The sequence below is a fragment of the Calypte anna genome, chromosome Z (genome assembly GCF_003957555.1).
Source record: "Calypte anna isolate BGI_N300 chromosome Z, bCalAnn1_v1.p, whole genome shotgun sequence".
Taxonomy (NCBI): Eukaryota; Metazoa; Chordata; class Aves; order Apodiformes; family Trochilidae; genus Calypte; species Calypte anna.
The window spans coordinates 57124083-57268261 of record NC_044274.1 but is presented as its reverse complement, the minus strand read 5'-3'; the positions used below and the strand labels follow the sequence as shown (position 1 = coordinate 57268261).

General features: G+C 38.8%; 2 protein-coding genes across 3 annotated transcripts; one reads left to right on the top strand and one right to left on the bottom strand.

Moving 5' to 3' along the window:
• Positions 1–53170: 53170 nt before the first annotated feature.
• SRFBP1 (serum response factor binding protein 1) lies at positions 53171–124379 on the top strand. The gene is made up of 8 exons (XM_030467964.1): positions 53171–53541; positions 76845–76933; positions 77867–77939; positions 100685–100756; positions 119058–119139; positions 120081–120825; positions 121246–121283; positions 121947–124379. The coding sequence occupies exons 1-8, from the start codon at positions 53512–53514 to the stop codon at positions 122132–122134; spliced, it is 1317 nt and encodes a 438-aa protein (XP_030323824.1). The 5' UTR covers positions 53171–53511; the 3' UTR covers positions 122135–124379.
• A 6787-nt stretch (positions 124380–131166) lies between these two features.
• On the bottom strand, positions 131167–143418 carry LOX (lysyl oxidase). Of its 2 annotated transcripts, XM_030467698.1 has the most exons (7): positions 142269–143418; positions 141697–141805; positions 140271–140408; positions 137892–138048; positions 135158–135253; positions 134855–134970; positions 131167–133676 (listed from the first exon to the last, which is right to left on the bottom strand). In XM_030467698.1, exons 1-7 carry the CDS (start codon positions 142999–143001, stop codon positions 133670–133672), a joined length of 1356 nt encoding a protein of 451 aa, XP_030323558.1. In that variant the 5' UTR covers positions 143002–143418; the 3' UTR covers positions 131167–133669. The 2 variants fall into 2 exon arrangements, with proteins under 2 accessions (XP_030323558.1, XP_030323559.1); XM_030467699.1 differs by lacking the exon at positions 131167–133676 and having other exon boundaries at positions 134851–134970.
• Positions 143419–144179: the final 761 nt, after the last annotated feature.

The following is a 144179-nucleotide window of genomic DNA, read 5'->3' as shown; positions in this document are numbered from 1 at the left end:
GGTAGAAAAACATATGGAGAGTCTGCTCTGAGATTCATTTGATGTAGAATCTACTTGCCTTTGATTTTGTTTGCATATCTAGTTTGCAAATCCACCAGAGAGGGAACTTACACAGATTGGAACTCCCAGCTCTTTGGCACCATATATTTACAATGTAATATAAATGGTTAGTAAGATGACAGCTATCTTTACTGAGAAATCTTTGATTAACCTCATAAATTTCTTATCTGGAAATAAAAAAGAAATCCTCAGAAATTTATCTGATTCCCTGACTCTATTAGAGCAAAGATTTACAAACTTTCACACAACTATACAGAATAATACTGCTTTGATAATAACATAGCTTCTCCATGCTTGGATGGTAGGTTGGAAAAAAATCTCCTGCTTGTCTCAGAATCATAGAATCATAGAATTAGCCGGGTTGGAAGGGACCTCAGAGATCATCTAGTCCAACCCTTGACCCACCGGAGCAGTTGCTAGACCATGGCACTGAGTGCCACATCCAGTCTTTTTTTAAATGTCTCCAGGGACGGAGAATCTACCACCTCACCAGGCAGTCCATTCCAATTCTTTCTAATATCTAACCTAAACCTCCCCTGGCACAACTTAAGACTGTGTCCTCTTGTCTTGTTGATGGTTGTCTGTGAAAAGAGTCCAGTTCCCACCTCGCTACAGCCTCCTTTCAGGTAGCTGTAGACAGCAATGAGGTCTCCCCTGAGCCTCCTCTTCTTCAGGCTGAACAGCCCCAGCTCTTTCAGCCTCTCCTCATAGGGCCTGTGCTCGAGTCCCTTCACCAGACTGGTTGCCCTCCTTTGGACCTGTTCCAGGACCTCTACATCCTTCTTAAACTGAGGGGCCCAGAACTGGACACAGTACTCGAGGTGTGGCCTAACCAGCGCTGAGTATAGGGGCAGAATCACCTCCCTGGACCTGCTGGTTACGCTGTTTCTGATACAGGCCAGGATGCCATTGGCCTTCTTGGCCACCTGGGCACACTGCTGGCTCAGGATACCAGTCAGCACCAGGTTCACAAATCTGTAGTAATGTCACAGCCGCAAAGTATTCTGCAGCCTCCCAGCTGCTAAAGCAGCCTCTTTCTCAGGGCTTCCCATGGTCTCAAGTTAGGACCAACAGATTTGCCCAGTGTCAGCCAGCTGTGAAGGATGTTGGCTGCATAGCACCAAGTACAATACTTGTGGCTCATTTCACTAGCAGAAAGTACATATTTGTACCAGTGCACACAGTAATATAGATTAAACTATTTTTGTTTCCATGTCATAAAAACACCTCCAAATTTAGTTTGCTTCAGCAAAAAACATTTCAAAGTAAATTCTGATTCAGAGAAAATTACTTTCTGTCATTGTTGTCTAATATACTGGTGTAGTAACAGATTAAGCACCAAAAAAATGGATAGCATTTGTAATTTCATGTTGTTCAGTTCTTAAAATAGATGACAGAATCACAGAATTTTTCTAGTTGGAAAAGACCTTTAAGATCACCAAGTCCAACCATTAATCTAACTCTGCTGATCCCAATGGCTGTCACCAATCACTTCCTTATATTCTGTGTACCTTAGCATAGCTACCAGGGTGATCTTACTGGGCATGAAGGTGACTGACTGGTGAGACTGTAGTTCCCCAGGTCTTTCTTTTTTTCCTTTTTAGAGCTGGGGGCCATGTTTATCCTTTTCTGGGCACTGGTATTCCACAACTTCTCAGATATGATGAGTAGTAGCTTGTATGCTTCACCCATGAGTTCCACCAGGACCAGCAGAGGCATTTCATTGGGTCCTATGGACTTGAGCACCTTCAGATCCCTTAGATGGACTCAAACATGGTCTGCCCCTCCTGTGGATGATCCTTCCTTCTCCCAGTCCCTGCCCATGTCTTCCGTGACTTGGGTGGTGTGGCTTGAGCATTTTCCAGTGAAGACTGAGGAAAAAAGTCGTTGAATACACCAGTGTTCTCCATATCCCAGGTAATGGGATGACTGGGTTACCATTTCTTTCTGGAGAGGGTCCATAATGCTTAACATAATTAAGAAGTCTCAGACCCAGCCTTATAACTTCAATAAATTCTGATGGATGAAAAGAACAGAAAAGTGAATGTCTGGGGCTACCACACAGTGTTGTAGGAAATACCAGTTCATTACTACAAGACCAGGAATATGACCAGCTTTGTCATTGTTGTGTACTGGTATGTTCTGTATTGAGGTATCAGGAAAAAGAATTTCAAACAATCTGGCAATCATGTCCTTATCACCTAGAGGTCTTGGTACCAGCTACAAAATGGTGTTTCTTTGTGACACCCTCCATCATTAATCATCCTTGAGTAGAAAAGTGAGTGCTGCAAGATTTAAAAGACACATTTTTAATACTTAGTGTAGCTATTAGAAGTCAGTAAACAGCCACAGAAATAAATGGATGGGAAGGACAGTAGCATTTCATGGGAAACACGAGCAATACAGTTTCCAGAAGACATTGGTACAAATTAGAAGACAAAAAATATTTTTCCCAACAACAGCAAGAATTCTATATCATTCCAACAGTTTAAAAGAAATTAGCCTGAAAAATGAATGCCAGTTGTTAGTGTTAGTACACCATCTTGTGGATAACTGGTCTAATTGAGAGTGTTGCTGTTACCGCACAGTGTCCAACTGCTGGAAGCAACAGGATTGCTTCATATTCGTACAATGCTTAGAGCAATGACAACTGTTTTACATGCATCATGATTCATCTCAAAACCTGACTGTGAAATCATTGAATATATAAAAAAATATACATGGATGAAGAAAGAGATTGATATTTAAGTATCTATTAATAATTAATTGCACATTATTACTAATATTAATTAGTACTATTAATTATTTCTCTTGGGGCTGTAGTGAACACCTGCCAATAAGTTGAAAAAATGTCTCTTGAGCCAGCAAATGACCATTACAAGCTGGCTATGAAATGGCCACACTTTTCTACTTCTTCTAGGACTTTTTTCAAAGATAAACAGCCATTTTGAGTATCAGGCCAAGGTGCAAAGCTGCTCTCAGTACAGAGACACAAGATCTGACACCAGGGTATGGGATGTCTGCAGCCATAAAACAAATTCCTGTCTGATTTATGGGTTCAGAGGTTTTTGGCTATAAAAAAACAGAAGACAAAGGAGACAAAAAAGCAGTGGAAAAATGATGGAGGAGCATGGAAGTCAGACAATGGGGGACAGAACAGACCAAAAAAGAAGAAGAAAAAAGCAGAAAAAAGTTGCAGCTTGCTGGAGCATTTTGGAGGGTGACATTGTGAATCTCTGTTCCATTTGCCGTCTTCTTAAAATTATATCCTGGCATATTTCATCTCTTGAGAACTTGTTTTTCTCTCCCCCCCCCCCCCCCCCCCCCCTTTTTTTTTCCTTTGGGCACACTTTTGTTAATTAAGTCACTGAAGACACACTTTGTTGCTTATTGATTTCTGAAGTTGTTAAGAGCAATTAATTCTGCATTGCTTGCACTGTTTCCCTCATTTACCTAATTACTTACCTTTTCCTGAAGCCCTGTTCCCTAACTGGTTTCTTCCCCTTAAATAAACAATTTTATTTATTTAACTTTTAAGTCAACTGCTTTGCAAGTTGTGGCACATATGTGCAGTGGCCAATTTTTCCTTATAAACAAAATATAAAATAAATATTGTTATGGACCATGAAAAGAGCACACAGAGTTTGAAAGAAACCAAAGGTAGTGAGCATTTAACCATACTAGACCATTAACCACCATTTGACACAGCAAATTAATTATCCAATGTAGTATAAATGTGCTTCCCTGATCCAGTAAGGTTACCACTGACCCCTGGGGCTGGTCTTGGGTGTAGAGAAGCAGTGGATACTACCTTTGAGACCACCCACTGTTCACCAGTACCAAAGGTGCTAACTATCTCTCTTCATAGTAGACATTAAATCCAAATGTCTTTCACCATCTGTGGTGCTTTCAAAGCATTATTCACACAACTTTCAATTGTATTTCAGATCACTGTCCAGGACCATACAGAAATATTACAAAAGAACACAGGAAAGCTTAACCTGCATGCATCAAAATGGAGATATCTTGCTTTTTCAGTCATGTTGTTTTAATACATTAAGATACACAAATTTTGGTTCTTTGTGACAAACCTTTTCACAATGAAGTCAGTGAAATAGTTGAATAGGCTTACTTGAGAGGCTGGACAGTCAGCACAAAGTTAGTTATACAATGTCCCACACGACATTCTGATCTCTAAACTGGAACAATACAGATGTGATGGATGAACCACTCATTGGATAAGGAACTGGTGGGATGGTCACAGGGATCACAACCAAACAGTTGTGATCAATGGTTCACTGTCCAAATGGAGATCTGTAACAAGTGATGTTCTTCAAGGGTCGGTACTCAGACCAGTGCGGTTTAACATCTTTGTCAGAGACATAGACAGGACAATTGAATGTACCGTCAGAACATTTGCTGATCACATCAAAATGTGTGAGGAAGGGATGCCATCCAGAGGGACCTTGACAGGCTCGAGAAATGGGCTTGTGCAAACTGCATGAAGTTCAACAAGGCCAACTGCAAGGTTCTGCATGCACATAGGTTGGGAGAAGAAAGGATTGTGGACAGCCCTGGGGAGAAGGACTTGGGGTTGGTGGTGCAGAAACTTAACATGAGCTGTCAGTGAGCACTTGCAGCTCAGAGAGCCAACCAGGTTTGGGGTGGTAGCAAAAGCAGCATAGATAGTCAAGGGAGGTGATTCTCCCCCTCAACTCTGCTCTTGTGAGACCCTGTCTGGAGTATGGTAACCACTTCTGGAGTCTCCAACATAAGAAGGAGATAGAGGTCCTGGAACATGACTGGAGGAGAGATACTAAAATGATCAGAGGGCTGGAGCTTCTCCCCTATGAAGACAGTCTAAACAGGTTGGGGTTGATCAGCCTGGAGAAAAGGAGGCCCTGGGTGAGCTTATAACAACCTTCCAATGTCTGAAGGGGACCAACACGAAAGCTTAGATAGGGCTTTTTAAATGTCTGTATAGTGAGGGGAAAATGGGAAATGATTTCAAACTTAAAGAGGGGAGAAATAGGTTGGACATTAGGAAGAATTTTTTTCCTGTAAGGGTGGTGAGACACTGGAACAGATTTGCCCAAAAGTTGTGGCTTCCCCCTCCCTGGCAGTGTTCTGGTCCATGTTGGATGGTGCCTTGAGAATCTGGTCTAGTGGAAGGTGTCCCTGTCCATTCAGGGGGGTTGGAACTGGGTGATCTTTAAGGTCCCTTCCAACCCAAATTATTCTATGACTCTATTATTCTATTTCTAGAACACTGCAAAATTAAATTGAAAAGGTGTAAATGCAGCTATTAATATGACTAAGTATCTTATCTATTTAGAACAACTCCAGTGTTAAGAACAGTGGAGAGTATAGCTTGCTGCTCTTAATTCTTGTCCACCCTCTACTCTACAGAAAAACACAACTTTTGAAGATCTTTCAAAGTCCCCATACTGTGATTACCTGCTATGAGCAATATACACACTGCTCATGTGGGCAGGCATAGCATCTCTTTTGCTACTCTGAAAACAATCCACATGAATTATTAGAAAAAGCACTGAGAAAAGATCAGTTGTTTCAAATATCATCAATTGAAATATGTGTAGAGTAAAATCTTCAAAATTAAATGTTCTTCAAAAATGCTTCTCCAACATCTGTATAGTATATTTGCTTTACAGTGTTGCTGCTTTTCTCTTGGAATCCCTTCCCTTGTAGTCTCTGCGGATAAAAAATTTAAACCAAGAATAAATACAACTTCTGTCTCCATAGCTCTATTTGCTTGCTGTATTTTATCACCTACAAGCAGACAAATCAACCAATATTTATTATGTAACGAAATAACGACATTTTACTGCATTCTGTAAAGTTACAAAAAACAGGGGTTTTTGTTGGTGTTTTGTTTGGGGTTTTTTTTGGTTGGTTGGGTTTGGTTTGTTTTTTTTTATTTACTGGATTACTGTTCAGGCCTGGTTTATCTGTAGGCAGTACATGGTTTGCCATTCTATTTTTATGAGGATAGATCTGGTTTTTAATGTAGATGCTTAAAAAACTGAGACAGAACAGACATGGATGTAGTATCTGTTGATGATGGCCAACTGGGCAAGGAACCAAGCAGTGCAATTACTTGGATCATTTGGAAACAAGCACAAACAAGTACATAGTTTCAGTATTATGTGATTGAATGCAAAATGATTACAGCTCTTTCAAAAAGGGATTCGAAGCTGAGTGCACTGAAGTAGAAATGATTCAGAAGACAGCGGTGATGCTATAATGTTTATTAATACAGTTTAAATTAAGGATAAAAGGCTGAAAACACAGAAAACCAACCAGACAAAATTAAATTGGATACCTTTGCATGCAGTATGTGTAACATAATGAATAAAATAATAACTCTGAGATTCAGTATTTTGGGGTTCTTTCCTAATATACAGAGCATTTTGATACAACGCTGTGAAAACTTTCATCCAGTATGCTGGTACATATTTTCTCAATATGCAATTTGTGCAAAGAAACTATGTCCTAAAATAAGAGTCAAAATGGTACACTTAAAAATTCTCCAAAGAATAGTCCAATATTCATTCTGCTGTTTTGGGTCACCCGTGAGCAATTTAATCCTCTTATTACACATATGCTCTGTAGTGGGCATGTAGCATTGCTTGTTCACATTCTCATACCATCATAACCTCATTTTTCACAGCTTTCCACAACTTGCATTTTCTCGACTTTAATATTTTCATTATGGCACTTTCTGGGGTTGGCAAAAACTGTCCAAAAAAAGGATCCTTTAGAAAAGAAAGGATCATTTTGAAAATTGTCTAGAAGGACCTGGTGGAGTTTAACTGCTTATCTGTTTACTGATTCTGTCTCTAATGATGAATGAACTGTGAATGCCTTCACACACTGAGCAACTCAGCATGACCAGTCTTTCTCATGAGTGCATCTTCAGCAAGAAGACAAGACAGAGACAGATGGGAAGAGATCCTGAATGGCAGGTGATAAAAGGAAGCCTACTGAACCATAGAATTAAGAGTTTGAAAGGAAACCAGGACCCCTAAGATGTTCCGTTCCTCTATTACCAGTATACATTTGTGGAAGCAGTGGCAAAATACACTGGAACTGTCTTTACACCTGCTTCAGAACCAAACAATGAAGTACGGTGAAAATGAGTTTATGAACTAGATGACTGGGAAACTATTAAGACAAACACTACTGTTATGATGAATTGAAGTTCTCTTTCAATTTTCTATGTATTCTTGTACCAGTTTCCACCAAAGGAGTTCTCAGATATGATATTTCTGTCTGAATTACTTGTTCTGAGTTTAAGAATGGCTGAGCAGGCAACAAATGAAATGAAAACTGTAGAAACTGCACTAAAGGAAGTTTTAGTGCTCATTTAAATTGAGCACTGGGAGTGACTGTGCACTTCCTGACCTCTATGTGTTGTAACGAGAAATTTGTGAAGTATGTGCTTCTATAATGGGAATAAATGCCCGGTCAGATTAGGGTTTTGAAATGTGTAATTAATGTTTGTGAAACGAATATTACAGTTACAACCACTATAGAAAACCCTTAGAAAATTATTATTCTTTCTGACACCTGCTGAACAATGAAAATGAAATGAAGCATTAAATACATGCTTTTTACATGATCATCTGTCCTGTGTTCTGAATAAACTGGAAGTTCTTGAAGAGATCAGTATTGTAACAACAGAGTGAAATGTCTCTTAAGACAAATGAACAGTAGGAGAGAATTTAGAGTCTGCTTTCACTTTGCCATGTCCTAACTTCTGTCATTGTGGTTACATAAGTTTAATATTTTAATATGCTAGAGAAGGGAAAAAGAGGGAATTGCAGTTATAAGATTGTGCAGTGACAACTGGAGACTTGTACTGAATTTCTAATTTTAGTGGGCCAAAGCAGAGTTCAGATTATGTCCTAATTAAGTATATGTCAATAAAACTGAAAAGAAGTTAGATTCTGTATAAACCAAGCTGGGCCACAGGAGAATCAAAAATGAATCAGACCGTGCTGCACTTTTTAATTATATTGTTGTGCACAATCTAGATTTTAAAATAAGAAATTTAATAGATAATAAATACGTCATACATATTTAGCATGAAGTGCCATTAAAAAATTGAAGACAAAGAATTCCTGTTACAATTTTATTTCCTCTCAGTAGTTTCAGTTAAAAGGAGGTTTGAAAGCCAAGCCAAAATTTCTCTGGAAAATGGAAAAAAAGAAGAGTTTCTCTCAATCAGTTGCAGTTGGTAGATTTCCAAAGGAATTCAGTCAAATGGACTCAGAATGGAAAACAGATATGAAAAGAAGAACACAGTAAGTAATATGAATGGAATAAGATAAAATGGTAGAATGAGAAAAGAATTGAGACATGAGGTGAGTGATATACTAAGCTAAAATAAGGATAAGTAAAAGGAGCAGTTACCCTTGTAGAAATCAGAACAGCAATTCAGCAGTGAGAAATAAATTTCTCTGGTATTTCTTGATAATTGAATTCTGGAAAGTGAGGAGGAATAGGTAAAGGTACTGATTTTAAAAAAGCACTGAACTATGTTAAGCAAAGAATGTATGTACGGTTATTCCCTGTGTTTACCATAGATCTTTGCTGATTCCTTTGTATTTTGTGTGTAGCAGATGAAACCTTTCTTGGGGCATGGCGCTTTGAAGTCAAACAGGTGTTCTCACAAAGGTGCCCAAGCAGTGCTCCAATCTTGTCACCTTTAGACTTGGTTAGCCTTGTTCAGTGCTTCTGCTCCGGACTCAGCTAACCTCCTCCTCTGGCTGCACAAGAGTGAGCTGGGCATGCACTCTGAGACTCACTTTTTATTGGTCACCCAGTCCTGCTCAGGCGCAGTTGGGGTAAGCCTTAATTGGACACAGGTGGGCTTGGCACAAGCTCACGCCTCCCACCTCGTAATCAGCCACACCTGATTGCCTCATTTCACTACATTACAGCACAGGGAGGAAACCAGGAAGCACAGAAGAATTAGGTTAGGAAGTGATGGAGAAGGGATTTTGTGTATTTCAGAGCAGAACATCAGAACATACTTGGCCTTGCTTGTGACCTCTTTCTTTCTTTTGCTGGTCTCTGGAGAGCTGATGTTTCACATATCAGATGTTCCAATATAAGATAATGCCTTGTAGACAGATAACTGCATGAGATAGAAGTATCTTAGCTTGTTGCTTGAGGAAGATGAGGAGAGGAATGTTGCCACATTGCATATGTGTCTTGGGGAACATTTCCTCTCTTTAGAATTTTTATTATGGAAGCAGAGATTATTTGCCTTTCTCATGTAACAGGCCACAGCACATGGAACTGAATGGTAATTCCACATCTTAATTCATACATCATCTAAGATACAATAGTTTAAGTTAATACAATGGGGTGACAAAACCTGTTTATCTCACTTGGTTTCCTCTCTTAGTTTTGTATTAATATATTTATTTTGCTAGGTTACATGTTTAGAAAGCCTTCAATAATTTTTTAAGGTGACGAAAATGCAGAATGATCCTAAATGAGGAGTAGTAACAATTCCTTCTGGGTTACTAGTATCTTTCACCCTGATGTACATCTGCTTCTACAAGACAGCAGTTTGAACAGGCTATCTTGTAAAGTTAACTTAAAATGAGACATACACCAATTACAAGAGAACTATTTTCACCTTTGTGGGTGAAATGTTCTCATATATAATATTTATTGCAGATTAATGTTACATTAAGTTTCCAATCCCTCAAAGCACTTCTAAAATGTTATTTTAAATCATACGTACTCTGTTACAGTTGCAGTAGATTACAGATTGAAATTCTAATACTTGTGAAAATGAGCTAGCAGTTACTTGTATCTCCAACATCTTCTCCTAATCTCCAGTTTTCTAGTAGCAGGGTTGGAGGGTCCTTGTGTAGATAACTACTAGATTTTTGCATTCCTTTCCTCCAACATTTTTTTTCTAGTTAGAGGAGACAGATTCAAATATGTAGGTATGAGTTTCTTTTCAGAGAATCACAAAATAGTCATGGTTGGGAAAGACCTCTAAGATCACTATGTCCAACCATCCCTCCTCAAAAAGAGCATACCCTGAAGTGTACATCTATATGATTCTTAAATACAACCAGAGATGGTGACTGGACCACCTCCCTGAGCAGTCCATTCCAGTACCTGTGTACTCTCTCAGTAACAAATTTCTTTCTAATAAGTAGTCTAAACCTCCCCTGGGGCAACTTCAGGCCATTTCCTCTAGTCCTATCATTATTCACTTGAGAGAAGAGGCCACCACTCTCCTTCCTATTCTTTTAGGTAGTTGTAGAGAGCAATAAGGTCTCCTCACTCTCCTTTTCTCCAAACTAAACAATAAAACCTGCTTGATGAGCCCCACCCACTCCTAGCCAAGAATCCCTTTTCCCCATGTGGATAGTTCCACTCCATCTTTTGCCAGCAAGCCCAGTGCTATATAGAAATTACAACACGTGCTTCCAGAAGGCTTTTAAATTACACAGCTAATGAATACTAATAAATGCTTTTCAGTTTAGGAAAACAGTGAGCAATGCATGTCATTACCTTTTAAAGGTGAGAGCCTCTGTGTCTTTACAGAAATCCTAACTCGTCCCAAACTTTTTACACAAGTTCCTTTTTTATCACGTTCTCCTTATCAGAGATGTGTAGATCAAGAAATACAGTCCTACAATAATGCAAAATAGGTTTTAATGCTGAAAATTAAAACGTAGCTAGTTGAATGGATGGACAGGAGCATCCTATGCTGGGATAAAAACTGGCTGGCTGACTGGGCCAGAGAGTGGTGGTGCGTGGTGCTCGATCCAGTTGGTTTCCAGTGACCAGTGGGGTCCCCCAGGTATCAGTACTGGGCCCACTCCTGTTCAATATCTTTATTAATGACCTGGATGAGGGGGTTGAGTCTACCCTTAGTAAATTCACAGATGACACCAATTTGAGGGGGAGTGTTGATCTGCTGGAGGGTAGGAAGACCCTCCATAGGGACCACAGGGAGCTAGACAGGCTGGGTTGATGGGCCAAGGCCAGTGGGATGAGGTTCAATGAGATCAAGTGCAGGGTCCTACACCCTGGACACAATAACCGCATGCAGTGCTACAGACGGGGAAGAGTGGATGAAGAGGGACCTGGGAGTAATGGTTTACAACTGGTTGAACATGAGCAAGCAGTGTGCCCAGGTGGCCCAGAAGGCCAATGGCATCCTGGCCTGGATCAGGAACAGTGTGGCCAACAGGTCCAGGGAAGGGATTCTGCCCCTGTACTCAGCAGTGGTAAGGCCTCACCTCAAGTACCCTGTACAGTTCTGGCCCCCTCACTTCAAGAAGGAGATTGAAGTGCTGGAGTGGGTCCAGAGGAAAGCAAGGAGGTTGGGAAGGGACCAGGGGAAAAGTCTTATGAGAAGAGGCTGAGGGAGCTGAGATTGTTTAGCCTGGAGGAGACTCAGGGAGGACATTATCACTCTCTACAACTACCTGAAAAGTCAGGGGTCAGGCTCTTCTCCCAGGCAACGAGTGATAGGACAAGAGGGTATGGCCTAAAGCTACTCCAGGGGAGTTTTAGCTTGAATATCAGGAAGCATTTCCCCATGGAGAGGATGATCAGACATTGGGATGTTCTGCCCAGGGCAGTGGTGGAGTCACCATCCCTGGAAGTGTTTAAGGAAAGGCTGGACGTGGCACTTAGTGCCATGGTCTGGCTGATGAGGTCTTGTTAGGCCATAAGCTGGACTTGATGAGCTCAGAGGACTTTTCCAGCATAAATGACTCTGTGATTCTGTGACACTGTGAATAGGTAAAGAATACAATGATTGCTCAGTCATCTGAAGAAGATATCTAATGAATAATGTCAATTGATCTTCTTTCTTACCCCAAAATGAAACTGTGAAACTTAACTAGGCTTATGCAAAGAGAAATTATTTGGTTTTATGCGTACATAGTTTTCCTATGCTCAGTCCTAAAAGACATCAACTTTCTGTCTTCATGTTGACTTTTTTTTGTCCACCTGTGAAATGTAACTACTTCATACTGAGAAGCAGAAAAGTCCCTACACACCATGTTTAAAATATCTATAAGGAAACAATACCAGAAGTGTAATTAAGCCGTAAACTACAATTTCCTGGTAATTGAAAAGAGTTTGAAAATTCAAAATCATTTACTAGGAAACATTTCTAAGTATCTCTAGGAAACTGGAAGTGCTGCCAATACAGGAGTAGCACTGAATCATATGCAGTTCCTCTTGTCACACACCAGAGAATACATGAAATGATAGGAATAAATTTAAATTTAATCTTTCAGATGTCTGTCATTTTTCATAACTCCCTATGGGGCTATTTTTACAGAGTTCAGACAGAAGCCTTTTAACTGCATTGAAGGCAAGCCAGATAACATTTTCTGTACACTGAAAAGACACTGAAAAGTACACTGAGACAGTCCTCAACTGTTATTAGTTTGCAGTTGATTTAGTGTTCAAATGAATAATTTTTACAAAATGTAAAAATGAATACTTTTTACTATTTTACATTTTACTTTCCTATTTTACTATTTTACTTTTTTATTATCTAAATGAATGCTTTTTACTTTTAATTGAAATCAGTGATATAAATGGTTTAGGGTTGTTTGTTTTTAAACTTAGGGAAATCCATCACTCCTGCTAAGCTCAAAGCATTAATTTGTACTACAGATTTCTATTGTATTAATGCTGTATACAGCCTCAAATCCACCAACACAAAAATAGACATGGGAGAGTTTTTTGATACCTTTGTATTCCCAATCAAACCATATGAATGTACCTGCAGAGATCAATCAAAATTTCACCAGTTTATAATGAACACCATCATTCAACTAATCCATCCTTAACTTACTACAGAAACCTTTTTGTGCCCCCTGTGACCAGAAGCTACTGGACAAGAAGACACCAGAGAGCCTAGGTCTGGGCCAGACCTAAATTCACTAGTGTTAGATGGAATATCTGTTACATCATCTAGCTCCCATCTGTATCTTCTAAATGAGCAAAGCAACATTATTAAGTGTTTCTCATCTATATAAAAAGTAGGATTAATATATCTGTTTTAAAAGACAAGATGAGCGTTCACTGGTACACCATAGTGATCCTTAAATAACGTAACAGAATACAACACTACCAATTTACACACCTTATGTTAATAATTCCCAGCACTTGAAATGTTTAAATCTATAAGTGGAATATATCACAAATTCAAGATATGCTACAGAGACATTTGGACTTCAGACCTCATTTTTACATGTATCAAGAACAAGTGTAAAATCAGTAAAATTATACTGGTATAAAAGTTGCACAGGAGAGGAATTCAACACATTGTAAAGAACATACAATAGATCTTTCAATTTGATCTGCCACATGATTCTTAGTTCACACTAATTCACCAAGGCAGAGGAGCACTGAAAGTTGGCTGCATTTGACCGGCAATTATGCCAGATAAGGATTGAATGTATCTATAAACTCTGCAGATGCGAAGCCATTACAACTTCCTCAGTACACTAATGAGAGTAATCCACTCATTAATCAGTAATGATGATATGGAAAGCTGTTAATTTTAGAACTGAACAGTATTTATGTAACCATGAACTGTAAAATTCATATTTGTGAATTTTATCTGAATTGGCCTCACAGTTAAGTGCTGAGTAGCTAATTTCAAATTTAGATCTTTATGAAGCTTAGCTACGATGAGCTCACTCACTACTGCCTATATAAAATGCTGATCATGATCAACTCTTTTCTCTATGGCATATAAAAAGGAGAGGAAAGCAATACATAACCTAGTAAAGACAAGGTTTTGAACGGTGAGTTGGCAGAGCAGTATCAATCATGCAATATAGTCAGTGACATGACTGTGTAAGGCTAAAGCAGAAAACAGCAGATACAAATAGCTGACAACTGTTGCTTAACTGAGAAGGGCAAGAGAATATCACCCAAAGATGCTGACAGTATAATGAAAACCAGGACTATCTTCAAGCCTTGTGTTAATGAACACTGAAAACAGCTGAAGTGAGCGTCTGCTTCAAATCATGTCTAGACTCCAGTGGAGCCATGATTTGCTGGAGAAAGAACAAAGACTTGCTAAGGTCTCCTAATTAATTTTCAAGGATACCAAGGCAAAAGGAGGGTAGGGCAGGGGAGGGGAGGGGAAAGAGAACGAGAACAAGAAAACCCAAGAAACTGGTTGGAGTCTCTGTGACTACAGCAAAGCTTCACATTGCACCATTTTCTCGGTGTTCCACTATTGGTATCTTGCATTTTCCAGGCTTTCCATAGGAAAATTAATTCAGCTCATCATCAGTGCACTATTAACATGTCAATCACCTCATAAAAACTTTCAGTACTGTTTTCGAATTTTCCTTCACAGCACAAGTATGGACCATCCCAACAGAAAAACCTACAAGTCAATGCATACATGTGGGATGAGGGCAAACCTTTCGGTACCACAATGTTGAGAGGGCACAAAGGAATATGTCAGTTTTGGTATTTTGGTTTGTTTTTTTTAGTCTTCTTCTGCTATGGAAATTAATATATTCATCCTGTTTCATACTCATCTGCAAACAAGAAAGTACCTGCAGTCTGAAATCCTGAAGCTCCCTCTGCAGAATTCTCTGCTCATGAGAGGATGTGGAACAAGACTGTGAACAGTACAGGGACAAGAGACCAAACAAACTATAACACCAAGGTATCTCCTGTCTTTGACAGCTAAAGTAGTTCTCTTTCCCTTGAGGGAAAACCATTCTTTCTTGTTTCTACACTGAGAGGCTTCCCACCACAGTCTGCATGGTCAGCTTTCCTCTCATTAGTAATGGACTTAAATTTCTGTACCTAGACCTACAGAAGGACAGAGCACATAGACCACTGAGGAGGGAGGTTTTAACAAATACATTAAAAAGCCTTTATTAGAGTTTTTCATTTAATTTACACTGATACAGTCTACTATATCTAGTGTGGACTGAACTGAACCAATCTAGAAATAAGGGCATGGCAAAATGATTTTCCAGTTTCTGTTGTTTCATGTATCAGAGAGAAATGCTACTTTGTAAACTATGGCTTTTATATCCAGTTCTGAATACTCAGGTATTTGTTCACTAACTTGCAAACTAATCCTTGACCTATCATCTTTGCTGCCACCACTTAAACTGTTTGAGATTCTGCTCAAGGTAGTTGCTTCCTTCTTCACTGAAACTGGTTGTATTAGAACTTGACATTTTGATCACAGACACAGTGATTTGTCAGGTAGAAATATCATGCCATTATGCTGCCTAAATCATTTGGATATGTGGGACATGGCTTGGCAGTTCTCCATATTGAGCACAGTAAGCTTTAGAAGATTGAATATCTGCATAAAGAAAATTATGATCTCCAGCCTGTAGGACATTCCTACTTCTGGTTAGTCACTCCCTTCAGACACTCAGTCACTTCTTCTGCAACTGAAGAAATCTGCTGATAGCTGTATCCATTTCTCAAATTATAAAAAGCTACAACAAATATAAATAATGCAGTATTGGGCAGGATAAATTCTAGGGTGCAAAAAAAAACAGTAAAGTTTAATGTAAAGTGAATTCTAAGGTTTTGAGTTGAGAAAAAAGGTGAAAGTTAACTTCACAAAAAAAAAACCAAAAACCAAAAAACAAACAAACAAAAAAAAAACCCACTAAAAAATCTGCCATTGGAGTAGAGAACCAAGCATTTAGTTTGTTCATAATAAAAAGTTTCTTCAACCAGACACACATGGAAATAACTTTTAGGCATACATAAACCTGCCTGAAGCAGGTTATTTAAAACTTCATCTGCAGTTATTAATACAGAACAACTTGATAATTTTTCACTATTCTACCATTTACATCCTACATTTCTATTAAAAAGGAATTTTTTACTTGAGATGACAAAGCAAAGCTCCCAGCATGGGTGTGGGCCAGAGAGGCAGCTCAGCCATAGGAACTGACAGTGCCCAGAACAATTTCAAGACAGCCCACTGAAGAAAATGCATCTAGCTACAAAATATGGGCCTGGATCTAAACTTCTAACTCAAGATAACATCTTACACCCATTGTCATTCTGAAACACCATCGCACATGATTTTTCTGGGTCTATTTCTACTACTCCCAGTGTTCCTATTTTTGGATCTGACTGTAATGTTATTTCAACACAAATTCACTGGCTTCAGGAAAATGGAATTTTATTTGCAGTGCTGAAGTTGTATTAGAGTTAAACCAATGATTTTGACATGATCATTATTAGTGTTAGACTCATTTTCCAAAATTAAGATTTCCTCTCCTTAAACCTCATGTGCTAACACAATGGCAACAAGAACTAATGTTTTTGAAAACTTGGGCAGGGGTGGGAGTTATGGTGAAAATGATGCCATAAAAATATTCCTCTTGGCAACAAATTAATAATGTAGTAGAGTCATATTACTATTTTCTCTTCATACATCCATCTTTTCCATGCTATCTTTCCAGGAGATTGTTAGTAACTTCTGATTGCTATTTCCAAACATGCAATGTGTGAAAACTTTTTTGCTTCAGCATTTTTAAGATTTGAGTGTGCTGATACAGAGTTCTCAGGCTAATAAATTCAGGATTTATCATTTACCTTGGCTCTTTAAGGCAATAGTTTATTACTTCTTATAATTACAGGAAAGCCCTGAGAGGACCTTTGGTAATATATACAGCATAAAGATGAATACTCAGTTACTGAGTTACTCAGTCAGTCAATCAGGCAGGCATTATTTTATAAATTACATCTACCTTTTCAGCTTTCATCTTTTGGTCACTGTAGATAAATAATGCAAAAGTAATTAGAACCATAAATAAAGCTTCTGCACAGAAAAACTACTTAAAAAATGGAACTACATAATAAATAGGCACATGACAGGAATCAATAAGATAACTGGTATTCTAGGTTCTGTAGTACTGCTCTCAGCTGTGCCATAAACCTGACACCAACCCCTTTCCCTGGAGACCAGCTATTAATTCATTGGCTAAGCAGCAATCTAAGCAACATTACTTTAAATACAGGCTGTGTCTCCTCTACTCTTCAACTATCATACAGTGCTGAAATTGTAATAAAAAGAGACATGGAACTCAGCCAGACAGTTGTTTGCAATCCAGTCAAGTGGGTATAACTGCATAGAGACAGTTCTTTATCTTTTTATGCTTTTTATCAAATTAAGATTAAATACACCTGGTGTATTCAAATTCCTCCTTTCAGTCCTGTAAATATATGCACTCCAAAGTGATCTTGTCATTTTCAGTTTCACCAGTTAGATAGGACACATGCTGCATGACATGACAAATAATTGACACTTAAAAATCAATAAAATTCAACAACGGAATATCTGAAATCTGGCTAAGTTGTGAATATGACACTAAATGTTTTTTAGTAAGAATACAGGCTTCCTGGTGTTTCAAGCCTCAAAATAACATTCATATTTACCAACAAATCTTGTGTTGGTCTTACCCTGGCTGGCAGGCCACCCAGCACCCTATCACTTACTCCTCTCACATAGCAACAAGGAGGACAGAATTGGGAGACCATGAGTTAAAAACAGTTTAATAAGTGAAGGAGATGAGGAAAAAAAAAAAAAAAGGCATTCACGATCTGCAACAAGTAGGATGATGACCACCCAGCCCCCAAGTAATGCCTACCTACCCAAAACCCATCTCTCTTCCAGTTTCAGTGATGCTTACAGTGTAATATGATACATCATATTCCTTTGGCCAGTTGGGATCAACTGTCCCAGATGTGTTCCCTCTCAGTCATTTACCCAGCCCCATTCTACTGCCTGGTTATGCAGAGTGCAAGACAGAGGAAGCCTTGGCAGTGTGCAAGCCCTACTCTGTAATAGACAAAACTGTTCAGTTAAAAAAAAAAAAATTAAAATGTCCAATACATAGAATTAAATTTTTTAAAAAATCTTTAAAAAAATAAATTGTGATTTTGTGATTGTGAGTCAAATTATTGTTAGATAATTTTGAAAGTAAAACTGAGTCTGGACAATAAAAACAGAAAGTGTTCAGGTGATAATGCACAAAGGTCTAGCTTCTAATATCTTTCCACTAACACTAATGATCCCACTGTTTTTTTTAGTCTATTCTAGTGAATAGTACCAGTTCCACGGTCCATCTGTTTCAAGGAGAGTACTTGGAAAGCTTTTTTCTTAAAATCAAGGCAGCAGAAATTTTCCTACATGGGATCCCACCTGAGACTGAAAAACAAGATTGAGAAATTGTATTTTGACCAGTGACACAGTCTAGCATGAACTATTACCAACCTACAGCTCATTCATTATGCTTTGTGAAGTCAGTGAGATCTGATCAAGTATTAATAAAATACCTCCTGAAAATCAGATCTTAAGCACTCTAATAACACAATATTGTCTTGTTGCTTCATTTTCCTGTTTATTACACTCATAAGCAAGATTGTTTGTCAATAACATGGATATAAAAACTCTTGGCAACATTAAAGTATTTTAAAGAAACGTGAATTAAATAATGCCTGACCATTTAGTTATTCTGCTTGGTAATCTTTTATGTAATTATTTCATAATAGCTGAATGAATAATTGAGTTAATCTAGAAAAGAGTAATTTCCTTAATTATTTCTAAGTCAAATTTACCAGAATTTTATTAATGAAAAGCACATTATTGCATTACTTTTTCCTTGACAGTACACTGAAATGACAGTACACCAAAATATCAAGTAGTCTGTGGAGTGGTCAATACCATTTCAATTTGTTTAATTAAATTTATTTGATTCCTGATTTGACAGTTCCTCTCCATGCCTTAAAACTAAGTGTATCCAACTGTATCACAGCCGACAGGCTTTTAAGCAGTCATAAGAACAAAATGCAAATATCTTCATTGTTTCCATTCAAACACACACATATTGACAAGTACAAAACTGCTGAGACAAAAGGATATCCCAAGAAACAGACAACAGAGATTCACTACCAAAATAATTTGAATTCTTGTTGATTTTTTGATTAGTTTATATGATTTATATAATATATAAATAGGGGAATAATGATGAGGACATACCTTTTTATGTCAAAGAATCATAAAATGATTTGAGCTGGAAGAGACCTTAAAGATGACCTAGTTCCAACAATGGGTCAGGATGCCTCCCATAAAAGCAGGTTGCTAATCAGCATACTGCTTTTCTAAATAGGAATCTGATTGCAGTCTCAGGTATCCTCAATAAAAATACTATTCCCTCTGAACACAATTTTATTTTTTGCTTCTGAAAACTGTCAGGTATATAACAAATGAACATCATTATTAGCAATGTAAGTCTGCCCAGCTTATTGAGGACTGAACAATGTAGAATTAACATGCATGAATCTCATTTAAGTCTCCATTTATTAGATTCAGTCTGCCCAAGATATATTTGCAAGGATGGTATAAAACATCTCCATCTTCTAACAGATCCGTTAAGGTATAAAGATGGAGACTTTGCCTCATCAAGAATCAGAGAATAAAGAAATACCTAACAGAAACAATTGGATGCAGATTCACCTAGAAGCAACAACAGAAGTCCAACTCTAAATTAAGCAAGAGCTAGTGGGCTGCAGCATGGAGCACGCTCCAAATCCTTGTAGAAAGGCTGCAAGTTCTTGGAAGAGAGATCCCTCTCTTCAGCCATCCTCTGTGTGGCACCTGCCTATCCTCTATACCATATTGAGCCTTCAGTGAGTGCCAAAGCTGCATGATAGCTCCAGCAGGGACCAGAGTTCAGGAGAAATGCCTGCAGCAGGCTCTGGAGGTGCACAGAGTACAGGCGAGCTCTGTATCCTGCCCCTATCAGAGTCTGAAAGCTCTCCTTCTTTAGTGCATTATACTCAAACTATGACCATCGCTTACTTAGTGAAGGAGCGGGGTGTGAACACATGGTTCATATCAGGCAGCAGATAGCAGTGGAGCCAAAAGGAGCATCATCCTTGGATCTGTCTCATGGCATTACACTTGTGAATCTTCTGACTTCCTTATTATCCAAACAGCATATGCATTTTTCGCCTCAGACCTGGCAAAAAGTTTGCTAGTTTTTTATTATACCTGACATGGTTGTTGTGGGAACAGTGTGTATGAAGTATGAAGAGTTAAACACTTGCCCCTTTTTTTCTAGACATGGTTACAGCAAAATGTATGTGTTCAGTACAGAGAAATGGTTGATACCAAAAATCTGGGATTCCCATTTAGAAATAAATATCCTAGGGCATTCTTCTGCAAGAGTTTGTTCACAATTCCTTGTTTCTGATATGTAAGAAGGAATTACATCAGAATTTGCCTTGTTCTAGGTTCAAGAGAGATTTCATAGAGTCACAGAAAGTTAGGGGTTGGAAGGGACCTTGAAAGATCATCAAGTCCAACCTCCCCTGCCAAATTAGGATCACCCACAGCAGGTCACACAGGAACACAGCCAGGTGGGCTTTGAATGTCTCCAGGGAAGGAGACTCCACAACCTCCCTGGGCAGCCTGTTCTAGTGCGCTGTCACACTCACAGTGAAAAAATTCTTCCTAATTTTAATAAGGAACTGCCTATACTTCAGTTTTTAACCATTGCCCCATGTCCTATTGTTAGTCACTCCTGAGAAAAGCTTGACTCCACCCTCCTGGCAATCGCCCTTTAAATATTTATAACATTTATGAGGTCACCCCTCATTCTCCTCCAAGCTGAAGAGACCCAGCTCCCTCAGCCTTTCCTCTTAAGGAAGGATTTATTATGTGCAAATGAACACATGAACAAAACCGGGTGATGTGCTGTTTTCTAGTGAAATCCCTGCTTTATAAAACTGTGTTTAACAAATTTGTATACAACATTTATGCATTAGTCAATATTTGGTCTTGATGACTGACTTACGATGCAAATCATCTGGTAACACTCTTCAACAGCTATTTGTAACATTTGATTAATGTGGCTTGACATAATGCTGTTTCTGTAAATGTATAATTAAAGAGCACAAGAGATTGCAAGAATGTATAAATCAGCTTTAGCAGATATGCAGGACAGTTACACCCTCACCAAAACATTAGTTGAATATATAACACACACCATTTAATGCTGCTTCTGTGAACCGTTTTGGGAGGGCAATTTGTGATGAACAAAATACTTGAACAAAATACAACAATGTTTTTCTCTTCAGACTGCACAGACTTATATTTCAATCTTAGATATTTGTTTCTTAAGATTTCTCTTCTAGAGATCTGATTATTCCTGAAGCAACAGCCTCCAGGGAGGTCTGGTCACAGTGCCAGATTGGCATACGTATAGCTTCTAATTAGATTCCATTACAATCAAAATGTATGACCATAAATATTTATGATCATAAATAGTTGATAAATAAACTCAGGAAAAGACATTGCCCTCCTTAAACAGAAATTTGTCAATTTAAGTAGTAGTTTAAGACCTAATACTGTGAATAAAATCCAAAAAACAAAAAAACAAAACAAAGAAGAAACCATTATTTTAATTGACAAACATGACATATAAAACAATCAAGCTGCACTGAAGCAGCAGTACCATAATACAAAATAAAAATGTGGCAAAATATAAGCAAAATTTTATGGTATGGAAAGTTTTCTGAGGGGAACAGTTTTCTCAGAACATGTAAGAAGAAAGCAGTAGTACATAGTTGTATAGTATATAGTTGTAACTATTTGACTGTAATAGCACATCCATGACTGATAATCTAAAATATATATGTTATCTCAAGGACTAAAACCTTTCCATTTTATTTGCATTTAAATTACATTTGCGTGCAAAATGTACTAATCTGCAAAATGAGAAGAAACAAGCTGGACTAATTTCTATGGAAGTTTTAATTGAATACACTGGTTCCACCAGAACAAGAAATAGGGAAAATTTGTTCCATTACTTCTTTGTTTTCTTATTTTAACTTACCATTAAGTTGGAATAAAAGTAAAAGTAAACTTTACCTTATTTTTAAAGGTAAAGTTAAATTTTTTTAAAGAATGTTTTATTATATATCTCTAATGGCAAACTACTCCTTTATTATTATTTCAAATCAAATCCAGTAATATAATATGTAATGAAAAATTTAAGGCAAAATAGATTCACTGCAAGGTTTATATGCTGCATATATACCATTCTGAAATTGAAAATTAGTTAATACCTAACACGAAATACAAACCAATATGCAAATCCACATCACTCCAGACCACTTGCCTGTAATTTAACTATGCATTTTTAACAAACATTAAGAAAACCTTAATTCTGTAACTATAGAGACAAAGCTTGGAACACATGCTAGTATCAAAAGCATTACTGAGACAATTTGGAATAGAAATATACTTAAGTCTACTTGAAATGGAAATTTGTGCATATACGAATTTTCATTCAGCTATGGAATTGCAGCTTTTTATTTTGAATCAGGTTTCTCCAGTAGAGGGTCTATTACAACACCTAATGGCAATGATGACTGCTGGAAGAAAAAAGACCTGGGGGTTCAGCATGAGGTGTGTGAACATGTGAGAACCATTAATAGGAATCAAAGAACAAAACCAGCAATGATTAAAACTTGTCAATAAGTATTTCAGTTGAAACAGCTTGTATTCTATATTTCTCCTTGGTATATAAATTTGCACTTCAAATCAGTAAAGTGAACAAAAACCTGAAGTCATATCTGAATTTCAAAGCTCATGGTGTCAGACCCCAGGGTGAGGTGCAGACCAACCTCTATCTTCTTCCAGAGGTTTGTACTTGAGGCCAGCTCTGATGAGATGCAGCTCTGTGGCCTTGGGCAGCCTGCTGGGAAGCAGCTGGTGGGAAAACCTGTCAGGAAACTCTCTGGGGCCTCTCTGCCTTCACACAAATGTTTTTCAGCTAAGCTTCATTGTTATATCTTTGCTAGCTTAAGCTTTCATGCCTTCCAACATACAGCTTCACCACCAGTTCTTTGCCTACTTTTTCCCAGCTTCATGCTTTGCTGACCCCAACCTGCTGACTTGGCCTCCAGGCTTGGCCTTAGAGCTTGCCCATGACGGGGTGACAGTGTGCTGGTCACAGGACCCTTGGCTGTCCCTGGTCACTATCCTGACCCTTCAGTTTTCTTCTCATTGGAGTGGTTGACTCTGTTTTTGTTGGTGTGTCATGGCACTGTTGGCCCCCTTGTCCTTGTGGATTTACCTGCTCTCTTACTGCCTGACACCTGTAATCAAAACAGCTCTGGTCCTAAATGCTGTAAAGCATTTAAGTGTGAATTTTTTATTTATGACATGAAAAAATAGTATTAAATACCAAAAAAAAAAAAAGTATTAAAGACAGAATCACATGCTGGAAGTATAGGGGTTAAAATTAATCTCCTGTATGCCAACATTAAACAAAGGCTTGTAGTCAACAGAAAAAAATGTGCACAATTTAAACTGGTCCACACTTGCAGTACCTACATCAATATGAATCAAAAAGATTCTTGGGGCTCAGAGAAAACCAGCACATTTCTTTAATTGTGCTTTAGCTGCCACTCTAACACTACTACAATCGACTGAGTGAGAACTCAAAACCCTACATGGGCTCAGGACTTTCTCAAACAAACTGTGGACCTTTTCTATGGCACTATCAAACTTCACTATCCCTTTAATTCAATAAATTGTTTTTCTTAAACGGAACTACACTGTATCTCAAAATTTGCTCAAGTCCCACATGATAATGAGCCAGTGGTTATGCACCTGTTTTGCATATTCTCATGCAGTTCACATTTTGACTTGTGGACTTCAGCTACTCTGATAGAAACTATCAGAATCATGGCATTACAAGTAGGACAGAGCCCAGGATCTTAGAAGAGGAAGAAATCAGATCTAGTAGCCTTATAGGAAAAAAACCCTACAAATGTAAAAAGATGCAAATGAGATGAATATCAATCATAAGTTCACAAAGATTAATTGACCACTGCAGCTCAAAATGTCACTGCACTCTAACCCAGTAAAATTTCTGGAATTAGAAAAGAAGTTCTCTCTAATCTCCTGTCATGAACTTTTAAAGCATTATAATAAACTATGTAAGTAGTGATGGAACAGATCCTCTGTATCAAATTAACATCTAACCCTGGGAAACACTTTTTTCCACAATAGTTTTGTGTTCTGATTTGGTTTTTTATACAATTTTTTACCTTAATTAGCTCTTCTTGAGTTCTTCAAAGGTACTAGCTCCACAAAAGATCAAATGTATCAAAGTATGTAGTCAATATATAGCAAGCCTAATTCAAACAAAAACTTTACTATGCTTCAATGGTCAAAGAGCTGTTCTGTAGAGCTCTTTAACTACAATCTTTCTGCTCTCTCCTCTCCCATACCCTACTTATAGTTGTTTGCTTTTGACTTACTGAAAATTCAGGATACTATGTAATCTGTCATTAAAGCCCTCCTGCTACATGCCAGTCTTCTATTGCAATTATACTATTGTACTGACACTTTTCTAAGTTGATACTCTCTGTTCCTTTTTATTTTAAAAATCCATTGTCAGAATCACCTTTGGCATAAAAAAAATCAGAGAATATCTTCCTTTTTATCTGTTTATTGGTTTTTTTATCTCTTGTGATACAGCTTCTCACTTCTTATAAACCTAAGTCATCCTCTTTAATTTCCTTTCTTGTTTTTCCCCTATAAATTTACTATCTTACCAGGTTTTTCGTGTTACATCTTTACCTGATTAAGCTTTCGTGGCTTCCTACATAATGGCTCAAATGCCTGTTCTAATCTGCTGAAAAAGCCACATTACACAAATGGCTGCAATAGTACATATATGATATGTAACTGTCAATGCACAACAACTAGGCATTAATACCTTTCTATGCATTTGAAATATGCCAGATAGGCAACAATTCCCTGCTTCAAACACCAAGAATGGTAAAGCTGTTCTCCTGTACCTTGAAAACTGACTGCAGATTTTCATGTTCTTCATTGCTGTTTTTAGTTACATAGGTATTTATCATGTCTTGTGCAAATTGCAACATCTTTGAACAAGAAGCATACACTTTCCTTATGTTGATAACAGTACCAACAGTAGTTGATTTACAGTGACCCCACACAGATGTGCTGATCATGATTATTTACTAAGCTCTTAGGTGAGATCATGAAGCTTATTTTATTTGCAATGAGTTTTAATGCAAGATTTAACAGTCATTTTAAGTTCTTCTGCTAGCTTTAATCAACATTTTGTTCTGGACCTGGCTACAAAAATGAAAGAATTAAGCTGTTTTCTAACCTCCCTTTTCTATCAGGAACCATGTAACTACTGATAAATGACCGTGCATAAATCTGTAGAGTTTCACAAAAATGTGAATGTGACCTTTTTTTTTTTTTTTTTTTTTTTTTAATTCAGGGTGAACATTAAGCAAGCAGAAAAGGTATTCTGTTCTGTGCTTTCTTTGTTGATATTCCTGCCACGTCTCATTCTTTCTTGCCTTCTAAAATTAAATCATTGTAAGCAAGTACTCAAATCATAGCAAGCATTAATCTTCTACTCCAAAAGTGCGTAGATACATATTTAAAAAAAAAAAAAAAAATTAAAAATAAGTATATGCATTTACTGATATTTACATTACTCTGTTTCACTGCACATCCTTTTTCACCTGTACTTTATTTTCACCTATACTTTATCACCCATGAAGCCAGTATGGCTAAGTCATGTTTTCCATGTGGAGAAAATAAGATTTAATACTGTAACCATTTTAATTTTTATTATCCTGTTCAATTTAATTTAGATTTCATCATGAATTATTAATAACTTCTTTCCTTTAGACATTTGTACTTAAATATTGCAGAAAGATGATTGGCAATGTGATTTAATTTTTTTACCTGCCCCTTTGTTCTTTCACTTTAATCTGCTTACTTTTTTTTTTTTTTTTTTTTTTTTTTAACTTTGAAACTGATTATTTTTCAAGACTGTCTGTCCAGCAATTATTTGCTTGGCTTTAGTTCAACACAAACAGCTACCCATTAGCTATCAAAAAGCCTTCTCCACATGACAGTCTTCCCTTTTATTATATCCAAATCAGAGTGAGAAAGCTTCACTTTAATGCAAAAAAATGTTTGATGATGTTTTGGTTAATGTTTGCTTTTTGTAGTTTTCTTAGTTTAAAAAAGAATCCAAATGAATGAAAGCACTTAGGAAATGACTTGTAGAATTGCTTTATCTTTTATAAAAAGATGATCTTGGGAAGGCATAATACGTTCACTTGATCCTGTACATGGCAATAAAAGTAAAATAAAGGCTGAATTAGTCTCTCAGCAAAGCCTATCAAGAAACCTCTCAGACTGGTCAGAACTGAACATTTAAAAATAAGCTTATTTCCTGCTCTGCTTGAGTTTATTCTTTATGTAGTATGTTCAGAGTTTACTAACTCAGACTGAATAGATTTTTATTCAAATTCATCATCCATAAGTGAAATATGCAGTCACTGCAATAATACAGTTGTGTTCAAAAATTACAGGAATTCAAAATTCGTTTACAAATTGCATGTAGATAGATGGAAAAATATAAATAGATAAAGCAGCTGGGGAGCTTTATTTTCCACTACCCACAAGATCATCAGCTATTTTTAAAACAGGGTCTTACCAGGTGTACTAGCAATGGTAGTTAGCTAAAATTGACAAGGTACTCACTTGGTGTAATATGATAATAAGTAACATCTCTACCACTTCAACATATACTAAATTAGCCTCATAGCCTCAAAAGGATATGCAAATTTCCCCTCTTCTAATGTTCTGTAACTCTATCATCTTTCCTAATGCCTCACTAGAAGATTTTCTATACCATCAAGCTCTTTGTAGAAGTCTCTTTACAAAATATGATTTACATCTCGTAACTGCTGATTTGATGACTTTTATCTTAATGCATAAAAGAGTTCTTCTTGCTACAGCAGAAAAATCTAACAGCATAAATTCATGTTTACCTTGAAATACAAGAAATTTCTGACACTTCAGAAGAAGTACTTATTCTAAGTATTGGGCTTTTGATTTATAACTCCTTTGGGAATTACAAAGTTTTGATCTTTTTAGTTTTGTTATAACTGAATTTTGGTGCCTTGCCAGGGAGAGAGAGCAAAAGAGTTAAGGAACACATTTAAACTGACTCAGTGCCTTATTATCTGTACCTTCTTGAAGTATAAAGACACATCTTCAGAGATACCAGATGCCTGCCTAAACTTCACACTAATACCTCCTAGATGAGAGGATTTTGTCATGCAAAACAGCATAGGCAAGCAGAATAATAGAAACGACAAGAGAATACTGCATTACACTCATTGTATTATTTTTTTTAATTGATTGCTGCAGAAAAATGTTGCTTTCTATGCACAAGTGGAGGATGAAGTGAAAAGTGTTCTTTCCTTCTACAATACCCCTACTAATGCTAAATGTTGTGGGAGTCTTCAAAACCTACTATAAGCTATTGTTCTTCAAGCAATAATTCATTGTCCTTACCTGAATTAGAAACTCTACAATACAGGCTATGTGCAATCAGGTATTTAAGGAAGTTAATAAGAGACACAAGTCTTTTGCTTTTTAAAACTTAGAGCCCATGGGACATTAATACTGTTCTTTGTTCTATGCAAGATTTTTTATAATTCCACAACTTTCTATAAAAATTTCCACTTAAAAATCTTGATAGATATAACAGATAGATAGATTGACAGACAAATAGACAGACAGATATAATCAATAAAGCTACAGCACGTAACATCTAAGAATTTCTTTTGAGTCTGTTTAACCATCTCTCAATATAAGAGATTTGCTTCAGTGGGAGATTGTATGCTCATTAAGTGCACATGAACATAAGTGGAGAGAAATGTCTTTGCCACACTCATTTATCTTAATAATAAATCACAAACACTAAGTTCTCTGAATAAAAAGACTATTTGGCTAGCATCAGCGGTATCTTTTCATGCAGACTGCACAGGGCTGTCAGTTCATTTCCCTTCAAAAAAAAGTAAAGCAGCACTTTGACAAGAGAAAGGGTAGGAGAAATTCTAAGTGATACTGCTAAACCTCTTTCCATAGCTCTACCTTCCAAATGTCAGATTTGTAACATAGATATCGTTTTTAAATCACATTCTTTTCCATGTCATACAAAATGGTGAAGTAGAAAAAGCCACCATTTATGTTTCAGATCCTGTATGAGAATTCTATGTTTCTAGTGATATGACTGGCAGCATCTGGAAAGCTGTTGTACAACAACCTAAGCAGAATTCTTGATGGGGTTTCTGAATACACTGCCAGTCCAGAATTTCAAGATGCTAAGCCTGACAGCATTACACTATGCAGGGAACTTTCTGTACCTAACAGTAGCCTCAACTGCATGTGCCACTAATCCAGTATCTGTCGGGCAGTTAGTCCCAGATTTTTATGACACTGTATTTTTACAAGAGCTATTGAGACCTGAACTTTTGAGGTAAACTCATTTTAAGCCTTTTTACTCTTCCTTTACTATACCTGCTCCATGCTTTTTTTTCCCATGTCCATCCTGTAGTACAGGATATGAAAGTCAACACATAAGTGACCTTCAAGAGACTCAGACCTAACAGAGGTTTGAAATCTTGAACTAAATCAAATCAACTTTTTCTTTCTTCAGCTGTGTACTAAGAAAAAAACCCAGAAACATGAAAAAAGATCATCCTCTGGTTAAGGCAAAGGACTGGATGCCAACAAATTTTAGTCTTTTCCCTAGCTTTGTCTCAGATCCTTAATAACTTTCTGATGTTTTCCACATATGAAAATGAGGACAATAGCAACAGGCTCAAAAAATACTCATAAGGTTTTTTCTTCAGTACTATTAAGAGTGATGAAGGGTTCATCAGAAGGCAATGGAGTACACAGCACTATTCTTTCATGTGTAGTGGACTGTAAGAACTACAGCTGAAAGGATGACCACTTTTACTTCTCAGTTCATGTCTACTATTATTTAAGACTGGGCCTGTCAAATTTTTAACAATTTCATTTCAGTTTTCTGCTTCTCTGAGCAGAAAATGAGAAGGCCCTGCTTGCCCTCCACAGGATTTTCTGTATTTTATAGCAGTACCATATAGGATTAGTGACTACTACTAAAATCATTAAACCTTGTCTCCAACTTGTGCATATGCCTGATAATACAGAACTGTGTACCCCCTCTACGCTGGACAGAGTTACCTTGCTTGCAGGACGCTCTTGTGAAAGCAAAGTTGTAGAGTGTAAAGGTGTATAAAATGATCCACGTTTCAACAAAAAGAGAGGCAAATGCCATCTATGGAACTGACTGTGCAAAAGCTTGGAATCGGATTATTACCTCAAAGGCAGCCTTTGATTAAAAAGTTTTCAAGCTAAGTAATTGTACACAAAATTATGACAATTAATGCTTCAAGATCAACATTCAGAAGAACTGAATTCTGTATCTAAGGACTGAGTGCAGGGACAAAGGAAAGGCTGTGATTCATTGTTTTTCTATGTTTAAAGTTGACATGCAAAACTCTTTTCTTTTCTATACAGTTTAAGTACTGACAATGCTCATAATATGAAAATGTTGATGAGAGAAATTGTAGTTTTTAGAAATAAGTCTCTTAATAATTTTTACTAGAAATAGGACGACCGAAATTAAAAGAAATGCTCTTTCTGAATGCTCTTTCTGGATTCAGATAAAAACCACAAGTCCACATGTTTAGTGAATAATCAGTTGTTTTACTAATATTAACACTAAATCTCATTCTGCGTTTCCACATGAATGATTTTACCTAAATATGATTTTCTGATTTTCTTTTTTTAAAGTGAAAATCAAATATTTCTCTGCAGGTATCTCAGATTCATACAATTTATACTGCATCAAAAAGGATATTCCTTTTTTTTTTTTTTTTTTTTTTTTTGAAATAACAAAATATTACATCATATCTCTGAGGCACTACACTGCATTAAGGAAATCATATGTAAGGCTTCCATTCCATTTTTTGCCTAAGGTCTCCAAATAATTCTTCCCCCAATGCAATCTGAACTTCTCTCTGTTCGAGCTGGCTGGTACTACATGAAATTGTATTTTCAATTTAATTCATCTCAAAAAACCTGGAGAACAGAAAGGATTCTGGATGCAAAGGCATTGTACAACATATTCAAATTAGTCTTTTCTTCTCTTGTAAGCTGCTGGAACATTGAAATGCCACTGTCTGCTAGTAAAAAAAAAAAAAGCCTGAAACCTGTCTGGTATCTCTCAAAACAGAGTCTATCCAAATTCCTCCCTGGATGAAGCAGATGCTAACCTACATTAATCTTACTTTACCACACTTTGTACATAGTGCAGTATTCTAACTTTTAGAAAGCTTGCATTTCCTGTGTTGGATCATGCTGCAATTACACCAACTTTTTTATCACTTTAGTGCATTGTTACTGTCAGCAGTTTGTGTCAGACTCCCAGTGTCAGAGTTCTTTTTCTTGGCAGCCTGTGAGTGATCTGCCAATGTGTTCTAGACAAGTTTCAGCTTCTCATAATTCTAAGAAAAAAAATCGCACTTTTAGGAAAATACCCAATACAGTTTTACTTTTGTACCCCACTTATATGTAAAAATCCTTTAGAACTTTTCAGTAACAGTCAGAGTCATATAGTTTTGGTGTTTTGGTTTTTGAGGGGCTTTTTTGTTGGGGTTTTTTTGTGTTTTTTTTAAGGAAATGATGGGTCTTGTTACTTAGACTCAATCTTAAGAAACAACATATTCCTGAAATGTTTCCACTCAACTTTTGATGAGGTGAGAGATGGGCAGTACTACACTTCTATAAGTTCTTGCCCATGATACCTGGCCCAATTCCCAGGGTGCCACATTCTAATAGAGCTTCTGAGCATCTTCAGTCTTCTGAAGCAAGTACTCTCAAAGAATTACTGCCCAGTGAGTCCTGGTAAGTGATGTTCGTGTGAAAGATGACCCACCCTGATCAATAGACTGGCAGATCTATTTGCAGACCACAGTCTCAGAAACGTCTTTTGGAACCTGATAATCATCTATAAGCCTTTCTAGCTGCCTTCCTTCCATCATAAAATTGGCTACAGTTTTTCCTGAGATAAAAAATGTAAAATAAAGATAAGCACACATTCACATGCCTGGTGATTTAAAAAGAAACCACTGAAGAACACTGTTGCCTGAGCACAGTTCCAGGGGACCAGAAACTTCATTTTACTTTTTTTTTTTTTCCTTTTGGCAGCTCAATTTCATAGTGAGGCCAGGATGGGGCAGGAAAATAACAGAAAACAGAAATAAGGGAGAACAGAAAGTTCAAATAAGAAACAGCTGTTGGGTAAAAGTGTTGCAACAGTACTCAATCTCCCAACAGCTGTTTGTTTTAGCACCCTGAATACCCCAATAATGTAATGAAGGTAATGTAATGTAATATAATGAATCTATTATAACAAAACATATATCAGTATGATGCTGGACATTAATAACACATCAGCTTTTAAATGTAACCTTATAAAGTAAAAAGTACTGAAAACAGCATTTCTTATTTAATTAATTTATGTTTTACATAATTTATTTCTTAACAATATGGAGTACTGTAATATGCTTTTGTAAGCTACTACAGGGCAAATTATTCTGAAATTAAATAAATAGGAAAAAAACATAACTGAAATGAGAGTTACCAATGAAATGCTAACGTTTCAGCAGCTTCAGCAGGAACTTTTGCAACTATTATGATTTTAATACCTGTAAACTTAATGTCATAATATTATATCACCAAGGACCTTGAAGCATTTTCTGAACTGAATGTCTTACTTTGTTTCAAAAGTCTCAAAGTAGACTGACACAGCTACAGATATTTATCCACCATTTTTATCTCTACAGGCAGGGTAAATGCCTTTCTTAGTTTGATGAGCACAGTGATATCTCCAGTGAGCATCTCCAAGCCTGTAAAGAGAGACAGCTTTTCTATCACATTGATAAATGTATTTCCTGCTCTGTATGAGACATGAGTTTGGGAAGAAATCATACCCTATGGAATACTTACTCCTTCATTTTCTTCCCTTGCAAGAGGTCTCTGTCTTATCATGTTGCATCCAGCTGATTGCAGGTGGTAGGTTAGGCTGTATAGGAGGTTTTCAAGTGCATTTTGTCCAGTCATATTTTTATATAGGAAATATCATCACAATTCCATTACTGCTTGCTATCGTATCTTGGAAAGAAGTCAAAAGGAACAACTGAAGAACATAATTTCTTATCTTGACCAACATGTATCTGGTTATATATCTTCTACTGAAAATACACATTCATGTATTTATTATACTAATAATAGCTGTTGCAGTGAATAATCTCTCCATATATATTATAAGCCTTGAGTTTTGCCACTTTTTCTGCAGTAGTGAAGAGACATTCCAAATAGTTCTAACAGCTAAGTGATTTTTAAACTGTACCCTATAATTCTCCAGATGTGGTAATCTGGTGATAGTTTTGCTTCCAGCCCATCATATTCTTTGCCACGAAAATTATTGGCAACAACTGTTAGCAACAGCAGCTCTCCTACAGAAGGCTGCTGCAATAATCCTCCTAGTATCAACCAATTTGTAGTGATTCAGTAGTAGAATTATTGGTAGTTCAATTCTGTTCCTCACATTCCTCGTTCTATTGAGAACCAGAGACTATAGAGATGAGTTAGTGTTCACATCTAAACCTGAACAGTGGCTTGTGGATAGAAGGATCAATTTTATTTATTTCAGAAAATCCCAAAGTTCTAATTGCTATCTATTTTTACTTATAAGGAAGAGAATATTAAAGTAAGCTTTAGCCAAACCTTGGTGGGCATTTTAAAGAATATTTTTGTATTGCCAAGAAAGTACAGAACTTAAGGATGTATATGCAAAACCGATTTCTACCAATATACAAAGCTAAAAGGTCTTCATACAGTTTTACAACCAAGTCCCTCCCTGTTCATAAAAACTGTGAAATACATCCTTGAAGTGAAGACAATATCTAAGCACGACATCATATTCATATATGTATTTTACTCATGTGCCCTTCTTTATGTATTTTATATTATAGGTAAATATTATATATTCTAAGTAAACAAGAGCCTAAATTTTGCAAGATGTTAAAATAGTAATACTAGATAATATTTACATTTAAAAAAAAAAAAGGAAAAACCTGGTTGTTTTCTCATTACTTTCAATAATATTGAGGATCTTGTGACTAAATTAAAATTTTTAAAAAAATTATTCATAGATTTTTAATTTATTCAGATCTTTTCTGCGTCTCAGATATTAAACACAGTTAAGATAAAAAAAAAAAAAAAGACAGGGCAGTAAAATCAGCTAATAATACCCATGTGTTCAGAGTTTTGTTGTCTTGAAAAAGGGATATCTTGTAACGTGAAAATCTCTGCATCTTGCCCCTGATACCAAGGTTTTCCTTGAAGACTGACAAAGTTATACTTTTCTTAAACGGTCAACTTTCATAAAAAGTGTGAACTTTTAAAAAGCTGTCCCTTCTAACTGTGTTGAGTCCTTGAAGAACTCCAGCAGTAGTCTTAATTTTCTTTCTACTAACTAAAAATAAAAGAATTTCAGAATCAACACAACAAAAGATGGGACACAAATGTTTATAAACAACTGAAAGTCTTCTTTAATCAGTGAATGCTTCCTCCCTAAGGTGCTACCAGGTCTTGATGGCAGAAGACAGGATATCGTTGGTAGGCAAAATTTTAAAGAACAGATTATTGGATGTAACAGTTGAGTCATGTCTGAAGGCATTTCTTGGTGATATTAAAACCCAGACACATAATATTCCAATACATGTGGTGTGCCTTGGCTGTACCATGTGGCTAACTATTTTCACTGGCTACTTATTATTCATATCATTTAGAACTACTACACATCAGACAGGTGACATAACACCTGCTCACCATGCTTCAACAAGCATTTTCATTACTAACAATCACTAGCAATTTATTAATAATTTTTCAATAATTTATCAGATAATAATACAAAGAAAGGTGTAGCAAGAAAAACTGAGTTTTTTCTAGATGGGTACCATAAATCTTTCACAGATTCATAATGGGCCAGCAATTAAACAAATGACAGATGCTCTCTCTTAATCCCCCTACCTGAAAGAGAAAGGAGAATAACAGACTTATGGGTTGGAAACTAAATTACACTGGTTTAGTGAAACACTATTGATGAAAAAGGAAAATTATTACATATATACAAATATATACAAAAGTGATATCAGGTTGCTCCCCCCAGTAACACTCATGTCACCACCAAAGCTGCAGGGCAGCCCTACAAGAGACCCAAGCTGAGCTCCTTGAGTCAGTGGCAGATGGGAGCTGGATGGAAGAACACAGGGATTCAGGAGGGCACGAGTCAGGATCAAAGGCAGACAAATGAATGGAATCCTCCCAGGATGACATCCGTGGATGAAGAGAGCTTGACCCTTCTTATCCCTCAAATTTATACCAAGTACTACATGTTGGAGTGGAATACTCTATTTGGTCAATTTTGGTCACCTGTGTGCACTGCTTCTCCCTAAAGAAGGCTTGTAGGTGTGGCTCCCTTACTGCCTTCCTCTTTCCAGAATGCAAGATGTTTCTCAGAACCGAGCAGTGTCCTTGGTTCTGCAGATCAGTCTCTAGCAGTAACTATAAACATCAAGTGCTATCAGTCCCAGAAGCAGACACTGACCAAGAATCTTGCTGTTAACTTCAGCAAGTGTGGCCACTTAGAAGAGACTTAGCTGAAAGTAAAATTACAAGAAAATTAGTTCTGTCCTGGCCCAAACCAGGACACTGTAGTTACTATAAATTAAAATGTAGAAGTTATTGAAATATCAAGAGTGCTAACTTCAATTAATGTGCAAGAAAAATGAAGAAAAACCAAACCGACAGACATTACAATTTCCACATTCTGTTTTACAGCATTGCATCAAAGACAGGCTTTTATTATAGAAATGAAAGGTAGACTAAGTTGCAACCAAAAAAGAAAATCAAAAACAAAGAAGAAAAGAAATCGCGGAGAATCAAAAGGCAGAGCTTGTTCTGAGTGTACTCTTTGATTAATGGAAAAGCCAGGCCTAATTTGGAGAGTGTCAAGAAAACTGTGACAGGTGTCCAAACTATTCATGCAGTAATTCCATCCATGTTCTAGCATATTCCTCCAGTAACTCGCTACAGAAATTAAAAAACACCTCTAAGAATTACATGTCAGAAAATGCAAAATCAGAAATAGGAATGCATTTTTATTGTTCAGATCCTCCAAGTCTGTGGACTACAATCCCCTTACCATTCCAGCAAAAAGACAGGTAATCAAAATACTGCATTCTACCACTGATTGGTGTGTTCACACAAGGTGTCCTGGTTTGGGCCAGGATAAAGGTGGTTTTCTGTTTCTGTACTTTTGCTTTTAGCTAAGTCCCTTGTAAGTAGTTGCATTTGCTGAAATTAACAGCAAGTTTCTCAGACAGTGTATGTGCTTCTAGGACTGATAACACTTGATGTTTGTAATTACTGCTAGAGACTGGTATGCAGGGCCAAGGACACTGCTTTCCTCAGCTCTGAGGAAAATATTTTACCGTCCAGGAGGACACAGAGGCCCCACCTGAGCCCTCCTTTGGGGAGGAACAGACAAGATAGATGCCAGAATTGACCAAACAGAGTATTCCATCCCATATACGTCACACTCAGTATAAATCTGAGGCATCACGGGGACCGAGCCAGATCTTTTCCGGATCTTTTCCTGATCTTTTCCTGCTTCCCTTCCTTCACCCGGCATCCTGGAAGGATCCTGTCTGTTCGTGTGCCTGTGGTCCTGATCCGTGCCAGCCCATATCTGTGTGTTCCTGCCTCCAGTTCCCGACTGCTGCCGACTCCAGGAGTCCAGCCTGGACTTTTCCCAGGGCTGCCCTACAGCCTCGGTGGTGACGTGAGAGTTATTGGGGGAAAGGAGGGAGGAATGTGGTTTCCATTTTCCTGTATATTTGTATATATTTAGTAATTTTACCTATTTATCACTACTGTTTCATTAAAGTTGTGTAGTTTAGTTTCCAACCCATAAGTCTCTCTTCCTTATTCTCTCTCCTTTCTCTATCAAGGAGAGACAGATTAATAGAGAGCGTCTGTTATTCGGTTTAATTGCCGGGCCAGTGTTAAACCGTGACAGATTTATTGGCGCCCAACGTGGGGCAGAGCTAATTGGCTCGAGTCCAGTTTAAATTTTGACTAAATTGCCTGAACAGTTTGAATTCCAACTCCAGTGAAAGAATGGCTTTCCTGAGCTGGAATCAGACCTTGTTGCTTGAAAATTTCACAGGGTTGGAGATTAAACCAATCATGCCGTACCTTTGGAATGTAGGGAATGTGATGTGTGGTTTTGCAGCTGGAATGAGTGTTAATATGTGGCTTTCCTATCGTAAGAGACGCTTAAGGACCATCGTTGCAATATGGTCCTCAATATTGATGTATATCATGGTGTATGGTGCAGTGATGTATCATAGAAGGATTAAGAACTTCGTTCGTAATTATGTTTTCAGAGTTCTTTTGAGGAAACATACCACCCTTGGGCTGAGTTCAGTGGATTCTTGTCCAAATGGCAATATGATTGTTATAGTTTTGTGCCTCCTGATTTTTGGTGTTCAGGTGTTCATTTGCTACCATATATTGGTGAGGAGTAAGACAACTACAACTAGGGGAACGAGCACACCTCGTAAAGAGAGCACCCCCACTCCTGCCTCTGCAGCCGCTTCTCGCCCCCCCTCACGCAAGGGCACAACTCAGATAAAGCCGGCCAGCATTGCCAGCTTATCGGCTACAGCTCCAGTTGCTGTGTCTACTCCCACAGACACTGCCGCTGCTCAGAAAGCAAGCCCTGTTGCTGCTACTGCTGCAGATGCCTCAGCCTCTCCCCCTCAGCCCACACAGTTACTTGTTAACCCTGTAACTAGGAAAAAAGGAAAACAAGGGAAATCAGAAATTAACCCTTCCAAGTCTGAACAAGATGACCAGGTGATAGAGGAAACAGAGGAAACAGGGGATACTGCCTCTCCTCGTACAGCATTCCCTAGAGCAGAGTCAGATGAGGACTCAGACTCAGAATCTGCTCAGCCCTATTCCATGAGAGACTTGCGTACTCTGAGAAAAGATTTCAGCCGTTTTACAGGTGAACCACTCCTCTCTTGGTTATTCCGATGCTGGAATGATGGGGCTGCTACCATAACATTAACTCAGAAGGAAGCTAGGCAGTTGGGCCCTGTAGCCAAAGATGCAGCTATTGATCGGGCATTTGGGGAAAAGGCTGGAACTACTAGCCTGTGGAAACGACTCTTGTCAGCTGTCAGGGAGAGATATCCCTATAAAGAGGCAATAGATTGCCCACGAGTCAAAGCAGCCACACTTGGAAAAGCTATCAGGTATCTGGAAGAATTGGCTGTACGAGAAGTGATCTATAATGATGATGACATTGAAGACCCTTATCACGTACCATGTCCTAAACCTATGTTGCAAAGGTTTGTGCATGCTGCACCATCACCTTTTAACCATACTCTATCAGTACTGCTATGGGTTCCTGCAGAAGTGGATACAACTGTGGGTGAAGTGATTAAAACTGCACGAGAGTGTGAAGAGGCTGTCACAGCCCCTCATCGGGCCTGGGTCTCAGCTATCAAGAGAGCATCTGAGAAACTGCATTCACCCCTTTTTCCTCAGACAGACGGAGGACGCCCCATTGCCACCATTAAGAGGAGACGCCCTCCTATGAGACAGAATCGAGGGAAACAGAATATCCCAAGAGGAATTCTATGGGCACTCCTGTGTGAGTGTGGAGAGGACATGACAAAGTGGGACAAGAAACCTACTGCTGACCTACAGGACCGAGTGATTAAGTTGATGAGTAAGCCGAAGGCAAAAGGAGGTCCTTCTAAAAAGATGGCTGCTCAAATCTCCAGTGTGGAGCTACCCAATCCAAATATGCTGGTGACTCAAGATCCCTGCACATCAGGTGTGAGTACTGGGGATGCAAGCTCCAGTAATGCACATACTGACAATGCTGTATGTGCTCAAGCTTAGAGGTGCCCTGCCTCCAGCCAGGTGGAGGAGAGGGACAACCGAATCTATTGGATTGTGTGGATTCGATGGCCTGGCACATTAGAGCCACAAAAGTATAAAGCCTTGGTGGACACTGGTGCACAGTGCACCCTAATGCCATCGAATCAGAAAGGCACAGACTCCGTCACTATTTCTGGAGTGACGGGGGGATCTAAAGAACTGACTATTGTGAAGGCTGATGTGAGCCTCACTGGAATAAAGTGGCATAAACACCCAATAGTAACTGGTCCAGATGCTCCGTGCATCCTTGGCATAGACTACCTCAAGGGAGGTGATTTCGAGGACCCGAAAGGGTACCGCTGGTCCTTTGGTACTGCAGCTATTAAGACTGAGAATGCAGAATGGCTGCATACTTTGTTTGGCCTTTCAGATAAATCCTTTGTAGTGGGATTGCTGAGGACTACAAACCAGCGTCTGCCAACTGCTACTTCAGTAGTGCATCGTAGACAATATCGTGTCAACAGAGATGCTGTGGTCCCCATTCACAAGCTGATCCGGCAATTAGAGAGCCAAGGAGTGATCAGCAAGACTCATTCACCCTTCAACAGTCCTGTATGGCCAGTGAAAAAGCCAAATGGAGAGTGGAGGCTGACAGTGGACTATCGTGCCCTGAATGAGGTTACACCACCACTAAGTGCTGCTGTGCCGGACATGCTAGAACTTCAGTATGAGCTGGAGTCAAAGGCAGCCAAGTGGTATGCTACCATTGACATTGCTAATGCATTTTTTGCTATTCCTATAGCACCAGAATGCAGAGCACAGTTTGCCTTCACCTGGAGAGGTGTCCAGTACACTTGGAATCGACTGCCCCAGGGGTGGAAACACAGTCCTACCATCTGCCATGGACTGATCCATGATACCTTGGAAAAGGGTGGAGCTCCAGAACATCTACAATACATCGATGACATCATTGTATGGGGTGACTCAGCAAAGGAAGTCTACGAGAAAGGTAAGAAGATAATTGAAATCCTTCTAGAGGCTGGTTTTGCTATTAAAAGAAGCAAGGTCAAGGGACCTGCACAAGAGATACAGTTTCTGGGAGTTAAGTGGCAAGATGGACGTCGCCACATCCCAATGGACGTGATTAACAAAGTAACAGCTATGGCCCCACCAACTACCAAAAAGGAAACACAGTCCTTTTTAGGAACTGTTGGTTTCTGGAGAATGCATATTCCTCTTTATAATCAGATTGTGAAACCTCTCTATGAGATTACCCGGAAGAAGAAAGACTTTAAATGGGGCTCAGAACAACAAGCTGCTTTTGAGAATATTAAACAGGAGATTGTACAGGCAATGGCCCTTGGACCAATTCGAACAGGGCCAGACATCAAAAATATTCTTTACACCGGAGATGGAGGTGATGGTCCTACATGGAGCCTCTGGCAGAAAGCTCCAGGAGAGACTCGAGGCCGACCTCTAGGATTTTGGGGTCGAAACTACAAAGGCTCCGAAGCCAACTACACAGCTGCTGAAAAAGAGATATTGGCTGCATACGAAGGAGTCAGAGCTGCTTCAGAAGTGATTGGTACTGAAGCACAGCTCCTCCTAGTACCACGATTACCTGTACTGGGTTTTATGTACACAGGTAGAGAATCTTCCCATCATGCTACCGATGCTACCTGGAGTAAATGGATTGCTTTAATCTCACAGAGAGCTAGGATAGGAAGACTCAATCGTCCAGGAATTGTAGAAGCAATAACACATTGGCCAGAAGGCAAACACTTTGGAATGCCACCAGGTAAAGTGGTAAAACGGGCTGAAGAAGCCCCACCATACGACCAGCTCCCAGAGAACGAGAAACAATATGCTCTTTTCACTGATGGATCCTGTCGTCTGGTAGGAGGCCATCGAAGGTGGAAAGCTGCCGTATGGAATCCTACACGACTAGTTGCAAAAACAGATGAAGGAGATGGTGAATCAAGTCAATTTGCAGAGGTAAAAGCTATCCAATTGGCTTTGGACATTGCTGAACAAGAAAAGTGGCCGAGACTTTATCTCTATACTGACTCATGGATGGTAGCAAATGCCTTATGGGGTTGGTTAAAGCAGTGGAAGCAAAACAACTGGCAACGTAGAGATAAACCTATCTGGGCTGCTGAACTTTGGAAAGACATTGCTACTAGGTTAGAGAAACTTGATGTAAAAGTGCGTCACGTAGATGCCCACGTACCTTCATATCGAGCTACTGAGGAACATCGAAACAACCAACGAGCAGATGAGGCTGCTCAAGTGTTCCAAATAGATCTGGACTGGGACCATAAAGGTGAACTGTTTTTGGCCAAATGGGCCCACAATGCTTCAGGTCATCAAGGCAGGGATGGAACATATCGATGGGCTCGTGACCGAGGGGTGGATTTATCTTTGGACTCTATTATGCAGGTTATCCACGATTGTGACATATGTGCTGCAATTAAGCAAGCTAAAAGGTTGAAACCTCTGTGGTATGAAGGGAGATGGTCAAAATATAGGTATGGGGAGGCCTGGCAAGTCGACTACATCACACTGCCTCAAACTCGCCAGGGTAAGCGCTATGTGCTTACAATGGTGGAGGCAAGTACAGGATGGCTGGAAACATATCCTGTGCCTCATGCCACAGCCCGGAACACTATCCTGGGCCTAGAGAAACAAGTTCTGTGGAGACATGGTACACCAGAAAGAATTGAGTCAGATAATGGAACTCATTTCAAAAATAGTCTCATAAATAACTGGGCCAAAGAACATGGTATTGAGTGGATATACCATATCCCCTATCATGCACCAGCCTCAGGTAAAATTGAAAGGTATAATGGTCTGTTAAAAACTACCTTAAAAGCAATGGGTGGTGGAACTTTCAAAAACTGGGACAAGCACTTGGCAAAAGCTACCTGGTTAGTTAATACCAGGGGTTCCATCAATCGAGCTGGTCCTGCTCAGTCAGATCTTCTACACACAGTAGATGGGGACAAAGTGCCTGTGGTGCATGAAAAGAATCTGCTAGGGAAAACAGTTTGGATTTATCCTGCCTCGGGCAAAGGTAAACCCATTCGTGGGGTTGCTTTCGCTCAAGGGCCTGGACACACTTGGTGGGTGATGATGAAAGATGGAGAAGTACAATGTGTACCACAAGGGAATCTAACACTAGGTGAGAATTCCTAATTTCTGCTTGTCTAGCTTAATCAGTAATGCATAGACTCTTTGGGAGTCATGAACTTGTATCCCACCATAACTACTGTTATGTGAACTGTTGCATAAACTAACAGTGTTCTATGAGTGTTTTTCAGGATGATTTTGTGGTGATGAAACCAGAACTAGGTTCATCGGCTGGCATCCAGTAACTTCCTTGAAATTACCATCTGCAACCTACAACTTGTGGACCATGGACATGAACTGTGAAGACTGGTCCTTCTTTTGAGAATCTGCTACAATAGATGAACATCTGCAATTGTAGACTGAATTACTTAGTGATTTTTAGCACAGAGAGATAGTAGTAATTTGTGTATAGATATGTTTAAGGATAAGAGTTAGTAATGATTGGAGCATGACGCAAATGGTATGGAATAAGGGGTGGAATGTCCTGGTTTGGGCCAGGATAAAGGTGGTTTTCTGTTTCTGTACTTTTGCTTTTAGCTAAGTCCCTTGTAAGTAGTTGCATTTGCTGAAATTAACAGCAAGTTTCTCAGACAGTGTATGTGCTTCTAGGACTGATAACACTTGATGTTTGTAATTACTGCTAGAGACTGGTATGCAGGGCCAAGGACACTGCTTTCCTCAGCTCTGAGGAAAATATTTTACCGTCCAGGAGGACACAGAGGCCCCACCTGAGCCCTCCTTTGGGGAGGAACAGACAAGATAGATGCCAGAATTGACCAAACAGAGTATTCCATCCCATATACGTCACACTCAGTATAAATCTGAGGCATCACGGGGACCGAGCCAGATCTTTTCCTGATTTCCTGCTTCCCTTCCTTCACCCGGCATCCTGGAAGGATCCTGTCTGTTCGTGTGCCTGTGGTCCTGATCCGTGCCAGCCCATATCTGTGTGTTCCTGCCTCCAGTTCCCGACTGCTGCCGACTCCAGGAGTCCAGCCTGGACTTTTCCCAGGGCTGCCCTACAGCCTCGGTGGTGACGTGAGAGTTATTGGGGGAAAGGAGGGAGGAATGTGGTTTCCATTTTCCTGTATATTTGTATATATTTAGTAATTTTACCTATTTATCACTACTGTTTCATTAAAGTTGTGTAGTTTAGTTTCCAACCCATAAGTCTCTCTTCCTTATTCTCTCTCCTTTCTCTATCAAGGAGAGACAGATTAATAGAGAGCGTCTGTTATTCGGTTTAATTGCCGGGCCAGTGTTAAACCGTGACACAAGGTATGACCCTAAAATTGTGCAAAAAACCTAACCAAACAAAAAAAAGAAAGAAACAAAAAACTGATACTGGCATCATAAACATTTATCAGTTAGGAATGATACAGACTCTTATTTCCATCACTTATCTACGTTCTATTTCAAAACAGAAAAATAACCACCTAAAACTTATTTATACCAAGTTTTGTTATTATTATCAGTCTGTGCCCATTGCCTCTTGCCCTCTCACTGGGCACCACTAATTCCATTCTGCTTCTGATTCCACCTTGTATTCTTCCTTTTTACATTTCAGTTGGTCATGATCACTTTCTCATTCCTGCAGGCCTCCTATAGCCATTACATTGGAATGCTTTATTCCTGAGATTGGAGGTGGTGATACCTGAAATTTGTGGTGATACCCCACTGCAGGACTGTACCCCCATGGGACTCTTCTACACATTTGTCTGCGAAGGCTGAATTCTGTTCTCCTTGAGCTCAAAACTGTGATACTGCTTTTTTTTTTGTTTATTTGTTTTGGTTTTGTTCCCTTCTCTCAGCATTCTAATCTCACTGTCTCTGGATTACTGCAAGAAATACTACCCTTACCTTCATCCCACTGACCTTGTTTGTATGTACCAGGTTCAGCAGGTCATTACTTCTGTTAGTGTTAACGTCTGATGTGTAAACATGACAATTATGGACAATGGCTCAGTTGTGCACCTGGCAGTGTTAAATTTACAGGTGGATTCAATGATCTTATGGGCCTAGCCAACTATGTGATTCTGTGATTCTACTAACCATTTCTGTTCATGCACTGCTCCATTTTCTACTTGGAAGAGTTTTCATAGAATGGTTTTGGTTGGAAGGGACCTTAAAGATCATCTAATTTCAACCACCCTGCATTGCCAGGGACACTTTCCACTAGACCAGATTCCTCAAGGTTCATCCAACCTGGCCCTGAGCACTGCCAGGGAGGGGGCAGTTGCAACTTCTTTGGGCAACCTGTGCGAGTGTCTCATCACATTCACAGGAAAAAATTTCTTCCTAATGTCTAGCCTGAATCTCCCTTCTTCAATTTTTAAACCATTTCCCCTCGTCCCCTCTCTACACAGCCATGTAAATAGCCCTACCCCAGCTTTCTTGTAGGCCCCATTCAGATATTGGGAAGTTGCTATAAGGTCACCTCAGAGCCTCCTTTTCTCCGAGCTGAACAACCCTAATTTCCTCAGCCTGTCTTCATAGGGAAGGTGCTCCAGCCCTCAGATCATTTTAGTGGCTCTCCTCTGGATGCATTCCAGAAGCTCCACATCCTTCTTACCTTGGAGATTCCAGAACTAGACACAGTACTCCAGGTGAGGTCTCACAAGAGCAAAGTAGAGGAGGAGAATCACCTCCTTTGACTGGCTATCTATGCTGCTTTTGATAACAAAGTTTCTAAATTAAAAAACAACAAAGTTTCTAAATTAAATTGTGTACATGTGTACACACTCACACAGATACAGAGGCTAACCTGTTAAGGCTTGATGCCTAATTTCAAAAAAGCAGTAAAAATATACCCCAGTTAACCCACACAATCAAATCATAACAATCTAATATAATTTTACTTTTCTCCCATATTAAAGATAAGTAGTTGGCTGCTTTCTCTTCCCAATATGAGGAACCAACTTTGTAAGGTAAATGAGACATAGGGCTGCAGCTTGGTGCAATCCTGAGGAGCTCCAAAGTGCCTCCTTCTTAGGATCAATACACATAGGATCTCAAGATGATAAGCTTTGATTAGTATTTTCCACAGTTTTCCACAGGTTATGCTAGGTGATCTTTGGAAACTTTCTGAGTGGGCTTGTGACCCAAGTAGGAGTAATCTTATGTACATTTTCCAGGCAAGAGAGTTCTCGGTGTGGTTAGGGATTGCCTAACCACCCCTAATTGCTTTAGTTAGACTAGGAGGTACCCAGTTGTTTCAACTCACTGCTCCACTAGGTCAGGTCAGAAAGTGCTGGATTGCTTCAGCCTGCTGCACTTGCTATTGAAACAGGAACACTGGTGTGCCCATTGCCCTTGTAATTAAAGCAAGAACAATGCTGGATGATGTTCACACTGCAACAGGGCTTATTTTGGGGAGAAGTTCTGCACCACCACTGCGATTTACTGGTGGAATTTGCTAGTGTTAGGTTTATGACTGGACTTGATAATTCTATTATTCCCTGGATTGCCTAGAGAACAAAACCCAAAACTAAAATAATAATACTGCCTACCTCAGGGGTCACTTGCTGTCTTCAGAATCCATGCCCCAGTATTCATAAACTCCTGAACATTTCTCTATGTGACATTAAAAAAAATATATTTTTTTTCCTCATTAGAAATTTCTGAACATTTTTTTTATAAAGCAACTCAGTATGAGTGTGATTCTGCTAGATTTTCAAAGCCAGCTAAATCCGTAAAAAAAGTGTAATGAAAAATTTAATTATCTCACAAATTAGAAGTAAACAGTGAAACATGTTAAGAAATACAGGCTTTTTTATCGTTAGAAGCTTTGTGTATAAATTTCTACCAAGATTTTTTTTTTTTTTTTTTTTTTTTTTGTGAAAACAAAACTGAAACAGGAAATCATCACCATAAATTTTCTGGAAGATCAAAAATAATGAGTATCTCTGTCTGTAGCATAAATATTACAGCTGTGATTCCCTTATCATCGTTTTCATACCAAAGCTACTTCTTTTCAAAATTAATATAGAAACTAGTTTATAGAATGTGATGTTACTTTCAAACACTGTTGTAATAGAGAAAAGATGTATCTTAAGCTAAAAATAATACATACTAAGTCTTCAGAATTCAGGAATTTATGTCGGTTTTATGTGTTTCACAGCAAACACTCAAAAATGTTTAAAACATTGGAAAAAGAACAATTTTCTCCATCATTTTGTGGCTTAAAAACTCAGTAAGTTTAATCCTTCCAAAAGTGTCACGTTATATAAACTCTGGGTAAATCACATCATGTGTTCTTTTGCAATGATACAGAGTGCTTTTAAATAAAACCCTTTTTGCTGGCCCAGCAACCTCATAAATTAAGAAGATGTTGATTTTTCAACTGCATTTTTCAACTCCCTTCGTTAAAACCTCAAAACACAATTCTGCTAACAATGCTGCAGTTACAGTTTCAAAAGTCAAAATTTCCACAGCAGACTCTTACTCTCAAAGGTACTCATAAAATTGTGTTTAGGTGTTAACAATCACTTCAGATTGCTTTCTAAGACTAATCACAAACTACTTATAAGCCAGGATGACATGAAAAAAACCTAAACAAATGAACAACAAAAAACAAACAAAAAACCCGATTCAAATATAAAATTTTCCATTTTTTTCTGTTCCTATAAACTTTATAAAACAAAAAGTAGCCTGTACTATAAACCAAATTTTAGAGAGATTCTCCAAAAATTAGTTTTAACCTTTTGCTCATCTTAATAAAATAAATTCTACATTAATTTTTAAAAAGTTATTACTACAAATTAGTATCCATTGTTTTTACCCATATACTTAGAAGTAGAAGTTACTGCTGTAGAGTTGCTACAGTACATCTGTTATATCATAAGTTTTGTTAAGTTGATTGTAATGTGCTTTCCTATTCAGAGTTGTACCAGATGGCAAAGTAAAGACACAGATAGGCAGTTTATGAAATATGTATGAGAATGAAAAATAAACTATGCACCTAATATTGCACCTTTTATTCACACTTTTAGCTACTCAAAGTTTTTAAACCTCCTTTAGTTCTGTAAGTCATTATGATCAAAAGTGCCAGCAGCTGTTTCTTTAAAACCAAAAGGCCAGTGATTCCAACAACTACTGTGAATAACTGATTACTTTAAGAACCAATCTTTCAGTGCATTCTAGACTTATCATAGAATCATAGAATCATACAATTGGCTGGCTTGGAAGGGACCTCAGAGTTCATCAAGTCCAACCCTTGATCCACTACCACTGCAATTACCAGACCATGGCACATCCATGTCTCACATCCATGCCACATCCAGTCTCTTTTTAAATATCTCCAGGGATGAAGAATCCATGACATCTCAGGGCAGCCCATTCCAATGCTTGATCACCCTCTCAGTAAAGAAATTCTTTCTAATGTCCAACCTAAACCTCCCCCAGAACAACTTAAGACCGTGCCCTCTTGTCTTGCTGGGAGTTGCCTGGGAAAAGAGACCAACCCCCACCTGGCTCCATCCTCCTTTCAGGTAGGTGTAGAGAGTGATGAGGTCTCCTCTGAGCCTCCTCTTCTCCAGGCTGAACAGCCCCAGCTCCCTCAGCCTCTCCTCATAGGATCTGTGCTCAAGTCCCTTCACCAGCCTGGTTGCCCTCCTTTGGACCAAAATATCCTTCCTAAACTGAGGGGCCCAGAACTGGACACAGGACTCCAGGTGTGGCCTCTCCAGCGCTGAGTACAGGGGCAGAATCCCTTCCCTGGAGCTGTTGGCCACACTGTTCCTGATACAGGCCAGGATGCCATTGGACTTCTTGGGTACCTGGGCACACTGCTGGCTCATGTTCAGCTTCCTGTCAATCCAGACTCCCAGGTCCCTTTCTGCCTGGCTGCTCTCAGCCACTCTGTGCCCAGCCTGGAGCTCCCCATGGGGTTGTTGTGGCCAAAGTGCAGGACCCGGCACTTGGCCGTGTTAAACCTCATCCCATTGGAATCAGCCCAACTCTCCAGTCTGTCCAGGTCCCTCTGCAGAGCCCTCCTGCCTTCCAGCTGATCCACACTCGCCCCCCAGCTTAGTGTCATCTGCAAACTTGCTGATGATGGACTCAATCTCCTCATCTAAATCATCAATAAAGATATTGAACAGAACTGGGCCCAACACTGATCCCTGGGGAACACCACTAGTGACCGGCTGCCAACTGGATGCAGCCCTGTTCAGCACCACTCTCTCGGCCCGGCCCTCCAGCCAGTTCTTAACCCAGCACAGGGTGCCCCTGTCCAAGCTGTGGGCTGACAGCTTTTTCAGGAGGATGCTGTGGGAGACGGTGTCAAAGGCCTTGCTGAAGTCCAGGTAGACCTCATCCACAGCCTTCCCCTCATCCACCAGGTGGGTCACCTGATCATAAAAGGAGATCAGGTTGGTCAGACAGGACCTGCCCTTCCTAAACCCGTGCTGGCTGGGTCTGATCCCTTGCCCACCCTGCAGGTGCTGTGTGATTACACTGGGGATGATCTGTTCCATAACCCTGCCAGGCACTGAGGTCAGGCTGATGGGCCTGTAGTTTTCTGGGTTCTCCTTCCGGGCCTTTTTGTGGATTGGCGTGACATTGGCCAACTTCCAATCATCAGGGATGTCCCCAGTGAGCCAGGACTGTTGGTAGATGATAGAGAGAGGCTTGGTGAGCTCTTCTGCCAGCTCTCTCATCACCCTTGGGTGGATCCCATCTGGTCCCTTCATCACCCTTGGGTGGATCCCATCTGGTCCCATAGACTTGTGGGGATTGAAGCACTTCAATAGATCACTGACTGTTTCATTCTGGATTACAGGGGCACTGTTTAGATTCTTGTCACCTTCCATAAGCTCCAGAAGCCATCTGTCCTCAGAGTAACCTGTCTTTCTGTTGAAAACTGAGGCAAAGAAGGTGTTAAATACCTCAGCCTTTTCTTCATCTTTGACAACTATATTCCCGGCCATGTCCAATAAAGAATGGATGTTTTCCTTGCCCCTCCTTTTGCCATTGATGTATCTGTAGAAGGACTTTTTGTTATCCTTCACAGAGGTGGCGAGATTCAGTTCAGGTTGTGCCTTTGTCTCTCTATTTCTTTTTCTTTCTTTTTTTTTCTTTACAATAGCCAGCAGACAACCCCACTAATCCCATCAGTCACTCCACCTACTACTACACCATAGACCCCTTTTCTATCCATCTGCAAGCTCCATCGCCGACTCTGAAGTTCCCTTCCAGGGACTCATCATTAGGATTCATTCTCTGAAGCTTTCACCCACCGTGCCATACACACTCCCAGTGCATCTTTTACTGCAAATTCTAAAAACTTCTCTCTGAGCAGAAGTCAGACCCACTTCTCCACTCTCATCTTTCCCAACATGTCAGCCTGTCTTCCTGCTATCTTGTCAGGTCAAACATCAACTAGGGTGCTACCTTAACTTTACCCTCTATCCATTTCTCCTACATCCTTCCTGAATCAACCATGACAGAAGTTGACATTAATATTAAATATGTAATGCACATTTTTTTTCTTCTGCTTCCTATCAGAAATGACTTAACAGATGCCTTGGTATCAGGAAAAAGTAACACCTCTGGGAGAAGTCAGAGCACAAGCTGCTATAAGGAAACCTACAAGCCACTGAACATCCTCTAGTTTTGCGGTATTTTAGTTAATAATACTAGTTAATAATAATACTTCCATTCTGAAAAACTTTAAAAATTGCTAAATTTGGTCCATGAAACATGAATAAAACATTAATCGAAATTGCTAGCATTTAGTTATCATTTTCAATACAAAACACAATGCATATTTCATTATGTCTGTACTGTGTATATGAGTGTAAGTTTCTGCAGTAATTACAAATTTCTGTCACTACTCCAAAAAAGTGACTTACATGCTTGCCCTCTGGGATCAAGGCCAGATGCATTCACAAGATGGTCTGCACAGCTACTACCACATCACATAAGCCTAGAGTGTACCAAGATACAAGGGGATGCAGTCAAGCTTCTTTTTCCTTAAATACTTCAGCTCTCCTGTATTGTTGTACAACATACACATGCTGCACTGCCACATTCACAGACAAGTAGCTGTTCTCACAGCAGAGTGGACAGCCCACAAAAAATGCATTCAAACACTGACAAAAAGATGTCTGAGTGAAATACTGACATGAATAGAAGAAAGGTCAGAACAAAGCATCCAAGTATGAAAGCCTTACGTGGGGCAAAACCTCAAAGCAACTTGACTGTGGCAAACTGACAAGACAATCTGGACTTAGAATGCATTTAAATCAAAAACAAAGAACTGGTGACCCAGCTGTAAGGCACAACAATTCTGAGCTCCAGGAGGCCACTGCGGTTTAAAAATATGTATTTTCATCACAATTGAAAGAAAACAAAATTGCTGGATGAAGAAGAGCCAAGAGCATGTCATCAGGGTTTATGAGAAATTTCCAAAGCAAGTTATTACAGTGTCCAGAGGAAATGGAAAGGAAAATTGAAGTTACAGCCCAGTAGGCTACACAGGCAGGGAATGCCAACTGATGTGAGGCTAGGCTGGTACTGGTTGGAGGCACAGAACCAGAGCTAGCTCCCTGGTCCCACTTTTGTCCCTTTTGCTCAGGTGCACAATGGAATTTAAGACTGACATATCTAAGAATTAGTTTTGCGTGGGAGATCAAGATGAAGTGAAGGACCTCAATTTTCCTTCAAAAACCTTTCCTTAGTGAGTTTCTGATTCAAATTTAACACTCAGTGCATTAAAATCCAATCCAGATACGACAAAATTCTTTACTTTTTAAAAATCTATTGATGGTATTAATTGCATCACATCCAAGACTGCTTTATATACAAATATTAACAAATGCAGCTTCTTCTCACACAGAACACAATACCTGCTTGCCATCAGTGGTACCAAAAGAATAATGTATGACAGTTGTCTGACTTTAGGGAGGCTGGATATAACTGCCCAAGTAAGAATCTTTCTGAAACAGCAGCTGTGGTAAATACCCCTCACCCACAGTTATAGACAAAGTATTGTCAGCAACCATACTTTTAACTTGGAATTCAGAACCTTTTGGGACAAAATACTTCTAGTATTTTAGCAAGGGATGGGTTCAGCCTTGTTTCAGTTCACTTTTTATTGATTCAAATAAACCTACATTGCTACTGAGTAAGAAGCACCCCTTTTGGAAAAGGGAACTTGAAAGTTTTACTTAGAAGTACTAGCCTGTCCTGATCCCACTTGCATGGAAGACTTGATAAGAAAGGGGATTTAGCTGCAGTGCACTTACAGGAAATGCCTGAGAACCAGGTAGAAATCAAACATTAAAGTACAGCAAAAAAATCTAAATGCTAGGTCCTGGAAACAACACGTATTAGAGACAGCTGACCGAACTTGTGCTTTAATGTTCAGAGTTCAAAGCATTCTATGCACAACAGTGCCATCCAGGGGCCAGTTAATTGCTGGGGAACGTCCAAAGAACTTTCTGAAACGGATTTTATTTGTATAAACAAAGAGGTTTTATATTTAAAACAGTTTCCTCCAAATATTTTCAAATATGATCTCAGATCTTTTGATTACTGGAACAGAGAAACAGTAATGAGGAACAATAACTGACTCATTCTCTAGACATGCTGAAACTTGCTTAAATTTAGGCATGGGTTTTGTAAAAGTTGTATTTCGGTAAAATTGAAAAATGTGTGTAACAACTTAAATCAACAACTCCTTCTGGCACAGTAAATTGGAAATCATGAGGTTCTCATGAAACGTTGCCAAATTCATGTAGAAAGAAAATCAGAGAGAGGAAGGCACAATTTGAACTTAACCTTGCAACTCCCATTATGGAAAACAAAAAGTCTTTCTATAGATACATGGATGGCAAAATGAGGGGCAAGGAAAACCTCCATTCTTGGTGGGACATGGGGGGAAACATAATTACCAAAGATGAGGAAAAGGCTGAGGTACTTAACACTTTCTTTACCTCAGTTTTCAACAGTAAGACAGGTTGTCCTGAGGACAGCTGGTTTCTGGGGCTTGTAGAGAGAAACAAGAAGCTGAGTAGCTGCCCTGTAATCCTGGAGGGAACAGTTTGGGACCTGCTGAGCCACTTGGATCCTCACAAGTCTGTGGGACAGATGGGTCACATCACCACCCTAGGGTGATGAGGGAGCTGGGGAAGAGCTCGCCAAGCCTCTCTTCATCATTTACCAGCACTCCTGGCTCACTGGGGAGGTCCCAGGTGGTTGGAAGTTGGCAAATGTCACAGCAATCCACAAAAGGGATGAAAGGAGGACTCAGGAAACTCCAGACCTGTCAGCCTGACCTCAGTGCCTGGCAGGGTTATGGAGCAGATCAACATGGGGGCAATCACACAGCACCTACAGGATGGACAGGGGATCAGACCCAGCCAGCACGGCGTTACGAAGGGCAGGTCCTGTCTGACCAAACTGATCTCCTTTTATCATCAGGGGACCCACCTGGGGGATGAGGGGAAGGCTGTGGATAGACTTCAGCAAGGCCTTTGACACCGTCTCCCACAGCATACTCCTGGAAAAGCTGTCAGCCCAGGGCTCAGACAGGAGCACTCTGTGCTCGATCAGGAACTGCTGGAGGCCCCCAGAGAGTGCTGCTGAACAGTGCTGATCCAATTGGCAGCTGTGGTGTCCCCCAGGGATCAGTGTTGGACCCAGTTCTGTTCAGTATCTTTATTGATGATTTAGATGAGAGGATTGAGTCCATCATCAGCAAGTTTGCAGATGACACTAAGCTGGGGGGGAGTATGGATCAGCTGGAAGGTAGGAGGGCTCTGCAGAGGGACCTGGACAGACTGGAGAGTTGGGCTGATTCCAATGGGATGAGGTTTAACACGGCCAAGTGCCGGGTCCTGCACTTTGGCCACAACAACCCCATGGGGAGCTCCAGGCTGGGCACAGAGTGGCTGAGAGCAGCCAGGCAGAAAGGGACCTGGGAGTCTGGATTGACAGGAAGCTGAACATGAGCCAGCAGTGTGCCCAGGTACCCAAGAAGTCCAATGGCATCCTGGCCTGGATCAGGAACAGTGTGGCCAACAGCTCCAGGGAAGGGATTCTGCCCCTGTACTCAGCGCTGGGGAGGCCACACATTGAGTCCTGTGTCCAGTTCTGGGCCCCTCAGTTCAGGAAGGAGATTGAGGTGCTGGAGCAGGTCCAGAGAAGAGCAAAGAGGCTGTGAAGGGATCCAGCACAAGTTCTGTGAGGAAGGGCTGAGGAAGCTGGGGGTGTTCATCCTGGAGGAGGCTCAGGGGAGACCTCATCACTCTACAACTCCCAGTAAGACAAGAGGGCATGGACTCAAGCTCTGCCAGGGGAGGTTTAGGTTGGATATTAGGAAAAAAATCTTTTACAGAGAGGGTGATCAGGCATTGGGATGGGTGGTGGATTCTTCATCCCAGGAGGCTTTTAAGAAGAAACTGGATGTGGCACTCAGTGCCATGGTCAGGGAACCACAGTGGTGGTGGTTCCTGGGTTCCAACCCAGATGATTCTGTGAAAGCACTGCTTCACTTAAAATGAATTGTGGGTATGGAATTGTACAGAGTCGAAGATTCAGACGTCTTTATTTCTACACAATCCGTTCCCTGCCTTCTCCACAAATGGAAAAATCAGCCTGGAAATGGCAAAACTTTGAAAATATTTTTGTGTCACAGGGAAAAAGAGCGTGAGAGTACAAAGCCGGGCCTTGAAATACCGCCCAGTTGAGCATTTTCTCATGTAACCTTCACTAGCCAAATTCCACCACACCAGTGGCAAGCCGCGGGTAGGTAGAATCCCAGATTAATTACAAAATCATAAATTGTCGGGAGGGGCAGATGTTTCTTTAGTGTAAGCTTTTGCAGCGTACACCTTTCCAGGTCCTTCTTTCAGGCAGCTGATGACGCAATGCAGCTGCACACTGCGTCACGCAACAGAAAGCAGCTTCGGCTTAAGCTCAGGCGAGGAGCGCTCTCTCCCCGGGGCGCCTCAGGACCGGGACACTCTTCCTGCCTCCCAGAAATAGCCAAAAACCCTCTCTACCCCGATTTCGAAACGCCACGCGACTTCGGGCAGCCTAAGCCCGCGGTCCCCGCTAGGGACCCCCCCCCTCCCCCCGGCAGCCGCGGAACCGCATGAGGCGGCACCGCCGCTCGGAAGCTGCTGGAGGGAGCGCGGAGTCGGAGGATCGAGGCCATCGAGAGGTGGTCTAGAGAGGCGCTACCCATCGAGTCTCAGGCCGGAGCGCCTCACGCGGCGCATGCGCGGAGTTTCGGTTCCGGGAGGCGGGGGCAGGAGTCTTTGGAGCGGGGAGCGCGGCGGGCTGGGGGCTGCGCCATGGCTCCGGTGCTGAACCTCAACAACGAGGTGAGCCGCGTCCTTCCCCTGAGGCGGCGGGCGAAATGTGCGGATGGGGAGGGCTGGGCCGCGGAGGCCCCGGTGGGGCAGGTAGAGGCGGCGGCCCTTGGGCGGCGGCGGCGGCGTGTCACCCCGCGAGCGGGCCGGGCCGGGCCGGGCCGGACCGGACCGGCCCGGGCGCGGCCCGACCCTCAGTGCTCTACCGTCTTAAGGTAGCTCCGTACGTTTAGGAAGGAGACAGTGATTTACATGACACCCCCTTAAAACCACATGAGTAATTGCTGTCTTCACATCCTAGCTGTGTCCTTATTCAGTGCTAGCTGTGGTACTAATTGTGTGGTTTTCTGACCACAACTTTATCTCGTATATAGACAGAGTACATTTTGCAGAAAATAATCACATCATTCTCATCTTCTGAATTAATTTACAATGCCTGGGCCTTGCAGAGCTGTCTGGAGCAGTGGGGAAGGCACTGGACTGTCCCCAGGCCGCGCAGTCACCATGTGGTCTGAACTAGCTGCTGCCATGCCCCAGGAAAATGCTGAGCATCCTGTGGGCTCTGAGCAGAAGAGCCTTGAGTTGGAAATAAAGATCTGTCCCGTAAATTTGAAACACTTCCATGAGGCTGCTGTGCCGTTGTCGACACGTGCCTTGGTCCAGCATCTTTGCACTGAATGTTGTATCAGCATCGTGTCATGTCACATTTCACTGTGTTTGTGTACTTTGTGTGTTGGCACTGAAGTTTTGCCCTTCATTCTTGGTCACCTAGCAAAATCTCAGCTGCCTGTCTCCTGGGTAGCAAGTATATGAGGTAACACTATATCTTGGAGGAGCTGAAAATTAGAAACTAATGGGTTAGAACTATTTTGCTTTCCTGTAAGTTTGAGGTTTCATATTTACTTCAGGATTTTTTTGTATGCTACATGGCCCAAACCAGGACAATTGTATGTAATAAATCTGACAGCACTAAACAAGCCTCTTTAAACTGTTACAGCAACACTTAAAGAATAGGTGGCAGTTCTGCTGAACATTTGTTACATCAGCTTCTGCAGATGGCATTATGCACTTCCAAGATTCCTTGATTATTCACAGTATGGCTAAAATTACTATTTGTCATCAACAGAGCCAGAATAACAGATTATACAACCATTCTCAGATTACACATATTTAGAGTACGTTTTATGTTCTAGGAATGTAAAGACTCTGAGAGAGGTTGATTTGCAAGTCAAGAATTTAGTGAGAGGAAGCCTGTTCATCAGAAAAAAATGTAGTTTGATATTTCTTTAGAATCTAGGTATTTATTTGGGAATTTATTACAAGCTTTTGGTCTTTGCTGTTAACAAACTAAAGGTCATATATGATTGATTTCACTCTGAAATATGATAGTGAATGACCAAAGTAAAAAGACAGTATTTAATTCATTGTTGAAGCAAGGATTTATTTTTTTTTTATTGATCAAGTTCAGGTAGTGATTCATAGTCTTTCATCAACAAGGTACTTTTATCAGAAGGGATGAAAACACAAGCATTATTTGAGTGAGGAATGACCAAACGGTTCTTGAGAAAAAGATACAATACAATTAATTTCTCTACAAAAGATTGAACGTTTTCAGTAAGATCACTGAGGATGCCATTCCTTCTTAGTGTTAAAACATCACCCTGTACTAAGAGGAAAATGAAGGGAAGTTCTTAGATATTCTGTAAGATGGAGCTTTCATCAGAATGAGGACAAAAAATAGGCACTGCCTGATAAGAGGTCCATTTGAAATGGAAGGTAGTACAGAGACTGAAATCCTGGGTGCTGTCTTGTGAAGAGAGACAGAAGGTTAGGCTCGCTAAGGGTAACAGGGACACCTAATGTGAATAGCTTAAAACACTTTTTTTCTGGTTCTACACCTATGATTCTTCAATAAGCATCACAGCTGTATTAATTACTATGTTGAGTACTCATAAATCTGAAATATTTTCTTTGTCAATATTTGGATATCGACTTTGGATTTAAAGTTATTAAGATGCTCTTGTAAGATCACTTTTACTGGTGAGAAGTATTTAGGAGGGTCATTACTCCAAGCCTCCAATACATCACAACAAAAGGACAGGCAGGCAAGAATGTGTGAACTGGGAGCTTCTGGACACACTTAAATGTAAAAAGAAAATCTACAGAGGGTGGAAGCAAGGGCAGGTAGCCTTAGAGGAGTACAAAGAAATTGAGCAGCCAGGGATCAGCTTTTGACCTGATCGGAACTAAACCCCAGAGAAAATTAAATCTAGCCAGGAATGTCAAGGGAATCCAGTGCAGCAAGTTTGCTGATGACACCAAGCTGTGAGATCAACACTCTGGGGGGAAGGGATGCCATCCAGAGTGACCTTGATGGGCTTGAGTGCCAAGTTAGTGGGCCTTACCAAGTTCAACAAGTCAAACAAGTGAACAAGTCAAAGTACAAGGTCTCAAGCATAAATACAGTCTGGGCTGAGAATGGATTAAAAACAGTATGGTGGAGAAGATCTGGGGAGTGTTGGTTGATGGGAAGCTCAACGTGAGCCAGCAACGTGCCCGTGCAGCCCAGAAAGCCAACCATAGCCTAGGCTGTATCAAAAGTGACCAGCATGTTGAGGGAGGTGGTTCCTCCCTTGTACTCTGCTCTGATGAGACTCCACCTGGACTAGCATGTCCAGTTCTGAGGAAGGACATGGAGCTGTGGGAGCAAGTACAGAGGAGACCCATGAAGATGATCAGAAGACTGGAGCCCCCTCTCATGTGAAGACAGGGTGAGAAAGTTAGAGTTGTTCAGGCTGAAGAGAAGGCTCTGGTAGCAGCCTTCCAGTACCTGAAGGAGGCCTACAGGAAAGCTGGGGAAGGATTTTTTTCAAGGGCATGTAGTAATAATTGGTTTTAAACTGGAAGAGGGTAGATCTACATTAGACACTATGCTGAAATTCTTCACTATGAAGGTGATGAGACACTGACATGGGTTGCCCAGAGCAGTTGTGGCTGCACCCTCCCTGGAAATGTTCAAGGCCATTTTGAAGAGGGCTTTGAGTAACATGATCTAAGGGGAGTTGTCCCTGATCATGGCAAGGCAGTTTGGAATTAGGTGATCTTTAAGGTTTCTTCCAGTCCAAACCATGCTAAGCTTCTACAATCTATGACCTGTGTTCCTATACTATGGGTGAAATTGTGAAATTTGAACAGGAAAAAATTATTGTAGAAATTTATAAAACAGATTATAGAAAGTCTGACATCTTAAACTTTTTATACTTTCTTTGTGTGTTCTTCCAGTTCCCTATGGGAAGGATTTACTGTAATTACAAAGTAGCTTTACGATCTGCACCCTGACATTCAGCAGTCAACATCTTACCATTTTCTATTCATCATATTCTTTTGTACAAGAGAAAACATAACTTACAGAATAAAAATGTTCAGTTTTGCAATTATGTGTCAGCTACATATAATCATGCTTTTTCAGCATTTGTCTCCACTAAGCCTAATTGTGTTCTCATCTTTTTAAAAATTTCCTGGGCATGGAGGCTGAAGGAATATTTTATTTTTAAAGCTGTTGTTATCTTGTATATATGTCCTATTTTAAAACAGCTTTCTTAAGAATAGATTCCAAATTTAAACTTTACTGGAAACTTTTGCTAGATGGCAGCACATAATCATCAACTGCCATGGACAAAGGCAAATGTAAAGGAAGATAGCTCATTTTTAATGTGAAAAATTACTGTTGATCAGCAGTACACAGTGGTATGAAACTGAAGCTTTTGAATGAGAACCAATCCAGGCTGATGTTTTTTCAGAACTCATATTTCTTAAATGATGTTCTGTTTTCACAGCATACTGTGCTACCAGTGTTTTATGATTTCAATAAATACTGTTATCTCTCTGCCTCTCATTTTTCCTTTTTTGGAGTTAAATTCTACTTACAGCTACCTCATGGAATTAAGCTGCAAAAAGCCCATGAAACTAATGCAAATGACATCTGTATTAATTATTTTAAAAATAAGTGTTATGATTTCTATCTACAATAATGCTGTAATGGCTGAAGTTAAATAAGGCATCATATTATGTAAAGCAAATTTATATAATCTCAGATTTGAGAGTTGTTTTTGTCCATGGAACATATGAATTGAGTTTCCCCAACTTGTTTGAGTATGAAAACTTTGGTATTGTGAATTTTTCTCTTAAATTTGTATTTAATCATCAGTTGCATGCATCCATAGTACTTAATTTCTGTAAAAATATTATGGATATCTTACTGAATTAGAAGAGATTGAGCTTTGTTTACAAAGCTCTGGCTTTTAGATAATAGCAGCTCATGTCCACCTAATAATTGTCAACCACAACTGAAATGTTGAGTTTTTTCTAAAAGATCAAGAGTCAAGGTAAAATATCTCTTCAGAGTAGTACTGTGCACACACACATTTTTCAGTCTGCTTAACAAAGTGCAGATTTCAGAAATGTTGTATAGGTGGCTTAGTAATGAAGCTCATGGTAGTGGATTCCATTCAGTCGTGTTTCGGGTCCCGGTGCTTTGTGTTGTGATTCTGGAAGTGGCAATACTCAGGCCCTTTTACACTTCAGATTTAGGAGTGACATCCTGACTTCTGAGTTATCTGGTCTGCAGTTTAGATGAATGACATGTTTAGAAAGCAGTCTGGACATGTGGCTAAAGTATTAGACTGTTGTACCTAAATACATCACTAAAAAAGCTGTGGGAAATTACATTAATTTGAAGAAAGACTGACATACAGTCTCTGAAAGTCTGAAACTGCAGTCTGAGTAGTATCTGCAGTTCTATGACACTTGCATATTTTATCACAGTGCGTTCTTCCTTAAGCTGAATTTAGTTGTATAGCCAGGAACGGTATCATTATTTTTGTAAAGTGCATTAAATGTGAAAAACCTCATTACTTACCCATACTAATCCTTAATGCATGATGTATTTTTGATGTTGATACAGTGGGTCCAGCATGTTTATATAAAGGTCATTTTTAAATTGATGTGAAATTAAATTAGAGACAGACATGTGACATGCCCTCAAAAGAGTGTCATTCTCTGACAGTGGTTTGTAGGGCAGCAGAACTCACTAACTCACTGCTTTGAAGCCAGGGCTTCTTATTCTCTTTGCTCATCAGCCATCCCACCTACATGGTCCTGCTGCTCCTCTGAGCACAACAGAATTTATTGCTAGGATAGTCTTCTGCTGATCTAAGGTAACAGGGTCCATTAGGGAGTGAGAGCAGTCAGGAACATGGGGGCAGGTGTGAATGGGAGGGGGGTGGAGAAGGGGTGGAAATGGACTGCTCTTCTTCCACTACAGCAAGCTGTTCAGTTGGTTTGGGGAGATGGTAGGACTGGGACTTCTTCACCTGAATTAAGTGTTTATCTTTAAGCAGTTACATTTCTGTGAAATAAGCATGAGATGTGAGGAGGGTGTTCAGCTCTCCAAAATAGTCAGGATTATTATAGGATGTGCAGTCATCTTGTCTGGTAGGCTTTTATTTTACAGAATTAAACTATTGGTCAAGGCTTTAAGGGCAGGATAAGTAGAGTGTTCTAAGAGGAACCCAAAGGAACCTTTGTATTTGTCTGATCTGGATGTTATGTAGTGAGCTCATTTCAGAGTAGTTAAAAAGCAGCTTGAAAGAGTCTTATAATTTCACTGTTACACTTAAGTAAGTTTATATTTGTTTTTGGAAAATATGACCAAGGGTGTATCAAGAGGAAAAGAAAAACTGATGTCTTACCTGTTGCAAAGGGACTTTTAAAACAATTCGCAGTCCAGTAATAAGTTTAGCCAAAGTTTTAGGAGTAGTATTTCCCACAGTAATCAGGGAAATTAGCATTTAGGCCTTTTTTTCTTGGACTTTCTTTTAAATTGCTTTTCACTATTATGAGCGAGCTGATGTGAACATTTGAATTTTTAATGTATTCTATTATATACCAACAGCTAGTGTAACCTAAGGAATGTTGTGGTATTTTTAAGCGTATTCCTGGACCTTCTTTACCAGTGATAAAAAAAGGAATCCTAGATGGAAACTTTCAAAATAACAATGACAGAGTACTGTAGGCACTACAGTGTTTAAAGCAGACTGAAATACTGGGCAGCAAGCCCAGTGCAGTGATCCAGGCTTCTCTTTGAAATAGCTACCCCCAAAGATCTGTTTCTTGTGCTCTTTCCTAGGCTAAGTGGGAATATAGGAACTCTTTTAGGGCATTTTAATATTCATGTCTGCTGTCTTTATAGCTACCTAAAGGGGAGATGAGGTATGAAGGAAGGTATCCAAACTGGTATCCAGCATTGCACTGAACTGTAAGATGTCTTACTGTTCATAATTAAAAATTATGCCTTCTTTCAAGCCTTGTCTCTGTCCGATAGGGTAAATGCTGCATGTTTAATGGTTTAGTTGGAGAACTTCCAGAGTTGAGAAAGCTGGTGTGTAGCTTCCCCCAGTCTGAGATTAGTTGAATCCTATAATCTTAAAGGCCAGCAGAGTGCACTAATCACAAATACTAATACTGGGCTACTGTCCACCAGTAGATTTTACAGGATGAAGGGAGCCTGGTCATGGTTTTCACCAATGGGAGCATTTACATAGCAAAAGTCCTTGTCACTGCTCTAAAGACTGCTTATCCAACAAATAGCATAAAATAAATTAACTCCCTCATAGGAAATATTGGAAGTCAACTCCTTACACCGTAGCAAATTGAGTTCCCTTTTGCTGTTTTGTGTCTAGCTTAGGAGCTTTGTTTGTTCCAGCATTTATCCAGTATATTGTCAAAGCCACTCTCTTGAAGCAGAAGCATTTGTCTTAGACTCCCTCACATACAAGGTCAGTAATTTTAGGCCTTTCAGTTCTGGTAAGTGCCCCAGCATCTAGACTGTTCCTCAGATGGTAGTCACAAGTTCTGGTACTGTTCTGAGCAATCTGTCAGTTAAGCTGTATCGGAAGTACTTTGGACAACCAAAGTTAGCTTTAGGTTCATCTGTGACCACTTTGAAAAATATTTTTAAGGTAAAGTGGTTAGCAGTTAGGTACAGGTGCTTAGGGTGTTTTGTGGTCAGAATTGAAGCAGTCTGAATTCTGCCACTGCCAAGAACTGCATAACCCTGGCTTGCATGTACTCATAATTGCTTCCTTCAAGCAAAGGAAGCTTGCTCCTTCAAGACTGCCATACAGTCTTTTATATGTAACCGGAATTAGTCCAAAGTTGTGGAAAGGTATATAGACAAGTTATGAGAACTAAGAAGAAAAATTATACACAATTGAAAAGCAAACAGGTAATGTCTCAGTATATTGGCAAACCACTACTTCTTTTCTGTAAATTTCAAGTCTATGCAAAGTTAGAAAGCAAGCAGAACTTTCTCTTTAAGCTCTGGAATACTTGGCAGTGGTCATTTTAGCTCTATGGAAATGTATGTTAAAATTTTTGCATTGCTTGGGTTGATAATAAAAAAGCACAACTGTTTCTTGAAGAAGAAGAAAATTGTGCTACTTTGGGCTTGAATTCTGTTTTAAACAGTTCAAAAGTTAAATTACTAACATTCTTTTACAGACCATGTAAATGTCCTAAGGAAAAGGTCTTTTGAAAGCTCATGAAATTTCCAAACTTATACTCTGTGAGATAGAATTCTGAGGAATTGTGGTTTTTTTTTTCTTTTTTTCTTTCTTTTTTTTTTTTTTCCTCATTTCCTTTTTTTTTTTCTTTTTTTTTTTTTTCCCTCTAGGAACTGTTCCAGCAGCTCTTTCTAAAGTTTCTAGAGTTGCCACATCACCAGTTATACTAATATTAACAGCAAACTTGGATCTGCTATCCACACAGGTTTCGTTTCAGCATATTACTGAAGTAATTAAAAATGGCAAACTATTCAGGTTTTTGCTTCTGGCAATACTGTGTACACTCATTATCAACATAATGTACTTCAGGACAGATATGAAAACTTTTCCTTAGCTCAAGTGGTTTTTATAAAGCGTGTGTGGTAGGCCACGTAGCCTAGTAAGATGCTCTCATAAAACAAAACATCTGTGGTTCCTTGGTGTGGTAGTGTTCAATAATGAAAAAAACATGCAAACACAGTCATGGGAAACTTTGTAACTTTTATTTTAAAGGAACTGTGAGATACTTGCAGTGCTCAGGATAATCTATCAGTTGTAATTTATGGGTATATTTGCATGCTTAAAATACATTTTAAAAACTTTGTTCTATTACAGTAAATGTGCTTAATGGCTTACTGCTGACATCAGGACTGCTTACTACAGACATCTTTCTGCAATGTTTTCTATTGATGGTCCTGAAGCTTTCTGCCAAATAAAGAGGGAAGAAAGGCTGAAATCAGTGTAGAAGGGAAGGGGTGGTGCTGCATCCTTTCCTGGTAGTATCTGGGGCTTGAGAGAGGCAGGGTTCCTTCTAGGAAATAGCAATCAATTGTGAATTCATAGCAAATTGCCAGCTGGTATGGCAATAACAAAATTGCTTTCAGTTTCTCATATCCTGTAGAGGTCATCACTAAGGAGCAATTAAGAGGTTTTTAGTTAGGTTTTTCAGCACAAAAATGGGCATCTCCTAAAATCGGTGACTTTTTGTCATTTAAATCAAACTAATTCTTTGTGCTTCTCCCAGGATATCTGTCCTTGCTTCCATCCTCTGTAAACTTTGTTTTTACCCCTAAGTGTGTCCAGGAGTTCCTTGCTCATCTGTGCAGGCCTCCTGGCACTCCTGCCTGCTTTCCTCTTCACTGGGACGTATCAGTCCTGAGCATGCGGGAGGTGATCCCTGAATATAGACCAGCTTTTCTGGGGTCTCTATCCACACAGAGCTTTATCCCATTCTATCCCACCAAGTAGGTCCTTGAAGAGACCAAAATCGACCCTTTAGAATCAAGTGCTCTCAGCCTTGCACATTTTTCATTGCCCTAAAGATTTTGAATTCTACAGTGGCATGGTCACTGCAACCTGGTCTCCCACTAAGTCATCGCTCACCTGCATGTCTGTTGGTGAGAACAAGGTCCAGCAGAGCACCTTTTCTGGTTGGTTCCTCTATGATTTGAAGGAGGAAGTTGTTAGTAGTGCACTCTAGGAACTTCTTGGAATGCTAGTGATCTTCTGGGTTGTCCCTCCAGCCGATGTCGGGGTGATTAAAGTGCTCCCATAAGGACCATAGCCTGGGAGTGTGAAGTAGCTCCTGTCTGTCTAAAGAGAGTTTCATCCACTTGGTCATCTTGGTTGGGTGGCCTGTAGCAGACCCCCACTGTGATATCACTTGTCTCTGACTTCCCTTAAATCCTGACCCACAGAGTCTCTGTCAGCTCCTCATTCATCTCCAAGTGGAGCTCCATGGACTACAGCTGGTCCTTGATGTAGAGAGCAACACTCTGCCCTCTTTTGCCTTTCCTGCCCTTCCTAAATAGTTTACACCCAACACTCCAGTCATGCTCTGAGCATCTCTGTCCGCAGCGTGGTGGGTGCAGCATCCACTGAGGATCCCCTCCCCCGGCATCTCTAGTTTAAAGCCCTCCTAACTAAATTGTCCAGCCACTGGCCAAAGGCTTTTACCCCTTCTGCTGACAGGTGGACCCCATCAGCCCCCAGGAGAACAGGTTTATCAAAATGAGCCTTATAGTCTAGGTAGCCAAAGCCCTGATTATGGCACCACTCCTTCAACCATTCACTGACTTTTCTAATTCTGTCAGCTCTTTCCTTCCTTTTTTCTTTGGCTGGGAGGATTGATGAGAACACTGCCTGTGCTACCAAGTCCTTCTCTGCTGCTGCCAGTGCTCTGTAGTTCTTCCGACTGTTTTTCAGGTTACTTCTAACCATATCATTGATGGCCACATGAAATAGTAGGAGGGTAATAGTCAGTGGAATGTAAGAATTTAGGCAATATTTCAGTGATGTCCTTAATACAAGTTCCTAGTAAGTGGCAGACCTCTCTAGTAAGTGGGTTAGGTCTGCAAAATGGACAAATGTGTCTACATGAGTGGCAGGAATCGTGGGAAATTAAGGGCCTGTTAGTCTGACCTGGGTGCTGGGGAGGGGTATGGAGCTGATCATCTTGAATGCCATAATGCAGAATGTGCAGGAAAATCAGGCCCCAGTCAGTTCATCCAAGGCAGTTCCTGCTTGACCAGTCTGATCTCTCTCTGTGACATGGTGACCCATCTAGCCTATGTGGGAAAATCTGTGGTTATGGTTTATCTGGTCCTTAGTGAAGCCTTGGACACTTTGTATCACAGCGTTTTCCTGGAGGAGCTGGCTACAAACGACTTAGACCAGGGTTTTCTTCACTGGGTAAAAAACTGTTGACGGCCGATGGCAGGGCACAGAAGTGATGTGGTGAATGGAGTTAAATCCAGCTGGCAACAAGTCACAAATTGTGATTCCCCAGGACTCAGTGTTGAGACTGGTTCTGTTCAGCATCTTTACAAGTGTCTGTTCAGTGATCTGTACAAGCCTATTTATGTACCCTCAGTAAGTTTGTAGACAACAGTAAGTTGAGTGGGAGCCTTGATCTCCCTGAGGGCAAGAGGGCTCTACAAAGAGACCTGGACAGCCTGAATTGATGGACTGAATCATATCTGCATGGTAACAACTATATAGTGACATTGAAATAGAAAATTTGTAGTCAGTGAGTTTTAGTACAAAATGAGTGGTTGTGTTGAATGAAAAATTCTCAAAAATAATCAATGCTTTTTCTGGAAAAAAGCATTTTGAAAGCATGTATTTTTTAAGATGTGTGTATTTGGCAAAATTTGTGCTCTACAGAGGCTTCACATTCTTTCCCTGGCTTCTTATAATGTGAGACTAGTGCAGTCTGATGGTAACTGAAGTAACTATTAAAATATCTCTTTTTACATGAAGTATCTTGCACAGAACAATGTCTCCTCTGTCACTCGGTTTAATTGCTGGGCCAGTGTTAATGCAGTTCAGCAAGCTGTCAATGTTCTGATTTCACTTGAAGTTTCAATCACCACATTTAAAACACCAGTCCAGTGAATGTGGTTAGAATAACACATATTGGGTGTTTAGAACCAATGATCTGACCAACCTGGCATCTTACAGCTTTGGGTCCAGAATTCATTAAAATTTTGTACCTGTATACTCACTCCTCTGTGTCTGTAGTTTCTTAGTGTATTATCCTCAGAGCACTAATCAGTAAGTGTAGTAATGGTCAGTGTTTCCCACCTGTTTGGCTGATGAGGAGATATGACTGGTGTTCTGTGGCTGTTTCAGAGCCAGACATGCTGGCAAACGAGTCTGCATGTGCTAATTGGCAGCTAAAATGGGAAAGGTTTGAATTCTGCTTATGTAATTCTTCTATCTTAGGCATGCTAATTCTCGTCCTTATCTCCTACTTGGCTACCATTTTTCGTGAAATGTTCAGGAGCTCTGTCCTGTGCTGATTTGTCAAACTTGATTTCTATCTAGTAAGCCCGAAAGTTACTGGGGAGGCATACTGACAGGCAAGCAATGTGATGACAAACTTAATTTCCTCAGAAACCAGGTTAACAAATTTAATTCCAGAATATACAAAGTTTTAATGTTCCACACTCTGAAAATAGCTGAGAAAAGTTGTAATGTATTGGCTCTAGAGACTTGGAGGTTTTTTCCTCTGGTGAATTAGGAGGCCAATACAACCATTTCTTTGCAAAAAATATGATTAATTAAAACTCAAGTTGGAACACAAAGCAGCAAACAAATTCTGAAAATTGAAATTTAAAACAAATTTGAAAAGTAGATTTTTTAGGTTACATGAACACAGTATGTTTTAACTGTAGGATAGGATATATTTTCCTTCATTTTTTTAATGGGTAAATAAAGTAATTTGTCATAACATTAGTGTTACATAAACGTAGCTACACCAATTGATGTAATGTTTAAAGAACTTCAAGTCTAAATAAAGTACTTAAAAGCAAAATTATATATAGAAGAACCAGCATGGCTGGCAATCTTCCAAATTTCCATATTAAGCTTTCTGCCAGCTCAGGTGCTGATTCCTTGCTTGCTTTTAAAGTCCATCATTAGCTGTGCCACCTTTCTGTAGATAAATAATTGCTTTCAGTCAGTGTTGTCCAAAGCACTTCCAAAACAAATGAATACATTATTAATATGAGATGAGTTCTACCTATGCAAAAAGAAGGGGCAGCATGCATTCTTGTAGGGCTGATGGGCATACAGCTGCCATTTTCCCTGCTTCCACACTTCCATTCCACCACCAGTAAGTATCCTGGCGTAGCAGACTGATCTTATAGCTGGAACTGAACAGTTTTGTTATGGTTCAAAAATTAATCTTGGATGTTTTACTTACTGACAGAGCACTCTTGTATGTTACTCTGAGACAGTATGACAGTTCATATGCTGACTGTTTGGCTGTATGGTAGTGGAGGCCTTCTGATGAAGAATGGTTGATCACTGAATCCCAAACACATCTCAGTGAGCAATGGCATGCAAAGAACAACTGGTTGGCCAGAAGAATGGCATGAGTATTCCGGAAAAACACATGTAATCAAGTGCAATTTACTAGTCCTTCACTTTGGACTTCATGAAGTTCTGCAAGGCTAAGTGTAAGATCCTGCATATGGGTTGGGGCAGCCCCCAGTAGCAGTGTAGGCTAGGCGATTGAGAGGCTGAGAACAGCCCTGTGGAGAAGGACTTGGGGGTACTGGTAGTTGAAAAACTGGACATGAACTGGCAATATGTGCTTGCAGCCCAGAAAGCCAATTTTGTCCTGGGCTGCATCAAAAGAAGTGTGAGCAGCAGATAAAGGGGAGTGATTCTTCCTCTCTTCTCTACTCTGCTCTGGTGAGACCCCACATGAAGTACTGTATCCAGCCATGGAGTTATTAGTACAGGAAAGACATGGGTGTTCCAGTAGACTGAGTCCAGAAGAGGGACATAAAGGTAATGAGAGGACTGGAGCAGCTTTCCTATGAAGAGCCTGAGAGTTGAGGTTGTTCAGCCTGGGTAAAAAAAAGCTCTGAGAAGACCTTACAGGGCCTTTCCAGTACCTGAAGGGGCCTATTGGGAAGCTGAGGAAGGACTTTTTTACAAGGGCATATGGCGATAGGACAGGGTGTAATTGTTTTAAGCTAGAATTGGGGAGATTTAGCTTAGACATTCAAAATAATCTTTTTGTTGTGAGACTGGTGAGACACTGACACAAGTTGCCCAAAGAAGTTGTGGATGCCCCCTCCCTGTAAGTGTCCAAGGACATGTTGGATGGGGCTTTGAGCAGCCTGCTACAAGTGGAAGGTTCCCTGACTATGTCAGGGAGGTTGGAACGGGGTGATCTTTAAGCTCCCTTCAAACCCAATCCTTTCTACAATTTTATGAAACAGAGCTGGATTTACAGTTTGCCAGAGTTTATTTACGCTCTTACCGTTCTCCCTTCTGAACATTTCTACAGTGCACTTTTTCAAGTGATTGATAGCCCATGGCTGAGACAGTCAAATCGAGGCAGAATAAGGGAGAATAATCTGAAGCACTGGTTTGTCCTTTCAGCTGAGCTGCTAACTGCTGCTACTTTTCTTGCAAGATGGAGGTGGTATCTGTTTGAATGCTTTAGTTTTACCTTCTGTTGGAAAGGAATCGATGTTTAATAGAGCTTTTACTGGCTTATGTAGAAAGGAGTCTTGCATCCCTTAGTTCTGTCAGACAAGGCCATCCCTTGATGTTTTTGTGCTTTGACAGATGGACTGAATTTAACTTACATTTAAAGAACTTGTTGATCTGGTACAAAGCAGCAAGGAGAGTTCTATCTAGCTCTGTGCTGGTGCTTAGGCTAATACTGCGGTTCATGAAGACTTGTAAGCAAAAAGGTGGAAAGTGCTCAACAGTGTTACTGAGGGTCATTTTTAGATAAAAGGAGGTTAATCTTTAGAAACTCTTTGTTAACCTGAGTCATACTATATTTTTAAAATATCTTTAAAACAGGGTTTTAAGTTTGTAAGTGTCTTTTGGCTGTCTTTTTAATATTTGTGATTTGTATGCTTAATGAAAATAATTACACTGATTGCCACAGGTACCAGTAAAGGTATGGTGGTGTGCTTCAGAATACACAAGTGATGTAGAGATTCATTGTGTTGCCATGGGAGCAGTGCTCTCTTTCTCATCTGCTTTTAAAAAGTTCACCATTTGAAGAAAAGAAGGGAAAAAACCTTCATCACTGTCATTATTTACTCACCTGCATTCATCCTGGTAATTCCTGTGCCACTACTGTAGCTTCTGCTGATAGTGTCTTCCTGTGAAGTCAAAGCATAAGGGATTGTGAAATTCACATGTGGCTTCTAACTAATTCTTCTTGTCTAATTAAGAAATTCTAGACATAAAAGTCCATTGATTTGAGGTTGGCTGTGTTGACTACCTTCATCACATCCACCTGCAACATTCTTTGGAAATACTTTTAGCAGAATGGTAGCTGGGTGTTAGCTAACTTATGTCCAGCTGATCAATTAAATGCAGGTATAGAAGTCAAACCTTCAGTCATTCCTCTGCTTTGAGTATTTATGTCATTTTTATTTCCATGTGTTGACTTATGTGCTGATGTATGTAATATAGTATCTAGGAAACTACGGGCCAGTTAACCTCACTTTCCTCCCTGGGGAGATGATGGAACGGCTCATTCTAGATGGCGTCTCTATAAATGTGGAGAAAAAGAAGGTTTTCAGGAGTAGTCAGCATGAGCAGAAAGGGGAAATCATGGTTGACTAATGTGATAGATGTCTATGGTATAACTGGCTGGATAGATGAGAGGAGAGCAAAGGATGTTGCCTCCCTGGACTTCAGTGAGTCTTTTGACACTGTTTCCTGTATCATCTTCAAGATAAACTTTGGAACTGTGGGTTAGATGAGTGGACAGTGGGAACTGGCTGAATGCCAGAGCTCAGAGGGTTGTGATCATTGACACAGAGTGTAGTTGGAAGCTGTGTTCCTCTGGGGTCTGTTCTGGGTCCAGTTTTATTTAGCATCTTCATCAGTGACCTGAATGAAGGGATCCAGTGTGCCCTCAGCAAGTTTGCAAAAGATATGTAAAGCTGGGAGGAGCTTCTGATTCAGCAGAAGGCTGTGCTGCCATTCAGTGAGACCTGGACAGGCTAGAGAGCTGGGCAGAGAGGAACCTAATGAAGTTCAAGAAAGCCAAGTGTAGAGTCATGAACCTAGGGAGGAATAGTCCCATGCCCCAGTACAGGTTAGCAGTTGACCTGTTGGAAACCAGTTCTGTGGCGAAGGCCCTGGGGATCTTGGTAGTCAGTAAGTTAACTGAGCCAGCAATGTGTGTCTGTGGAAAGAAGGGCAGTAGCATCTTGGGTGCATTAAGAGTGTGAGCAGCAGGTTTGGGAAGGTCATTCTCCCCCACTGCTAATTATTCTCCTCCCTGGTGAGTCAGCATCTGAAGTCCAGTTCTGCACTGCCCAGATCAAGAAGGACTTGGAACTACTAGGGAGAGTGCAGTGGAGGGCTATGAAAATGATTAGGGGAATAGAACATCTCTCTTATGAAGAAAACACTGAGATACCTAGGGCAGTTTAGCTTAGAGAAGAGAAGAATGAGAGGAGATCTTATCAATGTTTATATGTAAAGGGCAGGTGTCAAGAGAGTGGTGGCAGATTTTTTTCAGTGATGCTCAGTGGCAGGGCAAGGGGCAGTGGGCACAAACTGGAACACAGGAAGTTGCATCTGAACATGAGGATAAATGTCTTTATATTGGGATGACAGAGCACTGCAGCAGGCTACCCAGAGACCATGTTAAATCTCCTTCTCTGGAGTTAATCAAAACGTGTATGGATGCAATCATGTGCGACCTGCTCTAGCTGAGGGATGGAACTAGGTAATACCATGAGGTCCTTTCCAACTCGTACTGTTCTGTGATTCTGTGATATTTGAGCAAGTTTATCATAGTTATCTGGACATTTACAACTGCTGATTATTTAGGGTTTAGAGATGTGTCTAGCCAGCTCATGATCCTGGTTTGGGCTTGAGAGTTCAAATGATTTCTGAAGTACTACATAGTGTCTTCCATACAGCGAGATACCAATTTTGAAGCAGTAAATCCATTAAATTTTGGTCTTTGGCAGAGAGCAAGTAATTCTAGACTAGCTTATTCCCTCCCAACTATCTGAGGTATTTGGAATTGCATTTCAGAACCTTTAGATGAAAATTATCTTTTCGAGCAGTCTGAGTACATTGTGGTTTCCACTTGGAGAAGTTGTGTTAGAAATTACAACTGTTCTCCATGCAGTAAGAAATATAGTGCTATATTGAAAAAGAAACTCAAATTTCAGTGCTTCAGTTGAGAAATTACAAAAGAAAGCAGCATGGACAGACTGTGGTCAAAGGGTTTGAAGGTAATTCACAGAGAGTGCGTGTGTTACCTTTTCCATCAGAAAGATGGAGAGAGTGGGCAGTGTGTTTTTTCCCATTCATGATTTGCAACACAGCTTGGGAATCTGATCGGGTAGGTGCCTGGAAGCCTGAGACACTGCAGGTGTTTTGTGGGTGCTAGTGGTGATGCTTCTGCTTGGTTTGGGTAGCAGAGTGCTATATTCTAGAAAATTTTGCCTCATGTTTCATGAGCCTGTCTATATTTTGCTAGATGTATGGTGATGCATTACAGACCACTTAGTTAGAACCTGTTTACATGGATGTGACAAAGGCCACTACAGTGGTATCACACAGACACCATCTGAAGAAATGTGTGTGTTCTTCAGCACTCTGTGCTGGAATTTGCTCCATACTCTAAATAAGGGATAGCTCATTAATCATAGCCTGATTTGTTGTAGCCCATCTCTCTTTTTCCTCCTGTACTTTCTCAATTTGCTTTCTTTGTCCTGGGACCAGTGTGCACATCTTACCATGAGGGGAGACCGTTGAAGATGATCTGGCTGAAAACTCAAGAAGGCTACAATGTGCTGGGTATTTCTTCTTTGTAGGTATATATTTGTGTAAAACTGTCTTGAAACTGAACGAGTGAACCTGATATGCCACATAGGTGCAGTTATATTGTTCTTGCTGTCTTTGCCCTCCTACTTACATGTATTTTTATAGTGCAAATATATGAAGCAATAATAAAATATTAGGTCTGAAACTGGATATTTCCAGATATTTTGACATGTATAAAATAGATTTTGTAATATAGTGATTCTTTTTCTAAAAATGAAAAAAACAAAATAAACTTGGCAATTCCTAACTTTTCCTAAGAATCTAAAATTTGTTAGATCTTTCAAGCTGACATTCCAGATAATAGAGAGAAATATTCGTAATGAAGTTCCAGAAACATTTTTTCACTTAGATTATTCACTCAAAAGATTATGTACTAATGTTAGTTCTGGCTAAAATGTGATCCAGCTGCAGGTGTTTTGAATTTTAAAACTCTCTGTTGCCAAATAGCACCAAAAATTAACATTTAGAATACTCTGTTGCCATGGTAGTTTCTTGATTAGAAGACTGCCAAGTAACTATAAAATCAAACCAGGAAAGGAAAGAAGATCAGTGAAAACTGAAACATTACTTAGTTCCATGTTTTTCTTATAGGTATTGGAGAGACCTTGTATATACAAATACATTTAACTTACTTTTTTTTTTTTTTGTAAGCTGGGTTTCTTTCTTTGACATTTGTTGATACATAATTTAAGTAGCATATACAACAGGTTTTGGTATCTTTTTAATTGCTAATACTTGAGGGGTTTCAGAAGCAAAGTTTTAATTGCAGTGAAATCAAGAAGCTGTTCTACACCTTTGGGCACATGTAAATATTTTTTACTTCTGTTTTGAGCCAGTTTCCAGCTAGTGAATTTTGGCATGCCAGTGTTCTCTTGGCAGAAGGGGTCTTCATGAGGACTGAGATATATAGCTTATACTTATGTTTATCACTTATGATATGTTTTACTTATGATTGTTTATCACCATTGTTCATTCACTAGACAGGATTTGTATGGGTATGTGGTAATTTGTTGACAGCAAGATGATCAGGTTTAAAACAGATTGTTTCTTGAGACAAAATTTACGAGATAGGTTCTTAGTGTTTTCTCATTCTCATTCCACTCCCAGGTGTGACATTCATGTCAGATAAAGTCTGTTATTCTGGAGAGCACTGGAAGAAACTGTAGCAGAAGAGCAATCTCAGAACTGCCCTGTGTTTTTTCCAGGCATAAGGCGATACAGAAGATAGAAAAGACATTATATTACGAAGTGGATTTGGACTTGCCTATGTAAAATTGCATAACATTGTTTAGTAATGATACCATCAAACTGTAAATGAAGTTTTTTTCCAATTGTATCTGGAGCTTTAAGACAGTCTAGGTATAGGATAGACTTTACTGGGGGAGAGATGAAAGGCCTCTGTGTAATGGGTGTGTGCTTGTGTAATTAAATGGATATTTCAGAACACTGTAGTTTCTTAATTGGATGAGGGCTAGGTGCAGTGTCCTTCATTGAGGAGAACAGAATGATTTGTCTTCTGTGTCTTTTCTGTTTTTTCTGGTTACTTGAACAAGTACTAGGACCAGACTGTGTACTGGCATAAAGCAGAAGTGAATGGAGAACCTCCAGTCCATCTAGCACTGGCTGTTTAATAATTTAAGTGCATTATTGGGTCAGGACCAAGATGTTCAACACTTAATAGGCTGAAGCCCAGGAAGAACAAAGGTATGTGCTTTATGCACAGAGGAAAAAGGCATGGTCATGGGTTTATTTGCTTTCATGAATTTTGCAGAGCTGGTACTGACTGCATAAGTAAGCTTTTATTAACTTTGAATTAACAACAATTTAAGACATTCTGGGTCTTTCAAGTATTCTCATGTACAATGCTTTTGTATATGGTAATATGAAAACAGTTCCTATTGGAACAAAGTGCTTCCTGTATTTCAGTGCTTTTGAATAGAGTATATTATAACATATTATGGGCAGAAACATGTTACTGGTGATTTTTTTCCTCTTAATTCAATGAAATAATAATTTTTGACAAACAGTTTTGTTTTTTGGCTTTTGTTTTGTTTTGGTTTTTTGGTCAAGTGTTGTAGTTAAGAATAGGTTTGTACCCTTCTTGATACATCTTTTACAGATAGAAATCTTTTAGTCACACTTCCCAGCATTTTTTTCTAATTGGCTGAGCACTAGCCTAGTTTGGAGGCATGTTGCCTGCAGGGACCCCAAAATGAGTTTCAGAAGTAGCCAAGTATAACACTTTATTGTAATATAGTGTTCCTTTGAGAACTTTGTTGCTGTTGTCTTAAAAATATGAAGGCAAGTATCTTTTCACTAGTCTTGTGAGTCTAAATGTAATGTTCTGCCATAAATGTAATTTTGTCCTCATTGTTTGGTGTTGTTTTATTGCCATTACCAATATGGAGACTGTTCTGTAGTGATTTAGGTTTCTGGATGCTAAACCAGACACTTCTTTGGTTCTTTCATCTAAAAATATATTAGGTTTCTCTCCAGGAAACTTGAAAGTTTCTTTTCATAAAAGAATTTTTGCAACAGCTTATGGGAGGCTCTTAAAATAACTTTCTGTTCTACTACATGTTTTGTCTTGTGTTATCTATAGTAACCATGCCCCATTAATTTAAAAGGGATAATGCAGGTGATCAGAAGCCCTTTCTTTAAGACCAGCACATATTCAGGTATAATTCAGACCTTCCAAAATTTTTGTTAGTTAAAATTAAAGTTCTTTGTAACTACTACTAAAATATCAGTATTCAAACAAAACTATTTTCTTGGGGAAAAAAACAAATTAAAAAAGCCCCCCAAAAAACAACCTAGGAGGAAATCTTGGGATCTGTGTCAGTTTCGCCACCTTTATTATTTATTAGAGAAAGAGAAGGGGTTGGATATGCTGAGGGTTCTGAAGGGCTTGATTGAACTAGCATGCAACAGGATAAATCTCTGGGAATGTTTATGCACCCTTCAGAGGCAAAAGCAACCTCAAATTTTAGGGCAAAGTGGATGAAGCTGTTGTTTTCTCCCTTCCTCAGCTGTAAATAAATTCTGGGTTAAATATAGCTCTAGTGACATGTTTAAAAAGCACACTTGTTTGCTGGAAATCAGATTGTTGGTTTGACATTTACTTTCTTGTTCCTTTGCACCATGCCAAGTGTACCCATACATCCAAGTCAGGGCTCTCTTGGTTGTATGCCTGTATTGCCGTTTGCTGCCTGTACTAGCAGTGAGTACCAGGAGCTATTGCCATTATCAGTTAAGTGTACATTGCACTGAAGGCAGCAATTCCTGTTATAATCCCTCTCATTAATGTGTGGTGGTATTCTTACCTATTCTTACTTACTATAAAAGAATTTATATTAAAAAATGTGTACTAATCATGAATAAACAGAAATATGTTATTATTAATAAATGATAATGGCTTAATTGCCTTGTAGTTAATGTTTTCCTACAGAATAAAGAGGTGCCTTCAACAAAGGAAAGCACCTCTTGTTATTTATTTCAAAGAATCCTTGGAGTGGTTATTTTCACCTAGAATTGCAGGCTTCCTGGATTTCTAGGAATCATAGAATGTGTTGCTATTGATAGAAGGAATGGTTTGCTTTGAGGTTTGCCTGTGGTTGTAATTATTCGTTTGCACTTACTGCCACCTCTGGGTAGATAAAAAATCCTATTGTTAAAGACATTGGTAAATCTGACCCTGGCTTATACTGCAGCCTTTCTAAATTCGAGTCCCAAGACTTTTTTGGTGGGTTTTTTTCTGAACTTATTTTTTAAAAAATACTGTTCTACTTATTATGAGTAAATGTTTATTACTATTTTTTTTTTTTTCAAAATCTACTACAGGTTTTGGTTGCTTGTTTAGGGTTTTTGGTGGGGTTTTTTTGTTTGTTTTTTGTGTTTTTGTTTATTATTTGGGTTTTATTTATTTACTTTCATTCATTATGAAGTTGCCTGTCTCACTTTGTAACACAAGGAGCAAATAGTGGCTCCTAGGAGCCACCCTGGTGGTCCAAGTTCTATTTTTTCAGGCACACTGTAAATCTAAAGAAAAACTTTTTTCATTTCTGTCCCAAAGACCCGAGTGCTTTCTTGAGAACTTTAAAAGTACTTCCAAGAACACAGTTGATGCATACTGTCCCGTGTGAAAGAAGTGACTGTGGACTACATAAACTGAAATTCCTAGTCTGCCAAAGAATGAATACCTTTCTTCATTCTTGCTGTAATGTGTCTGTCCAGCCTTTATTGACTGGCAGCAGGGAAGGCTGGATTTTGGCTCTCATAGCTCCCAGAAACATGCTGTATCTGCATTGGTAGTTCTATTAAAAATACATTACAAAATATTTTTGAGACAGAAAAAAAATCATACCCAGTTTGCATCTGAAGTGCCAGACTCTTTGAGCATATGTTGTATGTAGGAAGTATTAATCCAGAAGGTGTTTTATTTTCTTTATTACACCTAGAAGATGGAATATAGGGAGCTGTGATAATTCCACTCAATATGTTATAAAAAGAAATGGTTTGCAGGCTCAGAGGGCAAATGGTATTGTTAAGGATCTTCTTTAGTGCATGGAGGCTTGAGCAGTTCTGCTGCTCTCCAGCAAAAACTTGCTACAGGTGGTTTTTGGCATGCGATTGCTGCTGTTGGCTGAAGTAAAAAGGCTTGTAGGTAACCCTCTGTGCACAGTTACTGTCAGCAGGATATCTTAGGTACAGATACAGCTTTGCTGTACACACTTTTTTTGAACAGAAGACCAATATTAAGTCAACCATTCTTGTCCCAAAAACCTTCTTTGCCTTTTCCCTTCTCTCTGTGCAATTGCCAGTAACGCCACCCTAGTGCAATTCCCCTCCCTTACTCCTCAAGGAATCCCTGTGCCACACATTCCCCCTCTGCCCTGGTGGAAGTGTGGCCAGCAATCAGCATGTGCCCCTCTCTAGAAACTGCTTTGCTCTGACTGTCCAGCCTTCAGGCAGGGCCACTGCTGAGCACAGCTCAGCCCTTAACTGCTTGCTTGTATTGGTAACCAAGTAACAAACATACTCAGGTGTGTAAAATATGAGGGTATTTTTTTGTGTTTTTTAAACAAATTGTATCATCTCATCTTTATGATCTCTACACAGGGCATTTATGCTAGCCAGGTTTCCCATTATAAGGGTCAGATTTCCCTCTGTGACTTTTAAAAGTTTTGGGTTTTTTTCTCTTAGTTGGTCAAGCTTAATTCAGGTTCATAACACTAATATTCCTGATGTAACTGGCTTGATGGTGCAGACATTGTCAAGCAATCATTTGATGATATCCTCTGAGAAATCAGAAAATAAAATGCAAGTCTTCTGTAAAGAAGGTACCAGCTTATTTTGACACTTATCCCACTGCACAAATTAAAGAGAATTTTTTTTTTTTTGTCAGGAAGACTGATTTTTTTTTGTTTGCTTTATATTTTGTATTTTCTAGGTCTAGTTGTTAAAACCCAAAATCTCATTAGTGATAGTAAGATACAACTTAATAAGTAAAGAGGTTTTTTAGAGTTGCAGAAAGCAAGGTTTTAAGTTACTATCAACTTCCTGTACCTCCAGAGTGTGAATAATTGGCAAGTCAGTGTCTAGGCCTTGGACTGCTCACGAGGAAGTTTAATGGCAAAAGATTCCAAAGATTTGTCTGTACTATCTGTGTAATTATAATTAGAATTCTGCTTATTTTATTCTGGGGCAAGAAATAAGACAAAAACTTAATTGTCAGGTTTTCTTTAATGTTCTCTCTTTTGAAAAATAGTTTGGGAACGGGCTGCTGGGTTTGATAGGAATTTAAAAGAGAATGTAATGACTTGGAAATCACCTTGATTTTATTCTCATCATAAAAATCAATTCAAATACATAAAACAATTTTCATATCTCAAATTCTCCTCTGCTATAAGTAATGTTTATTTTGGAAGTCTTTCCTTAATCTTTAAAAATATTTCATAATAAAAATGCTTCAACAGATTATGTGCTAATGGTAAAGTACTGGTGTTGATTCACTGGGACAGAATAAACAAAGTGAAGGTAAAAGGTGAGTCTTTTCAAATCTTGAGCTTAGTCTAGCTCTAGGAATAAAACTAAAGTATGACTAGTTAGGAATGTCTTGTCTTATGTATAGACCTCAGACACATTTTTAGACTTTCACTTGTTCTTCCTCTGATGTTTATAGAAACAGTTTGACTTTAAGTGAAATCTGAATTAATTTGAATTGGGATTTGGTTGGCAGGAGAATGCATTCTGTTTTCAAAAATTGTTTTTTTTCTACAACTAATGTATAAAATTTAAGACAATGTAATAAGTGTATTGTATATGGAAACTAATCAAGGAAAGCATCCTATATAATATATTCTATATTTCTGACAGGTTGTGAAGATGAGAAAAGATGTGAAGAAGGCCAAAGTCCTGGCTATTCGCAGACTAACCAGACACATCGGGAAGTTAAAGTTGAAAAAGTCAGTTTTAAGTATCAGTGTTCTTGTTTGCGTGCTTATAAAGGGGGCAGTATCTTAATTGTTATCCCAAGAATAGAGAAGTGAGAGAATCATGTGTTATGTTTGAAACTTAATGCACTATTATGAATAAAATCTACTTGTCTTATTTTTGCATCACCTTAGGATAGACTGAAAGTGCTAACTAAAATGCAGTTTCATAAAGTATAATTTGGATAACATTTTTTTAAAGGACTTTAGTGTATTGGAAGCTAATCCAAATCATTTAGAGAATGTTTTATTGTACTTTTAATGGTGTCAGACCTGATCTTGTGTTTAATGTAAGTTGTGCAACTTTTTGTCACTACAGTTGTCTAGAAGGTTCAGTAGAAGAAATATCGCTTAGTTTGCACAGATATAAAAGTCATACTTGATTTTTAGTAATTAGTATTAATATTTAAGCAAACAGCACAATGTTTTATAAATTTTATTTTTAAAGGTAGCTGGTCCAAAAATAACTTATGTGCCCTACTGGGCACAGTATAAAACACATCTGTTACAGTATTCAAGGTGTAAATTGAACATACTCTTCTCCCACAATTTTAGCAAATTGTGCAAAATTGGAAGCAAGCACAATTATATTTTATATTTAAATAATATGAACTTAAAGTGTAGTTGTATTTGAGATATCAGTGTCTCATGTATCGTTATAGTTACTATTTTCTAATAACATAATATTTGTCTTATTCTGGTAAATCACTGGGTTTTTTCGCTCTGCTTGGAACAGTGAAAGCATTAGATTATTTTCAACTCTTGGCTAAAATGTTTGTTTAAATACAGGGGAGTGTGTTTATGCTCACTCTTGTGGTATTTTTATTTTGCTACTTGGTTTTAATAGATGGGGAGATGAAGTTAACAAAAATCAAGTTATTTAATAAAGACAAACTTCATTTGCAGGGGTTCACAAGAGCTGAAATTGAAGAACCAAAAACGAGTTGAGAGATTAATAGAAGAAATCCATGCTATGAAGGTAACATTGTGTTTTGATATTTAAAAAATATTTGGGGCAATTAATTTTAATAACATAAAAGATGTTTGCCTGTTTTCTGGGACTGCATTATTGAAACTTAACAGAAAAGTTTCTAGAGTCAACTTGATCATTACTGAAAGACAGTGGGAAAATTTGTTTGCTGCATCTGTCAGGGTGTTAAGACAATTTTATAAGTTTTCCAGACTAGACATGAATTTGTTTAAAAACTAATTGTCCCATGACATACGCTACTGAAACAGTTAAAGAACAAAAGTGAAGTTCACAGGTCTTTAAGAACAGGGAAGACAGTTTGTGTTCCTCACAATACAGTATCCTCACTGTCACTTCTGTTAGCTTTAAGCATGATGATACTTGTCTTTTACATTCAGCCTCACAACAGATTGAAATTTTAGCTGCAAGGGACTGGTAATGCTTGAGTCAGACCTTTTTTTATCTTCAGTCTTGCTGTCAATTTATACAGTTTTTTTATCTTCTATGTTATGACACAGCAGCATATGGCTCAGGAATTTTGAAGCTTCATAATGTTTTGTACTGATAATACCTCAGTTTTAACCATTACTGCTTAAAATTGTGTGTGTTGAAATCATGTACAAATTCCAGTCATAATGACTGAACAAGAGTCCTGTATAGGCCACAGAAACTGTTTACACATAAAATTACTGGGGTTTTTTTTGTTTTCCTTGATGACTGTAGTTATTAAATCACACTGCAAAAAGACATGGTAGCTGGAAAGGCTTAGTTGACCCATTTAGATGTGCTTTGTGCCAGACACATCAGGTAGAATCATAGTTTACTGTCAAGGTATTTATAAAACATGTCTTCACAAATCAGTAAAGAGGGGAAAGATGGATAGCACTGTATTAAAGGGTAAACCACTGGTCAAGCAACACGACAATCATATTGAGGTATTCTGCTTTTCTGGCATGCTATCAGTCTTAAACTTTGTGATTACTCTTATTTTTTTAATGATGAACTTTCCTGTCTATGTGAGCCTGATGAGGATTCTGGAAACCCAGAAGAGGTGTAGTGCAGCACTGAGCTAATAGGCCCATGGTTTATGGGGCTTCTGTGAGAATTTCACTCCAAGTTCCCTACTGCACACATCTGGAAGTGTTCACTTGGTCCACCATTGTCCTTTTCCTTCCGTGATTGGCTCATGCAGACATCTTAAATGCTTCCTGCACTCAGGACTGTATTGGCCAAGCACATTAAGGTGGTTTCTTCACTTAGTGTTAATGAGTGCAAGACTTGTGTTAACTTCAAGAGCTATTGTCAAGACAGGATAGATTTGTAATCTGGAGAGCAGAAGGCAAACAAATTTTGCTTTGAAATAGTTTATAGAAAGGGATGAAGCTTTAAAGTGAGCAGTTGAGAAAGGGAAAAAGATCTCCCACTTCTCAGGCCACTAAACACTCTGAGTTATCTGAAATTGTGCTCTGAGTGGCCTTCATTGTTAAAAAAAAAGGGAACCCTTACATAAATTTTTTCTAGTATAAAGGTTGATTCTCTTGGGTTTTTTTGGTTTTTTTTTTGGTCTTAAAAAATGTGCAAATAGACATTCTCTAGCTTTATAGTGCATTTGTTTCTTAGAGGAGAGAAAAATTCCTATTTCTTACAAATCACAGCCTAAAAGGCACTAATTATTTACATATTTCTTGCCACTATTGATTTCCACACTGAGAGCTTTTTAGAATTGACTTAGAAATATTCCTGTTCAGTATGGAAGCATCTCAAGAAAGTTTTCTCAGAAATCATTGATACCGTTTATGATAGTGGGAGTTTTTACATTGGTGAAAAGTCACTCCTAGCAACCTTAAGTTACTGATAATAGGATCACATGAATAACCAGAATTTTAGAAGATTAAGGAAAGTATGAACAGAATTGAAATGGTTAATAAGGTGAATTGGTAAGCGGTCCTTATTGTAAATTGATTATTTTCCATATAATATGTCTGCCTAATTTTAATGTGTTTAATGTGATTAGGTTTCTGTCAGACAAAAAATCTCGAGGGGCTGCAATCTCAGTAGGAGTGAATTCTTAAGAATAACATTTCTGCATTCAGCTGTCTGTAAATCAACAAACCCTTTATACTAGCTCATGTACTTGGGCACTTTTGGTCAGCACATTCTTTCAATATGGCTGCTGCCACGGCATAAGATGACTTATGTCTTTATCCAGATTGTGACAAAACAAAATCAACCAAGCAAAAATCGGTTGCATGATAGTCTGTGTTATTAGAGGACTTTTGAGAGCTGCTAGCCCTTTGAATGAAACAAATGAGAACTTCCCGCTACAAGATCTTATCTTTCAAGTGTAGCTCTTTACTAATTACAGCCTGATATTATAGGAAGAAAATACTTGCTGTTATTTGATAACTCTTGTCTTATCTCTAACTCTTGGGTATGCTTTTTTCCTGTCTTAGGTAGGACACTTAGGTAGCAGACACTGCAGACATTATTTAACTGTAAATAGACTGTTTCCCTGGAGTAGGTCATAATTAAATGCTCACTTTTCAGGTTAAATAGTGCCCGTGTCTAATTTTTTTTGTATCCTATACATATTCACATATGCATAGTTGTGCATATATTGAAAATATCAGAAGTGTTGGTGCTTGGCTGTATTAAGCTCTTTGTTATTTGATATTGCAAATACCATGTATTGTTATTGCAATAACATTTAATTTTTGATTTCATATGTTTTCATTGTTAGAAAAGGATTTTTAAAGTGGCTTAATTGCCAGATATTTGGCAATTAATTAATAATGTCTCAAGCACAACAATTAGAAGTAAACATTGTGGGAAATTATAGAAGTTAAAAATTGCAGCTATGTGGATGCAGGAACTGGGTTAATTGTTTGCAGGAGTTCTCAAAGCTAATAGAAGAGTACACTACTTTTTGAGTTCTTCAGATTTTGTTTTGCCTAAACTGTGTAACATATTTACTTAACAAATAAAAGTTGGGAAAAGAGGACACTACAATCCTCTCTAGTCTTTCTGCTATGATGCTACTTCTTAAAAAAATAAAATGCTATGTACTTAAAGAAATTTTCTGAATGAATTGAGCCACTGAAACAAGTTCAGAGAAAGGCAACCAAGCTGGTGAAGGGGCTGGAGAACAAGCCCCATGAGGAGAGGTTGAGGGAATTGGGAATGTTTAGTTTGGAGAAGAGAAGGCTGAAAGCAGTCCTCTTTGCCCTCTACAGCTGCCTGGAAGGAGGTTGTAAGGAGGCGGGTGCTGGCCTCTTCTCTCAAGTGAGTAATTATTAGGACTAGAGGACATGGCCACAAGTTGCACCAGGGGAGGTTTAGGCTATGTATTAAGAAGAAATTCTTTACTGAGAGACTAGTTAGGCATTGGAACGCCTGCCCAGGGAGGTGATGGAATCAAATATCAAGTATCAAATATCAAATTATTTAAAAAACATGTAGGTGAGGCCCTTCAGAACATGCTCTAGTGAGTGATAAAGATACTGATATATATATTTTATTTGGGAGTCAGGAGGATGTTGACAGTTGCATGTGGTGATCCTAGAGATCTTTTCCAACTGTGACAATTCTTCAATTCTGTAAATCTGTCAAAATGCATTAATTATCCATTGCAGAGTACATCTTACCCCATTTAGAAAGCTATGATATTCTAAAATCTTTCTTTACACAAAAATAACTGACACCTACCTAGTACAGCAGTTTCTTAGCAATGTTTAGCTTATCTTGAACTGTTTAAAATTTCTTGGCCAAAATTAGGTCTCAATGAATCTTTATTTAGTTGTTTTACTGTGTGTTTAGGAGTAGCTTTTGCCTTTAACTTAACTTGTGTTGTCTTTAACAACATAAAACCTTGGTATTATGGTAGCTGTTGCTATAGCAATACTATGTTTAGAGGGTGACCATTGGTGTGATATGGAAGTCAGGCTGTTTGCAGTGCTTGAAGGGAAAATGTCTGCCAGTTGTTGGGAATGAGCAGCAGTTTCTCCATCATGGAAGTTACCACTGCAGAAACAGATAAGTCAATATAGTATTTTTTGTTTAATACAGTTAAAACACAGTATTTGTTGCAAAATAACAAGTTTAGAACAGAAGATAATGGAAAAAATAATTCTTTAAAATATTTTCTCTCAACTGTATATTTTAGCTGTGTATTTTATATTATTTATAAGAAAATAAATATTATAAACTGTATATTTTATTTCTATTTTATGAACAGAAATTACATTAAGTATGAACTCCAGTATTATTGTCAAGCTTTTGAAAGTTAAATAGTTTTTTAAAGGTAGAGCTTCAGTCTGAAGGATGTTCTTACAGTTGTTGGCTTTGGAAGAAAAACCATCCAGTTTCACGAAAGTAGTACTGTTAAGGATGAGAAAGGGCTTTTGCTCTGGCCTGGGTAACTGATGATTTTGGAGCAGGTCAGCCTAAGGAGCTTGATAGACCTTAAAGATTTTTGAAAGGGTAGTGGGAAGCTCTTAAACTCTACTCAGCTTAGGAATGGTCCTTGATTCTTCTCAAGAGAATATAGAGGCAGGGTTGTCCAGCTTTCACAATGGTTTGGACCAGGTGGCACTTATAGAGATTTTTAGTGAAGGAAAGAGTGGTGGAACTCAAAGTCATTGAGTCCTCCCTCAATGGAGCAGTGCAGATCCTTGCTTTGGTGAGTGCCTGACTTCATATTTATGGATGATGCATTTCCATGCAGTAAGGCAGGAACTTGGTGCTCTGAGTGGTGGTGAGATTCTTGTGTGCATTACTCAGGCATACGTGTGCAAGAAGTGTGGCACTTTTAGGAAACACCAAATTTCACTACTGGTGTTTTCAACAGCACTTTATACTTGGTCAGTGGCATTATGTGGCTCATCTAGGTAATGTATGTCTGAGTAAAGCAGATGACATTTGTTACATGAACCCTGAATATTCATTTAATGGGTATATCCAATTGTCTAATGATAAAGCACATCCAAGTAGGAAACACAGGATAAAGAGCACCTAACAAAATACAGAAGAAGAGGGCATGCATAAATTGTGTTCCCAAGTCAAAACACTAAAAGGAAGTCATCTAACTTTCATAAGTTTTGGAAGGTCACAATAGAAAAAAAAAAAAAGGTTACTGATGTTTGGAAATAGGCAAGCATCATGCTTAACTTCAGGAAGGAGGACCTGAGCAAATATAGGCTGGTCAGTCTCAGTCTCTGGGATGGTTATGAAGCAAGTGTTTCTGGAAGCTACTTCCAGGAACAGGAGGAACAGGAAAATGACTACAAAAAGCCAGAATGGATTTACCAAGGGGGAATTGTACCTGACTGACCTGATAACTTTCTGTGATTAAATGACTATGTGGGCAGGAAGGAGGCAGCACATACAATATACCTTGACTTTAGCAAAGTCCTGTGATGCAACTTGCTGTAATCTTATATCCAAACTAGGACTGTGTAGACAGGGAGGGGAAAGTTGCATCACAGCAGCAAGAATTCGTGGAATTCTGCCTTGGGCTGGAAAACAAACCAGTTGAGAGCATAAAGGACAGCATTACTAGTCAGGTCAACATGGACAATAAGTATCTGCTACACACTGCATGAAGAGAAACGGGTAGTAGAATCATAGAATCATTTAGGTTGGGAAAGACCCTTAAGATCGTTGAATCAAATTGTATACATAACACTGCAAAGTCCACCACTAAACCATGTCCCTAAGTGCCATCTCTACATATTTTTTTAAATGTTTAGGAGGTCTGAACGAAGGTTGTAGGGAGGTAGTGTTGGCCTGTTCTCTCAACTAAATAACTATATGACTAGAGGAAATGGCCTGAAGTTGCACCAGGAGGGGTTTATACTGGATATTAGGAAGAATTTCTTTACTGAGAGAGTAGTCACGTGCTCTAACAGGCTGACCAGGCAGGTGGTAGAGTAAGCATCCCTGGAGGTGTTAAGAATCCTATAGACATAGTACTTTACGTCACTAGTGCTAGGCAGCTAGACCAAGTGTTTGAGAATACTCTGTGTGGAGCTGTACTGTACCTCTACTTGTGTGGACAGTGCAATTTATTACCGCTATTGAGAAACTTACGGATATTCTGACCAAGTTTGTATAATAATACAAACTGTGCTAGTTTGTATTGTTGAATTGGTAGTACCATTAATAGACCTGTTTGAAACAGGTCTAACAAGCTCTTAGTAAGTTTTCCATGCAAAAATGGCAAGGTACTTGTATGACAATCTATGTCTCATGTCTGGAGGTGAGGAAGAAAGCATCATGTATTTCTGTATTTAATTGATTGTGGCACAGTGTTTTATCATCCTTTCTGTAAGAATCTTAAAGCATCTCGGGCATTGAATTAGAGGAGAAAATGGTTAGTTGTTGTAACTTCCAGACCAGGGTTTGGTCTCTTTCACTTTTAGGGAATGCTTTTTCTTCAGCTCATGTATCACACTTGTTACAGGTGGCTGGATATGCTCATTAATGCCTCTTACCTTTTCTGGTCATGAAGTTCCATTTATTACCTCTTCTGTGATCTTGTATCACAAAATTCCTCAGTATTCATGAGCATTTTGTTTCAGAAGTATTAAGACTTTTTGATAGTGAACTGATTCTTGAAAAATATTCTTTCCTTCTGTTTCTGAAATGAAAATCATTACATTAATATTGAAATAATGAGCCAAGACGTTGTTACACTTCCACAGAGAAATAAGGGAGTCTGAGCAAATACAATTATTCCTGGAGCAAGTGCTGTTGTCTGTAATTGCTCTCCAGTCAAGACAGTAATGATGTTGCTTCCAAATGGAATTTACTTAGTGGAAATTTCACTTATTCCTGTCTACCAATATGTACATGTGCTTATCCTGAGAAGAAAATTATCACAGCTATTTGAATCAAAACACAAATGTTTTAATCGTCATAGCTGGGGTTGAGTAAAAGTGTACAGAAGTGGTAACTGAATGAATGTCTGTGCGGATGCCTTGCTCAGTGTTTACGAGGTCTGAGGCTTGGCTGTTGGTATTCTTCAATAAGAATGAGGGAGGAATGCCTCGAATGCCTACAGAAAACTTCTCCTCAGTATACTCACTTTTCTTGAGTATTCCTACGTGCCACCTTTTTCTGACACAGTTTTTAAAACAGTGAGAAGGCAGGTTGGTATACTCATTGACTGTTCATAGTCTTCATAGCAATTCATAGTATTTTCACCAAGACTTCCATTTATATTTATGCTAGGACAACAAATCCTATATTTAATATAAATGCTTTCCCAAGTCTGTCTCCTGTATGCTCCTCTGTGGGGTCAAAATTACCTAAGTGAGCAAGTCTAAGAATGTCAGAATGAGAAATCTGAATAATAAGATAAATTTCTTTTTAGAAAACAGACATTAAAAAGTACTTACAGCTTTAAAAAAACCTGAGAGAAAAATATTTGGAGCGGAATCTCGTACAGTTCTATTTTGGAATCAGAATACAACCAATAGTCATTCCTACTTTTTTATTTCATTATGATAACAAGTAATGATTTTTTTATAACAAATACTGCTTTGGATTGCATAAAAAGCATAGGCTGCATTTTTTAAATATAAAAGTCAGTAAAAATATCACCAGCTTCATTTTCAAAAGTTTATAATTGACAAGATAATTAAATAGGTGCAGTTATGTGCTCTTTTTCATACACACTAAGTTCTTAGTTACAAAGTGAAAACATCACAAATGCAGCTTTTTGTTGGATTTGAGACAGCTTCAGGTAAATATTGAAAAAATATGGCTTGCAGATGAAGCTTTTTCCTTGAGTCTTTATTATGAATTTTACTATATTTTCTTTTTTGTAAGAATGCAAAACAGGCTATCTTCACTTTTTAAAAAATACGGCTTGCAGAGTATCCTTTCTGAATTCTCTCTATTTTTTGTTTATTTTAATAAAGAGGCAGCCCTTGCAGTAGTACAAAAAACAAATTAATGCAACCCATATGTTTTAATTTATTTGAAAATTGAACAGTGACGGCAAGCCAAAAAACTATTATTATTATTATTATTATTCCAATTAAAGACAGAATTGTCAACATATTTCCTTGCTTGTTTTCAAAAGATTTCTATATGTTCCAAACACAGGATTTGTTGTTGTTGTTGTTGATTTCTTTCAACATTACAACATATGTTTTACCATAGTGCACCAACTTGGGCCTCTTTGTCAGCCTTCTCCATAATTCATGTGAACCTGATATTAAAAAAAAGAGTGTTTCTATAAGCACTGCATACCTTTTCTTTACATTTTGAACATCTCATGCTGAGGGTGTTCTCATAGCTGCCAAACAAGATCATCCTTCTGAGATGTCTAAGGCAGTTAATTTCTTGCTGTATACTAGCTAGTCTTTGTACCTAATTTATTCTGGAGAAGCTAAGAAGGATATCTCCAATAAGTAGTGAATCCACTTAGTAAGATTGATCAGTATTAATCTGTCTCAATATCCTTAATCAGTTGTGGGTTTTTTGGCACTTTTCTCAAGAAGTTTCTGAATAGGAATTAGGTGTTTTGTTCTTCACAGCTGTAAAAGGAATTATTCTTGAATAACATAGTAAAGGTTTTATTCGTATTTTTTCTAATTGGATGGGCTGGGAGGGGGAGAGGCAGAACTGGAGACCTATGGTAAATATATTTCTAGTCACTTGGGAGCTAATTAATTCAGAATGGTGACTGCAGCTACTATGACTCCTTACTTCATTTGATGCTTGTGTGTGTAAAATCTTACTTCTCTCATGCTTGCCTCCTGCTTACAGAAAGAAAAAAAAAAATGTCTGTTCTTAGAATGTAATAGTAATATAAATATGACTTCAGTGCTGTGTGGATTTAGTGAACATATGTATGAAGAGGATGAGGCCGAATAATCTTACCATTAGGAGATAAAAGTAATGCTTTGCAAATCAGTGGGAGTTCTTTGAAGGAATACATAATACATACAGTGGATCATGCTAATCAAGTCTATATAGTTTTAAATTTGGAAAAAGCCCTTGTCCAGATTTCACCAAAGCCTTTGTTGTTTTTTATGGGACTTCTAGGTTTTTGTTTGTTTATATTAAAAAAAAAATCTGTTCATGGATATGAATTTTCTTTTTTCAATCAGAGTTAAACAGAATAACTGGAAGAGAGGAATATATGCTTACCTTTCATAGTGTTGGAAAGCTAGAAGTGGAGCTCTGTGAGGATTGGTGCTGGAAATTATTCAGAAAAAAGATTGAATGGGGGATCTTAATAATCCAAAAGTTCAGGATAGTGAAGACTGTGACAGTGCAGAATAGTATCACAAAAACCAGGTAACAGGACAGTAATTACTAAATAAATGCAGTAGTGAGAAATGCGAAGTAGTTCATGTCGTAGTGGTGAGAATTACGTTTCCAACTTTTCCCTGAATCAAAATTGGCTGTTTACCAGTGAGAAAGTAGACATTGGAGTTACCAGAGATACCTGTGTGAAAATACTGTATTCACAGAATCACAGAATCATTGGGGTTGGAAAGGACCTCTGAGATCCAACCCTTAATCCATGAGCACTGTGGTTCCCAGACACTGAGTGCCACAGTCCCTTCTTAAAAACCTCCAGGGATGGAGAATACACAACTTCCCTGGGCAGCCCATTCCAATGCCTGATCACCCTTCCTTTAAATAATTTTTTCCTAATATCCAACCCAAACCTCCCCTGACAGAGCTTAAGTCCATGCCCTCCTGTCTTACTGGTAGCTACTTGGGAGAAGAGCCCAACCGCCCCCCTGGCTCCAACCATCTTTCAGGGAGTTGTAGAGAGTGATGAGGTCTCCCCTGAGCCTCCTCTTCTCCAGACTGAACACCCCCAGCTTCCTCAGCCCTTCCTCACAGGACTTGTGCTGGATCCCTTCACAGCCTCCTTGCTCTTCTCTGGACCTGCTCCAGCACCTCAATCTCCTTCCTGACCTGAGGGGCCCAGAACTGGACACAGGACTCAAGCTGTGGCCTCCCCAGGGCTGAGTACAGGGGCAGAATCCCTTCCCTGGGCCTGCTGGCCACACTGTTCCTGATCCAGGCCAGGATGCCATTGGCCTTCTTGGCCACCCGAGCACGCTGCTGGCTCATGTTCAGCTTCCCAGCACTTGACCTTGTTGAACCTCATCCTGTTGTTATTTCTATTCTGTCTCTTCAGACAGAAGACAATCTGTTTCTGTTTAAATCAGTTGTTTTACCATATACTGCATAAGTTATCTTAAACCCAAACAAACAAACAAACAAATAAAACCCTAGTAAAAGTGTATAAAAATGTGAAAATGTGTCAAGGGTGATCAGAGATACGGTATACCATGGACAGAAGTTTTAACAAAATTAGAATAAAAATTCCCAGGATTGAGGGTGAACTGCTGATGCAGCTTACACTATTACACAATTCATGTATTTGTTCTGAATAGTTCTTTTGCACTTTGTGTAACAAGATTTGGCTGTGGAGCTTATAGCAGCCAATTTGGAAATCTGCATATACTGCAAAAAAAATGTATTTTTTGTGTTTTGTTGCCAGATCTCTTCTTTCCAACTTTACCCCTCACCTTGAGCAAATGAGGTGCTTGACTTGCACAAAGTTTCATCATCTCTGGGAAGGGACAAAAATAACTTTTCTGCCCTATGACAGTTTTAGAAAAAACTGCAGGAAGAGTAGTTTTCCTGGAGATAGTGCATATTGGGAAGGCAACTGGAAAAATGAAATTATTTCTTTCTCCACTGTGTCTGATCTTTGAACTCTTTTTTGGTTTTTGCCCTCTGTAAGCAATGAGGCTCTTAAGTACAGCTCTGTGTATTAATGCTCTTCTGCCCCTTTCTGCATCTTTCTGAGGTTTTCTGTCTTCATTATTCGTTTCTGTTTTCATATGTTGATTCTGCCCAGAATCAAGTGACTGGGGATTATTGAGCCCATTTGTCAGTCATCACCTTCATTGGGAACATTGTGAGAATATACCACATCCCTTTTTTGGCCACTTTGGTGGCAATATTGCAGGCTCAATCTGCAAAGATGCTAAACTGAGCAAGAGGTGGCTTTCTGCTAATTGTGCATAGCGTCCCCTTCTGGCAGGCAGTGCTGTTTTTCTTTAATTTTTTTACAAAAACAGTTCATCTGGCAACCAGCAATGCTGGCAGCGGCTGTGAATACCAGGGATAGTAATTCAAAACCGAAGGTGGATCCAGCCAACACAGGACTGCTTGAAAATACGTTAACCCTGAAATTGCATGTGGTTGTTTTTAATATTAGAAAAGCAGCATGGAACAAATTGCCAGTACAGAGTGAAATTACAGATTGCACTAGTCCAAATGAACTAAATGAACTAATGTCCAAATGAACATTCAGAACTAAAAGGTGTTTGAAGATAAAACAATATTTAGATGACAATAATTTTTGGCATCATCATGCTTGCTGTAGTGAATAATGCAAGTAAGCTTGCTTTCTCCTTTTTTCTAACTTTTCTTTTGAATGCTTATAATTGTAGCTTACTTTGATAATATGCTCTATTTCTGAAATTGTCACAATATTGCAGACTTGCTAACTTTTCTAACTTTTTTCTTTTTTTTTTTCTTTTTTGTTTTTTTTGCTGTGGTAAAAAGAGTGACTGTTGCTCCCTGATTGTGGCTACTGAGTCAAATGGGAACCTCCAAAATTAAACAATCCTTTTAATCTAATTCACTAAGTACAATGCCAAGTTCACAGTGTTCATCTCAGTAGACTGATGTAATTGCTGGCATTTGACTTGCATACCTCTTGAAATATTAAATTAGTTTATAAACGTGGCAGAAAAGAGCAGCCTATACTTGCCAAATAAAGTTTGGGTATTTTACAACAGCTTAAAGAAACTAGCCATGTTAACTCTTCTTTTTGGGAGTTGATTTTTTAATTTTGTTTTGTTAGTAAGCTGCATAAATAAATAGTCTTTGCCTCAGCTGCATGCTCTGCTTTTAAAAGAGCTTGTACAGCATGTCAGAATAAGGATATTTAGCTAGAGGAAGATAATCATTTGGACAGAACTGTTTATAGGAATATTGTGTTGTTTTGTTTGATAAGTGTTCTAATAGCTCTAATTTTCTTAAAGGCAATAAAACCAGAAAACTGTAGAATTTTATATGTGAAACTTGGTATATGAAAACTCTCAGGTTGACATTGAATTTCACTTGGATCTAAACTGAGACAGCAATACTGTAGACATTTAGTAATGTTTAAGATTGGTGCCAGCAAAAACCTGACACCAGTGTAGTTAGAACAATTGCTAGACAAGGTCCACTTGAAATACATTCTTGTGTTCCCTGTGATTAACTGTAATTTTGGAGCACTTTTAAAATTTTTAACAGGTTAATAATAGTTAATTCTCATCAAAATTAGATGTCATATATTCATCTGAAGTGAGATGTACAGATTTCAATTTTTTGGGAAGTTCTATTCTGAAAATTTCCTTTAGTGACTTCTTTGGTTTTGTTGCTTTAAAATGAGAATTAACTTTTACTATTTTTTCTTAACCTGCTCAATATTATTATTCCTGCCCCAGATGTTACTATTCCAACAAGACTGAAAACTAATGATTTCAAGGAAGATTTTTTTATTTTGAAAGGTCATGCATTAAAACAAAAAGCAAGTTAAAACAACATTAAGTTCTGTAAAACCTTGGAAAGTGTGAGGCAATCGATGAAACATGCAAAGTCCTTAAAAAATACATGAAGTTTTCTTTAGCATATACTTCAGGAAATGCTTTCCTTCCTCTTTGCAAGACAGAATCTAGATATTTGACAAGTGAAAAATACTATAATTGTTGTCAGACATAATAATAATAATCTCAAACTCTAATGACGCAGGGGAATGTATTAAAATTATAATTCTCTTAATTTGTCTGCAATTAGAGAGAAAATTTTGTCATTCCTACTGGATAAAATCTCTGGTTTCAGTATTTGATGATAGAGTTACCCATTCAGGTTGCCGGGAAAGCTTTGTTGGCTAGACTGGTAGAAGGAAAATGATCTGTGGAAACTTTCTTTGTTGTGGTTTTGCTTTCCTGTAGTTGTCTGTTCTTTATGACACAGGTATTTACAGTAAAACAAGTTAGGTGGAAAGTTAAATTTGTACACATCACATACTTTGAACTTTGTTATCAGACTTACTACATTGACTGTAAGCTTAAGAAAAGTTTAACTTCTTGAAGTTATTTATTGAAAGAAGATGTCACTATTGAAAATATGCAGATTTCTGTAATAATATTTATTCCAACAATAGTAAATATTTATAAGACTGATAGTATGAAAACAAGTTCTCACCACATGCAGAGCATTGCTAATCAGAAAGACATTCCTACCCTCATTGTAACAGGATGTCATTTTCACTTAGAAAACAGAATAAATTTGTAAATGCTGGTTTATTTGTCTGATTTATAGTAATTTTGAATGCACTTGTGCCTCAATATAGTCTTTACTTTGTCCGAATCACATTATGCTGGATGAAAAGACTGGGAATCCATCTTCCCAAATACATACACTGCACAGTGATAAATTGCTGTCTTTTATGATCTCTGTTTGCACCCAGTAGTGTACAGTGTGTTTATGTAAGCTTTAAATGTTTGCATCACTTAATTTTCTGTCAATCTGTAATTTAAAAAGCAGGAGTTTAGGCTGGTGAGATGCCTGTCAGTCACTAATGGAACCAAGACCATAGCTCACAAATAGACTCCCTCACTTCCTCTTTCTGAAATGTGCAGGCTGTAGCATAAATATGCAGAAACACTGAAAGTCCTGAGTATTACCTTACTTCTGAGTGTCAGGAAGAATGACGAGTTAACCTGAGCAAGGCATAACCTTAGTGTGAGCTGATTAAATATGTATTGGCTTTCATTTTTTTACCTGAGTATTTTATATGTGTTTCTATGCCTGGTTTGATTATATAAATAAATGCTTCTAATTGCATTTTATTTAAATTTAGCATGAATTTAATACAGGTCGGGAGGCACAGCAAGGCCCTTCTCTGTGTAATATGGGGGGATCCTGTAAACCGCTGAAGTGCTGAAGCTTCCCAGCACATCCTCTGCCCTGATCCCTAAGCATGATTCACCCAAGAACCCCAGCTGAATCACAGTTGTGGATACATGGGCCAGGGAGTGATCTGACACTTCTAGGAATGGTGGGTGCTCGTTTTTTCCAAATGACTGGGGAAAAAAAACCAAAACCAAACAAAAAAGAAAAAAAAAACCAACAAACAAAAACCCCCTCCACACACACAAAAAACCAAACAAAAAACAAAACAAAACCCAAACAACAAAAAAAAAAATATCCAAACCCAAAAACCAACAACAAAAAAACCCCCAAAAGTCAGGAAAGCTTTTAAAGCTTTTAACACAGAGATACCTAGTTACTTGACTTCGGAAGGGTGATAATATTCTGAACAAGAGACATGGAAGTCCATATACCTTCTTAATTTTCTTGGCATTAATCACATTCAGACCTGGGACAGGGATGGCCCTAACACGACTCCCTAAGAATCAGCCTACCTCTAATGAAACTGGATTCTCACCCGTGAGCTGGAAACATCAGTCCTTTTCAGCAGTAGTTTGAAACTCTTGGTAAATGGGCATGATATTTTTACATCCATGAATGTGAAAAATTCTTTAAAGTGTCTTTTGTCAGTCTGCTGCAGCAGGAGGAAATAGCAGATCTTTTTAGAATTGAAATGCTGGATTAAATTCCTGATGGAAAAAATCAAATTTTTACTTGCCAACACTTTCAGGTTTTGCTTTATTTTTAGGAGAAATATATGAATGCAAAGACTGGAGATAAATCACTAGGGGTTGCCAGCAACAGAATTTTTAGTATCAAAGTAGTGCTGCTATCTCCATTTTAATTATTGTATCAGTTTGTTGTTGTTTTTTTTTTAATTTGGAATGAAACATTTTAATGATTAACTAACCAGTTTCTTTGCACCTGGTAAAATCAATGGTGCAGTTGTGTCATTCAGACATTTTCATGTTATCATTCAGACAGAGAATATAAATGGGTTTTCAGTATTTCTTGTAACAGTCAACAAAATAGGAAATCATTAAAATGAAAGTCCAATCTTTAGGTGTGAAAAGCTTTAATGTAGGAGGTGCAGTCACAAGCAAGTAGCAAATACAGTGTTTTGTGTTTATCTAACATCAAATTACAGTTGGATAAATTTGAGACCTATCTGAAAGAATTTCATATTATTTAAAAGTGATGGAGTGACCTGGATTGCCTGGATTCCATTGAGGAAAAAACACTAAAGCCAAGTGGAAGATTAAAGTTCCAGGAGTGAGGAAGGCTATGGACTCTTCGTCTAGAGTGAAAATTATTTTTTTCTGTATGATATTACCAAGGCAGATACTGCATCCCATTTAATTCCTATATCCTAGATGATACCGGATTTTTACTTTATTAATTTGAATTTTCTGTCCTAAACTTTTTTGCTTATCAATTTTATCCAAGTTCTTCTGGTAATACTTCACATCTGGTAATACTGGGGTGAGAGGAGGATATGGCTTAGTGAGGTGGATTTTTTGTTTGTTTTTAGTTTTTTACATAGGCAGCATGTCATTGAATTTGTTACCATGGTACACTAATGAGATATCTGTAGAAATTCTCATATGTACAGTTTATGTGTGTATGTGTGTGTATATATATACACACACACATATATATATATATGTATACTCATGCATATAAATACATATCTTTGGGTCACAGTTCCTGACAAAAGGTTTTGATCTTCGTATTTTTCATAATCGTTTTGGTATAACCAATCAGAGTACTGCATTTTTTTTGAATTCTTGCCTTCACATCATTCACATCATTAATTTAGTTTCTTTTTGAAAAGCATAAAAACTTTCAGGTGAACTGTGGCTGATTTAGTGCACTGCTTGAAGATACCTTGCTTGTAATTGCATGATCCCCTAATTTTTTACTCTGAGAGTCAAAGAAAGCCATGCAATTATTAAATTACAGGAAAAAAAAAAAGCAAAGCTGGAGACCTGAACTGAGTTTTGCTTAGTTTTCCTATAGGAACCTAGAAAAATTACAGGAAACAACAAAACAAGGCTGAATGTCATGGAAAAATGTAAGAAACTTATAGACAAGGTAGCCTCAAACATTGTTCAAGGGTGAAAGCTATAATAATTTTTTAAAAGATGAAGGTGCAGTTGAGATTTCACAAAAAATATTGGGTGTTTTTTGTATGGTTGTTCTGTTATCTACTTGTATATACACTGTTTCTGTTATTTATTTTTGATAGAAATTTCTCCATTTGACGGAAAACATCATGTTATAAAGCTGGTGTATATGGAGTGATTTCATAAGGAAACACAACGTTGAAGGAAAATGAAGAAAATTAGTGAATTGCATGATAAAGATTAAAAGAAAATAGTCATCAAAAGAAAGTTGGAAATGGTTAGTCTTTAAAGATATGAGAACTCCTAAATTGCTTCCACAGGCCGCTGCTACAACCATTATTTTTGTTGGTTTTTTTTTTTCATGAGTCATCTAAAATTGTCTTAGCATAGCTGAGAATGCATTTTATATGAATGATTCTGTGTTTCTGAGATGCGTCAAAGCCTCAACTGACAGAGGTCTTTCCTGTCTTTCTAAGGCAATTCAGTACATTACATTTCCATGCCCATTAAGTTAGAAACTGTATCTTCCATGATATAACTTGGAAGAAGTGTCATCTCAGCAACCATGATCAGTATCAGCATGAAGTAATATTTTTAGATGCCATTTATGCTTCACACAATTTTGCTCAATGTAGACCTGTCTTTCTATGTAATACATCTTAAATAAGTTCATCATTTAAAAAACAAACAAATAATAAAACTTTGCTGTCCTGGGTTTCTGTAAATAGAGGGGTGACCCCAGGTATTGGGACTCATTTAGGAAGAGATGCATGGCTGCTCCATTGCTGTGCTTTGCCATATCCCTTCCATGCTCCAGTGCTCTTATTTCCCAGTGCAGGCTAGTCATGAAACACCCATAGTTTCTTATTCCCCAGATCAGATGTTTCAGTGTGATTTTTGTAGGCACTTATGGCTCTGTGTGCTATTACCAGTACTTTTTCCTTGGTACCATTAGACTTGCAAGGTATGTCCCCATCCCGCCCAAAAAGCTACTCTGTAGTCATCTTCAGCTTTCCATGGAGCTTGTCTGGTTTTTTGCATAATTCTCCCTTAATGATCTGTAAAAACCCAGCTGCTCTGTCAGCTTCTCGCATTATCTGTCACATCCAGCAGTTTTCTTCTGTCATGTCCAGTAGTTTTTCACATCCTGTTTATTCAGCTTAATCTCAGGCCAAGGCCTGGTCATTGCCTGCAGCCGTGATGAGGCCCAACTGGCTGACAGGTTGCCTGATGTCCCCCTGCTGGGGTTCAGAGCAGCTGCTCAAACGGTGCTCGCCTTGAGAAGCCTTGGTCCCCACATTATGAAAATTGTTGAAAAGTTTTGAAAATTCCAACTCAAGAGAGTCAGACCGATCCTGCTAATGCTACTCTGTTGCTTTCACTGCCTCCTCTGGTTTCATCTTGGTTTATTCCGTGGCAGTGGTTGGCTCAGATCAGGCACCAGGACAAAAAGAGCTACACCATTGTGCTTTGTGTTCTGTACATCAGCCTGCAGTTGGTCTTGCCTTATATCCCTGTCTCTTAAAGGGCTGCACAACAAAAGTTGAGTGCAGCCTGGAATTATTATCTGTGTCCCTTGTTAATGTGTTTTATTTGTCACTGTGCCTGCATTTGCCAGCTTGGGTGCTGGTGCCATTGATGCTGGCAATGTATCTGAAAGTCAGTAACTCTTGATACAATTGTAGTCTCTTTACCACAAGACAAAACCTGATCACTGTGCAGGGAAGTAGGGTCTGTTCATCCCCGCTGTTGGTTTCTATCGTCCTCCAACAGGCAGTCAGTACTTCAACTCTTGAGTTTTTTTGGGGTTTCTTTAGGTCTTTAAGTGGGGATTGTTTAAAATGTTTGTCAGAAATTAATTCCAGGGAAAAGGAGGGAAGAACATGTGTTGGTTGGTAAGGGGGGCTTTGTATTGTCCTAATCAGGGATTATTTTGTACTGGATGGTTCATAAAAGTAGCCTACTTACCTTGTTCCCTCTTAATTTTTGTGTTCCCTCTTCACTTAGAACATAACACCTCATTAATCTTGGAAATCTACATGCACAGGATGCTATAATACCAAGTATTAAAACGCTTTCAGAAAACAGCTATGATCTGTGAGGGCTTGTGGAATGTGGTGAGAGCATTCTTCATTGTGAGCTTCGAGCCACGGGCCTTCTCATTACAGAGGGGATAATAAGTGAAGGAGAAGGGGTAAACAAGAACACAAAGAGTAGCAGAGCTAGTGGACAAGGGATAAGAGTGACAAACACAAGAAGTCTCCAGTCACTCAGTAATGGACTGGTATTGCTTTAGGGAAGGCCAGTCTGGACTTTCAAACTGGTAAGAAGGGGAAGCAATATGAACATGAGGAATTTGGGATATGGGGGCACCTGTGGACTATTTGAAAATTAATAAACCATGTTTAGGGGACATATGTGGGAGAAGGTATCAGAGGGGCCAGTCCCAACTAGTGCCAGTCAGTACACTGATCTGACCAATACCTCTGTCTGACTGCCACAGTCTGTCATGTTTTTATAAATCTTTCCATCACTCACTCTTTATTCTGTGTGTGAAAGTGCTGTAAAGACTAGGTGCCAGCCCCTGGGAGGGACAGCATGAATGGATACAAGTCTAGCATTTGGATTCAGACCAGGGCTGTAGGTGCCCCAAGCCTATAGAGTCAGCAGAGGAGAAGTGAGGGTCTCAGGTCCAGCCACAGGGGCAGGAGCAACATATGTCTCACCTAGGAGGTCAAGACCAGTCTGTGTCCTTCATGCAGCTACAAGTGAGAACGGAGCAAGTGGGACCCTGTGTATCTGGTGTCTGCTACTGAGAGGGGCAGACACGGTGTCTATTTTCACTATATATGGTGGTGGGTGCTGATGCCATATATGTGTCTCCTTGGCATGTAACTAGCAAACTTCAAGTTGGACTAGCAGTGGAAGTGGGTGCTCCAGGAAGGGGTATCATGTGGGTAGAGGGCCTGTGCTGGTTTTCAGGAGGGAACTCTGACTGTAGGGTACCTGTAACAGAAGGTACTTGTTGCCAGACAGGACTATCAGATAAATAAAAGAGCTCAGAATCCAGGCAGAGGGATATTAAATGGATAGAGGGATATGCTGTGCTGATATTTGAAGAATCCATTAGTGTGCATGGGCTCATGAATCTGGAGTAGGTGGGACAGGACTTCCTCTCTTGTCGTGAGCTTCCATACTGGCTAGACGAAAGAAAAGTCTTGTCTGCCTCTACTTAAATGGGGTCTATATTCAGACTTGGGAGTGTTACACGTGGGTGTTGCTGAAGGCAGTACCTTGTGTGTGGCAGCAAGCTGCACAGCTGAGCTGCACTACTGGTTGAGCCTGCTGACAAGAAAACAACTGCCACATCTACAGACCTGGGATGGAAACATCCAGGTCTCTGCATCCCCTGGGCTGGGCCCTGGCAACAGGGCAGGAGAAATTGCTGGATTGCTCCCAGAGATTCTGGAGGTGACAGCCATTAGGAGTTTCGCTTAACATAACTGGTGAAAGATTTCAAAGTAGATAGGCAATATAAAGTTTCTCTGTGTGAGTCAGGGCTTCTTAAGCTATGTGCATCTCAAAGTTAAGAAAACTGGGCTGGGAAAAATATCACTATATCCTTTTCTGTCTACTGCTGGCCATTAGTAGACACAGAAGAAAGGCCTATTTATTCCAATAAATTGATTTATATGGCTGCTTTTAAAGAACCAGAGTGCTACTAAAGACTGTGGAAGTCAAAAATACTTTTTTTCCCTTAAATCCAAGAGAACTGAGGGAGATGCCTTCTATATTTGGGGTTTTGGCCCTTAATAGTTTTTGGCCTCATTCAGTATACTTAGCATTTCAGTGAAGCTCCGCTCATTACTTCACATTCCAAACTGTATTTCTTTCTCCACTATTATGCATGATTCTTCAGTGTTAAGAGAATCCTGTGATATTGTCATTCAAAAATTAAACCTTTGAAATTCTTAGGTAAGGATTACTGAAGTTTACCTGCCTCCCCTCCAGACCAGTTTGTTGCATTCAGATCCTAAAGAGACAAGAAACAGGTGGTTTTATTTGGGATGAAGATCATCTGAATTACTTTTTTAAAAAAGCAAGAGATTGCTTTAATTAACAGTATAGTTAACAGTATAATTAACAGTATAGAGTTCCTAGCCCCCAACCAACTATGTGAGAGGAAGCATGTCACTTAACCAGCATGTCCTACTTTCACCGTCTGTGAAATGCTTTGGAAGGTCATGGAAAACTGAATCATAGGTCTTTTCCATCCCTAGATTATGTTAGGTCATCCAACTGTCCATCTGCCAGTAGAAGATTGTTTCCTACATCCACCAGTGGTTTTCCAGTCTGGATTCGGTCCTACTAGTGATTGGGCTTCCACAAGTATGTGTGGGAGATGATTTTTCAGACTTCTAGATCTCATTGACAGGAAGCTCTCCTGACAGCCATGAAAAGAGATTTTGTAGTTGTAGTTGTTATTATTTTCATTCCATTCTCTTATTTTATTCCCATTACTATATGTTGACTTATATAGTTTTAAGATAGTTTTAAGATACATGCAACACCTTAAATATCTAGGTAAGATGAAAGCTCTCTGTAAGGTATATAGTATATAGAAGGAAGGAAACATTAGGTTTTGAAATGCAAAGTATAACCTCTGTAAGAAAGTAATCTACTTGGTTCTTCCTGAAGTTGCATCCAAGTGCACAGACTTCTCCAGATTTAGGGCAGAAATGGGATAGAATGTAGAGACTTAACCAGGACGCTAAATGAAAGTGTTGGAATATTTATCAAGGAATATTAAGTAGGAAAAAAGGAGAGAAAGGAACAATTATAATGTAGTTGTTGAACATGGAAATCTTTCCCTATTATATAGTACTTTTGTTTTTTAATAAATAAACACTTGTAAATTATCATGTCTCATATAATTTGATTTGCATCTGAATCTTTGCTAATACATTAATTATTCTGAGCCAATAATCACAGTAGTTGCTTTTAAAGGTTTTTTAGCTAGTGTCTTTCTTGTCCAGATCTGAGCATAGTGTTTACTACAGGTACAGCCCAAGCACCTGGCCTCATCTCATTTTCTCAAACTACAGTACTTCTGCATGGGTAGCTCCAAGTTAAGTTTTCATCTTCTTTATTCAACAGAAGTGTCGTACAATTAATATACTTTGTATTTAAGTCACTTGCTTTCCTGGAGTTTTTTAAATTCACCAGACAGGTAATTTTCCTCAGGTGCTGAAGCTGCCAGAATTGCATTATTGGCTAGATCTAGATGAAAGCTATCAGAATAATTATGGGCTTTGTTTAAAGTTTTTCATTTTTCATAACTGTAAATGTCTGGAAGTTATTTGGGATCTACATAACAGTAGACTGCTTTTAAAATGTCCCTCTAGCAAACACCATGATTTAGTCAACGCGGACTGATTCAGAATTAGCAAATAAAGGGTTAAAATGTAGAAAACTGGGGGAAGAGAGAAAATTTATTTGCCTGTGTCACAGATAAAAGGAACGAACTTTGTCTAGGGAAGCATTAAACCAGACCTGTATTGTCCACAAGGAAATCTCCCTAGAAAAGAACCAGCGAAAACCACTTTGTTGTCTGGAGCCCTGCCAACCCAGCAAAGGTGAAAAGGACACCCTGAGGAAGACTCAGAGACTCCCCTCAAAAGACCCCTGTCCACGACAGTGTGCATGCGAAGATGGGTGGAAACTTATGTTAATAGCTGATTTGAATAATCTTGCTTCTTGAATGTTTATGCATGTTCCTGTGATCCATATGTATGATTTTGTGTGATAAATAGCTGCCTGCATTTAGCTGCAGTGTGCAGGTTAGGAGGAGAGATCCCCCTTGCACCCGGCGCTTATGAAACATACCTGCTTTAGAACCTTCCTGGGGTGTGAAGTTGGTTTATGCATATCAGAGCTGTAGAACAGAAAAGCCAATATTCAGTGCATTCAGTTGATGAGGTTAATATGGGGGTTTTTAATGCAAATATGTAAAGTATGTATTTAAAAATAATGAGAAATCTGTCATGGGGGGCGTCTTTCATAAAATATTCAACTTCTAACAAAATCCACTTCTTCAGGATTTTCATTCCTTTATTCCAGCAGCCAATGGAAATGCTTAAGTCCAGGAATGAAAACTGCATATGTAGTCAGTCTTCTCAGAAATGAAATACTTTTTTTTGCCTTCTCAGCTTCATTTCCATTGCCTTAAACTTACTTATTCACATATGTTAAGTTCTGATGTAACTCCAGAGATGAAGATAAGTGGGGCATCTGAAACATTCCAAAGTTTTGTTTGTAAGCACAACAATTCAGGCAAGGTAAACATTTCTGTAAATAAAATCACCCTTTTCCATACTTTGCTGTAGAAAATCTCTGTTGCCCTCAGTTGTAGTAGATGCAGTCAGATAAGGTTCAAAAAATGTTTTGGAAGTCAGTTCCTGTATAACATACTATTTTTCTTCCTTCAAGAGATCAGAGATGCCATGAAGTTAGAATGTTTATGAGGAAGGTAAACTTCAGAAAGATATAATAATGTCTGATTGTATCAATATGAATCAATATGTCTTTCATCCACAGGAAATAAAGCCAGATGAAGTTACCAGATTTGCTCTTCAGACAGAAGTTAATTTTGAAAGTGTCTGCAGAAAGGTGAGGCTTGTTTTTTGTTTTTTTCCCCTGCTTCTGTGAATGTGAGAGTGTTCCTTAGGAAAAGGTCTATATGTGGGTGGGAGTACATGATTATTAGCACAATGTGTTCTTTATGTTATATTGAGCCTTCATTGTAGATCTTACTTCCTTTTCTAAGGAAATTTATCAACTAGGATGTATCTACAGAAATTATATAGGTATTTAGTACAAGTGGATTGTCATCTGAGGTGGTGTGCTTAGTACCAGGCAGCATACTAGTGGTTTTTGAGTCTTTTTTAATAGATTTGGTTTGTTTGTATAGCACATATGGATGTTTCAGTTAGGGTAAATAATCTAAACTTTGAACAATGGTTGGATAAAGGCTTTAAATACTTTTAGATGCAGAGAGATGTTTCCCCATGTAAACAGAGCATGCCAGACAGTCTGAAATAAGGGCAGAATTTTAGCTCCCCTGTGGCTCATTAATTTCAATATAATCTGTTTTCCTGAAGCTTACTGATGATACATTATTAAATATTAACAAACGCTGATATCTGTAGGAGATGAAGTGAAGACATAAAAGTGGGGAAAGGCCTGTTGAAATAAGCAGTTGAGTTTGAAAGCAGATAGGGAACTCTAAAAGAATAGGAGAGCAGAAACAAGTGCTGCTTTAAGGGGGGTGTGGCAGAAGTGATGCCAGAAAGAAGTTCTGAAACAAAAAATACTAGTGCATGAAAATGTGTATTTCCTGCCACATTATCCTAAATATCTGTGGGTGGTCTGCTGAGGGAGTCTGAAATGTTTATAGTCCACAGCTAAGTTTTAATCTAGAATTTGGTAATTTCTTCCTGTATTGGAAGCAATAGTTTGTAATTTAACTGTGCTGTTGCAAAGCACTGTCTTGTGGGATGTAGTTCAGCTATTAGCATAGTTTGCAGCAGGGTTTCCATGCTACGTGTGAGCAAAATCAAGCTAATAGGAAAATAATATAGGAATTTGGTGTTTCTGGCACAGTGTTAGGATTGTCTTACCGCTTCATTTAACGATAGTAGAGGGTAAAGAACAAATGCAAAGACGAGCTAAAATGCAGCATTCTTTGAAACTCATTTGACTGACATTTTCCACTCTGAAGGTGAGCTAGTCAGAAACTGGTTACAGTAATGTTAGAAACAGTGCTGAAATTAATTCTGGATGTGTGAGGACATAGACTTGAAAAGGGACGCTAAATTCAAACAGTAGGACATTTTGTGACTTTGTGTAGGTGAGTGTTCTGCCAAGGATTCAAATGCATCAGGCTTATGTTCATTGCATGAAGTATAGGAGCCTCAAAATGAAATGATCAATGCTATTGTTTTAAAGGAGTTTACAGTAGGAATTCTAAGAGGAGAGTTTCATAGCCGAGAATACAGAAGGAATATTATTAATCCTACTAGTTTATATATATATATAATATATATTATTTATTAAGTATATATATTAAAGAATATCTAGTTATGTTTATATAATATATAAGTTAATATACTTATATATAATCAGTTCATTTTTTTAATGTATTCATAAATCATGACTGACTGTACGCTTCCCATAGTTACTGAAAATAGGCTTTCTTTTATCTGCAAACTATGAAAATACCTAATATTGGTATCATCATGGAACTGTTTGGGGTTTTAGTACTGTTGTTTTTTCTGTCACTTTCCACTGCTTGTCCTGGAAGTATGTTAACCTTGTAGTGAATGGGTCTTATTTTTCAAATGACATTTATGGATAGATGCTGGTGTTTTCTAAACCCAAAGAAAATTTTTAAACTTGCTACACTAGAAGAACCCGTGCAATTAATCATTACACTACTGATGGTAGGTGATAGCAAGGCCATTATGACTGTTGGTTAGTACTGGTTAGTACATAGACCTAACTAAAGAATGCATCTGTTCTGTGTTTTAAGAAAATTTAATTTCCTAGTATATTACTTCTTTTTGTCCCATAATTATTTATTAAACGTATAATTAAAAAAAAAACAAACCACACATTGATTTTCTATCCCTGGCAATACTCTGTAGGTCACATGAAATGCAAACCACACTGTTTACCTTTTCATTAATTTCAGTTTCAAAATATTTGAAGGAAAACATCCTGTGGCTGTTTTCATTTTCTGAATAGGTTTGTTTTCATTGATAAAAAGGCAATCTGCTTTTAATTCACTGTGGAATGCTGAATATTAACTTTGCATAGAGGACATGTAGTCAAGATGCTTGTTTAATTTCTTCTGCCCACTGAGATATCTATTCCATTACTAAATTTCTCCTTATCTTTTTCACAATAAGATACTCATGCTTTTCCATTTGAAAAGAGTTTGCATCAATTTCATTAAATAAAATAAAACTGTGCTGTTTAGCTGGTGCAACCTTAACTTGAGTTCATATGATTTAGCTGTCAATATTGCTTTACTGATGATTGCAAATAAGCACTAGTAAATGACAGAGTGAGTTGGCAAAAGTTACCAGCCACATGACACAAGACTTCCTCCTTTTCTAATTTATGAAAATGTTATAGACCTTATTATGTTACTGTAAGACAAGAAGCAATAGGTGAACAGTGCTTTGTTCACCTGTGTTGAAATATTTTTAATCTGTTCTAGTATTGCTGCAGCTGGCATCATAGCTATCAACAGGTGATAATTCTATTGTATAAATTCTATTCAATGTTGCCACGCAACTTTAGCTGGACTTTATCTTGTTGGCTATTATAAACAGCTGTTGAAAAGCAGGCTTTATTTTCTGTGTTTCGACTAAAGTTTTGTGCAGTTTCTGTACACAGTAGTTTGTGGTCTGCAACAAATGTATTTGCCAGCCATTGATAAAATTAAAAAACACATGGCAGATCTATTATTCCTGCAAGTATTTCCAAGTATTATTGCATTTTAAAGTGTTCAGTACAGGACATGTACCTGCACTGCTTCAGGGGAATTGGTTCATCAGGCTGGTGTTCCACTGCTCTGAAGTTATAGATTGGTTGCTATTCCTAAACATACTGTTCATTGCAAGCAGGAAACTGACTTGGAAACTGACAAAGGTCTCAAATGTTATCTTCAACTTACTGCTTGCATAGTTTTAAGGTAAGTTATATTGGTGAAGATAAGCTGCACATATAGGTTAATATGGATTAATAATTTTCCTGGTTTTAGAGAATTTACTTTTATCTTCTGTGCTGCTTCACCAGAAAAGGGAACTCCAGTCCAGCTGTGAACACTTTCCTTTCAACTGCAATTGTGTTTTTGCCTTTGTGTTAGTGCGGACAGATACTGACCAACTTCCTGTAGCTTCTCTCATTCTGTTTTTCTTCCAATAAGTCTTTGGTATATAGTACACAAGAAAAAAATAACTGTGTTTTTAAACATCAGAGTTGCAAGCTCTACTTCAGCATAATGAAACTTTCTACTAAAAGCAATGATGTGGAGTGCTGTCTTGCCTTAACTCAAAATACTTAATATTTTTCTAAATGTTAAAGTCTGTGTGCTTCAAAATTCAGTGAGTTTCAAACTTTGGAATGGTGGAAGGCAACTGAAACTGCAGAGAACTATTGGCTTTTTCTCTGAGTGAAGAGTAGGATACTAGTACACCTTAATGTCAGAACTTGAACTGAGCATATGCCTTGTCTTGCAGAATGCTAACAAATATTCATAGATAAATGCATCATATTCATAGATAAATGCATCCTCTACTTTTCGCTTCCAGATACAATCTTCATTTAACCTTAGTAGCATAGTTTTTCTATTTTTTTTTTTTTGCACTGAGCTCTCGTCTGTGGTCCTTGAGAAGACCACTACTTTTTCCTGGTAAGTCCTGTATTTTCACTTGTTGCTCCAATCCTGTCATGTTTGAATAATATAGATGATTTTCTGAAAAGAGGATTTTGCACAACAAATTATCAGTATATTAGAATCTTCAGAGTTTGCTGTGGCCATGCCACATCCTCTTGAATCTTACTGAAAAGCTTGCCACAATTTCTAAGTTAGATGAGAAATTTCTTCTGGTGCACTGATGTAAGGCATTCCTAGCTCTTAGAAGCATTTTTTTTGCTAATGTAATGCCTGTTGAGTGTATTTTGGATTACTTAATGTTCAGCAACCAACTTTGTCTTGTTTGGAATTTAAAAGGAATTTGAGGCTTTAGCAACAGGATCTCAGACAGCTCATGCATGGCTGTAGGGAGACATGCCAGGCTTTGAGCAGCCTGGTGCACAGTATAATTTTGATTAGTAAAAGTCTTATGCTGCCTAATGAGGACAGCTCTACTTAACATAATTTTAGAGGGATGAGGCTAGTGCTGTCTGGCATTCAGGTCCAGGTATTCTTAATGGATGACCAAAGGCTGTTATGCTACAGTTAAAGTTCTGGGGGGTTATTTCAGGGGTGAGTGTATACAGTATCTATTGCTCTTTACCTATATGACTCTTTAACTGTGTGGTTCAAATGAATTTGGAATTTGGTAAATGCTAACAGTAGTAAGAGAAGGTTTTCAGTGATTAATCAGATATGAGCTCGTTGTCTCACATGTGAGAAGAATGTTTCACATCCCAAACTCCTCTGAATTGATGGGATCTCTGGTGTGGAACTAAGGAAGCCTTTGGGCAAGAATGACATGAAAAAGATGTAGAATGGTGCTCAAGACAAACAGGAGCAAAAAGGATCAAGTCACAGGGCTGATTACGTTTTACCTTTATCTCTTTCAGAAGTCTTTAATAAATCATATTATCAAAATGGCATTTCTTAGACTCGTATCACTTCTTTAAACTCTGCAGGTATCAGGCCTGATACGAATCTGTTAATCAGTCCACAACCTTTCTCTTGTCTTTAGCTAAAGAAAGAGCAAGGTAGAGACAGTGCTTATGGTGTTTTATATATTTGTGGGTTTGCACTGAAGATGTGTTTCATGCCAGCAATCTGTGAAAGGCATCTGGTCCCCCAGTGTATGACACTAACAGGAACAAGACATCGTTACACAACTAATTAGTGTGTAATACTAATTCTAATGAGTATTTTTATTTATTAAGGAAATTTTACACTTGATGTTTCTAGTACTTTTTAACTGTGACAGGACAAGAAAGGTAGTTTCTGAATTGAGTAGAACTTCTGACTAAACACACCTACACCAGAGGAGGAACAGTCATATTTATTTTCTAACTTTGAAAAAAACAGAGATTTTTATGTTGGCTGAAAATCCTAAATAACACACTTGTGATCTTTGCCTTAATTTATTTTACAAGTATACGTCATAGTGGAAAATTTATTAAAAAAACCAAAACCTTTGTGTTATCAGTGGATTTAATCTGAGGAAATAAGATAAAATCGTAAAAAGGGCCTGATGCAAAGTGTCTTGCAACTTAACCGAAGGCTTTCTGTTAACTTCAAAGGCTTTGGAGCAAGCACAGAATAGTCACTGTCTTTTGTTTGAGCTTTGGGGGATTTTTCCATAACCTCCTCCCTTCTCCCTTGCCCTTCTAAGCCACACTGAAGAATTCTGCTTGCTACAAAAACATTGTGATTAGGATGGATGTTATTATTTATATAAAACTTACGTTTTTGTTGTTAGTGGTTTTAATATTAGAATAAGTAGATAATTACTTATTCAGGTTTTTAACATTGATTATGAAAATTCTTTGTTTGCAATCCATAAACCATAGAGAGAGGGCAACTGTAATCATGAAATGATACTCAACTAACTTTGTATAATATGCTTATCATTAATTCTTTGTGTTTTGCTGTGACACTTTTCTTAAACTAGGAATTGAGTATAGATAATCAGAGCATAATCTTAAGTGTATGTGACAATTTTAATAGCTAAACTAGGCTCAATCCATCTCATTCCTCCCTCCCCTTTTTTTCAAGTATCAATTATTAAAAACATTGTTATCAGCTTTGGTCCTCTTGCAGAATGACTCAACTTGTACTTACAAAGATGTTTCCGTTCTCCAGTATTGCGTTTATTCTGAGAATAGCAAAATAATAACACTCCATTTCTTTTTCTAGATGTTTAAATGTTACATTATATTTCTTTCACATTTCAGTATGGAAATGTAATGTGTATACATTGAAAATAGAAAAAAAAATGCCTCTTGGTTCAGGCTGGATCCCATGTTTAGTTTATCTGTTAAAATGTATTAAACTTTAATCCACAAAAGCCTGGCTCTGCCGGCATAGTTTAGTCTGTTTAAAATGTATCAAACTTATTTCCATCAGCAGAACCCTGGCTTCGTAGACACAGTTTACACTATTTAAAATGTATGGAAGTTATTTCCATCAGCAAAACCCTGTCTCCCCAGCTCTGTTTACACTGTTTAAAATGTAACAAACTTATTTCCACCAGCAAAATCTCTCCCCTCCTGTGTCAGGACTGAAAAAATAAAATGCTAACCACCAGACGTCTAATGCAAATTGGTAGCAAATACGAAAACTACAGAAAAACCTGAATACAAAGGGAAGACCCGCAGCTACTGATCTGCAGCCTATGGCAATAATCAGCACCAAGGAGTAGCAGAGCATCAGTGACTTCAAAAAGACAGGGATCCCTGTGACCTTTATTGGGAGGGTGGAAAAAAACTAGTTGTTCTCCTTCTATCTTAATATCCTTTTTCCCTGGGGTGATTAATTTCTTTAAAAACCTGTTCACCCTGTTTCTCTCCCTCTATTAACTTCCCTAAAACTCCTTTCAAAAGTGGTGTGATTTTTCCCTGAAATAAACCTTTGTAACCTGGTTACTTGGCAATTTGTAGTATGTGCATGTGCAGTGGCTGATATTTCTTTACAAGAAAAATATAAAATATTAATAGTTATGGACTGTGACAGGAAATAAAGACATTCTTTTGCATGCCAGATACACTTTTCTGTATGTAAGAGGTAAATCTGTCAACATCTTGTTTTTGGAAATGTGTTGCATTAATTTCGTAGCACAATTTCATGTAACATAGACTATAATAATTGGCTTGGTGCTGGCAATCACTGTTGCAGATTTGAATTCTTTCTATCCTGAGTATTTTGACTCTTTGAATGGAAGTTACACTGAATGTATGAAGCCAATGTTTCCTTAGAAGTTTTCATGTAAAACACCAGATGTTACTCTGTGGTCTTCCTAATACTACTGATGAAGTGAAGAATTTTGCATTCAGTGGTGAATATTGCATTCAGGCATAAATACTTTCTCTTTTTGACTGTTTTGTACTTTTTTTTTTTCCTGAATGTTCCTCATCTTCCAAATATGATCAATTGAACTGTGAGCTGTTTAGCTTGCAGTAAGTGCATATGCTCCTCTATATTTTAAAGCCTAGAATCCATTCCTATGGCTGAAACTACTGAAGTTTTATGTTAGTGCAAATGAAGTGTCAATTTTTGCAAAATATTTCTCCACTTTCCTCCCACCTATTACTTCATCCGGTTTTTTGTCTGTCTGCTAGTCCAACCAGTATCTATCCCTTCTCAGGTTTCCAGTGAAGAGAGGTCAGGTCAGGTCCATGCTATGTTCCTCCCTCCCACCTTTGGTCAGTCATTCCTTCCCTTGGAAATACTCTTCCACTTACTTCCTCTGGACCAGTTTGTAGACCTCTTCTCCATTATCCCCTTTGCATTCAAATTGGGCTGCCACACATATTCCTCCATAGGGTCACTGTTTGAGAGCAAGGAGATATACGAGACCAAAGTTATCCCCATATTCAATATCAGAGTAGCAATTACAGTGATCTTAATCACTGGATTTTATCCATTCTGGAAGGAATCTTTTTTAAGTTCAGTATTGAAATAAACTGCTAGTAACTTTGGCAGTTTTTCACGGGGATGTTGTGTTTACCTCTGACACAAAAAAAGGCTGTCTTCTGTCAAATTTAAGTTACTAGTACAGGGATTTACTATCACTCTTTGAATTCCTATGAAGCTGTACTACTTCTTTTTTTTTTCTGTGGCTGAATTGGTAGTTCAAATTACTAATGTATTTCTGTCCTTAGTGCATGGGTGTGAGAATAAAGTACAGGAAAGAAAGATTTAGATATTTGTAGAACCACTGGGGCAAGAGCAGATGATAGTAAAGATGAACTGCATCATAATCAAATGTTTTTTCAGGCTGGTGGCACTGAAAAATTTAAAGGTCATAAAGGAATATTGTAGTAAAGCAAGGAAAAGACAATAGGGATGTAGATATGTCTGAGTCATATGACTGTTGGTCAATGACTTGACCAACAGGGGTCACACGGCTACTTTTCAGAATGTCTTTTTAAGGCCATAGAGGAAACATTTTGATCCAGTAAATAATGAAGGTAAATCAGACTGCCTATGGTGCCAATTGGTTGGCGTCTCCAATACTTAACTACAGAAATCGGGGTAAATTATTAATACTTTCATATCAATCCTTCAGCTGAAAAAAATTATTGGGAGGAAACTAGAATACAAGTAGTGTCATCACAGATGTGATGGATTTCCTCTTTCCAGTAGGTCTTCATTATACTTAATACAAGGTGCCATGTTTATAGGTAGGATGCAAATTCATGAGAGTGGTGCTGTGTTACAAAGCACTATTTTAAATCTAGCAGCACAGATTCATTACAAGAAAAGAGAAGCTCTGAAGAAACCCTTTTGAATGGAAGTTCCAACTGTCATACAAATTTGGTACTAGTAGTGTGCTACAGCCCCAGTCAGAATGATGATGGTGAGCAGAGAATGTTAAATCAGATTCAAGAAGTGACAAATTTAGGACAGATATTAATAGTTAAGAGTTTTCAGTTACCCATAATTCATTTGGGCACTAAAGACAGAATCTTTGAATTGCAGCCTTTATGTATCCATAGCAAAAGTAATCAGTTTATGAAGCTGATCCACATAAAGGATCAGGGAGAGCATATGCTTAACCAAAAGAGATAGCAATCTGTTTTCCCTGTCTTGCCATTTATGTATCTGCTAATTTTCTAAGTACGGCTGGTATCCATTGAGTAGTCTCAACCAAGGCTATTGGAGGTGGTTTTAAAAGCATTGATTGCCAACTGGGTCTTTTTGTGTGAGAAACTAATATCTGTGTGCCACTGAGGGAGAGCTCATAACCTCCTAATCTTAAGAACCACAATATGTGTGGCACAGAAGATAAGTGCAAGGAGAGAGAACATAAGGTAAAGCATTGAAATTTTCATTATTTTTGTTGCTTAGAGAACTTAAAGTGTTAAGATGTCTTTAATGTTATGTAAACAATTGTAACCACTTATGTCTAAGATGGACATGAAACAGCACACATTACTAACTGGAAAATCTCTTTCTGTATATATGTTTTATAGTGTGACTCAGAACTGCATTACAAAATCAGAAAAAATAAAACAAGAACAAAAAAACAACAACACCTTATATTCCTTATATTTCTAAAAATTAAAAACATCTGCTGCTGTCTTTGCTCTTTTTGTAAGTTAAATTCTAATATTTAATTTCATAATTCTAATAATTAATTTCATAATATATCATATAAAAGCAAACTACAAGAACATTCTGACTACTTCCCTTATTTCCTACTAGATCAGTTTCTAAAGTAGTACAGCTCAGAAATAAGGAATTGAGATTTATAAAAATAAAAACTAGAAGAAAAAAAGAAGTTATAGAATTAGGAAGGCACTTTCAGCTCAGTGTGAAGCCCATCAGTCTCTGGACACTGGAAAATTACATTAAAAGTGCTAGAGGTAGTATTGCTTGAACTTTTTGAAATGTAACTGAAGAAGGAGAAAAATAGGATGTTCTTGAATTATTGAAATTCTTTTTAATTTTTTTTTGTTTGTTTTTAAATCCCATCTATTGGAATGTCAGTGAATGGAGCTGCTAAGACCCGCTACATTAAAAAGTTACAGCTTGGTAGAAAGAAGTCAAAAGTCTACAGCATATTGTGCCTCTATGGCAAGATTAGTAGGTAAAGTATGGGAAACATGAGGTAACTAGTCACTTAGTGAAAGTATAACAATATTAAATTTAAAGGATAAGGGTCTAGTTTTTCTTGGATTTCAAATACAAGTAACTACATGACAATTGAATGGTTGAGTGATTACACATTATAATAATTCTGCATCCCAGAGTTAAGTAATAACAATATTATGACCTAGAAGATGCCCAAGAACCTCTGAGCATAAAGGTGACTGTTCTGTGTACCATGTGTGCTATAAAATGTCTGCATCCAGGTTTTCCATTTATTTTACATCTATCATCTGCTGATACATGCTTGAGTAATATCAGGGCTTCCATATGTATCTGACATGTGTTTATCATTAGAATAAGTTTTGAATGCATACACTCCCTCAATAGACTTAAGGATGGAAAATCTACATTTTGTTGCCAAAAAAGCAATATGTTTATCTCAGATGTTTCAATAGTTTTTCAGTGAACTGAATTTGTATTTCCATTGTCTTTTTCAGAAAGTTGCTGAAAAGCATATAGATTAAAATAAATCTGTTTTCAATTGTGCACAAAAATTGCAATGCAATATGCCAAGAAATCCTGTCTTGTTTTGAATAGCATATTATAACATGGCCTGCCCCTGGTTAGTGTGTGCAGTGTTCATGAAGCCTAAATTCCCTATGCCTCCAAATCCTTGGCTCTTATGCCTGGTTCTTTCAGCAGTGCTCTGAACATAAATACATCTCTCCCAAGAGTTTTATTTGATGGCATTGACCTGACAATAGTTATATATGTGTTTTGTAGTGGTAATGGCTGTAAATGTGAAAGTCTGAGCAAGACAGGGGTTGTTGGCAGGGATGAATCTTTTATAAGTTGTCTGAAATACACCTTATGAAGTTTGAGCTTGTTTTCCAAATCTTAGCTAGTTTGGATGCTTTGCATCTGTTTTAAATTTGAAGATCTGGACTGTATCTACTTTCTCTCTTAAAAACTGTCTTTCATATGTGCTTTTATATATGATGCTATACTGGGCTGCATCTGACCATCAAAAGTGATCATTTGAGAACTGAGCATTTGTGTTACGGTGCAGTATTTTAAGGATGGTTCAAGGTTATGTACCTAAAAGTTCAGTAGAGAATTTTGCAACTAAATTGAATTCATAAGGAGATTGGTGGGTATCTCAATTCTGAAATTTACCATGTTTGCCCAAGGCAGAATAGTGTGAAATTCTTTAATAATATGGAGCTCATTACTATATGTTATCAATTTATTTGCTACCATCTGCTTCCACTCAGTCTTTGGACATGCCCATGATGCACAGCTGGATCTTGGGATCTCAGATGCATTCAGGTTGTAGTGAAATCAAAGAACTCTCTTTTCTGTTCAGCTTGCTCAACCTTGGTGGTGTTGGCCTGCTTTGTGGTTTTGTTCTCTTTCCTATAATAATTCAGGGGTTTTCTTGTTTTTCTTTTCTTTTAATTTTTTGCCTTCTTCAAATAGTGGGATTTATTTCAAATTTCATTATGAGATTGTCCATCCTAGCTCCCTGTTTGGAGTTAACAAACAACTGCTTATTTTGAGTCTCCAGACCCTCCTTATAGATGTCCAGTTACAATCAAACAATCTATCAGCTTCACTGTTCTGTAGACATCAGTTGTGGTTTCAGATCTGATATATGGTGGTTGTCAAACTAACTTATGTATGACCGTACCTCCAAATTTCATGGTGTTCTCTGAAGAAATCTATGTGAATTTTGTGGAAAAACCTTCCTCTTTGTGTTTTTCACAGCTGTCGAAGATGCATGTTGTTTCTATTCCCCCTGAAGTATGTTTAGCTTCAGGGCTTTTATTTCATCACAGTTTGCTTTCCAGTTAATTTTCTCAAGTTGATTGCCTTTTCCTTGACTCTGTGAGGAAGTTATTTCCTTGGGTGTTTTAAGAGAATGGATTTGAGGGGGGGAGGGTTAGTGGTATTTTTTTGGCTGTGCTGTGTGCTGTATTTTCTTAGTTTGACAACATGCAATATTTTATAGTGATGTAGTCCTTCAGCTGTTCAGATGTCAAAATATAAGAAATGCATTTTTTTTAATGCAAACTTATATAGAAAAAGTAAAAACATGTAGCTTTAATAGTGCTTTGTTTTATTTATTTGTTTTTCTGTTGTTGAAAGTCCACATCATAGACACATTTGTCCATATTACAGACATCATAAAGTAGTGCTCAGGTTGCTTCTAGGTTTTCTCAAAGGCTAGGAGAGGATTCAGTGCTGATAGTCACAGTCAGTTGGACCACCACAACTGTGTTGGGGGAGTTGGCACAGTGCTTGCTTTATGTCCTCCAAACGCTAAGAAGTTTACTGTCTTTTTTCCTAATGTGTGGGGCTTGGGGTTTGTGTGGGATGCCACACTGAGAGGTTTGTAGACACATATTCTTACTAGACCTTAAGAAGTGAAGGATGAGTTAGCAGCATTTGCATTGTCCTATAATTTTGCTGTTTCAGCTTACACCTAAAGTTAACCCTGTTATCCCTATGGAGAAAATTCAGAATCTGTGCCTGCTTTACTCTGGATTTTTTGGCCATGACTCTGTCTTTACTGAAAGAATCATATAAATTATTTTATGCATAAAGAGAAGAAAGAAAGAATTGGTAGAAGATTAAGTAAATAATTTGTACTTGGGCAGGTCTGGGGTTTATGCCAAGTTCTGCTGTAAATCACTGGTAGTTTGTGGTGAAACACCTCATTTGTCTTTGACCATTTCCCAGTCTGCAAAATAAGCATTCACCTCATGCCTAGTTGGCTTCATTAGCTGTGACAGATTAATCCAGAGAAACTCTATTGACTGTTTTATACTCCAATTAAATATGGTCTTTTAACATTTTTAAAGAGCTTGGCTTTTTGAAGGGCCTTTAAACTTTTCCAAATGCTAGAATAGTAGTCAATTTTTATCATGCATGGAAAAAAAAAAAAAAAAAAGCTAATTTTTTAAAAAATATGTAGCTTATTTTGAAATTTTCATTTAAGAGGAAGAGGAGACAGTGCTAGAAACAAGGTTATACTTTATACTCCTTTTTGATAAAAGAGAAGCAAAACTGGGTGTAGGAGTAAAGGTAACTCTAAGTAAGCAAATCTCAAGGAAAATAACTTTGGTCCAGATATTCAAATGAAGTTAGGGCAGTGTAAACACCTTGGAAGTTTTTAGAAGATCATGCTTCTCCCTCATGGTGGGCTCAAAAGTCTATGGAAATCAGTGATGTGTTGACAGTCAGTGCTGCAGCCATCAATGCAAGGCCTGGTGTGTGCTACAGATTTCTTCCTTCCATTGTGTGCGCTTCTGCGAATAAGCAAAAAGATTGTCCAAAGTACCCCAGGTTGCCATGGGTCTTCAGCTTCCATAATGCATTTGGTTTGCATGGCAAGATTTTGGTCTGTGAGAAGCTGTTAAGGGCTTCCCCTGTGTCCCACAGAGCCAATGCTAGCCAGCTCCAGGACAGACTCTCTACTGGCCAAGGCTGAGCCTGTCAACAGTGGTAGTACCACCTCTTGAGATAATGTATTTCAGAAGAGTGGTAAAAACCTGCACAACTTCAGCCAAACAGAGAAGTGAGAATATGTGAGAGAAACAGGTCTGCAGCCTCCAAGGTCAGTAAAGAAGGAGGTGCTCCAGGTGCCAGAAGAGACATTTCCCTGCAGCTCTGGTGAAGATGATGGTAAAGCAGCTGTCCCCCTGCAGCCCACGGAGGCTCCCATGTCAGAGCAGGTAAAGGTTGTGACCCTATGGGAAGGCTGTGCTGGAACAGGATCTTGGCAGGACCTGTGACTCCATGGAGAGGAACCCATGGTGAAGCAGGTTTGCTGGCAGGACTTGTGACCATGTGAGTGACCCACACTGGAGCAGTTTGTGAAAAACCATAGCCTGTGGGAAAGACTCACACTGGAGAAGTTCATGGAGGAATGTCTCCTCTGGCAGAGACCCCACACTGCAGCAGAGGAACAATCTGAGGGTTTCTCCCCCTGAGGAAAGAGGAGCAGCAGAGACAATGTGATGAACTGACTGCAACCCCCATTCCCCATCCTCCTACATCACAGGAGGGGAGGAGATAGAGAAATCCAGAGCTAAAGTTGTGCTCAGGAAGAAGGGAGGGGTGGGGCAAAAGGTGTTTTAAGATTTGTTTTTGTTTTCCGTCACCCGACTCTGATTTCATTGGTAAGAAACTAAACAAATGTCTTCAAGATGAGTCTATTTTACCCGTGATGATAATGAGCCAGTTATCTCTTCCTGTCCTTACCTCAACCCACCAGCCTTTTCCTCTCTCCTGTCCAGATGAGGAGGGGAGTGCTGAAATGGCTTTGGTGAGCACCTGGCATCCAGCCAAGGTCAGCCCACCACATTTTGCAAGACAAGTGAATATCCAAATATCTTCATGGTTGAATTACCACAGTAACAGAAGACAAAGGAAATTAATATGAACTGTGTAAACCCTTGAAAAGAAAATCTGAAGCCAAATGGGTTACTTTTGTGCATTTGGTCTGTTACAAGACATTATTCTGAGATGGTTGGTTGTTTTGTTTTTTGTTATTTTTGCAAAGGCAAAATCTGGTAGGATATGCATTTTATTGTCAACTCAAATGTTTAAATTGTTCTTTAAAAAATTGTGTACTGTCCAAATAAAAATACATATCCATTGAAACCTGCATGGTTTCCTGACATCCATACAGATTTAATTACCTTAAGAACTTCTCATCTGTCTCACAAGCTTGTATAGCAATGTCTTCATCACACCTTCTTTTGCTTCTAGCTGTAAAATTGAGAAAATGAGTAAAAACTGAGTAAAACTTTTATTATAAACTTGTAACAGATTGGGTCTATTTCCAGTGCAGAGTCAGAAGCATTTAGTGGGATTATTTTGGGATTACTCTGTTATTTCTGTATTTGGGAAAACTGCTCTCTTTTAAACTCTTGCCATGTCTAACAGAGACATGTTTACTGATCCAGGTGATCAGTAAATAGGGTAGGTGATCAGCTAGGTGATCCATCCCCCTGTTACCAAGTGGAGACACAGTCACCAGTCTTACTGTCAGGAGCTGAGAGACCATAATGCTACCACAAATGTGACCATTACCCACTTGCTTCTCATACCAAAATCTTCACTGGGTCTCATGGCCACAAATCACATACTGTATACCTTAGAAACATAAAAGAAGAGGAAGAACTATCAGTATTTTATGTTTAGAAAGTAAGTTTTCTCAAGAGTCTTATTCCAAAGCAGTATGAGGTAATGGCATTGGACTTGGGTGACAACCATGATCTAGAGCCTTCAGAGAAGACTCTGACTTTCAGGTGGTTCTGTATTTAGCTTACAACTTCTTACTGAAAAGCAGGACTGCATGCTGCTTAATTCCTCTGTTCACTTTGCAGAACCTCTTGCATACTGAATGGAAAGTACTAGGACATTCTTGTGTGAAAAAATGAGTAGTGAAAAATACTACAAAAAGTAGCAGGAACATGTGAGAGTAAATGTTTTGTTACAATTCCAGTGTCTGCGTAATTAAACATGCTGGGGGTAAGGGGAGGAGAAAAGGATGTTCTTGCTGTAAACACATTTGGCATTTTTCTGTTAAGTTTTATTTTCTCTCAAGGCTTTGGACACTGGAAAATACTTGAGGAAAAATTAATTGAGCTTTGGATGTGCCAAAAAAACCAGAAAAATAGGAAAGTTTAAAGAATGTCAATGTCATTGTATGTTTGTTGGCTACTGCCTATCAGTGTGAGTAGTGTTTGTGAAATATGTTGCTATAAGGAAAAAATGTGGTTATTCCATATGGATTGGCATGTATATGCTTAAACCCCTTATATAAACATTTGAATTAAAGAACACCAGATGTTGCACAGAAGCTGCTGCTGCTTTCTGAACTTCATGGTATATTCTTTCAAAACCCACAGAAAGTAGCTGAGGGAAAGAGTATATTAATTAAGTTCAGAAATAGATTTTCCAGCTATAGAAAAATCTCCAAAGAAAATAGTGTTTGATCTTCAGAAATGTGAGCTTGCTGTCCCAGGAAGCTGGTGGCAGCTTGCAGCATTGTCACATGGGATCAAAATTCAGGTTTCAGATTCTCAGAGCTAAGCTAAGCTGAAAGTAACCCAGTCTGTGGCCGCTGAAAATGGACCCATCTTTTAACACATCTTTTCTGGCCATTACTTACAGTTCTATAGACAGTCTAAAGCGAAAACATTTCCCAGTTTTTCTTGACCTGAAGAAATAACACTGTAATAGCAGGGACTTGAGGAGAAAGGAAAGTACTAGAAATCCCAGATGCTCTGCACTTCAAACGTGAAATATGAGCAGATATAATCAAAGTATATTTTGTAAGCTCTAGAGCTATGGCAAAAGAAATAAAAGTGTCATTTGCTTTGCATTGATTGAGAAACAAGATTTACGTTTTGCAAACCAATTACATGTTTCTGCATTTAGAAGTACTGGCTTTGCTGTAGCTGTAGTGTCTTCATTTTCTCTGTTTCCTTCAGACCAAAGCACTGCAAATGAGTTTCCTGCACTAGTAGTTGGCATGAAGTGCCCATCCATCTTTATGCAATAGATATGTAACTGTTTATACTAAGTGGCGTAATTCTGCTGGAAAAAGATGTACATACAAGCAAGTAATACTCCCCACTGAGCACTCTTATGTCAAGTAAATCAGGTACTTAAAAATTAATTGCTGAAGTGTCAGGTAGTATTTGTGTCATGGTTTGACCAAAGCCAGCAACTAAGCACCCAGCAGCTGCTCACTTACTGCAGTCCTGCAGAATGAGGGTACCACCAAAAGAGAAAAAATGAGAAAAACTCATGGTTTGATGTAAAGACAGTTCAATCAGTGAAGCAAAGTTGTGCATGCAAGCAAGGGAGAATTAAGGAATTTCTGCTCACAACTTGCGATTTGCAGGCAGGTGATGTGAGGTTCATTTCATAAAACAATTACTTGGGAAGACCAATGCTGTAACCACAAACATCCCCCTCTTCCTTTTTCTATCCTTGAGTTTTTATTGCTGAGCATGACTTGATAAGAAATGGAGTATCCTTTTGGTCAGTTTGGATCAGCTGTCCCAGGTGTCTTGTCCACCTGCCAGCATGTTAGGAGGGCAGAGAGAAACAAAAGTCTTGATGCTGCACAGGCATTGCTTAGCAATAACTACAAGATTAGTGTGTTATAAATTTTAAAATGTTGCAAATCCGAAGGGCAGCACTATCTTGCTAGTTACGAAGTTAGCTCCATCCCTGCTCAGCGCCAGTACAATCTCCACCACATATTCCTTACCATTTTCCTACCCATGATACAGGTTCCATCTATTTCACTGTTCAACCAGGACTGGAAAGGTGACAGCATGTTGTGTTTAGTTGTTGGGCACCAAAACCAGCTCAGGTTGGGTCATGAAACATTTGCCCAGTTAATGATGAGGCTAATCATCTTGATTCAGGTGGCTTCTGCTATAGTACTTCCGGTAATATGTAGGAAGGGAGAAACCTGTGGGTTTTTTCCTTTCTCCCAATGAATTCTGCTTCAGTCTTTAAGAAGTCTTCCTGCTAAATTTTTGCTTTATAAGCTTGTTAAAATCCTCCTTTCCCTACATTCAAAAGAAAGAAGACTTTAGATAAGTCAGCTTAGATACCTCTTATTTTGTTCCTCAAGCAAAGGGATTATATGTCAGAATGAGATCGTTTTTACAATGTTTTATACCTGTAACTTCTAATATATAAAAAAGAGGAAGTAAAAAATGGAAGCAATTGCTGCTTTTCTCCATTTTCTTCAAATTATTGCATGAAGATCGTATTTTTCTTTGAATCAGTCCCTGGAGTTCCAGTATTCTACCACATCAAATTCAAGGCTGTTTGTCTTTAAGATCAAGTTAGTCCTTGCCTCTCAAATACATTTAATGTATATTACTTCAATATCTCCTATGCCATTTTGTCTACTTTTATGGTATCCATTCATCCATCCACAGAAGCAGCTTTTTTCCTTCATGCAGAATGCCTTCTACTAGTATGATCTTTTTTCAGGGGGTTCATTGATTTACTTTTCAGGTGTAAGAAACAAGGAATGTAAAATCAGTGTGTTCACTCTGCTGTATCTGGTATGCTTTTAAAATAAGTATCATGTTAAGCAAGCCTATTCAGTACCTGAAAAACAGCATGTTTACCTGTCCCATTTCTATCAATATTTATGCAGTCAGATTTTTTCTTACTTAGAATAACAGCATTACAGGAAAAATAAGAAATATTCAAATGTTACCATTTCATAAGCTTCCTCTTGTTCAGTTAATAGTCCAAAATCACATTGGTGTTCATTGTACTATAACTGATGCAGACCTGTTATAAGTATTCATTGTTCTATTGACTTTGTGCCTTTGAATTTATTTTGTTTAGCCAAATTGTACTGCAACTGAGAGAGCCACTGCAAGACTTGCTGTACACCCCATACTGAAACCCAAATTTATTGAACTTAAAGGTATGAAATCTTTTATTAACTTGTTTATACTTCAGTAACTTATGAGTGGTTCCACTTGGTCCTGTATATTCCTGACTTGAACAACCAGTATAAAAAAATAAAAGAAAAAGAAATTTAAAAGCTCCTATAATTACCTTAACCAAGTAACAGAGAACCAAGTGTCACAGGCTTGTTATTTGTACTGGTTGAAATGGATTTATACATGACAGTACGACATTTAAGATACAGGCTGTAGGACAAACAGGACTTAAAATGGGACCTCTGAAAATCTAATTGATATATAATGGAGTATCTCTAAATTAAATAGAACTGGACTGGCAATGAGCACAGTAACATGCAAATCAAAAGGTAAAAGGAGCATTACAACTGGGTTTACAAAGGCAGATGAAAAGTTTTGTAGATTGTTTTGTTAAACTTCCCTAGAAACTTTCCTTAGAATCCTTAGGGAAGATTTCGTGGTTCTTTAGATTACATGCTAATCTCTTTAAAGACAAATTTTCTAACTAAAATGGATGTTAAAAAGGATCAAATCCTAATAGTAATATCACAAAGTCACCTTGGTAGTAACGGGATGTCAAATATGCATTTAATTATATGTGAGGAGTTTTCTATTTGTTTGCAGCTTTTACACACATAGTCATGCCCTAAATGAAGGTGGTCATCAGCTGCAGATTATTTGCTTAAAGTTTGTAGTTAAACCGAAGTTTAACAGTGTATTCAGTTGGTAATTATTTCAGGTTCCTTTCCTCACTTTCGTTTTTGCTCTACTCTAAGGTATTTTTTGTCCCTTATGTTCAGTAAATTATTGGTAAGGACATCCAAAACCTGTTTACTCAATACAACACATTTATCCTGCAAAATTGTTTTATTATGTTAAAATAGATTATGTAAACTCATGTGTAGCTTCAACAAAAGATTTTTTATTTCTGCTTCTTGTATAGCTGCTGTAAAAGCTTTTAAGGATGCAAGAAAGGACACAGCCAATGCCACTCCTTCAAAAGAGGCTAAGTCAGAAGAGCAGCCTAAATCAGTGCAACATTTCGGTAGCAATTTGGATGACCAGGCTCTTAAACAAGCTAAAAAACAGCGAGGATGTGAACACAAAATGAAAATAAGTATGAAAACAGAAACTGAGAGAGTGGCTGAAGAACTTCATGAGAGTGAGTCTGAGCAGCAAACAGTGGAAATGGAGAAAGCACATGTTCCAGAAGAATCTTCATTTCAGCCAGCAGAAATGCAAGCAGTTACTCAGAATAAAGCAGAAAAGAAACTTAGCTATCAAAAAACAAAAGAAAATATGAGCCTGAACAAACTAAATACAATAAAAAAAATCATTAACAATGATAGTCTCCAGAAGCAACCTGATAAAGAGGAATACTATGATGATAGTACTGAAGAGAGGTTTTATAACCAGTCATCAGATTCTGACAGTGACAGTGATGATGATTTCTTCATTGGCAAAGTAAAAAAGAAGAAAAAGATAACAGCAGCTACTGATCTTTCTTCAGCAAAAGAAAAGGATAGACTTCAGAAAAACGTAATGGAGAAAGAGAAGAATACAGAGCTTGGGACAGTACAAGATTTGATCGTGGAAGAAGGAAAGCCACATGTCAAAACAAGCAAGATAGAATCAATGTTCTGTAGTTCTTTGGCTACCTCCAATCAGAAGTATCCAAACAGAAGGAGGTAAACCTTTTCCCCTTCTTACATTCTGCATTCCCTCCCTTCTTCCCAGTAACAGAAATGGTGATTTTGGTAGCCCTTACCAAACAAGGAGAATTTCAGCCAGTTACAGCTGAGAACATTTTCATGTAAACTACTCTGCAGTCTCCTTGTATTTTCTTGACACTTCCATATTTTTCATATTCACATCAGCACTGACATGCATGTCAGATTCCTAACTAGATCTGCATCTAAAGTAAATCACTACTGAATACTTCTATTTTACTTCTTTATTAACAAATATGAAATAATATATAAGGGTTTTACAAATTATGTGTGAAAAATCATTGCACAGGTGTCTTGGTGGTAATTATTCTTTATGCACGGGTCTTTGACATCTTACAAGTTTCCTGAAAAAAACATAAATTCTCTTTTTATTTTTAGAAATTCTAAAGACCAGCCTCTCAAAAATGGAAGGGCAGGTATGTATTGCTTAACCTGGTAAAGTTGTAATCATGATAGGCTAGTTTTTGTTTCATTTCCATTTTGTGGCACATATTGTAACATTGTAGTTAAAATGGGCAAATTGGTGAGCTTTCATTACCTATGGATGTATTTGCTCTTTCCTGTTTTTAATAGTAGATATACTTGAAATAGGACTTACACAGGAAAGTGCTTTTCCATCTTCATTTGAGCAGTTAGTGTTACCTTTGCACAGTAAAGGTGTCACATTATGAGTTTTAACTACTAGTTTGTTAATTATTCCTCCAATATTTTATTCCATTTAGAGTATGTGGTTCCATTTTGTAATTCATTGGATCAAGATTATTGTTTTAGTCATATTGAGTTATGTTGAGTAGTATCTCATTGGTTTAATGTGAAGAAAAAAGTTGAGATAGTGCTGAATCTTTGGCTACACATTTTGAATGTAGTTATTAATTACATATATTAATTATATGCAGTCTGTCAAGTAACAATTTACTGGGTTGCAATTTGAGAAGATCTTGCTGTAAACATTTAGATGAATGTGTTCCCCATGGTTCATTAAGAAATTATTGAAAATGCCTGCAGTTGCAAGTAGTTTTAGCATATTTTTATGAAGATGCATGATATAGTTAATGCTTTATTTTCTACTTTTTGTGCAGCACTGCTGAAAAAGGAACCACAGCTCAAGAAGCAACCATTTGCAAAAGCTGCAAGTATTAAATGTGACAATAAGAAAGCATCTTTGGAGCAGCCTCTTCATCCTTCATGGGAAGCAAGCAAAAGACGCCGGGAACAAATGTCTCAAATTACAGCATTTCAAGGGAAGAAGATTAAATTTGATTATTAGAATATTCTAAGTGTAAATAGAAATTTTTAAAGAAGATCCTTGTAGATTTGCATCCTGTGGTACCTTCTTATGAACTACCAACTGCTGTTTAAACATTTTTGTTACACTGTCCTTCTCATTTGCAACCTATAAAATAGAAACTGCTAGAAATTACCATTTGTTAATAATGAAGATTGCTTCATTTATTCAATGTTCTCCCTGTTAATTACATGATCATACAATGTTAGTTTATAAGTTTCATGATGTGGCACCATCATCTATGAAATACATCCTAATGTGATTGAATGGGTTTTAGAAACAGCATTTGTACCCCAAAGGAATAATAAAGTTTTTTTTGAGGTTTGGTTCTTGTGTGTGTGTGTGTGTGTATAGAAATGTTCTTTTAACTCTATGAGGATTTAGATGTCAAGGAAGAATACAAATTAGTGAAATGATAATTATAGGACTATATTAACAAATCCACCCCAAATGAGAAAGACATTCTTAAACTTTATAGACTTCATAAAGAATCAGTAAGCTGAAAAAGCTAATCAGTAATACAAATGATATGAAAAATTCTGGAGAACAATAAAATACTGGCCACCTAAAGCGTGCCAATTTGATTGAAGAACTGCAAGAATGTCTTTAATAATGCTGTCCTTATTGATATGTGTTGGTGCTCCAGCATTGTCTGTCTTGCGTGTTTTGAGAGAATGCTGAAAAACTGGAAGGTCTTTGTACACTGTGAAACATTTGACTTTTAAGTGTCATTCGGAGTTTGAGAGTTTGTTTGAATGGGATATGAAGTAAAATCTTCAGTGGATTTTTCTTCAGGGGCTTTTTGTACTGCTGAATTGACAAAAATTGTGAACTTGTAGTTAAAACTTAACAATGTTGTTTATTTAAATGCAGTTATATTGCATAATTTTGTAACTTTCACAATCAAATTAATTCAGAAACTTGGTAAATTGCTGCAGTAGTTGTAAGATAAATTCACTTGACAGTTCGTGTAGGAATGCCTAAGAGTAGCCCTGCATCAAACCAAAGGTTCATCTAGCCTGATACCTTCAACAGTAGTCAAAAGAAGATGCTTTAGGCATAGGGATAGAGGAGGCACAAGTGATACATCATCCAGCTTCCAGCTCATTGAGCTTCTGATGTTAATAGCGTAGGGACATCTTATTGGTAAACTAAATATCACAGCTTTCTTTTCTGCAGAATTTTGTGCTCTTAAATCCATGTAAATTTATGGAATCTGTATCCCCTTAAGGTGTAGAAATCCTTCCTCCCTATTACACCTGTACAAAAAATAATCTTTTATAAATCAGCAAAGAACACCAGGAGTCTCTTGTGCTGCATTAGAATGAATGTTGCAAGCAGGATCCTTTCCCTGTGCTGGTGAGACCACATCTGAAGTAAGTGCTGGGTCCAGGTCTGGACTCCCCAGTACATGAGGGACATGGACCAACTGGAGTGAGTCCAGCAAAGGGTGTTCAAGGTGATAAAGGGCTTGAATTGTATGACATAGGAGTATAGACTGAGAGAACTGGAACTGTTCATCAAGAGGCTCAAGGGCATATTGAGTATAAATATGGCATGAGCGCAGGGAGTGTAAAGATCAAGACAGACTTCTCAGTGCTGTTGAGTGGCAGGAAGAGGCTATAGGCACAAACTAAGAAATTCTGGTTTAGCAAGAGGAATCTTTTTCGCTGTGAGAATGACTGACCATTGGACACTTGCCCAGAAAGATTGTGGAGTCTTCTTTCTTGCAGATACTCAGAACCTGACTGGACACAGTCCTGGATAACCAGCTTGGTGACCTGCTTGAACAGTGGTTTGAACATTAGATGACAGGAACATCAAATGGCAGGAACAAGCTTAATTTTTCTTAATATACTGTAACTCTGATGCTAGTATGGCCACCTCTTATTCTCCTGCAGACTTTGCGTCTTAATATTTATAGCCTGGGAATTTCTGCCTGTTCTCCCACCCTGTACTAAGTTCTTGAAAGCTGAATATTTCTGTTGGTACATTTTGTATTATTATCTAGGTATGTCTTTGGACCACTTGGTGAAGCTTACTTCTCTGCATTCTGAACAAATGTCAGTATAATGAGTACTATCTTCCTGAATGGCATGGCCACTCAGAGTAATTAGAATTTCAAAGGACCTTCCATTTCCTAGTAGGTTTTTTTGTTGTTATTTTTTCTGTACCATATGGAACAACATTTAAGGCCAGAAGCATGAGAATAAAACATGGAAATGTAGTTTTCTAAGGAAGGATTGCATTTTGTAAAAAGCCATACATTTACTGCTATATGCAAACTTTTCAGTTTTTCAAATGCAAGTGCTAAATAAATAAGTAAATAAATCCTAGCCAAATGCTATACCAAAGAAAGGTTTAATATGTAACTTCCCTGGTTGCGATAAAAGGCAAGAATAATTTCTTCTGGTAAATGTCATCAGCTATATTACAGGTTTTTGTGGACAGCTTGTCATTTTCACCAGATGAACACCCCATTTTAACTAAAAAGTTAAAGATGGCAAATAGTTGGGGAGGGGGAAAAGAGTCTTTAGGAACTTATATTCTAAAGTGGGGTTTTTGCCTGTGCTTAGATATCTAGAAACACTGGTTTGTCTTGGCATTTGAGTAAATGTCTTACTCCATTCTTACCATTCTAATTTGTGTCCATAGAATTCTTCCTGTAGGAAACCTGGCTTATAAAAACATTTTTTTTCCCCCCTTCAAAAACACTTCTGAGCTCTTTAGAGAAAAAAAATAAGATAACATACACTGAACATGAATGAGAGAACAGCGATTAGGCTACTGGCATAGCTTCATATTTTCATGAGTTACTACTACACTTAGCTGGTGCTTAGTGACTCAACTGGATCACAGCCTTATTACTGTACCAAAGAATAGCAATGGTTGAGATGGGGTAATATTTTTTAATGGGCAACTCAGCAGTTTTTTGTGGACTGATAAATTAATTTGCCTGGAGGATGTTGATAAAGTTCAGAACATTTTCTGTTCATTGTAGGAACATAACATTTCCTGTATTTACATGATTTTAACATAACTTGTATCTTTAGTATTGTTTAGACAGAGACCTCTCAGGAAGTACTACTGATTTATTTTTAAAGCGATACAGAAATTCATTTCATTCTGTGATAAATAGGTTTCTTTAAAATCTAAAAAAACATGCTTTCCAGTTCAGTAGCATACCATAGAAGAAAGTTCCCAGTCAGGGTACATTGAATCATCATGGTTTGGATTGGAAGGGACCTTAAGCATCATGTGGTGCCAATGCCCCTGCCATGACCAGAGACACTAGACCAGGTTGCTCTAAGCTGCACACAACCTGCCCTGGAGCACTGCTCCCTCCGGAGGGGGCATCCAGAACTTCCCAGGGAAACCTGTGCCAGTGTCTCACCACGCTCACAGATAAAAATTTTTCCTAATATCTAACCTAAATCTACCCTCTTACAGATTCAGGCCATTACCCCTCATCCTATTGCAACATGCCATGTTATACTCAACATGGACAGGAGCACCCTGTGCTGGGTTAGGAACTGGCTGAGGGCCGGGCCCAGAGAGTGGTGCTGAACGGGGCTGCATCCAGGTGGCAGCCGGTCACTAGTGGTGTCCCCCAGGAATCAGTGTTGGGCCCAGTTCTGTTCAATATCTTTATTGATGATTTAGATGAGGGGATTGAGTCCATCATCAGCAAATTCGCAGACGACACTAAGCTGTGGGGGGAGTGTCGATCAACTGGAAGGCAGGAGGGCTCTGCAGAGGAACCTGGACAGACTGGAGAGTTGGGCTGATTCCAATGGGATGAGGTTCAACACGGCCAAGTGCCAGGTCCTGCACTTTGGCCACAACAACCCCATGCAGCGCTACAGGCTGGGGACAGAGTGGCTGAAGAGCAGACAGGCAGAAAGGGACCTGGGAGTCTGGATCGACAGGAAGCTGAACATGAGCCAGCAGTGTGCCCAGGTGGCCAAGAAAGTCAATGGCATCCTGGCCTGTATCAGGAACAGCGTCGCCAGCAGGTCCAAGGAGGTGATTCTGCCCCTGGACTCAGCCCTGGTGAGGCCACAGCTTGAGTCCTGTGTCCAGTTCCGGGCCCCCCAGTTCAGGAAGGATATCGAGGTCCTGGAGCAGGTCCAAAGGAGGGCAACCAGGCTGGTGAAGGGACTCGAGCACAGACCCTATGAGGAGAGGCTGAGAGAGCTGGGGTTGTTCAGCCTAAAGAAGAGGCGGCTCAGGGGAGACCTCATCGCTCTCTACAACTACCTGAAAGGAGGGTGTAGCCAGGTGGACGTTGGTCTCTTTTGCCAAACGACTTTCAACAAGACAAGAGGGCATGGTCTTAAGTTGTGCCAGGGGAAGTTTAGATTAGATATTAGAAAGAATTTCTTTATCGAGAGGGTGATCAAGCATTGGAATGGGCTGCCCAGGGAAGTAGTGGATTCTCCGTCCCTGGAGCTATTTAAAAAGAGACTGGATGTGGCACTCAGTGCCATGGTCTAGCAACCGCAACGGTGGTTCAAGGGTTGGACTCGATGATCTCTGAGGTCCCTTCCAACCCAGCCAATTCTATGATTCTATGATTCATAGTAAAAAGCCCCTTCCCAGATTTCCTGTTGGCCCTCTTTAGATATGGAAGGCCACTACAAGGTCTGTCTTCTCCAGGCTGAACAACCCCAACTCTCATAGCAGAGGTTCTGCAGCCTTCTGATCAGCTTTCTGGTCTTCCCCTGGACTCATTTCAACAGCCTCATGTGCTTATGTTGGGGACTACAGAGAAGGGCAGAGTATTCCAGGTGGAGTCTCACAGAACTGAGGGGGAGAATCACCTCCCGTGACTTGCTGGTAACCTTTCTTTTGATGCAGTCCAAGGTACAGTTCACTTTCTGGGCTGGAAATGCATGTTGCTCATGTTGAGCTGTTCATCAAACAGCACCCTCAAGTCCTTCTCAGGAGTGCTGTCAATCCATTCACATGTTGAGCTTCCAAGGTTGGCACAGGCCCACCTCTCAAGCCTGTCAGGGTCTCACTGGATGGCTTCCCTTCCATTGTGTTGGCCACGCCACACGGCTTGGTGTCATCACTGAACTTGCTGAGAGTGCACTCTGTTCCAATGTCCAGTACTCCAACAAAGACATTAAGCAGTACCAGTTCCAGTCCAAGCCCCTGCGGAATGCCCCACCACTCATCTCCATTTTGACATCGAGCCACTGGCTGGAGCTCTTCTGAGTTTGACCAGCCAATTCCAGCCAATTCCTTATCCACTGTGTGGTGCATCTATCAAGTCCACATTTCTCCAATTTAGAGATGTGCACAAGGTTGTTGTGCAGCACAGTATCAAATGCTTTGCACAAGTTCATGTATATGGTATAATTTGCTCTTTCCTTACCCAGCAACACGGGTAAGGAAACCCCGTCATGGAAGATCTAGATTTGTTGGGCATGATTTGCTGCTGGTGAAGCCATGTTGGCTGTCACCAGTCACCTTAGTTTCCATGTGCCTTAGCAGATCTTCCAGGAGATTCCACTCCATGGTCATCTTGGGTCTGCAGTTTCCTGGGTATTCTTTTTTTCCCTTTTTGAAAATGGGGGTTATGTTTCCCCTTTTCCAGTCCTCACCAGACTGCTATGTGACTTTTCAAATATGATGGAAAGCTGGTTTGTGACTTCATCCACCAGTTCCCTCAGGAGTTGCAGGTGCATCTCATCAAGGCCCATGGACCTATAAACCTTCAGATTCCTTAGATTGTCTCAAACCTGATCTGCCCCTACTGTGGGTGGTTCTTCATTGTCCTAGTCCCTGCCTTTGTCTTCTTTGACTTGGGCAGTGTGGTTTGAATCAGTGAAGACTGAGGCAAAAAAGTCAATGAGTACATCATCCTTCTTCATATCCTACATGACCAGGTCTCTTCTTCCTTCTGGAGAGGACCCACATTGTCCCTAGTCTTTCTTTTATCACTGATACACCTAAAGAAGCTTTTCTTGTTACCCTGGATGTCCCTGACCAAACTTAATGTGCTTTAGCTTTACTAACCTGATCTCTCACTACTTGAACAACTTCTTTGTACTCCTTCTGTGTTACTTGTCCTTACTTCTACCCTCTGTTAACTTTCTTTTTATATCTGTGTGTGTCCAGGAGCTTCTTGTTCATCCAGGCAGACCTCCTGGCATTTGTGCCTGCCTTCTTGTTTGTTGGCATGCATTGCTCCTGAGGTTTGAGGAAGTGATCTCTTAATATTGGCCAGCTTTTTTGACCTCTCTGCCTCCCCCAGAAATTTATCCCATGATATCCTACCAATCAGATTCCTGAAGTGAACAAAATCTGCTGTCCTGAAGTCCAAGGTAGTGATCTTATTTGTGCAACTTTCTTGCCCTGAGGATCTTAAAATCCACCATTTCACAGGCTGCCCAAGGAAAGATTTTGAACTTATTGATAAAACAATCCCAGATTTTCCAGCATCTTTTAGAGAGTCAATAGTAGTTTGAATGTGTTTTTTTTTTTTTAAATAAAAGAAAGGTAGGTGTACTATAGATAGCACCAGTCTGAAGATTTCTAAAAATGCCTATGTATTTCTCTCAATTTTTATGGACTGATTAGATAAGAAGAAATAGAGCTTGAATTAGAATTAAGTTACAGCAATTTAACTAAAAATGTTGGGAGGCTTTCTAGTTGTAGACTGGTGATAGATCATTTTGCAGTATTAGGCAGGTGGACTGATGTTAAAGTGATACAGTAGAATAGCAAAAAGATACTTGGAAAGTAGAAGATGTTTTAATTTTCAATGAAGTTGAATATACTTTCTGCAATAATTGTATTCACTTTTTACTACATTTTGTACTTGCATGGATTCTGATCCACACTAACTTCTGCGCTCCCGAGATGGCACTTGTAGAAACTCAGTTTGAAGCTCTTAGCTCTAATATGCAGCAGTATTGGAAGTTTTGGTAACTAAATTATAGAAATATCGCAGCATTGTTTATATCTGAAATAAGTCTATATTTACTTTATGAATTTTAAAAGACATTACATCATTTCTGTCTCTGTTTACTCAAAGTGATGAGTTCCATTAAGTTCATATTTGTGTTTGACAGCCGCTTACTAGAACAAACATTCCAAGCACTTCTTTATTAATCTCTCAGTGCAGGGTCAAGAGGTGCATCACAATTCAGCCTATTTCATTAGTTTAGCATGCAGACTGTAGAGGTAGCAGGATGTTGGTTTGTACTCAGAGACTGTAAATAACAAAATGTTTGTGGGATGCTAATCAATTTTCTAGAGTATGTAGACTTTCTACCATGGACTGCTCAAAGGTACTTTCCATCAAAGTAGTTTTTGGAGCAGAACTTCTGATAACTGGTTCCTAATTTCCTGTTCCCACAGAGAGAGCAGATGTGGTAAGGAAACGTGTAATCAGAAGAACCAAACCTCATCATGTTATGACTCCATGTGCTAAATCTTTGTGTAGTATGAGAGGAAATGTATCATGCCTTGCAACCTTTTCTTGCTTCCAAGGTCACCATGTCAGCATGACAGAATCTTCCTTAACCTCATATAGGTACAACAACTATAACCAGAACTTTGTCACAGGTAGATGGAGGTGGCCTATGCATGAAGTATCATACTTCGACAAGTAGAACACTTGAAACATTTTATTCAAGTCATTTTCACATAAACTTGCAACCATAATATGGGCATGTAACACAAGAATATGAAAGTGCAATGAAGAATACAAAGCTAGTGCCTGAATATTATAAATTAGAGCTCTTCAGATAAAGATACAGTTACTGAAATTAAGACTCGGAAGAAAAGTGAAGGAAATAATGAAAAACCTTCAAAAAAGTTGCAAAAAACAAGTGGCATTTCACTGTTTCTGTAGCATTTAGTTGCATAATAAAAACCTCCCAATCACATACTCTTTGGTTTTAATTCAAGTTAAAATCTTTCAGCACCTCTTAGGATTTGGAGAAAATGAAAATGCCCTGTGTTGGCATAAACATGAGACACAGGATAAACCACCTTTCAGTGTCTCATTTCTGAAATTCACACTGCTGGTTTTGAATAAGTACACTGCAAACTGCAGGAATTATAGTAGCAAGGTACATTTGGTGTTTGCACTCATTTGATGCTGCACAGTAAACTTTGGAGCAGAGAGAAAATGAGTAGACTTTTACTAACACAAAGACATCACCTACACAGTATGTTGGTTCCATTGCTGACCAATCTGTCATTTTTGTTACACTTTTGTCTAGAAATATGTGAATATCAAATGTATTTCAGGATTAAAAAAAAATATATATAACAAACCCCTCCTGTAATGAGCCTGACCTACCGTATGTTCCTTATATGCACTTTTTATTTAAAAATCTGAAATGTGGGAGATAATGCAATTTTGTGATTCAGCTTTCCATTCCAACTGAAATTTGAGACTAAAAGCAAATTTGTAATAAAATTCTCATAAAATTTAATTCCAGTTTTGCCCCCACTGAGATCAATGGCAAGATGCCTTTCAAGCATTATGGGGAAAAAGCCCAATGTCTAGTAAATAGGATTCCAAAATATAATTTGCTGTATAGAGTAAGTTTTTATAAAAACAGTCTTCATAAATGTTCTTCAACAAAAAAACCACTCCTAATCTCATAAATATATTCCAGTATGAAAAACGTAACTTAAGGTGTCTGGGTCAAAACTGTATAGCCAAGATACTTAAAAATACTGGTTGGCAATCCCCTGATTAGAACTAATTCTACACATGCTATCTAGTAAACTCTTCTACTGCATTATGATTTACTATAATTAAACAGGGGAAGTTAAAGGTCACATTCCTTTATTTTTTTTAATCCTAAAATCCCTTTTTTTTCTAAATAGACTGTTCATGTTATCTTAGGCAATTTTTGTACTATTGTATATCACTGTCATGTCACTTAACACACATTTCAAAACAAATATAGTATTTTGTTAAGGAAATAAAAAACAAAAAGAAACAAAAAAAAAACAAAAAAAAAAACAAAACAAAACAAAAAAAAAGCTACATTTTTGTAGCTACAATATCCCCAATATTCAAAGTAATGGCATTCAACACCTTTCTGAACCAGGCCATTCCCACTGAAAGGACAAAGTCCAGTATTACAAGTTGCTCCTCCCACACAGGTGCTCAAGGTCCTCTGGCTCCCTGCTGACTTCAGTGAAGTTCTGCAAGTAGTTTGGGTATAGGCACATGAGCAGGTTACTGCCATGTAAGCCGAGGGATTAACTCAATTTCTGTGGCTGCTCTGTGTCCTGTTAGTGCTCTCTTGTCCCACACTCAGCATCAGACACAATGAGGTAGGAGCACACATCCTCTTAGCAGGAAACAGCCCATGCCCACAGCCTAGGCTCCATTACAGGAGCTTTTTTGCCCAGTGCCCAAACTGCTATCAGGACTTCCACCCCAATTTTGACCTAAGCCTATAGAAAGGTGAATGCGCTTGTGTCCCTTTAACACCTTGTGATCTTAAAAACTCTTTGGGCTGAGATTTCAGAAGCCTCGACTTTAAACATATGCACAGTTTTTCAGGCATATGTAATAAATGGCTTATTAATAAATCTAGTTGCCAAATTTTGCTTCTGTCCATTGCCCATACTGGTGACTGATTGCTAAAATGGATCTGTCAGCAAAAAAAAAGGGACCTGCAGATACCAATGGTATGCATTCTGCACCCACTCCCAATGTTGGATAAGAATCATTGGGTTGCTGGTTCTTAGAATCTTTTGAATTATACATACTAGTTGTGCAAATTTGTAACCAAGTTATGATTAAGGTGGAAATAGACCATAAAAGTGAAATAAGATTAAATATATGCAGAAAAGAACAAGTTTATACCTAAAGGATATTACGATAATTGATAAAACTTCCAAATTAAATACATAGGGTCCTACTGCATAAAATAATTCCAAATACTGCCTGAAATATTCTCCACAGTGATAATAAAACCTCTCCATACTCCTCAGATTTTAAATTGTAACTATTCTGAACAGCATATGCTTTTTTCTTTTTTTATAGGGTTGTTTTGTTTTTTTTTAAATACTGAGCTTTCCATGTTCATTACACGTTTTGAACTGCTGGTTGAACTTCACCAATACAAATCAATATTTCTAGGTCCCTTTGTTTCAAAACTAGATCTTTCATTTAACAAGATCAGAAATCTTCTTAAAAAATCACCGGATCCCCTTGTGATATGTTATTTCACAGTTTAAAAACAAAATCACAGCTACTGTAACTTACAGCAGGGTGCACTGCAAAAGCAAAATAATTTGGGGATTGGAGAAGTGGTGTAATCAGCACCAGTTAAGCAGTTCAGAAAAAAACTTTGATTTGGACTGGAAGTTTTTCCCCTTGACAATGTTGTAGTTCATTCCTGAACAGCCTGAAGTAGGATGCTAAATATATAGACTTTTTTTTTCCCTTTATTTATATTACATTTTCCAACTTCATTGAGCTATACATTTTAAAAGTCAAATACAGTACTTAAGGGGAAAGCAGGCAGTGGGCTTTACAATAAAAATCCTTGTTAGAGATTCTGACCTACTTCTGTTTGTGGTGCCACCTGAGTTAATTTTCTGTATTATTTGATGGTTAACCTGTTCAAGTTGGATGTTTCCCATAAATAACTACATCAGGGACTCCTCCTCATCTCTAAGTACCCTGTTCTTAACAGGTATTTATTTTTATCCACATTAAGTTTGCGGAACTCTTTTAAAAGCCCCACCTTGAAAAATCACTTTAACTAGAAAGGTGGATAAGTTATTTAATTTATTTCCACAGATTAAAGGTTTCTTTCAAACCCCCATCTGTCTTTTACTTAAGAAAATGGAAAAACTTCAAATGTATTAAAAATGTAAACATAGCCTTTCTTGTGGGGGTATAACTGATACATGTATATATATATATGTATTTCTCTGCTATATGTTACTAATCCTTGAAAACTGATCATACTTTTCCCATTCATATCAGTGTGTCCTAGCAAGTTTAGCAAGTTTGATTTTAATGTTATTATAGCATTACTCTTAAGCTGATTCTCATTCTGATATTTTCTGAGATAGCTAACACTATTAATTTCTATTGCATTTTATTTAATTCCTTTTACATAAATTTTTGCTTTATTTTAAAATATGTTCAACTCATTCACCAGTAAGTAACATTCCTACTCAAGTCTATTATCACCTAAACTCCAAATTTTCAGAAGAAATGCTTGTATTTTTATGGATGAGTTAGATTTTCAAAATTTAAAGTATCTGTGCATGAATCACCAGTTCCACACATTTCAGCACTAACAAAAATAATGCCAATTTAAATGCTTAAAATCCAGTTATAGATATGGTTGAGAAGCAGCTGAAGTGCTTCAAAATCATATGAGGTGTGCAGGTGTATGTGTGTATGCATGTTCTGTAGTTTTGTTTCTATAGTGTTTATATCATTTTGAATTTTACATAACATTACTTCCGTTCAACATTTGGGAGCATCTCATCCATTTTCTTGCATCTTTCTCAGTATCTGTCAAAAGAAGAGGAACAATGTTATGCAGATGACCAAGAAAATACAAAAGAATATATGCTGAATACGCTTTTGTCATCTCAAAGGCATGGGTCAACAATCAATAACAGAATTTTTTTTTCCTCAGCCTGAATGAATGTGTTTATTTCTTAAGATTTACTGAAGTGAAATGGGGAAACTAAAAGTTGAAGGAATTAAGCATGAATTTCCCTTCCACCTGAATGTGAGCAGAAAGGGTGTTCTTAGAAGTACCAATTAGTCGTGCTAGAGAGAAGTGCTTCAAAAGCTCCTGCCGCAGGTCCACCAAAAATAATTGCTCATGACCTGCAGGATGCCAGTTGTTCTTTTTTCCTCTGTTTTCTGCAAGTCTGACCATCAAACAATGAGGACTTCTTTGTGAGTGTGTTATGCAGATCCTGAGGTACAGTAGATCTGTACATGAGAACATTAATTTAGTGAATTTGCCTCTTTGGAGGAAAAAACAAACAAGACAAAAGACACAACAATTGTGCCACTGTTTAAACTTTTGGAGATCGAAGCTAAATAGAGTGTATTGAAGAACTGTTTCAAAGAAGGTAGCTGCTGTGTGAGCATATATAACATACAAATATATATATATATATATATATATGGGATTTTTCAGAATGTTTCAAGAAGTCTGCAACTGCTCAAAATTTTGTGTGGATGCTATAAATGGGTATTGAATGAGCACAGAAAGGTTTTGATGCAAATACAAAGAAGCTGTGAGCCAGAGGCAGTTATCTAGCAGCCCAGGCAGTAGCAGCAATTTTGAAAGTGCTGTGTATCCTGATGGCATGACTGCAAGAGCAGAATTCTCATTTATGTTTGTTTTCCAAGACTTTTTTTTTTTTCAGATCAATTCTAGCCTTACAGAAACAGTTTAATTACCAGGGGTCAGGATTTAAAAGCTCTGCAGTTACCAACAGCAAAGCAACTGTTCCCATCACTCCTGCCAAAAAAAAGTACCATCTGAACTTTGAATTAAAGCACTAGATTCTGAAAACCGAGAAAGAGCATAATAAAGAAATAATATCACTAGCATTAATGATGGGAATTATTTTTACAGTGTAAAACAAAACTCTAAGATTTACAAATATGTTTGTGTGCTTTAGCATGTTGATTATAAAGCAGTTGCAAGGACAAAGGAATATACTTACGGTGAAATTGTACAGCCAGAGGCATACGCGTGGTGACCTGTATAGCGGATGTCACAGCGCACTATGTTGTTGGAGTAATCAGATTCAGGCACCAAGTAGCTGGGGTTTACACTCACCTTAAAGGGAGAAGCACAGTGTTGAGTACTTCCAGGTTTGAATTGGTAACTTATATTCAAAAGGACACATAAACATAATTTCTCTCTTTGAAAAGCAAACAAAAAAGCCCCCCCGCCAAAAAATTACAAATAAATAAATTAAAACCCCACAATAAAACCACAAACCTCCCCACTCCCAGTACCATACCTTCAGAATATAATTTCCAGGTTTTACATCTGTAATGTCAATCCACTGGCAGTCTATATCAGCATTGTAAGTGTCATAGCAGCCAGGGCTCAGCCCCTTAAAAATAAATTTAAGATGGATGTCAAAAAGTCATAGAATCATAGAATGTCAGGTTAGAAGGGACCTCAAGGATCATCTGGTCCGACCTGTGTAATATTACTGTTTATATGAGATGTCTCAGCACTCCGTTAAGACTTAAAACTTTCCAAAGTGGGGGAATCCACCACTTCCCCTGGGAGACCATTCTAATGTCTCACTGTCCTCATAGGGAAAAATTTTTCTCTTGTTTTAAATCAGAATCTACCCAGGAGCAACTTGTGCCCATTGCCCCTTGTCTTGTCTATGTGACTCCCTGTAAATACGAAGCATTAGGGATAGCAACATTCTGGACATAAGGAACACCCAAAGTGGAGCTCTCTTAACCATCACATTTCACTATGAAAATTATCTCAGGAAATTAGGTTGATTCTTTTGTTTGGCATTTTATTTGAATATCTAAACTACAACACATAAGTCATACCGTGCTTACAGAGAGCACTGCATTATTACTGCATAAGAACTACTGCATAAGTACTACTGTACTATTGATATTTGTTCATCTATGAGATGTCTGCATTTTCTTCCCCCTTGTTACATTAATTCATTTGTGTAAATATTGTTGATCCTATTGCTTGCTGCTCTTTACAAAAGATGAGAAGAAAAATCAAAACTGACCACAGGCTGGACCTAAATATCTGAAGCACATAGTTTCTGAGGTCCTTGAGTGTAAGCATAATCACCATGTTGGAATCTTTCTCTGCCCTTCTGCATGATATAACGTTTTGCTATAGATAACCCACTTCTGCCGAAGTGCCATCTTCACACACTAGAGTCTAAGGCCATTTTCACATTGAGTTTTGCATGGAAATGGTGTCTTTTCTGGCAAATAGTGACAGAATAATCTGAGACAACAATCTGAATGCATAGCCTTTGTTCCAGATACTCTTTTCTGAATACTTTTTGCTGGTAGGAATCCTGATAAGAATTTCCATATTATTGTGTTGGTGGTTCGAATATGGTATCTTTAGCTGTGGCCAATACAGATTGCTCTGGGCAAAACTGATGTGTTCTGGCAACACAGAATTCCCAAAACCCAGGTCTTGCATGAATTGCCTCTTGACCCAGCTGGTGATCAGCTCAGACACTTTCATGTATGTGCCAAGTCTGAGGCTAGAGGAAAGTTTTACAATCCAATTACAATCCCCCGAAATATGGGCTTCCAGTGGAAATGCTGACACAGCTGTAATTCTAGTGACACAAATACCCCAGCTATAAAATATGTATGTTGCTTATTTAGATGTCTTAGTCTATAGAGGGAGAAAAGATATTTATAAAACCTCTTCAAAACTTTTGTGTATTACAGAGCATTCATTATATTTAAAATGAAAATGTGGACACATGGGCCAGTGAAGCATAGCTGTCATTTCTCTGTGATAAAATAACTACCTCCTAGATTAAAAACTGCAGAATAAGGGGTAAAAGCTTATCTATAAGTATGGCCACAGACCCATCAAGCTCAGTGTTACATCTCTGGTAATGGTCAGCAGCAGATGCTTGAGAAGAAATGAAAATAAGAAATGGGATGCGTAATGTCTTTACCCAGGCAAATTCCCTCCACCAGGCATTTAACTGTATTTAAGATATGGGGTACATCAGATTTTGTGTGTTTAATACCCTTGATAACTTTGCCCAAGTTTTTTTTTTTGTTGCTGTTGAGTTTTGGTTTTTGTTTTTTGTTTTTTTTTTTCTTTTTAACATGTGAAGACATTTTTGATCTCTGCAACACCCTATGGCAAAGAATTTAATATTTTATTCATGCGTCAAAAGAGCATTTCTCTCTGTTTTTATTGTCTCTTTCATTGAGAACAACTCAAGATTATTGCTGATTTTCCAAACGGAATAATCTATAAAATCTGTTAGTGCGGTAGCTGATCATCCTTGTTTTTTTGGGCGTACCTGGCTGACTTTGAAGCTTTCCTGTAGCAGTAGTGAGAGGTGGTGGCCAGAACTCCACGTAATATTCAAGGATTTGTATAATATCATAAAGGTCTATTCCATTTTTTGTCTATTCCCTTAATAAGCCCTTACACCTTGCATTATATTTCTGTATGAACCATCATAATTTTCATACAGCTGACATTTTTTTTTTTACATCATTCTGTATCTGAATAAAACTATGCTGTATTTTTTTGTAAAATGCCAGCTGGTAGCTATGTTAAAGGAGTTCAGCAGCTAGCAGCATCATGCTCCAAGGAGCATTTTTCTCCAAGAGAATACTAGCTATGTACTCTGAGACCAGAAAAGATCATCACCCAGCAGTTTGTGGGGGATGAACACTGGAGAAAACTTCCTTGTTGACTCTGTCTTGAGTTCCCTTTACCTCGCTTGACCAATCCTATAACCACAAGAATTTGTGGTTTGTTTTAATATAGTTCAGTTACCAGTGATGCTAGGCTAATGACTGCCCCTGCATTTTAATGAGACACACACTGTTAGCTCCACCCAGCTATGCTGCACGTCTCCAAGTTGCTGCTATCCTGGCCTCTGTGGTGAAGAATTTCAGAGTTAGTTAGGACATCAGATGACTGGTAGAAAAATATCCAAGCATAAATTAGAAGGGGAAAAGGACTTCGATTATCTCTGAACTAACTCTTACCTGTGTATGAGCTGTACATGCATACCGTCTATAATATCCATAATCACAGGAGGTATCTTCAAGACAAAAACTTGCTTTGTGTCCTTCAGCAACTTTTCTGTGTGAGTTTGCATCCAACAAATCATAGTGGCTAAATTCATCCATGCTGTGATAATGTCTGTTAAGACATAGATACATTATTAAAGATGAATCAGATCTTATCAATATTTTAACATATTCCTGTTTGAACCTACTAGCACACAGAACTTGTGTGCTAGTATACTTTCCTATTGGCCATTCAATAATTTTTTTTTCATTATTCTAACTTCAAATTACTAAAAATGCCATCCTCTATAAATAAACCATAGAATTTTATTTGTTAAGGGAAAGATAGGTAGGAGCAGTGTTTTTCCAAAATTTCCTGTTTCGGCTCTTTCCAATAAAAATAGCAAGTAATAAGCAGCTCATATTTGAATTGTACATCTTCTAACTGCCTTCAGACAGTTTCGCTAGGAATGCTTACCTTACATACTATAAATTCCAGGGAAATTTGCTACTTGATAGCGAAACCCCAAAAATCCGTTTTCACATTTCTGTGGCCCTCAATCAGTCTAACATATTCATAACACTAGTGAAAACAAAATCTGCATAAAGGAATCAGCTTTTGCATGTTTACAATACAGATCTCATCTAATGTCAAGAATTCTTGTAGTTTAATGTATTCTCTATTTCAAGTGTGTATGCTTTTCATCTGGACAGTGATGCATTTTTCTTTCTTTCACACAAAGTGAGTTCTAGGTCTTACTGTGACTGTTCTTTAGCACCTATTATTATTGTCATTTCACATTTCCAAACGTGGAAAACTAAACTAGTACTATCTATCTGAACTTTGTATGTGCAGCATTTGGGAGCTTTTGCTTATAAATGCTTTCAGCTCAAGAGGTATATGAAAGAAATATAATTAAATGGAATGCACACATATTGTTAAAACAAAGAGGAGCACACAAGTCTCACAGTTGTGCATGTCAAGAGCATAAAACAAGTCCACAGATAAAGATGACTAACACTGAAGTCTGATGGTTAGCCAAACCAATTGGCAGTCATGGTTCACTTCAAAATGAGCCTGTTTCACTGCCATTGAAATGATCACAAGAAATGCATTTTTTTTTTGTAGGCAGTTTGTTTTCAGTCCAAGAACAGAAATCAACATCAGAGGCACTTTACATCTGGATAGCAAGAGATGGGCTATCATGGCAGAGGAAGAAATGACTCTTCTACAAATGGAAGATTTCAATTACTCTCTTTTAATTCAATCCATTTATCAACTTTGTAAGAAGCAGGGTTGTGATATGGGTTTTTTTCAGAGGCAGGGCTAATTAAGGCATTTATAGATGCTTTTTTTTTTTTTTTCTTGGTTGATTTGATTAAGCTTTATATTTTTGATCCTTGCAAGTACTAATATCCTTTTTTTTTTTTTTTGAAGGACTTATTCTAAGGATACCAATTTTTCTCAAAGCTTAAAGCCTCTGAAGCTAGAGAGAAAGAGATAGTAGAGCTAGAGAGCTAGACTCCAGGGGCCTTTAGATCAAGGTCACACAATATACTATTATTTTAGTAGGATAATATTATGTTTTCACTTATGTACTTGTAACAGCAGCATTGTATTTAAGTTATTGTATTTCACAATTGGTCCTGCTATGAAATAGCAAAAATTGGAACAAGCCTGCAAACTGTGGTATGTGAATTTTCTGAAGGGTAGAAATTTGCAGTGTTACCTGCTCCCAAAATGCTGACAATGTATTACATTTGCCATGTTTTCAGCCTTTTTTCTATTTCTAGACCAATACTGCTATGTGAAACTATCATGATGTGATAAGGATATTGGTAATAGGATCAGTCATCTCAGTGTCTTTCCCATGTTGAATATACAATGCCTTATCAAGAACTAACCCATGAAATTCAGGTAAAGAAGTATAGCTCAGTGTTTACAATGATGTATTATAAGTAACATGCTATTAAACAGGGTTTCCATATTTACTTTAACATGATTGGGACTTTTATTTACAGGTTCCACCTGAATGTAACTGGACTATAACCTATGTAAAATCTACTCAAAAGGAGAAGCTGGCACTGTTAAAGCTGATTTGAGATCTGTATTTATACTGAATGTATACGTGTAAGACTTTTATACTTACAGGTGAGCTTCATATCCATTTTTGTTTCATGTGTCTATGCAAAGACTATTTACCACTACCATGAAATTAAGCAGACAATAAAAGGCTGATGTTTCCTTATGGCTTCCCCCTACAACACTGCAGTTTTATAAAATGTCACCTTATAAGTGACAAATTGTTAGTGAAAAAGATAATTAGAAGGTACCATACTGAGCACTTCACTCACTGGTGACAGCTGTGCCACTCCCATGAATAACGGGGTCTGCTGGGCAGAAAATCTGATGTGCCTTGGTTTTTCACTCTTTGGGGAAATCTCAGTAGCACCCGATTGTCATAGTCTCTAACATCTACTCGATAAGCTGAACTGTAATAATGAAAAAAAAAAAAAAAAAAAAAAAAAAAAAAACACCAAAACAAAACTGTAAGTACATGCAAGAAACACTTTAAAAACACTCTATATTGTCTCAGAAGTAACAGACTTCTGCAGCTTCCTTAGAGTTCAAACATCGGAGATGGACAAGGATTCCACATGGTGTGTTCCAAAGTGCCGGGCGTCAGACAAAGACCTGAGTAGGATTCAGATCTGCTTCTAATAATATAAAAAGGAATCTGACCACTGACCAGCTGGCTCTGGCTTTGAACAAATCATGACTTAGCTGTACAATTATTCCAGTACAAGAAATGCAATTCATTAGTTGCTGTTAACCAAAATAACTCACTGTGGATGTTAAGAGCATACAACAGATGTTTGTTTCTGTTGTAAAAAGATTAATAAATATGTGCCTCAGACTATATTTGCCTATTTCGTATATCTATTATCTACCGTCTTTCAAACCCTGCAATGTTTTGGTCAGTTGATAGCCAGGAAGACTTCACTGTAAAGTTAGAATAAAAAATGCTGCTTCTTCTCTCATGTTTTCTTTTTTCATCAGGTGGAGAGAGAGCATGATCTTAGAAACAGCCTGATATCAATTAATGATGCTGGTAAATATAAATAAATGTTTTGCATTTTAAGGTATCAAGCAAGTTAAAACAGTTAAAAACAGTCACATTGATTTCTTTCCAAACAAAACAGGAAAAAACCCTTCTTTGCCAACTGGACAGGATCTAACTTCATAGCAAAGCTGTTATTTCAACCCATTAGAAGACTTTGAAACACTTTTCAGAGAGATTTTAATTCTAAAGAGACATTGCAAGGCACAGGTCCAGAAACAATCAGCATAGTAACTTGTGAGGGTTAAGAATAGGTTGCTCTGTTTTTTTTTAGTGGAGTAGAATAGGATCTTGTTGGATGAGAGGAAAGAGATGACAATAACCAGACATTTTTTTAGGTGCCTCCATTTTGCAAAATTCAGGTATGTTCAAATGAGCCTGATAATAGAAATGTGCAAGATAAATTTTCACTAAATGTAGGTTGTTCCAAGTATCTGTAGTTTCTCTCCCTAATACACCAGTATTTTTTCTACTGTTTCCTGCATCTTAGAATCTACTCTTATGTGCACACACACAAACTTAGAATCTAAGAAGGTTACAAAATGGGCTAAGTCTCCATGAGCCCTCCCGACTCACTTTTCTTAGCTCTTCACCATTGGCACTTGGTCAGAAACACAAGAACCCACAGGTGAACAGGGAAAACCCAGGGCGATGCCTACCTTGCCAGACAGTTTTCTTCGGCAGCACACCTCAAGTTATACATGGACATCCTCTGGACATATGTGGACGCCTGGATATAATAGGGATCCGGGACTAAGTCAGGGAGACCTGCAGTTCATCAAACCAACCACAGAACAGCAAGATCAATCCAGGACACATCTGCAAGTACTTGGCTTCCATCCCAATTGTTAGGAACAGTAGTTTTGCTACGGACCCCTGCCCTCCATTAAGACAGCTTCCCCTTTTGCTCGGACACTTCGGCTTTTCTCAATGACCGCATCACAAGCATGACTCCCGGATCCCCGCGGTGGGTTTCCCGCCGTGTCCCGAACAGCTCGTCCCCAGACCCCCCCCCAGCCTCGGGGACTGCCGCCCACCGGGTTTCCCGCGGGACGGGAGCCGTGAAAACTCCTGGACCGGTCGGCTTTTGCCCCAGCCAGCTGCAGGCAGGGCCGCCGACCCCCGCTCCGCATCCTGTCGGGACGCGCCGCGCTGGCACCGGCGTGCGCGGGAGCGAGTGGGTCGGCGGGACCGGCGCTGAGGGGACGCTACGGGAAAAGACGGCTCTTACCGTACTGGAAGTAGCCGGTGCCGTAGCCGGGTCTGTACCTGCTGCCCTGGCGGGGCCGCTCGTACGTGTCGTAGTAGTTGTAATAGGGGTTATCGTCCGTGTACTTGTAGGGGTTGTAGGGGTCGTCGCCTACCATGACATCTTCCCGCCCAGGTCTGAAGCTGCTAAGGGGTGGCAGGCCGCCGGCCCCGATGTTGCTCCGGTCACCGTCGATCCCGGTGCCGCCGGCGGGGCTGACGGGGGCACTGGGTCGGGGCGCCCCCGAGGAAGGGCTCCTGGCCGCACCGGAGGCCGCGGGGGTAGCGGCCCCCTGGCTGCGCTGCCCGGCGGCGCGAACCCCAGAGGGTGACTGGTACCCTGCCTGGAACCAGTGCCGTGCGCCAGAACCCCCCCGGCTGCCGGCGGCGGGCTGGGGCTGCGCGGCTGTGGTGGCGGCGGCAGCTCTGGCGGCCGCTCCCCGCGGCACCGTGCCGTTGTTCCGCAGCAGCAGGATGGGGCTGCCCGCCACCTCCGCCGCCTGTCTGTGCCGGGGGGGCTGGTACTGGGAGCCGAGGCTGAGCAGGCTGTACACCTGCCCATTGTTCTCCCACTGGATCCGCTGCCTCCAAGCGGCGGGGGGCGGCGGGGGGTCGCGGCGCGGCGGCGGCTGCTGGCAGCCGGCGGGCCACAGGCAGCTCCAGTAGATACACGCGTGGAGCTGGGCGAGCAGGAGCCCCGGTGGCGCGAAATGCATCTTCTCCTCTTTCCTGGGTGCCGACGGGGGAGTGAAACGGGCGAAACCGGGGGACGTGCGGAGAGTGAGGGACGCCTTCCTGGCCGGGATGGGAAAGGGGGAGACGTGGGGAGGCCGGAGGGTAGCGGGCTATCCCTATGTAAGGGTTAGGCGGGCAGCGAAGCCTCAGGCGCGGCGGTACCCGTGCGGTGCCATCGGGCAGGTCCGGCCGTCGAGAAGGAAACACGGCCCTGGGGAGGCGGCGAGAGCGGCTTTTCTTCTCCCCGGTATTTATAGGCGAGGAGGATGCGAATGGGAGCCGGAGCAAACAATCAGCCTCTCATCGTCCTCCGGCCCGCGCTGGTGTCTGGAGCGAGCGAAGGAGGAGGAGGAAGAGGAGAGACCAGGGACTTTAAACTTGCTGGCACGCTCGCAAAGTTACACAAGCCCCGCTGGCTGGGCTGGCTGCGCCCCCGCCATTTGTTCACGTAATGCGGCTGGAAACGTGCGGCCCTGACAGTTTCCCCACGGCCGCCCCCCGCCCGCCGCCGCCGCCCGCCCTGCGCGGGGGCACTCGGGGGGGACGGGGCGGCGAGGGCCGGCGCAGCGGCGGGGGCTCCCCATCCTCCTTCCCTGCCTCCCTGCCTCCCTGCCTCCCCCCGCGCCCCGAGCCGCGCCGGGCCGAGCCGAGCCTGCGGCGGGCGGGAGCGCTCAGACACACGTAGGCTGCCAGAGTATGCCGTGGGACAGGGCCAAAGTATGCAAAGGAAAAATGCTATTAGCTCATCAGCGCTGGAGAGACTAGAAACGGGGTGGCAGGGAGGGGGAAGGGGCCGCTAGCGAGAGAGGAAACATGTTTCTGGAAAATGTGCTGGCCGGCACATCTCCCGGCTGAGGCAGCTGCTGGGGACCTTCGTCTCAGCGCGGAGTTAACAGTCGAATCGCCTTAATGACCTCTTAATTAGGAGAAAACCTCCATCAAATAAACTCTTGACTATTGACTTTTGCATTTTCTGCATATGAGTCACACGAGAGATATGCTGGCGGTGCTCCTCCTGGAGTAAGTTTTCATTGAAAAGTGAAATTTCACATGGGAGAGGCTTAGCCCCATCACCAGAACAAATAAACCTGGCTCGAACAGAGTCTCCCCAAAACCGTTCTGGGAAAAGAGGGGCAGTCTGTGGCCTGAAAGCCTTTTC

Bases quoted from the DNA above. Each gene is read 5' to 3' on its own strand.
- LOX (XM_030467698.1), bottom strand. From the start codon at position 143,001: ATGCATTTCGCGCCACCGGGGCTCCTGCTCGCCCAGCTCCACGCGTGT. The intron at 141,806-142,268 runs GTAAGAGCCGTC...GATGAACTGCAG, and splicing joins CACCGGCTACTTCCAGTACG to GTCTCCCTGACTTAGTCCCG. The intron at 138,049-140,270 runs GTGAGTGAAGTG...ATGTCTTAACAG, and splicing joins GAGTGGCACAGCTGTCACCA to ACATTATCACAGCATGGATG.
- SRFBP1 (XM_030467964.1), top strand. From the start codon at position 53,512: ATGGCTCCGGTGCTGAACCTCAACAACGAG. The intron at 100,757-119,057 runs GTGAGGCTTGTT...TATTTTGTTTAG, and splicing joins TTGAAAGTGTCTGCAGAAAG to CCAAATTGTACTGCAACTGA. The intron at 120,826-121,245 runs GTAAACCTTTTC...TTTTATTTTTAG, and splicing joins AAGTATCCAAACAGAAGGAG to AAATTCTAAAGACCAGCCTC.